Source organism: Paramacrobiotus metropolitanus, unplaced genomic scaffold, assembly GCF_019649055.1.
Source record: "Paramacrobiotus metropolitanus isolate TYO unplaced genomic scaffold, Prichtersi_v1.0 Parri_scaffold0000027, whole genome shotgun sequence".
Taxonomy (NCBI): Eukaryota; Metazoa; Tardigrada; class Eutardigrada; order Parachela; family Macrobiotidae; genus Paramacrobiotus; species Paramacrobiotus metropolitanus.
The window spans coordinates 1,153,570-1,294,140 of record NW_026570247.1 but is presented as its reverse complement, the minus strand read 5'-3'; the positions used below and the strand labels follow the sequence as shown (position 1 = coordinate 1,294,140).

The 140,571-nt window shown below is 43.8% G+C and overlaps 12 protein-coding genes across 16 annotated transcripts; 5 read left to right on the top strand and 7 right to left on the bottom strand.

Moving 5' to 3' along the window:
- Positions 1-4,261: 4,261 nt before the first annotated feature.
- On the bottom strand, positions 4,262-8,377 carry LOC129587896 (ATP synthase subunit beta, mitochondrial). The gene is made up of 7 exons (XM_055481840.1): positions 8,139-8,377; positions 7,638-8,070; positions 6,912-7,218; positions 6,326-6,484; positions 5,808-5,930; positions 5,462-5,662; positions 4,262-4,782 (listed from the first exon to the last, which is right to left on the bottom strand). Exons 1-7 carry the CDS (start codon positions 8,221-8,223, stop codon positions 4,474-4,476), a joined length of 1,617 nt encoding a protein of 538 aa, XP_055337815.1. The 5' UTR covers positions 8,224-8,377; the 3' UTR covers positions 4,262-4,473.
- A 285-nt stretch (positions 8,378-8,662) lies between these two features.
- LOC129587895 (histone-lysine N-methyltransferase SETD2-like) lies at positions 8,663-20,535 on the top strand. Its single transcript, XM_055481839.1, has 12 exons — positions 8,663-9,201; positions 10,079-10,656; positions 12,627-13,015; positions 13,791-13,965; positions 14,025-14,101; positions 14,433-14,634; positions 14,883-15,089; positions 15,632-15,877; positions 16,541-16,984; positions 17,640-18,182; positions 18,781-19,109; positions 19,928-20,535. The coding sequence occupies exons 1-12, from the start codon at positions 8,919-8,921 to the stop codon at positions 20,508-20,510; spliced, it is 4,056 nt and encodes a 1,351-aa protein (XP_055337814.1). The 5' UTR covers positions 8,663-8,918; the 3' UTR covers positions 20,511-20,535.
- A 9,517-nt stretch (positions 20,536-30,052) lies between these two features.
- LOC129587909 (SID1 transmembrane family member 1-like) lies at positions 30,053-37,843 on the top strand. Its single transcript, XM_055481862.1, has 8 exons — positions 30,053-30,671; positions 31,383-31,796; positions 32,844-33,190; positions 33,971-34,214; positions 34,486-34,743; positions 35,409-35,858; positions 36,595-36,905; positions 37,447-37,843. Exons 1-8 carry the CDS (start codon positions 30,374-30,376, stop codon positions 37,639-37,641), a joined length of 2,517 nt encoding a protein of 838 aa, XP_055337837.1. The 5' UTR covers positions 30,053-30,373; the 3' UTR covers positions 37,642-37,843.
- Positions 37,844-41,594: 3,751 nt separating this feature from the next.
- LOC129587922 (uncharacterized) lies at positions 41,595-44,408 on the bottom strand. The gene is made up of 4 exons (XM_055481891.1): positions 44,049-44,408; positions 43,456-43,994; positions 42,323-42,970; positions 41,595-41,824 (listed from the first exon to the last, which is right to left on the bottom strand). The coding sequence occupies exons 1-4, from the start codon at positions 44,211-44,213 to the stop codon at positions 41,686-41,688; spliced, it is 1,491 nt and encodes a 496-aa protein (XP_055337866.1). The 5' UTR covers positions 44,214-44,408; the 3' UTR covers positions 41,595-41,685.
- A 49-nt stretch (positions 44,409-44,457) lies between these two features.
- On the bottom strand, positions 44,458-48,347 carry LOC129587923 (coiled-coil domain-containing protein 112-like). Its single transcript, XM_055481892.1, has 9 exons — positions 47,860-48,347; positions 47,454-47,590; positions 47,298-47,387; positions 47,155-47,230; positions 46,899-47,082; positions 46,329-46,637; positions 45,734-45,865; positions 45,532-45,675; positions 44,458-44,990 (listed from the first exon to the last, which is right to left on the bottom strand). The coding sequence occupies exons 1-9, from the start codon at positions 47,913-47,915 to the stop codon at positions 44,658-44,660; spliced, it is 1,461 nt and encodes a 486-aa protein (XP_055337867.1). The 5' UTR covers positions 47,916-48,347; the 3' UTR covers positions 44,458-44,657.
- A 17,787-nt stretch (positions 48,348-66,134) lies between these two features.
- On the top strand, positions 66,135-73,840 carry LOC129587933 (F-box only protein 30-like). The gene is made up of 7 exons (XM_055481908.1): positions 66,135-66,715; positions 68,461-68,529; positions 69,591-70,094; positions 70,949-71,199; positions 71,836-72,173; positions 72,591-72,724; positions 73,385-73,840. Exons 1-7 carry the CDS (start codon positions 66,434-66,436, stop codon positions 73,643-73,645), a joined length of 1,839 nt encoding a protein of 612 aa, XP_055337883.1. The 5' UTR covers positions 66,135-66,433; the 3' UTR covers positions 73,646-73,840.
- A 1,033-nt stretch (positions 73,841-74,873) lies between these two features.
- On the top strand, positions 74,874-79,865 carry LOC129587989 (uncharacterized). The gene is made up of 4 exons (XM_055481982.1): positions 74,874-75,326; positions 75,828-76,136; positions 77,448-77,846; positions 79,521-79,865. The coding sequence occupies exons 1-4, from the start codon at positions 75,226-75,228 to the stop codon at positions 79,648-79,650; spliced, it is 939 nt and encodes a 312-aa protein (XP_055337957.1). The 5' UTR covers positions 74,874-75,225; the 3' UTR covers positions 79,651-79,865.
- An 88-nt stretch (positions 79,866-79,953) lies between these two features.
- LOC129587912 (beta-3 adrenergic receptor-like) lies at positions 79,954-82,635 on the bottom strand. Of its 3 annotated transcripts, XM_055481868.1 has the most exons (4): positions 82,627-82,635; positions 82,392-82,536; positions 81,669-82,115; positions 79,954-80,952 (listed from the first exon to the last, which is right to left on the bottom strand). In XM_055481868.1, the coding sequence occupies exons 3-4, from the start codon at positions 82,094-82,096 to the stop codon at positions 80,139-80,141; spliced, it is 1,242 nt and encodes a 413-aa protein (XP_055337843.1). In that variant the 5' UTR covers positions 82,097-82,115; positions 82,392-82,536; positions 82,627-82,635; the 3' UTR covers positions 79,954-80,138. The 3 variants fall into 3 exon arrangements, with proteins under 3 accessions (XP_055337843.1, XP_055337841.1, XP_055337842.1); XM_055481866.1 differs by lacking the exon at positions 82,627-82,635 and having other exon boundaries at positions 82,311-82,402; XM_055481867.1 differs by lacking the exons at positions 82,392-82,536; positions 82,627-82,635 and adding an exon at positions 82,315-82,391.
- A 517-nt stretch (positions 82,636-83,152) lies between these two features.
- Positions 83,153-88,138, bottom strand: LOC129587911 (SID1 transmembrane family member 1-like). 2 transcript variants are annotated; one of them, XM_055481864.1, is made up of 5 exons: positions 87,537-88,138; positions 84,895-86,153; positions 84,134-84,476; positions 83,753-84,071; positions 83,153-83,462 (listed from the first exon to the last, which is right to left on the bottom strand). In XM_055481864.1, the coding sequence occupies exons 1-5, from the start codon at positions 87,898-87,900 to the stop codon at positions 83,270-83,272; spliced, it is 2,478 nt and encodes an 825-aa protein (XP_055337839.1). In that variant the 5' UTR covers positions 87,901-88,138; the 3' UTR covers positions 83,153-83,269. The 2 variants fall into 2 exon arrangements, with proteins under 2 accessions (XP_055337839.1, XP_055337840.1); XM_055481865.1 differs by having other exon boundaries at positions 83,321-83,507.
- Positions 88,139-89,074: 936 nt separating this feature from the next.
- LOC129587926 (SID1 transmembrane family member 1-like) lies at positions 89,075-93,685 on the bottom strand. The gene is made up of 5 exons (XM_055481900.1): positions 93,198-93,685; positions 91,003-92,267; positions 90,470-90,812; positions 89,983-90,301; positions 89,075-89,576 (listed from the first exon to the last, which is right to left on the bottom strand). The coding sequence occupies exons 1-5, from the start codon at positions 93,553-93,555 to the stop codon at positions 89,384-89,386; spliced, it is 2,478 nt and encodes an 825-aa protein (XP_055337875.1). The 5' UTR covers positions 93,556-93,685; the 3' UTR covers positions 89,075-89,383.
- A 125-nt stretch (positions 93,686-93,810) lies between these two features.
- LOC129587937 (forkhead box protein F1-like) lies at positions 93,811-103,554 on the bottom strand. The gene is made up of 5 exons (XM_055481914.1): positions 103,545-103,554; positions 97,295-97,656; positions 96,395-96,779; positions 95,150-95,459; positions 93,811-94,219 (listed from the first exon to the last, which is right to left on the bottom strand). Exons 2-5 carry the CDS (start codon positions 97,402-97,404, stop codon positions 93,915-93,917), a joined length of 1,110 nt encoding a protein of 369 aa, XP_055337889.1. The 5' UTR covers positions 97,405-97,656; positions 103,545-103,554; the 3' UTR covers positions 93,811-93,914.
- On the top strand, positions 102,871-106,823 carry LOC129587936 (serine protease 33-like). Of its 2 annotated transcripts, none has more exons than XM_055481912.1 (12): positions 102,871-103,211; positions 103,323-103,407; positions 103,579-103,652; positions 103,763-103,823; positions 104,267-104,347; positions 104,535-104,638; positions 104,749-104,823; positions 104,886-104,944; positions 105,015-105,186; positions 105,443-105,699; positions 105,762-105,848; positions 106,199-106,819. In XM_055481912.1, exons 1-12 carry the CDS (start codon positions 102,951-102,953, stop codon positions 106,497-106,499), a joined length of 1,617 nt encoding a protein of 538 aa, XP_055337887.1. In that variant the 5' UTR covers positions 102,871-102,950; the 3' UTR covers positions 106,500-106,819. The 2 variants fall into 2 exon arrangements, with proteins under 2 accessions (XP_055337887.1, XP_055337888.1); XM_055481913.1 differs by having other exon boundaries at positions 103,059-103,197; positions 106,199-106,823.
- Positions 106,824-140,571: the final 33,748 nt, after the last annotated feature.

Here is a 140,571-nt window from a genome sequence, read left to right as displayed (position 1 = left end):
CCTATTCTACCATTCACCAACGTTATTTGCAAAATGGTAATTTTTCTGCAACGTTCGCATAAAAGCGGTTTAGCTGACCGGTGTACTGCTGGCTGGAAAAATTTAGCAGCCGCTCTAGCCAGTTGAGACTTCCAGCCGCGTAGAGTGAGCCGGCTAAGGGCTTCAGCCGGCCGTCAGGCGTTTAGCCGGCCGCTGCCGTTTCGTTCGTCGGCCAATCAGTCAAAACGACAGACTACTACCGGAAGTTCAAAAGCGCAGACAGAATCACATCGCGTGCAAGCACAAACACTGCGGAACCGGAAACGCACTGCCGACTAAAGGAAAGCGCCAGTCTCGTTCTGCGGCCTATTTGAGACAGCGGGTGAGTCTAGCCGGTAGCCAAAGGAAATGCAGCGGGTGTTTTAGTACTGAGTCTGAAAACTCTGAATGGACGACCTGAGACTGCAAACGACGCTAACGATTATGGGTGTTTTCTGATCGTTAAAACATTGATTACTAGTTTAAATCCGGCGAAGGCGGATTTGCATTCGTACGGAAACTGTCTATTGCTGAATAAAAATTAAGGAAAGCGCCAATTCGTGAACGGTGCGCCCGTTGCGATGGCCTACATGACCACACCCGTTCTTGTGAGTGTCTCGGGACCTCAATTTAAAGTTTAACACTCTCTTCCAGCCCTAACAAATACAAACTGTCTATTATTATTTAGGCAAACTGGCTGTTATTATTTTTAGTATTTCGTAGTACTTAGGGGAAGGTGTTTCCCGCAATTGGTCGGTCACTTGGCCGAGCTGCACGAGCTCAGCAGGGTCGGGGATTGTCTGGTCGTTGGTGCTGGACGCAGTGGATTTGATATAGAACATCTGACAGCTATGACAACCCCCCAGCCAGCCCAGCAGAGTGGCGGGCTGGAAGCGCAACGGGCCGTTGTCTTCATCACGCAACGCGACATACGCTGCAACGTTGTAGCAACCCGGGTTTCCCGGATTCTCCCAGTAGAATGGCAGCGGCCACACGCTTCCCATGTGGGTCCACCGCGCTGGGGCTTTGGTGGAATCAAAGTGAATTAGGGCTTGGTCCCCGTCCATATCCTGAATGTACCCCAGGCACCACGCGCCGTCATGATTGCGGACAACGACGGTGTTCTGGTAGTTGATCTGATCGACATCCGTCAGTAACGGCCGATAACGCGACATCGCTCTCCAAGATAAATCCATTATGCGTCTATTTCATAGGCCGTTTATTTCTTTATGTACAGAGTAGATAGATTTACATGTTACAGATACTTATTACACTACACTACATTATGTACACATTCAGATGGCTGCTATGCGTAATGCGTTGATGCAGTATTGTACTGTCAGGGCGGGCTTATGATTCAGCCCTTCTGTCATTGGTTGGTTTTGGGTTTTTTCCTGTCTGGGCATTTGCATGCTTTCTCACGGCCTGCAGCACAGCTGTGCTGGCTGCAGGATCCGTTATCTTGGCAGTTGGTTTTTTGGCTCGCGCGCAAAGCGCGGTGTGTGTCAGATTTCGGCATTAAAGCCTTCAACCGGGTTTGCTTTGTTCCGCCGTCGATGGTCGGTGCGCGCCTAGCCAGCGCCACTTGACATGGTAGCAGATCACGGAGACGTTCGTGTGTTGCACAGCGGGCTTGCCCCGCTCACGGGCCACCTCTGAGTTGTGGACCAGATCGCGTGATCGCGCCCTGTGCCACCCCCGGGTACGGAGCTCACCCGCTCCTCCGGATTTCCCGTCAGTCGCCGGAGCTGTGCCGTCACTCCCGCAGAACGCGGAGGAAACTGCCTCTCCCAGAAAGGGATGGAGATGTCGCCAAGCCAGAAGTGCAGCGATGGACGGACAAACCCACAGCCACACCGTACCGATGACGGATGCCGACGGTGGACGCAACCCGGACCAGCAGGAGACCTGCGGACCCTTCACCACCACCAACAGCCATGCCAACCCCGATCCCCACGGCCGGATCGACCACCATCACCACGCCGAGAAATTTCCCCCCAACAAAACCCTGCCCGTCCTACCTGGGACAACCTTTCCCGCGGCGGAGCAGCTGATTTTCCCTACCCGGAGCAGCGTATTTTTGTGTTTGCAGGGTCATGGCCGTACCTGTGCCCCAAACCCTGCGCGATTTTCCCCAGACCGTGACCTTTTTCCAGACGGATAAAATGCGGAATCTACCGATTTCCGCATCCGACCCTGGATTCTGGCGCGACAGTGCGTTGACCCAAGCACTGGACCGCCCGTGGCCGAACCCGAGCCAAACCGACCCAGAACCATTCCTAAACCGAACCAGATCCGAGCCGACCAAACCGGGACCGAGCCGGACCAAACCTGACCGAACTGGATCCCATACCGGACCACGTGAGCCGACCGAACTGGAACCGAGCCACCCGGTAGTACAGTCTATTAGACATAGTACAGGGACCGTACCGGTCCCTGTATCCACTGTTCTTTACGGCGCATCACGCCATTTACCTGCACTTCGCAGGAGCTCAGTGTTAGACCGTACAGGGATGTCAGGGCGGGCTTATGATTCAGCCCTTCTGTCATTGGTTGGTTTTGGGTTTTTTCCTGTCTGGGCATTTGCATGCTTTCTCACGGCCTGCAGCACAGCTGTGCTGGCTGCAGGATCCGTTATCTTGGCAGTTGGTTTTTTGGCTCGCGCGCAAAGCGCGGTGTGTGTCAGATTTCGGCATTAAAGCCTTCAACCGGGTTTGCTTTGTTCCGCCGTCGATGGTCGGTGCGCGCCTAGCCAGCGCCACTTGACAGTACCATGCACTATGCCCAGTAAAGAGAATGTTTAGCTGGAATGCTGAATGAAGCAAAAGAAAAGGACACCAGAGCTGGAGACGGCGGATGCGCACGCGTCATGCGTAGACGAGACTTCACCTGCCCTATTATGTATCTGCATATGCGAATAACATAAATTGCTGCTGCCCATAAAAGACCGGATCTGTAACCCCGATGGTACGACTTACGAGTAGTACCGCAGCGCTGCATATTACTTCCTAATGCATCCGTGTGCTTTTTATGCAAAAAAATCGTATGCCAAAAGTGTTTTGAATGCGAAAAACTTTGAGCAGCAGCCAGTACTTATTTACAGTCACTGGCATTGTGCATCGTACGACGAAAATACGGTAGATGCCCTGATTCTGACGCATACTGCGCAAACAATCGCTTCTCGGTTCGAAAACGGTGCCGGCGATTTATGCGCATTGTTTGCTGATTTTATTACTTAATTTTTCAAAATATATCCGCATGCATGGTCCTGTACTTCATGGTGACCTTTCTCAGACAACCGTACGCATACCCAAAAAGCGTGACCTTTCGGCTGTATATCATAACAAAACGTTCTACATGTGGCTTTCTGCGGTGGGCTGTATACACAACACGCGTGACCTTTCGCGAAAGATGGCATATTTGCACAATACGTGACCTTTGTGGCAAGTGCGAAATAGAGAAATCTGTCTAACCGTTACTTACGGACAAATTTTTCACAGATTAATTTATCTGTAAAACTGTTATTGAAGTTGTTTAATTCAACACTGCATGTAGTTATTTATTCCTTTACTTATTTATAATTCTTTCGACAAGAAAATTGCAAAAAATGTACAGCCAACGATCAACGGCAAATCGTATTTGTGTCTATGAACACTTTTGTGCAAACACTTTTTGTTCGAGTATAAACTGACAAAATACATATATTTCGGTGCACAAAAACCATAGATTTACTATATTAGAATAATTAGATGTCACATTTATACGAATTATTTATTTACATTGTCTGGGAGTTTGTTTCAATACAGAACGAAGACTTACAGATCTACTCGTATCTGTACTTGCAAGTTGCAGGTATTAGAGCCGTATCCGTTCAGAGTCTATTGCAACGTAGAAAAAATTCCAAAAATAATAATGCGTGTTTTAACGAAGTACTGTAGTTATTCAATTTTCCTTCAGTTTTCTAAATTTTTCTTATCTTGCTTTTTTGCCGAATAAAACATCAAGTATCTGTCCAATAAAAAATCTAGTGTCTGTTTAGAAAAAAATCCCGAAAACAATAACGAGCTTAACAAAGTCGTTATTCATAAGGAACTTTCTAAATTCTCAATTCTTATTAATTTTTTCTGTCGAATAAAATATCTGCATAAAAAACATTTTCATGTCGAATATAATAACATTTTTATGTCGAATAAAATGTCTTTTTAGAAAAAATCGCCAAAACAATAATAAATTCTTGACAAAGTCGTTATTCATTTTTTACTGAATTTTCCAACGTGAAACATTAGGATCCGAAAAATGAAACCGTTATACATCAGTCGCGCAGCCAACGGGGGGAAACACAAAACTGCCAGCCAAAAACAGAAATAATCCAATCCACAAAATAAAAGCACAAACAGACGAACAACAGTATTCACTACGTACAACCATTTAAATAAAATGCAACCGTTCCTCCAATTACGCGTTCTGCGCCAGCTTCTCGGCCTTGGCAATGACCTCATTGATGTCGCCGATCATGTAGAAGGCCACCTCGGGCAGATGGTCCAGCTCGCCGTTGAGGATCATCTTGAAGCCCTTGATGGTGTCCTTCAGGGAGACGAACTTGCCGGGTGTGCCGGTGAAGACCTCGGCCACCTGGAAGGGCTGCGACAGGAAACGCTGGATCTTGCGAGCGCGCGCCACCGTCAGCTTGTCGTCCTCCGACAACTCGTCCATACCCAGGATGGCGATAATGTCCTGCAGGGATTTGTAGTCCTGCAGGATTTTCTACAACAAAAAACAAAAACAATTGTTTTAATCAATTTCCGCGGAGCAGCAAATTATTTCAGGGCTGCGGTGTCCTACAGGATTTTCTACAACACGGAGAAATTTTATTTACAATTTAATTCAATTACAATTTCATTTTTTTATTTTTCAATTACAATTTCCGCTGAGAATTTTTCCAGAAATTACGAAAGACTGGCATAGAAATTACAGTAAATTATTTCGTTATTTCTGATCAGTAATTTCCAGAATAAAATGGTTTAAAAAAATTCACTCAACTAAGGAACTGTATTAATCAGCTTTTTATGCCGCCGTATACGATTGATGATTTTTTATTTATCGATTTTATTTACTCCAATTTATTTCGAAAAGAAATTACAGAAAATATGTATTCAGTGTTCACTCAACGATCGAATCATAAAAACACTGATTTAATACGCTTTTTATGTCGTTATTTACAAGACAAGGTTTGTATTGTTTTTGATAAAGAATTATCGACAATTTTCATTAATCTGCATAAAAATCTGAACCGGGAAAAAGAGCATTACTGCACCGTCGTCACGCATGAGACTGCACTGCGAAAATCGCAAAAAAAGATGCCTTATTCTTTGCTTGACAATCAAGACCCTTTCGATAGACTGATTAATTTTATTTTATACACAAAAAAAACGGCAATGCATACCTGCACGGCGCGCGCCGTTCCGTAGTGCTCATCGCCGACGACGTTGGGGTCCATGATACGCGAGGTGGAATCGAGGGGGTCGACGGCCGGATAAATACCCAATTCAGCGATACCGCGCGACAACACCGTGGTGGCGTCCAGATGGGCGAAGGTGGTGGCCGGCGCCGGATCCGTCAAGTCGTCGGCCGGCACGTAGATCGCCTAATCATACATCACAACATCAACTATCCGATAATTATCAAAAATAAACAAAATACACCATAAATTCAGCATTAAATCGATAATAATTAACATACACCATTAACTCCGCATTAAAATCAATAATAACTAAATAATCGTGTTTTACCTGCACGGAGGTGATGGAGCCCTTCTTGGTGGTGGTGATGCGCTCCTGCATAGTACCCATGTCGGTGGCCAGGGTGGGCTGGTAGCCGACGGCCGAGGGAATACGACCCAACAGAGCGGACACCTGAAAATAAATTAATTTTTATTGAAATAAATTCCTGTTAATTTCTTTTTATTTTAAGAAAAATGCGCATCAATTATACCTAACGTCAGCACCAGTAATTTCCCTAAATGGCAGCGTATACTATCCACAAATTTATCGATCGACAGAAATTTACGTCAGCACGCAGAAGCTTTCTCATGTAATTTTCACGTAGCGTTTATATTAGCGAAACAGACTGGATTGATTATAATGATATATTTATCCGAGAGCCAACGTCATAATTATTTTCGATTTTCTTAAATCAATATCAATCTTGGCGAGGCTATTTTAATCCTAATAAAATATCAGGCTACACGATGATATTTAATTTGTTTTCTATGATGATAGATGGGAATTATCGAGGGTATTTTACGCACTTCGGAGCCGGCCTGGGTGAAGCGGAAAATGTTGTCGATGAAGAGCAGCACATCCTGGCCTTCCTGGTCGCGGAAGTACTCCGCCACCGATAATCCCGTCAACGCCACACGGGCACGGGCGCCCGGCGGCTCGTTCATCTGCCCGTACACCAGGGCCACCTACACAACATAACCAATCATTTTCAAATTTAAAAAAAAATTTCCGAAAAATACAGTAGAAAATTCCTATATATTCTTCGTTTATTAATCCTACTAAAATTAATACTGGCAATTATTTACAATTATTCAGTAAAAATTATTAGCCAAATGTAGCCACACATATCCAATAAAGTTATTAATCCGTGCCGGAGAACAATCGGTCACTTCCATTTTTCAGATTGCGAAAAATTAAAATACCTAATTTCGAAAAATGTAATGGAAAATTTCACGTAATTCTCCATTAATTAATTGAAATGAAATTAAATATGTAATTTTTTGAATTTTTTTCCAGACTAACCAGCCAAATATTCAACAAAAATAATATCTGCACCATTTATTTATGGTAGTGAGAATTTAGCGAAAATTCGTGATGTGCTCCCGTGTTCACCTTGGAACTGGCGTCCTTCAGACTGATCACACCGCCTTCAATCATTTCATGGTACAGATCGTTGCCCTCACGCGTGCGCTCCCCCACCCCGGCGAAGACGGAGTAGCCACCGTGCGCCTTGGCCACGTTGTTGATCAGCTCCATGATCAGTACGGTCTTGCCGACGCCGGCCCCGCCGAACAGCCCGATCTTGCCGCCCTTGGCGTACGGCGCCAGCAGATCCACCACTTTAATGCCCGTCACCAGGATCTCCGCCTGCACACTCATCTCCACGAACTCGGGAGCATCAGCGTGGATAGGCGCCAGTCTACAAATAAATTAATTGCAAGGATGAAGAACAAGACGACCAAGGAAAATTAGAAAAATTAATTCAGCAGAACAATTTGTATCGATACGACTATGACCGATGGTTTCCCTGTACTGCGATTCACAGTGTGTGCCAGAACAGCGGTGTCATCATTTACGCTATGTTAAAAAAGTATATCGTCCATAAAAAACATATATTTTAGCAAGAAAACAATGTAGCTTTAGAAAAATAATGGTTCTTGCAAGAACGAAAAATAAGAGAGAAAAGGAAAAGTTTCAGCCAACAATCGAGCAAAAAACGTTTTAAATACGACCATGGCCGTTATGTTCTCTGTACGGCAAAGTGAATCGTAAGGCAGAACAGTATAATCACGGGTTGCGCTGCATAACAATTTGAAAATTATTTAAATTTGTGTTTACTGTTTGGTTTGGATGGGGCCGCGCTCGTCGATGGGCTCGCCGATGACGTTCATAATGCGGCCCAGTGTCTGCGGTCCCACGGGGATGCGGATGGGATAGCCCGTATCGGCGACATCCTGTCCGCGGATCAATCCCTCCGTACCGTCCATGGCGATGGTGCGCACGGTGTTCTCGCCCAGATGCTGCGCCACCTCCAGGACCAGCCGCGGGGAGCGGTTCTTCACTTCCAGGGCGTTGAGGATGGGCGGCAGATCCGTGTCGAACTGCACATCCACCACGGCACCGATGACGGCCACAATACGGCCATCCGCCACGGCGCGGCCCTCACGACCCGTCGCGGGTCCGCCGCGCTGCGGGGCGCCCTGCTGCGGTCCGGGGCCCTTTTGCGGGGGCTGCTGGGGCTGGGGACGACCGCTCTGGAAGCGTTGTTGCACTGGAGAAAACAGAAGGTTAGATCGCCATGCAGACACGGGAATGCAGGGAAGCAAAACAGGGACGTACCAGCGGGAAGGGCGAAGGTGGGCTGTTGCGCCTGCGCGGCGCCCCGGATGACCGTCGTCGATAATCTCTGCAGAGATCGCAGCATGGTTGGCTAGAAATTATATCGAAAAATTCTGGAATAGGTAGAGGAGACAGTGGAGATGAAAAGGAAATTCGTTTGCAACCGTTCTTTCAGCAGACTGTGATTTTCTCCCTGCTTTTGCGATGGGCTGCACTGGTACCGCGTGGAGAAATCAGGCAAGCAGCTCGCCCTACGAAGGCTACGATACACACAGCATGGGCACAGTGGATACGCAGCACCAACTGTGCGGAATGGCGTGCCGCGCCGAACTGTAAACGTGTGCAATTCTATCGTAACGCTGATCGATTAAAACCGGCTTATTCAACAGTTACCAGAGTTAAGGCAACCCCCGTGTGATGCTACGCCGCACGTCATATGGCATCGCGCCATGTGCGCGCTTGCGTAGATCGTACGTGTCCGTGCACGCCATGCGCGCAGCCCATATCGAGCAACATTTCTGAAATTTCGTCCCGTGTGTGTGTGCGTGTGTGTTGTGTTGCTGAACAAAACTCCACACTGATCGATTTCAAAACCCAGTTTCTCTTAAATTTCCGTGTGGTTATCTTGTTTACCTCAGAAAAATGGGATACCTCTCCAAGTTATGCGAAATTCTCCTGGACTATACCTGATCAACATGTTCGAACACGTTTGAATCTGTACCTGTGTAATTATCTTGATCTGATCATTTCCCTGTACACGCGCACATTGTCATTGGCAAAATGAGTGGGGACCAGCAGCAGGAACCCGCGGGGTATTTCACCCACTACAATTCCTCCACCGGCCAGGAAGTGGAGATATCGCGGCTGCGCATCAACGGCTGTGTGCCCGTCATCACGACGACGGCGTATGTCAACGGAGGGACGGAGCCCGGGAGTGGCGGAGGCGGCCCGAACGGGCCCAATTCCACGGGCACCACCGTGTCGGAGACGAAGAAGATGGGCAAATTCAAGTTCCTCACCATTAAGGATGTCAATGAGGGCAATTCAGAGAATGTCAATTCAGGTAGGATACGGGGGGATGGCGTGGGGAAGAGGATAGGGAAGAGTTTTTTAGATTTTTTTGTGTGGATTGTCACTGTCTGGCAACAGGGAACTTGTGCGTGATTTTAAACGGGTCGTTTTACTTTTGCGGGGATTAAATACTTTGAATTCCTTATGGCGATGGAAACCTATTCATTTCACTTCCGTTTATCGTTTTCAACGTTTTTAAATGTCTTTTACCGAGTTTGCAAAATCAAAACCGTGAATTTTTATTCATAGGATTTTTTTACTGGCGTTTTTTGACGCATTGCGTTTTTTTAATTTTAATTTTTACAAAGAGGATTTATGTTGAAATAACTGGTGTGTTTTCCAGTCAGGATGAGCACCGATCCTGAACTAAAGAATCGCGAATGAATCGTGAAAGTTTGTTGTTTTCGTTTTTAACTTTATGTTGTAATTATTAGTTGCACTAGTCATCAATAATTAATTTTAAGATAAGTTGGTTTTGTGTTTGTTCTGCCATTGTTACACTTTATTGTTTAAATCAAAAACACAATTAACAAATTATTAAAAAAGACACGCAAAACTACAACAACAGAACCCGTTTTTACTACAGAATAAGTTTTATTCTTGTTTTATATATATTTTAAATGCTTTTTCATAACATAGCGCATACGGATTTGTTTTGTATTTATTAGAGTAATATTCTTAAAATTTTGTCATCGTCTGTTAAAGTTTTACTTTATCAATTTCCCACCTAAAACTATTTGAAGAGCATTTAAAGATTTAAACATTGTAATGACATTTGAACATTTTATTTTGAAATGATTCGTATTTAGTGATTTCTAGATTAATAATGTTGCTAGAAACAGACGCAGTATGTTACGATTGTTGTGCAGATCCCAACGAGCCGCACAGCCAGCGCTCCAGCTCCAACGAGCGCTCCTCGGCCTCCCCGCCGCGCAAGCCCTCCTTCTCCTCCTTCATCAACCTCCCGCCGCCGCCGCCGCCCGTCATGCGGCACTCCCCAGCCCCCGAGAACAGCTTCGGCATCCCGGGGCCCCTCCTCCTGGACAGCGGCGGCCAACCGGCCCCGCCCCGTCGCCTAACGGAGGAAGACTACATCCAGAAGCGCGTGGAGGACCTGCTGAAGATGACCAGCTCCACGGAGGTGGAGGAGGCGCCCGTGGAGGACGAGGAGGAGGATGATGATGAATTTGAGCAGCGGCTGGAGCAGATTATGGCCGAGGATGTCATGATACGGAAAAAGGGGGGACGGGGACGGAAGAAGGGCAGTCGTGGACCGGTGGCGCGCAAACGGGCGTCCTCCGTGCGCAAAGGGTCGGTGAAGAAGGAGGAGGTGCCGGTTGTGGTGGTGGTGGCGCCCCCGCCGCCGCCTGCGGTGGAAGTCAACGGGCAAATGGGCGTGGTGGAGGCGCCGGCCGCCCCGGTGCCCAAAAAGCGCGGACGGAAACCGGTGAGTGTGGTGTTTGCAGCTTTTTATCTTATCTACCTGATTAAGCGCTTTTCTTCGGTCTTTTGATAATTTCCTGGTAATAATGGTGTGATAAGGGATTTGATAATGTCCTGGCTGCTGATGAATTCACGTGTTTTTTGTAGAAAATTGCGGCATGAATTTTGATAATTATTTTGTGAATATTTCTGTTTGTTTATGAATGTAAACAGCACTGTTTTTCGCCACCGCGGCACTGGTTTTGGCATTTTTTTCTTAAGTTTGCAATTTTTCCAAGTGATGATGAATTTACTGTAATCCAAATGTTCTGAAAACCTGTGAGCGTCTGGTTTTGGTAATTTTTTCAGTTTTTATTTTTTTTTATTATAAATTTTGGTCAGGCTTTTTCCAAACTCGTGAGGCGTTATTTTTGATATTTTTTGTAGTAATACAGTAGTTTACTGTAATGCTTGTAGCGTGTGATTTTACGGTTAATTGCAGGAAAATTTTCATTCAATTTTTTTCCCACCAGTTTATTATTTTTAAAGTTTCCTATAACTAATGAATTTTATTTTTTGGAAATCATCTTGGTCAGTATGTCAGCGCACAGTCGCTCCGTTTCTTGAACAAATTCGAAATAGGTTGTGGGATGATAGCACTGTAGAAAGAGGCTGGTTCTATTTCGTTCGTGAGATCGGTAGGCGATGCTGATCCCACCGGATCCAGGTTCTCCTGTTTCTCATTTTAATCATCTACGCGCTGCAGCGTAAGGTGACATTCAGACGCCTTGGGAAAATCAGACAGCATTGATAGACGCTCCGTTAGCTGCTCCTGTGAATACACAACACGGAGTTATTAATGGGGTTAATTTAGAATAACACGCAGGCACTGAGATTCCTCTCTGTGCTGCATGTGATGAAAATACAGCCCTCGTACAGTGTACGCGCAGCGATGTTTTCATACCTTATCGATCGCGACGGAGTATGGGGGCTTTTTCTCAACTGTTTGTGCAGCACACTGCTGACAGCTTCCGTCCTCTCGACTGTACATTCCACTGCCCGAGAGGAAAACCGGTCGATGCACTAAGCGTATTGATTTGCCTGTGCGTGGCGGCGATGGCTGGCTGCTGCGCGATTAACTGCGGGGGAAGTTTGGGGCTAGTCATGCGGGATGTCTTACCTTTTCACCGGGAGAATTAATGTGCACTGGAGAGGAGGGGATGTGTCATCGCCATATGGCTGAAAAGCGGGGATGATCAGTGTGATTGAGGAGGGTCGGAAACGGGATTTTTTCTAAAATAGGCCGTATTTAAATGTAGTATGGCGCTGGCCGGGAAAAACTGTGGTTGAAGCTGAAAATTTGCGTAATAATGGCTTTAAAAAATTGAATATACCTGAAATAAAAATAAATAAATAGAAAAATATATCGGCAGTCGGAAACGAGGGAACATAACAATAAATCAGCGCTGTAGGAATTTTTTGGTTGTCTTTCTGGATTAATTGATTGTTAAGTGGAAAAGTGGTATACCGTGATACGTATTGAAATGTAAAGCAATCGTAGTAGAGTGGCTAAGGAAATCGTTGCACCAGGAATTAGCTGCTAGTTATGCTGTAACGTTGGTGTGTGTCATGATTTAAATCAACATAGAAATTGTTTTTAAAAAAATCTTTTTTTCTGGAACAATTTTTGAATCTGAATTCCGTCACCGAGAAGCCCAGAACCGATTAATTTAAGCCAGGAATGCTGTATGAATTAGTAGTAATTAAACGGATAAAATGAATTTTTATTCATAGGTTTTCAACAAAAAAAATCGAATTAATTGTGGATTATGATTTCGATCGAGGTTTCGGCGGTTCTCAAAACTTGTCGATGAATTTATAAAGTGTTATGAACTTGTTGAGAAATGCATTGCGTTAACATGTATGGGAAAATTAATATTTTATTCGTGAATGGGGAAGTGTTAATAGTTATTTAAATTTTGTTTATTTACGCAGAAAGCGAAGAGTGTGACGACGAGCAGTACGGACTCCCCGGTGAGCAGTGTGGCGACCGTGGCGGGCCGCAGCACCACCACGACGACGACGGAGGTGGGCGTGACGCCGGCCAGTGAGGACACGGTGTCGCACACCTCGGAGGTGGAATCCCGCGACGCCGACGAGCCGGGCGACGCACACGGCCCGCGCAAACTCAAGTCGCGCTGGGCCGAGCTGGTCTGCGCCGATCCGGTCGCTACGCAGGTCAGAGTGGAACTCCTGTCCGCCGCCGACACCCGCACACCGCCCGCGTCCGCCAAAACCGCCAAGGCTCAGGATTACGCCGCGCCCGGCGAAACGCCGCCGCCCTATGAGTTTATTTCCGACTGCATTCGCCTGTCGCGGCATGAGTAGGTTTTGGGGGAATTATTCTTGTAATTTGTGCAATTTATTGCTAAGTGAAACGAGCTGACGATTAGGTTTTGATTTATTACGATTTAGAGCAGATTTTAATTTTTTGTATTGTTTTTTCTTAACCGATTCTAAGTGGATTATTATTTATTTTTTTGACTTAGAGTTTTATTTTGGTTTTCAGTTTTAAATCGTCAAAAATTTGATGGATAGTAGATTTCGATTTATGTGAATTGTTTTATTTAACTGATTTTAATTTCTTTATCTGTTATTAATTTGTTCTTAAAATCGTTAAAATGTGTTATTTTTCAATTTATTGCTGTTTTTACCAGAGCTGTTTGGAGTAGAAATGGTCCGGAATTTAAAGTAATGAGTTTTACATGTTCGAAATTTAAGTTTTTTAAAAAGATTATGCTGTTGTCTACGAAAGGTTGTTTAATATTAGCATGTGAACGTGAAACCAGAATTGTAATCGAGGACACTTGGGTTAAAAGCCATAACACTACGATCCATTCCTTTGGCAGGTCATTTGCGTTAAATTGAAGGTTTTAAATCAAAAAGAATTTGACCAAATGTGCTGTGGGTTTGTTATGGTGAGATACGAATTTATACTTCGTAATAGAAGCTGGTTATCGAGAGAAAATTCTTTATTTGCCCTTTGCCGATTGCGGCGATTTATTTGATGGAGAATACTGTTTCAAACTGAGCGCAGATTTGTATTTCAGTTTTCCTCTTTTTTTTTTTAAAAATAATAGTCTTGGTGTGTTTGTGAAGGTTCCGCGAGGATCGGGAAGCGCGGAAGATGCGCTGCGAGTGCGTGTACACGGAGGAGGACCGGCAGGCGGGGGCGCGCGGCTGCCTGGAGCACTGCCTCAACCGCATGCTGTACATTGAGTGCGGGCCCAAATGCCCCGCCAAGGACCACTGCGCCAATAAACGCTTCCAACGGGTACGACGCGCATTGCACTGGTTGTTCGCTGATGCTTGAAATTTCTCTGTCTCCCACAGAGGGAGTACGTCAAATTGAAAGTATTCAAAACCGAGATGAAGGGATGGGGCATCCGCACCGAGACCAAACTTGCCGCGTACGTACCTATTTTTTTCCTTTAATATGACTTAATTTGTGTAATTTAATTCATCTGAAAATTTATTTTCAATTTAATTTTTCTGTATTGAATTTTTCGTGTATTTCTTTCCGATGGTGACGAATTTATTCGATCAGTTTGGTTTGAGTTATTTAATTAATTTGTTATTCATTTTGTCCTTTTTCAGAATATCGCAGTTTATTTATAATAAATAAAGTTTTCGTGCATTGATTTGGTTTTGATCTGTTTTTAAAACACAGGGAAAATACTGGGAATGGTATGAATTTTATTGTTGGTGTTTGACGCGATTTGATATGTCTGGTTTGTGTAGGAATCAGTTTATTTGTGAGTATGTGGGGGAGATTCTGGATGAGCGTCAGTTCAAGAAGCGGCAGAAGGAGTACCACAAGGAGAACATCCAGCACCACTACTTCATGGCGCTGAACAACGAGGAGGTCATCGACGCCACGAAGAAGGGCAACTTCACGCGCTTCACCAACCACAGCTGCGATCCCAACAGCGAGACGCAGAAGGTACGTCACCACGCCTTTAACCGTGGCACCAGTCAGTCAAATTGCTCGTCTCCTTTTATCAGTTGTATGGAATTTTCAATGGGCATTTTCGTCGCTGTTTCTTGGGTAGCATTAGTAATTGTTCTTATTCTCAGTATTTGTTTTTTTTTTTAATCTGACAACTGAAAACTTATACAAAAAACAGCTATTAATTAGAAAAATGAATGGGCAGTTGGAAAAAATAGATTGATGGTGGTTTGGTTGCGCAGTGGACGGTGAACGGGCAGCTGCGCATCGGGTTCTTCACGCTGCGCGCGGTGAGCGCCGGGGAGGAGATTACCTTTGATTACCAGTTTGAGCGCTACGGGAAGAAGGCGCAGCGCTGCTACTGCGGCAGTCCGTTGTGCCGCGGGTTTATTGGATCTGTCGGGGAGGAGAAGCGGAAGATGGCTAAAGGAGAGATTAGCGATCGCAAGGTTAGCTGCCTACACGTTGTACGACAAAATTTATTAATTTATTCAAAGGCATTTAAATTAGAATTTAATTTAGAAGGGGTTTTGAATTTTTTTATCTATTTTAAATGAAATTAATTGACACCGCACATGTTGAAATTTGTTAATAATTGGGTGGATGTAATTTTCTCTTGTTTTTAAATGCAAATAATTTGGCACCGAGCATGTTGAAATTTATTAAATAATGGAGTGGCTGTAATTATTTTATATATTTCTGTATGCAGTGATTTGGCAGCGAACACGTTGAACTGACTAATAATTGACTGAATTTAATTTTTTTAAATTTTAAGAGAAGTTTATGCGCTGCATGTTTATCGTGGTGAAAATTGATTTATTGACTGGACTTAATTTCCCTGGACTAGACTTAATTTTCCTTAATTTTATCGGTGATTAATGCGCCGTATTTTCAGCAGGTTGAAAATTAAAAAAAAAAACTCGAGTGCATTTGGAATGTGTATATTTTAATTCGTCATTAATTGAGGGTTGACGGAGTGTGGACCTTGTAGATGGTGTCGGAGATTGACCGCTTCGTGCAGGCGGGCTCCATCCGTAATTCCGAGCAGGCGCTGAAGCTGGCGCGGCTGTTGCTGCGCGTGGAGGAAGACACGGACCGCGCCATTCTGCTGCGCGTCATCCAGAACTCGGAGAAGAATCCCGATGCGCTCAAGGCCTTCCTGCGCTGCCAGGGCCTCACCATCCTGGCCGACGCCATGTACTCCTGCCGCCACTCGCCCGCCGATGTCAAACAAGAGGTACCTATCAACCGTACGGTTTTTATGTCTAATACGATTTTAATATTGGTATTTCATATTTTAAAATGACATTTACAACATGTTTTACAGTACAGTTGTTTCTTGCTTGTCAAATAACGTATTGCTGCAGATTGCTCTGCCAGTTTTAATTAATTTTAACCGAGGATTTTGGATTCTTTTTTGGCCATGTTTCCCTCAGTATCATAAAAAGTTCAGAATAATATACCATATAATATGTTTTGTTGAAAAATTTATTATTTTGTTATTATTGCTCCGTTTTCTGTAATAATTTTCCTGTGTGTGGCAGAGTGTTTGCTAAATCTGGAAAAAAATCATGAGCAATTTACAATAGTTTTGAATAGTAGTATAGTTTTGTAGTTTGAATAGTAGTATAGTAGTTTAGTTTTGTAGTTTTGTATAGTTTCTGTTTTGAATGGTTATCTTGAACAAAATTGAGAATTTTCTCACAGTCATACCATGGCAGCGGAGTAACATGGAGTGTCACATGCCCATACACTACGATTTCTTTCTAGTGCCTGTGATTGCTGTTGTCTTCTGTGGTGCTTTGATTTCGATCCGTTGGCGAAATTAGTCTACGCTCCACCACAACACGTTTAAAATGATTTTATTGTGGTTGCTAATTGATTTTCCGATGCGCTGCAGATCCTGCAGACCCTGTCCATCCTACCCATCGTAACGAAGAACGGCCTGATCGACTCGAAGATCTGGGAGACGCTGGAGCGGTGGGCCGGGCGGGATGTCAGCGTGCCCAAGGACCCGGCGGCGGCCTCCATGGTGCAGGCGCTCAGTAAGGAGCTGCCGGCACGCGAGGCGCCCCCACCACCCCCCGAAACGCCGGCCACGCCCGTGGTCAAGAGCGAGAAGGAGCCGGTGCTGGTGCAGCAGCGTCCCTCGGTCATCGTCGACAACGTGGACAAGGGCAAGGAGAACGTGGAGGCCGGGAAGGTGGCCGTGAAGGAGGAGGAGAATGACGAGGAGGAAGCGGTGCCGGCGACGGTTAGGCCGGGGAGTAAGAGCAGCCCGGAGGAGGATGAGATGGTGAAGAAAGCTGCCGGGCAGCTGCTGGATAAATGGGAGACGCTCAAGGTAAAATTGACTTATAGTTTTTTAATGCAGTGTTTTGAATTTGATTTACGCTTTATTTTTGTATTTTCCTCACATTTTTCTGATTTAAAGGCGAAATTCAACTTAATTTAATGCCGATTTTGCGAGCTTAATGACAAAATTCAACACAGTTTACTGGGGATTTTTCTAATTTATTAACAAAATTTAACGTGATTTTATGACGAAATTTATTGTAACTTATTGATGAAATATTTTAAAATTATTGTGTGTTCATTTGTATTAATTTGAGTTAGAATTTGTTTTTATACCTGTTTATTATCATTGACAAAATATTGTTTGACGCGTTTAAAATTGATCTTTACAAAAATACGAGTACAGATAGGCGGTCAATGGCAAATTAATTTTAAAACCGGCGTTGATTCGTATTTTGCTGCTTATTTTGTTTACGGTACTGTTTTTATTTAATTACTTTTGTTTAATATTTTTTGATTTTCTTGGCGATATTATTACCTCCTGGGAATATGTGTCCAATAACAAAATAATTATAAACCCGACGTAATTCGCTTTACAAATGCGCTGGAATTGTAAAACCGGCGCTAAAAAAACATATTTTGCTGCTGTTTTATTTACGCTGCGATTTTTTCTGCTTGGTCTTCATGTATAACTGGTTGTGCAGATGCTGTACAAAATCCCCAAGAAGATCCTGACCCCGGAGGAGCAAGCGGCGGCCAGCGCCGCCGAGGCCGCCAAGAAACAGCCACCCCCGCCCCTCCGCCCGCCCCCCGTCAACGGCTCCACCATCCCCACCTTATCCGGATGGGGCCGGGTGCGGCAGCGCTCCCCCTCGCCCCCCGCCTTCACCGCCGCCAACAAACGCCCCAAATTCTTCCCCAACAACCTGACACCCTTCCGCCGCTTCGACGCCCCCTACGAGCGGGATCCGCGCGCCGCCTTCATGGAGCGCCGCTTCCCCTTCCCGGTGCCGGCGGATATCGAGCGGCGCCGGCAGTTTATGGGGCACGCCGCGGCGATGTTGCCCTTTGGGGGCCTGCCGTTCCTGGAGGCCGCCGCCGCCTGGGCGGACGGCCGGGGGATGATGGTGGAGCCGCCCCCCGTGGTGGTGGACGCCGCGGCGCTGGCGCGAGCGAAAGCGGAGGAGGAGGCCAAGAAGGTGGCGCTGCAGCAGCAGATCGGCATGGATCTGTCCATGCGCTTGCAGGTATGCAGCTGAGCCGCGCCAGAAAAATTCACTATAAAACTCGCTATATTATTATTACCTTAACGTGATTATTTTGGGAATTTTTTCGCCAGATTTTACACACTTTTCGCTTGTGAATTTGGAGTTTGTCGGCTTGTTTATCAGGCAGGCCTTCTTATTTTAATTGGTAGAGATTTATAAAGCGTTGTTAGTATTTTCAGAAATTTTCTAGCTATATTATTTATTTACAGCATTTTTATTTATATTTTATTTCGAAACAAAATTGTAAGTTAAATTGATACGAATTTATTTTATTCCAGTTGTTTTATTAGTTTGTGTAAAGTGATGTTTCCAGAAAATCATAGAGCAGTGGCAATTTAATTTGTCAACATTTTACTTAATATTAGATGTTTTTATTGCTTTATGCCCGCATGGTCCGGGAACGGGTTAATACTGTATGGTGAATTTTTTACTGCATTTTTTGGAATTAAATCATTATAGTTTTCTAATTTAGGGAGAATTTTTACCGTTTATTTCATCGAATTTGCCAGTAATTTTAATTATTTATTGTGTGATTAACGGTTGTTTCTCCGTATTATGAAAACTGCGTTGTTGGCAGAATGCGCTGGTGCCGAGTAAGCAGGCGGTGAATCTGTGCCTGTCGGACCAGAGCGTGCACGACATCCGCCAGTTCAAACCGACGCCGGAGCAGGCGGAGGCCATCGTCAGCAGTCTGCCGGCGGTGGGCTCGGAGTCGTGGCAGGAGAAGGCCGGCGAGATCGCCGCGTGCATGCAGATGGAGCTAGTGCCCCAGGAGGCCCCGCCCCTCAAGCTGGTCACCGGCTGGACCGCCAACTTCGATCTCACCCAGATGACGCACCTCCCCAAGGACTGGGCGCCCGCCTACGACCGGATTGGGCGGCTGTACTTCTACAACACCATCACCGGGTAAGAAGGAGAAATTTATCGAGTTATTGTGGTATTTTTCTGTTAAATGAAATTCCACGAGAACGTGGTCTGTTTAGTTTTGTAAAATTCTTTTATTATGAATTTTGTGCGGTTTTCTTTTGTTAAAAATTTCACCAGAACACGGACTTTTATTTTTTATTTATTTTCTTACGAGTTTTTGGTCGTGTTTCTGTTCAATTTTTCACCAGAATATTTCCCTCAATTTTTTTAATTATTTTTATTATGAATTTTGTGTGATGTTTTTGTAATTGTTGGAAATTGCACTGGAATATTTTCTTGATTTTTTGATTATTTTCGTACGATGTTTTGTGATTTATATCGTGTCGCCCGGAGCGTAAGGAAATTGCTCGTAATTCAAGCAGAACGGAACAATAATAACGTCTCGGTGTATTACGCACGTGTAAATTATGACTTCCTTATGACGTGAGCTTCCTTTATCGCGCAACACTTCCTGGACAGCAATACGCCGGCGGTAATTCCTGCTCTAATTGCTGGCATCAGTGACTTTTTTCAGTGTATTACATGTGCTGCTGAATGCTTACTGTAGAAAACTTTCCTGATAATTTAATACATTTTTTATTTTTAATGTGACAATTTTTAGTACTCGTATGGAGAATTTTTTTAACCGTTTCTACGAAGAAAATATAGATGATTTTAAACTGTCATTGACGCGAAGAGGACATCCCATCCATCTGGAGAAAATTAGGAAGAACGTAAAAAGGAAATAAAAATAGGAAAATACATTCGAAAATTAGAAGAAAAAAATTCGAAAATTAATTAATAAATGGGCTGTGTAGGGTGTCACGGTGGGAATTCCCCGTGGAGAACCTAACCTACTCCTCCAGCCTCCACCAGATCCACACCCTAACCCTGCCCGCCGACCTGCGCGACTTCACCTTCCTCCCGGAGGCGGCCGTCGATCTCAACGCCTGGACGCGCAGCATCGAGGCCGCCGAGCGCGCCGCCGCCGCCGCCGGGCCCGCCCCCCTGGCCCCGCCCCCGCCCCTCACCGCCAGCCTCCCCCCGGACCTGCTGGGCACGCGGCGGCACGCTCGCGCCACGGCCAAGAAGCGCAAAATCGATTTCCAGAACGACGTCTGCCAGTTTATCTTACTTGTATTAAATCACTACCGGGCGCCCCAATGCACCCAGGGCCGCATCGAATCCAAGGAGGATTTCAAATTCCTGGCCAGGAAATTTACCCATAATGTCGTGGAGCAGGAGATGCAGCGGCACAAGTATAATCCCGAGGCGCTGCAGTTCTCGGCGAAGCATAAACCGAAAATCAAGGAGCATATTCGGAAGTATATGGCGCGGTTCGGACGGAGCTACCGCCGTGAGGGGGCGGTGCACGGGGTGGTGGCGGATGCGGTGGGTTGAGTAGAGGATGATTTTCTGTACAGGATGGGCGGGGGAGGATGGGTGGGGCTTTTGTTAGGGGGCGCCGCGGATTGGCGGAAATGGAGAGGGATTTATACGGATTTTTGTTGCCGGGTGGGTGTTTTTTTTATACTGTTGTTAGTGTTTTTTCTTCTGTTTTTTGGTTGGTTTGTGTCGAGGGTGTGATGCTGCTGTTTCTCGTTGGAAAAGTGTATTTTTTTGTTGTGTATTTCTTGTTTCTTTTCGACGTGTTCTCAAATAGGGTTACGCTGGCTTCATTTATACCGTTCAAATAAAACATTCACCGATTTATTGAAATTCTGATGGACAGTAAGTAGAGAAATCCGTTGAATTGTGGATGCAGCCACTGACCAGTGACCATACTACCGATACAGGCAAATACAGCCGTAAAAGTATATTCCTCCAAAATAAATACAAATGCATTTGAGAATACAACCTGTATTAAGTATGTAACCCCGTACTGGGAAAAGGGATGACTAGGATGCGCTACTGACCGAAAGTAGCCGTAGATCCTGATATCGAGAAAGACGTAGATCCTGATATGGAGGAAGAAATCCGCTGTACGATTGCAAGCGTGCACGGGTACCATGTGAAAAATTCGGCAGAATAACCAGATGCCCAGATATCTGTACCATCCAAAACAGCATCTGCATGGCTATTGTACCTACTGAGGAATCTAATAAGCACGTTAATGCCGGTTCCAGAAACCCGGGCTCATCTAAACAATTTTAGTGGTACACTGTCAGTGTATACGATGTTAGACCAAGAATACAGTGCCATTGTGGTAAGTTTCGGATGTTTCTGTACCGGTACGTATCTGTCGTGACCGTTGGCTCGATAAGCAGAAAAACTGAGGAAATAATCCGGCAAACGCAAACAACCACTGTTGACGGGGCGCGGACACTTTGTTTGACGATGCAGCCTCAACAAGTAAATTATGACCTTAATAACTTTAGGCTGTTAACTATGCAGTACCTGGCGGCTGATACTGTATCGTAAAAAAATGTGAATTAAACTAGTGTATCCGTGATTAAAGCTACTGTAACGAAAGTGCCGTACGTAACCGTAAGCCAAAAACACGGTTTTACAATGGGCTTGCCGTATACGGTACTGCCGTATACGGTATACCGTACGGTCAATCTAGTGATTTCTGCCGTAACCAAATTCGTTACTGTTTGGGGGCTCTAGTCGCTTTTACACTACGAGTACACGTCGTAAGACACTACAGACTAATTCTGTCATTGGTCTTGCGTGAACATAGCCTCGCCATACGACAGATTGCTGATTGTGAGGTGTACGGATCACTATCTATACGCAGAATATAATTGATAGTACATAGCATTATCAAAATGTGCATTTGCATTTTGCTGTCATCAGAATGTGCATTTTGCTGTTTGTAGGCAACGCCACTGCAACTACAGCCAGAAAACCAGTTCAGCTGCGTCTCCTCGCGCCATACCCAGGACAAGGCACACACTAGCTTCGGTATAAAGTAATCCATTCTCAGCTGGATGTAGTCCCGCTCGTACCACTGCACGTGTGGAGCAAGCCATACGGCAGGAATCTAATGATATTATTAACTAACCTAACTATTCGACAACCTTACGCTGTTAACCGGAACCAGAGTTCCGTTTATCTGTAGATCTTGTCTGTGCAGGCGCAGCCACTGGATAGTCATGCCGCTTTCCATGCACGATTTCAAAGACCATAGAAAAAGACATGGCTTCCAGATACTGCGCATACTCTTATAAAGTTTATTCGCGTTGTGTACATCTAATTGCGGAGTTGTTTCCAAGTTTTCAGTTTCTTCCTCGTTGCTTTGGCTCGACACAATATTGCCAATGGTGACTTGTCATGGTCCTCCCTAGTCCTTACCGCCAGTGCTCGTACCTTACATAAACTACGTATTAACGATGCCATGCAGTCAGTCTCAATAGATATTTGCCATGAGATCGAGAAAACCAATATACATTATACAAAAAATATACATTATACAAAAAATATACATTATACAAAAAAACTGTAAAGTTGAACGAATTTTAGAGGACAATATAATTTGGCAACAGACAAATCATATACATGCAACCGCGCGCAAAAACATGTGGTACCGAAATGTAATTGTGTGCGCTGTTGTACTTGTGCAGTAATCAATATAGATTACAGTACTCATTAAATCTCTACAAAACAACGCAATTTACAGAAAGAAACACATGTACAGATCAACACAATTTGCAGCCAACACATTAAGTGTCTCTGTCTGTATGACGCTGATCAGGTAGTGACCATAGTGTGGTTGGCGCATACGAGCGGCGGGCATTTTGCATCCAACTCCGAGAGGAGCAAAACGTAGCTGGATATGCCGGTAATAATCTATACAGAACACAAAACAACCTTCATTACACAGTCTATGAGCATTACTGCACAGTTAGGGACAATAATTATGGGAGACCATTTTCAATGACATAACACGAACCCACGCAGTCACACATACCAGTTAAATGACGGGTATTCGCTGAATAAGGCTATCGTCGTAAAATTAACTGAATTGTTACACATGTGTGTAACTTGTACGTAGTACGTAATCGTATAACATGCACAGTCTACAACTACAATATCTATATACTGTACGTGTATTGTACAATACCACATGCACGCTTTATATGCGGGCTACAAAAACCGGTTGCGAACGTTTGCGCGCTTCTTCATATTTTGCTATAGAAACGATTTACGCTTAACGATTTACTCATGGTCCATTGGCGCTTGTCGTGCGCAAGCACGACATGCGCCAACATCAACTTCTTTTTCAGCTACACATTTATTTTTTTATCTATACTATAACGCGAAACATCCACTGCTTTTTTTAGCTATACATTTATTAGAAAGTATGACATTTTCTTACCGTCACAACGGCCACGCGTTCGAGCTTCATACCGGCCAGAGTTGGCTTCTCCCGCAGTCGATCGTAACGCTCGATATGCACTCGCAGTTGATGATTAGGGTTGCCAGCGGCATCGAGGTTACTGGATAGTTCGTACATATTACGGAGGAGATCATCTTCCTGTACAAATACATTCTATGTACGCTATTTGCAAAACCGACGAAAACCACAAGTAACAACAGACTGCGGTGAAAATGAACGTAAGACACACAGCGACAACGTACCCCGTCGACGGCCAACATGATTCCCCCCAACTGCGCGGTAAGCACAATAAGTACGAGTTACACACAGTTAATGCCTAGTACACAGTTAATGCCTAGTAATATGCCTAGTTAATACAGTTAATGCCTAGTATGGCGTACCAATCCGGCAGGACATTGGCCGCCGTCGATTTAAACAGCTCACTGGCAAACACCATAATATCAAAGAAACTATCGAGAAAGAGGGCAGCGGCTGTCCAGCTGAAGCATTCGTTGAACTACCGGACCAGGGACGTGAGGGTCCGATGAACGGGTAAGAGATCGATACGCTCCTGGTCGGTCCGGGCTTCAGCAAACGAGCGAGCCAGTCCGCAGAAACCCAGTCCGAATATGAAGGTGTAGATCGTCACGTAACACTGGACGATGGCAAAGCCCATCCGCTGCACATCGATAGCAACGGCTCGAAAGGAGAAGATGGCAGTCCACACGGCCGAGGAGGACATGGGCAGGGTGTGATTGAAATAGCGCTCGGTCAGTGTGGCCAGCGGCGTGGATACGCTGTATGGTAAGTTATGCACGCTGATCAGCATGAGGGATAGTGGGTTAAAGGCCAGCAGGGTGACTTCCACGGTCAGGATAATGCACAGGCATACCAGCGTCAAGTGGCTGGACAGGATAGCGGCCAAGTCCCGTCCCAGGGCATCCAGTTGGCGGCGGGAACGCCACATCTGAATTACGGCCAGTGTCTGCCCGAGGGGTACGAGATATTTAGGAGCTACGAGCAGCTTGCTGGACATGCTGCTATAGCCGCTCACGTTGATCAGCGGGTACAGTGAAAATGTACATATCCACTGCGTTATGAAGAAGGCGCACAGAACGGCAAAAATTACGTAATACAGTCGCCGACCACGTGTCGGCATGAAGGACAGGGGACTGAGGTAGTAGCCGCAGAGATGCATAAGTGCCAGCCACATCTGGTTGTGCAGCTCCAATGCTCGCTTGACTTTCTCTTGGTGGGTAGCCATCGTGTTGTATGACCTAAACATAACATAACATAAGTACGGAAATGTTGAACTAGTCTTGTAGGCACTGGCAACTTTATTCGGTAGTTAGCCAGTACACATATCGTATGTCTGCGCTGATGGGCATTCATTATTAATATGACAATTAATTTTCTTTAAGTTAAGTACATAAAGTAAAGATAGAAATAAGATTCAACTTCGCAGCTTACTATGAACGCCAACCAATGTACCAAAGATCACATTATAAACCGATCTTCCTCAGATTACGACAAGATGGCGTATGGCGGGAGTGTACAAAGGTCAAAAGGTTTACCGAATTTTAAGGAACTTTGCAACATACACAGAATCATATCCTTTAACAGAAACGCATACTGCAGACTAATGACATTACATACTGGAGCTGGCCTTATAAAACTTAAATCCAGATTCGCCTTTAAACGCCTCTTACCTGTAATCCACAGCGCAAAGACGTCTTCGTCGGTACAAGGCGGTGTCTCCAGGCAGGCAATACTGGTGGATTGAGACGGAACACGCGCTGTCGTCTGCCGGTGTCCAACCTCGATGACCTTTCGGTAGATGATCTAGTACGGGAGAAGGGGCAAAAGCTGGTGGAAATTGAGAAGTGGAAAATGAAGCAATGGTGTTGCGTTGTCAGGAGTCCATCATCTTTTAGGCGCCGTATGTTGAGGGTTTCACTTTCTCTCCACCGCACACGGTAACCGAGACGCTTACCATCGCCGTGTAAGAAGTTTATTTAAACCAAAATAAATTTAGTTTGAAGATACCAGCTTCAAAGAACGAAAAAAAAATTCCGTTGAACATAAATTTACCTGAATTGAATTAACAGCCGCAAATGCGGTGATGGTACAGCCACCCTGGTATGGCGGTGATTGCAAATATTTGAGCGTAGTGCAGTGGCAGTCGTGGCGTGGCTAAAACGCTTTCGTCACTGATTTCTTTACGAGACATTTGCAAGAAAACGGTTCAAGCTTTTTTAAAAATTTCAAGTACTCTGTAAAGGGTACATCTTGTTTAATCGTATGAGAAAAAAATCCAAACGAAAATCGTTTTGTGGAAAATGTTATTTCGGGTGTTTCACTTAAACGGCTTAATTATTTAAACAGTCATTAAATGATTGTAAATTTACTCCAAATTGTGGAGTCTTCAGAAGCCGGTCGCCCAAATTGTATATATGTACTGTAGCGGTTGGATCAAGTGGCACCACAGAGTTTGTGTACCGGCAAACAGCACACATGCAACGTGTGCATGCCTGTGCGCTCGCAAGCACGAGCAGTGCATACTTTGCAAGTGCTGATTGCCCGTGCACAAACTCTGTGGTGCCACCTGATCGAGTCGCTACTTGACGGTTTGACCTCACCAAGCGAACTACAACCTACCATAGGACAATAATGTGGTTCCATTTCCTCTCTTTATTCACCTGTGTTACATCGTATTATTACATAATCAAAAAACATCACAATTTTACAACATTAAAACTTCGTTTAACTTTTCTGCTCCTTCCATTGTTCCAAAAACTGAGGCCGCGTTCCCCCGCTGTATCGCCAACGACAATCTTTGACGAAGAAATTCATGGGAACGCTCCTCCCCTGTACGCTGTTCTAGTCGTTTGCCCAGTTCTTTGATAATGGCGATGGCGGCCGGACCCCAAGGGCCCATTGTTTCAAAAGCTATCGGAGCAAAGATATACCTGCCGAACAAATACGCATACAGCTGCGCCTTTTTTTCTTCCGCTTCCAACGCAGCTGCGCCTGCGTTTGCCGCCGTAGATTTAATGAGGGATGGTGCAACAGTATCCACACAAGTGACATCCCATGTTAAACCCATCCCTCTGCCAGGCAAAGGTTGTGCAGCCGTCAGGGCGTCGTTCGGAAGTATGTGACGTTCCGCGGGGCTCTAACTTCGCAGGGATTCCAGCTGACACTAAAGATCGGCACACGATGATGTTCAGTTCGCCATGTCGCGGGTGTCTACCTGCGGAAAATGCGCATAAAAGGCCGTGCTGTCCGTACTTATCAACGTGCTTATGACACTTCAAACATTCGTGGGGTTTACATATCGCCACTCCCAATCTCAGGCCAACTGAGATTTTAAGAGTGTCATCGTCCACGAGGTTGCCAATATGAGCGGATGGCAATGCGTTTAATCAGATGCCAGCTTCCGATTTAGACTGAGCAAGAAGGCGGGCTTTGTTAAGGTCATTATTGCGGAAAACATCTAGCAGCGTGGACAAAGACACGTTACAAAAAAGGCAAGTCCCATGTCTTCCACTTCCTGGGGCTTTCATAACACTCGTCAAACGCGCAAAAAATACTGTAGCTGCCTGCACAATCTGCACCACAAAGTGAGATGTACCGGGATATCTGCACCTACGTTGCTCGCTGTTCAGCGCAGCGTGCACAATGCCCAACAGGGAGAAGACAATGCCGCTATGGCCAGGGTTGCAATCTACCTGGGCGGCTACCGTATGTTTACATCGATAAGGCGGAGTTTTCAAGGGTACGCTTCAGTCGCTCTGCGCCTCATCTGCATACACGCATACGTGCTTTTGTACGCGGGTGACCTTACCGTTGGTTAGGCTCAGACCATCGGATCATTTTCTTGCACGTTATGCGATCAAATGCAGCAAAAACCTTCTTTTCATCTGATTTACTTTCCCATGTTCACCATACATTTTTTAGACAGCGGCCCCGGGAACTCGACTTTCCGGTACTGGCATTAGGGTTTCTCCGGCGCCGCGGTTCGTTGTGGTGCTTAAAATTCGTAACAGTCTCCCTGCGTGACCGGCGACACCGGTCGACCGTTTCTAAGACGTCATTAACAGTATCGGCAAGGCATTACACTACAGTGTATAATGTGCCGTAGTGCATAATGTGCCGTGGTAGCGGTGCTGGACAGTATGGTGACGCGGCCTTTAGTATCCGCAGCAAAATCCTGCGATCTTCAACAAAAAAGACATAAACGATGCTATTAGAGCATCGTGACCCGAACTGCTTTTCCAGCTCTTCGAGGGAGCAAGGCTATACAGCAAAAAGACTGCAATGTCGCGAAATCAGCTGTGATTTCTATCACCAGAACCAGGAACCTAGAACTCTGGGCCAGATTGCAGGCCTAATGTAAGTAATTAATAACGTCGTGTCCGAAGTGGAGAGGAACCAAAACAAAATCAGATGTAGACATACCTTGGCGGCTTGGCCTTCCGCTAAATGTACACGGTGAAGCTACGCTCGTGCCAAGCTGGTCAGAACAGTTAGACACAACATGTTGAAGCGCTTTGACAACATTCAACTGCTTTCCTCTTTAGTATCATTATTAAAATGTACTTACTTGATAGGAAAACGAAACACTTCTACAGAAAAACTAAAATGCACTTATCTAAAAGGCCGTAGTTAAAGAATACAGAAGATGGAACAGAAACTGCTAAGAAGACGAGGACAGAAAATTGAAAGGTATTAGGAGAATAAACCGCTTGAGCTGAATACTCGTATATCACCTTGTTACCAAAATTATGTAAAATCGCCAAGCTTCGTTGAACAGGAACATTATGCTCCTTTATTTTTCATTCCAATAAAAGACAGTGTACACATTGCATTCCCGCCGCTATCGAAATGTAATTGAGGACGTACCCCATCTCAGTTTACCACACGGAATGCGAGCCAGCATTAATTTTAAAAACTCGCACATCGTAATGTACAAAGCACAATGCAAGTTTTGTCAGCTACAGTACGTCGTTCATGATGTGGCACAACCGTAGCGCGTCGATGCAGTACTTGTATGTAATACGTAGTACCAAATTCTGTTTGTATGCGATGTGATAACAACCTGAATTTCCACACTAAAGTCTGTACATGTACAGATTCACAGAATGCAGATAACGTAAAACGTATGCAGTACCTTGTGGACTGTGGTCAAGTTTCGGATGCATAGTTGGCTTGATCAACTGAACTGCTAAAAGGGTAACTGTTAACGGTGTGACCACGTTTGTTTAAGCATTTGCTTAAGGTAAAGGTTATACTGCACAATACACAATAAGTGCATGGTAAATCTCGACACCGGTGGTAGTGTGGGCACTTGAAACAATTCCTGATGAAAAATACTTATCAAGTTTTTCTTTTCATGATTTATAGGCTACAATCACGAATTAACTGGTGACATGATGAATTCAAGTGATTTTAATACTTTGTATGTTATTCAACACTTCACCTAATGGAATTCGAAGACCGAAAGGTTATGCGGCTCGCGTCGCCGTAAATGAAGAAGCCGTACAACAATTATTACCAAACTGCCCTTTAAAGAATGGTACATGTACGAAGTACTTTGCAGTAGGGTAAGTTAAGCCGTTAAGGTATACCGCATACGGTACATGTGAAACGTAAGGCTTACTGTAAAACTGTCTGCATATGTATTTAGTTTTCACCTACTACAGATATTGTACACATAATAGCCAACTTTTTAAACACGAATACAAAAGGAGAAGTGTCAAGAAACGAAATTCTGACTGCCAGAAAATGGATGCACTGCTCTAGTCAGCATACATGCACTGGAATATAACGGCGACTGGTCTACCCCTTATCTGGATATCTAAGACTGCGCACCCAGCGAGCATGCACAGCCGTGACCTTTGCTAGCATGTCCTCCGTGTCCGCCGGGAAGTGTGCGTTGACGGCGCATATGTAACGGAGGTTCGTGGGGCACCAAGCCGTCGCTGCATTTGAAAAGCAGCGACGAAATCCTGATTTGCAGCTAGTCAAGGCCCAGCGCGTGCGCCTTCTCGGTGAGGTGCTTAGTGGCAAAATAAGGAAAGAAACGGGCAAACTACGAGTATAACAAGAAAATCTCATGCAATTTATCTAGGCCTTCCGCGGCCGTAGTGCCCAGCACTGACGTGCGTTACCCCGTTGAATTTCTATCGACAAGCGCTGTCGTAGTTACTCTCAAGAAGAATCTCACCAACTGAATTTTGGATGGAAAAATTGGATCGAATTACGCCGAATTAACAAAATTTCAGTGGAATATGTCCATTAATTCAAGGCAGAATATCAATATATAGCTTTTGTTCTATTAAAATATTAATGATTGTCGTTTAATGTATTTCTCCGATAAGAGAGAACTTGGCCAGGAAATTAGTTTTACAATTTCATTTTTTCGATTTCAAATTTTATTTCAAATCATTTCAAGAGCGGCCTGCAACTGCTTGAATCCCAGAGAAGCCACCGGAAGTTCGGACCGCCTTCTCAAAATAACTGGCACGTAGCTGCCGGCCCGCACTGGCTGGCAGTGTTCTTTATAGCTTATACTGGAAACACCACTTCTCACTTCTGACTTCTGGATTTTCATTTTCCTGATTTTCTAGTCTCTTTTGAGTCGTGGTAGCCTTGAACTTGCCTGCCAGTATTCAATCGTACAGCGCACAATGTTATCACACAACGTCAGAGATAGCGATAAGATGGAGAAGTCTTCCATAATTTGATGGAAGTGGTTGTTAGTCATAACACTGAATCTGTGATCTTTGATGCCAAAATACTGTGGTTGATTTGGTGTCGCTGTGTCGCATAAGATGATAAGCTATGCCTTTTATCGTTAGATAATTCATTTTTCTCCACAATGATCTCGGAAAAATCCTTGCGGAGTCGTTAATCGTGTCTTCCCCTAACCGTTTGCGTCATGAAGAAATATTTGATCTGTTTGAGTGTGGTGGTGTATTATTTCTTCCTGGTATCGTGGCTGCTTTCTGTCGCTGCAACCGCGTCGAGTGCGCTGTCGCGTCTCGCGCAGAACACTAAGGAGATAGACGGGAATTTCGGGCAGGAATACTCCGGACAGGTGAACGCCGATGCCACGGATATTTACCATTTTAACTACACGCGCCTGGAGAATGAGACGGACGCGATTCGGGTGCTGGTGTCGAGCAGGAATGCTGTGGAAAAGTATCCCCTTCTTGTCGTCATCAAGCAGCAGCTAGGTATGGCACTTGGCGTTGAGTTCGCTGTTCTGTGCAGGGAGTTCGCGTAGAGAAGTACAGATACTAACAAGAAGCGTAGCTTTTTTTCCTCAATTTAACAGGAACTTTTTTGGTACTCGATTTCTAACTTGTTTTGACGTTTTTTACTATCATGTGCGTCAGAATAAATTAGCTTATGGATAGTAAATTGCAGAATAGCGCTAGTAATCAGAAGAAAGGCAGGAATTATTGTTGTGCAGAATTATTACAGTATACACTGTTTATGTTCTCATTTTCATACCTCGAAGCAGTTATGTGACTCAACGAGCTGGTTGATTTCCCTGTTAGTCCATAGGCATTGCCTAAATGATGGTACAGGGAATTCAGTAGTACGCACTCTTCAGGCGTTTTTAAATTGGCAAATTTCAAGGGCTAACCGAGCGAAATTAACCATACTGGCGCACCGGGCGGACGCTCTGTCCGACAGTTCACTTTTTGGTTTCTGTAATGTCTGCTTACCTTTTTTGTTTACAAGGGATCAGAAAAAGTTATTACCTTAAAAATAATACATTGCAAAATAGGCTAGTGGCCTAAAAAAAGCATTAAAAGTTGTTTCGTAGATTCAGTCCATTTTCTTTTATAGATGCTGTGTCGAACTGCTTCGTTTCCCTGTTAGCCAATAGTCGTTGCATGCACTCTCGTACAGGGAATTGACGGCTACATTCTCTGTAGGTGTTTTAAGCTGGCAGATCCCGCTGCTGGCCGAGCGCATCTACCCGTACTGGCACACCGGACGGACACTGTGCCCGACCATCAACTACCGGGCCGAGGACGCCAACAGCAGTCTGAGTAACGCGACGGTGCAGCAGAACATCTACATGGAGATCTCCTCGGCGTCGATGAACAGCACCCAGTACACGCTGACCGCCTCCCCCGTGCGCGACTTCTTCATCAACCGCACGCAGCCGCTGTACCTCAACGTGACGCCCTCCATGCCGCAGTACGTGGAGTACCTCATGCCCGAGGGGATCGACCGCGTGCTGGTGCAGATGCGGGCGTTGGAGCCGCAAAAGTACTGCTCGTACTTCTCCGTACAACCGGTGCAATGTCCCGTGGCCGATTTGGAATCGGAGCTAAGGATCGAAGGTGCAAAATAATTACCGAATTTTTAAACAATTTTTCGTGAACGTTTTTTACTGATACAGATTTTACACTTTCTTATCTCCAAAATTGCAGTTAATTTTTTCTACGAAATGAATTTCCGGAATAAAATTCTGAATTTTTTCTGCGAATTTATTCGATGGAAATAAATTCTGGAATGAATGATATCTGATATTTTTTTATGAAATAAATCTTTTGGAATTAATTTTTTTCGTCGTTTTTATGTATTAAAATTGAAAAAATCAAATTGTAAAATTGCAACTGATCAGTTTTGTGCGAGATTATGCTATAGATTACAATATAAATTTGTTTTATTTTTCTGCGAAATTGATAACAAAAATTTAGTTGTTAAATTGTAAAAGGGTTTTCTGGAAATTAGGTATTAGTATTTAATAAGGATTAACTTGGGAAATGTTAACCGCTTTTTGTGCAAAATGTCTTCTCCAGTTTATCATACGTGTGTGACGCTCTCTCCAAACCAGGAAATACTGTAGTACGATGGCTTTGTACGGGTCCCCCTTGTCTTGGATAAAAGCTTGCATTTTGTTAATCATACAAGTACTAGAAAGGCGCATTCGATTAACCTTTTTGTTGTTTGAATTTTGAACCATTTTAAGTAGTTTCTACCTACGCAAGCTCATTGTTTGTCTGAATTGGATGTTGCCGAATAAACATTAGTAAATTTAGTTGTTGCTGTTTTATAAAGTTTTTTGCTGTTTTCAAAAGAACGAGTTTTTATTCGAAATTAATATCAAGAATTAAATTCCCGATCATATGTAAATTCTAGATAACGAAAACTTTAATGCCAAGAATTAGCGTAAAACATTAGTTGAAAAGTACGATAATACTCATTAGTTTCGGCAGGCTGGGTAAAAATGGAAACTGCGGCGCAGAGAATGAGTTTACTCGTACAGAACATTTTTCTAACGAATTTATTCAACTCCAAAGTCAGACTAAATAAAAAATAAAAATTCTCAAATGTGTAAAAATTCCAAAAAATTGCGGCCTACAAAGAAAAGATGTTATTGATAGGAATTTATCAGACGGTGACATCGAAGGGCGCCATCGTCGTCACCCGCTCGCAGTATTCGCGCTTCTACGTGGTGATCACGGTGAAGCCGGTGGACTTCTTCTGTCACGCCATGGAGGACATCCAGCCGACCATCAACAGCAGCAGCGCCTACTACGACCGCGTCAAGCAGGTGGAGCTGCTCATCATCCCCACGCTGGACACGCGCGGATACCTTCTAGCCATCTTCGCCATGGTCGGCTTCTTCCTGGGCTTCTACGTCATCACGTGCGGCCTGCTGGCCGGCAACATCCTCCACGGGCGCTGTACACGCTCGCCCGCCACGGGCGGCAGTAAAGTCTTGAACGAGGTATTTTTTTATGTATTTGTTGGCATTTTTTATATTGTTTTTATGTATTGTTTATGTTTTTTTATTATTTTTTATGTATGTATTATGTACATTTGGGGGTATTTTTTTTATGTATTTTCAAGGTTGGCTAAGGGCTTGTGGAAATTTAGACGTGTAAAATTATCGTAATTTAATCTCGGAAAAAAATATCGATTTTTATTTCCTTTTTTTTAACCATTCGGTAAATCTTCAAAGTGACCTGAGTATTTTCTTGGATTTTTTTTATTTATGTCAAGTTATTGTTTAGTACGCTTCGAAGGTTGCTTTGGGAATTTTTCTTTAAAAATAGATTTATTCATACCAAATTATTGTGATTTATTCTTTTAAAAAATCCTGATTTTCATTTCCTTTTTTTAATTTAATGAATTATCGTGATTGAATCTTCTTCTTCCTGATTTTCATGTCCTTTTGTAACCGTTTTTCTGTTTGTATCGAGTTAGATTTTAATCATTTTTTTTTATAATTTTTTATTAATTGTGGTTTCTTGAATAAAATGTGTACTTAAAAAGTTGTTGTGATTTAATCTGCGGGGAAAAACTCTAGATTTTCGGTGGCCTTTTTAAACCATTCGGTACATATATTTCACGGTGCTGGTGTATGTTGGATTTTTTAAAATTGAGGTAAATTAATTTTTTAATAAAGGTCGAGGTTTGGTTATTTCATTGGGAATTGTGGTTACAGTATGTTCCTAATAAAAATGCAGTGATTTACTCATGATTCAAGTGTGAAATGAATGTGTAGCTGGAGAAGGACGTGGAGGGGGAGCCGATTCCGCGGCCGGAAGGCGCGGAGCCGGCGCTGCGCGGTAAAAGCGGGCATGATGACGCCACGGTGGAAGAGCAGCCGGGCGGCAGTCGCGACGAGGCCGTCGGGAATGATGACGACTCGGAGGTGATCCGACGCGCCTCGGACTCCTCCCTGGAGTCGCTGGACGTGGATTTCGTCCAGGAAGTGGAGGACGATAAGAATATTATCCGTTCCAAAGGTGCACAACCTTTACATCTACCCATTTCCATTTATCAATGAATTTCCTTATCAGTTAATTCATAATTGAAACAATGATTTATGTAAAAATCTAATTAATGCTGATATTGTGTAAAAATAATTTTTTCGTAAGAAAATCATCGCGTTTTAATGGTGAATTAATTTAAATTTTGAATTAAATTTTTACTTAAAATTAAATTTAAATTAGTATTCCGATTACATTGTGAATGAAAATATGGAGCGGGTGATAATGTGTTTCCCTGAACGCGCAGGCCAGCTGTGTGTGGGGGATCTGACGCGGAAGACGCGGAAGCGGCTGTCGAAGAAGGACCGACAGTACCGCTGGTCCATGATCACCATCTGCATCTTCTACGGGCTGCCCGTGGCGCAACTGGTGGTCACGTCGCAGCGGGCGCTGCACGACACCGGCAACGAGGACCTCTGCTACTACAACTTCGCCTGCTCCAATCCCGTCGGCATGGTCGTCGACTTCAACCACGTCATCAGCAACCTGGGCTACGTGCTCCTCGGTGAGCAGTGTGCATTATTTTCAGAATTTTCCACATTTTACGAAGCTTCTTTCTTCGGTGTTAAATACTTTTTTAACATATTTCCTCCTGTTCCTTGATTTTTCAAATGTCTCTGTTTAATTTTGCATTACGTTCCCTGGTTTCAGGAAGCTTTTCCGTTGATTTTTCTGGAATTCAGCCAACCTTGCCTGATTTAGTTAAACGATTTTTTTTTCTGCTTTTTGTTTTGTTTTGGTGCTTTCTTATTTTTGATGAATGCTGTTAGGAACTTCGGCTGTGTTTCCATGAGGTTGTTTATTAATTCAGTAGACTTGTAGAAACTAATTTTTATTGTCGAGATCTTTTAAGGAATACTCTTTTAATAATCCTCTGTTTTTAAATTCTGATATTTTTTTTGACTTGGTTTTATTTCGCTTTTTTCCATGATTTTTTTCGTGCATTTTAAACAGGCAGTATTGATATTCCTCCAGATATCATTCCTTTATTTTCTTATTTTAATCTTCTAAAATTCACTTTCGGATTTACTTAAGTTTTTTTTCAAAAAAATTGTAATTGAAGGATTTATTAAATTTTTTTTTAATAATTGCTGGACAATTTTTGGTTCTGTCTGTCAGTTTTTTGTAATTTTTTTCCGCGATTTCTTCTAAGCATTATTGTACGGTTAGGCATCTTGTTTATCCTCCTGGTGCGCCGTCGGCAGCGTCAGCGTTCCGCAGCGCGTCACGCCAATCCCCCGGCCAAGGGGGACGTGGAGAACGGCGTCCCGGCGCAGTTCGAGTTATACTACGCCACGGGGTTGGCGTTGATGATGGAGGGCCTGATGTCGGCCAGCTACCACATCTGCCCCAGCTACAGCAACTTCCAGTTCGACACCTCCTTCATGTACTTGATCGCCGGCCTGGGCATGCTGAAGATCTACCAGAACCGGCACGCCGACGTCCTGCCCAACGCCTACATGGCCTACGCCTTCTTCGCCTTCATCATCCTGGTGGCCATGCTGGGCGTGGTGTACGCTAGTATTTATGTGTGGATTACCTTCTCCGTGGCGCTGATTATTGTCTCCTGTATGCTCAGCGCGCAGATCTACTTTATCGGCCGGTGGAAACTGGATTGCGGTAAGAGCGGGGGAATTTTTCTGTTTTTTTTTTTAAAAAGTATTTGTTTTTATTTTTTGAACTTTTTTTTGAGTTTTTTTGTAACAAGAATTTGATTATCGCTCATTACAATGTACGAGTATTGGGATTTCGTTTTTCCGCTTTTTGCTATTTAGAGAATTAAATGGTTAGGTGTCGGACGGTGAATTTCTAAAGGCTTCTCTTTGAAGTTTTTCTGAAATTTTTGGCTGTTTTTTGGGCAGTTTGCAACAGAAAATTTTTATTTCTGTAGTTAATAATTTTTAATTTTTAGCCATATCACATTTCCTATTTCTCCTGAATTTTTTGTAATATTACAATGAGTGAAAAATAATTAAACGAATAGGTAAAAATTATTTTGTAGATTATGTGAAAAAGGGTAAAAATAAATTTTGTAAAATAACTTACTGCCGTAGAAAGATGGATACAAAATCATTTTGCAAATTATTTGAGTAAAAAAATAGACAAAAATCTGGCAATGACTTGAGTAAAAAATGGATAAAAATTATTCCTGCCACACAAGTGACAGCCGTAAAAAAATGGATGCAAAATAGTTTTGAGATTTTTTGCCAGTCGTTTAAGTAAAAATCTAGCAAATGGAAAATCTTGCACATCTTTGAAGCAAAAAATGGATAAAATAGATTGAAATGAGTTTGGCAGATGACTTGTGAAAAACTCTTTTCTAATCGTTATTCGAGTTATGCCGGGTTTGCTGCAGGGATGTTCGGACGGATCTGGCTGCACTGGCGCACGCACGGCGTCATCTCCCGGCCCGGCCATGTGGACCGCTTCGTGCTGCTGCTGATGGTCATCGTCATCAACTGGACGCTGGCCATCATGGGTCCCCTGTGGCAGCCCATGGACTTCGCCTCCTACATGCTGGCCTGCTTCCTGGCCAATCTCATGCTCTACCTGCTCTTCTACTCCATCATGAAGCTCTTCCACGGCGAACGCATCAGCCGGCTGACCATCCTCTTCGCCCTCGGCGCACTGCTCGGCTGGGGCGGCAGTCTCTACTTGTTCTTCCAGGTCGGTGTCTTCAAGGGGAACAGCGCGTATTTTGGCAGCGGACTCCCTTGAAAAGTTGCACTAATAAATGGAAAATAATTCCCTGAAAATATTTACAATCCCGATTAACACAAATCAGAATTATTCGGTGACGTAGATATTAAAACAGATTAAACCCGATCGTGATTGAGTTTCTGGAGAAATTACCAAAAAAATAAATCAATGACGTAAATAAAAGATATTCAAACTGGAAAATGCGGGAAATCTTGGGTGAAATTTCGGGAAAATTTTCTACATAAATTTACAGGACGGATATGCGTTTAGATACGTTCGCGGCACCGCGGAATTAATTTTATTTCTCGGGTTTTAAAAGTAGCGAAGTGCCAACCGGCCGTAAAAGGCGACCCAAGAAAGAATACGAAAAAATCCGGAATTTTAATCGCAACCTGTCTTGCACATTGTAGTTTATTGAATTTTATTTACTGATTTTGATTTTCAGATTTCGTTTTATTAGGGAAAGGATTATTATTGTTATTATTAATTGCGAATTATTCTTCAACAGGGTCCGATCAATTGGCGTCTGACGCCGTCGCTGTCGCGGGAAGTGAACAAGACGTGTTTTTTATTGGACTTTTACGACCAGCACGACGTGTGGCACATGGTGTCGGCGGTGAGCATGTTCTTCTCCTTCATGACCATGTTCACGCTCGACGACGATCTGCTCAACACGCCGCGCGACCAGATACCCGTCTTCTGATCAGCACCAACCGTGGGGCGGCCTTTGTAATTTTTTATAATTTAATATACAGTTGATTTCGGATTTTAGTCAATGTTGTTTCGTTGTGTTTTTTTAATTTCGTTCCTGCTCAAGGCGTTCTCGTTATCTGTGATAATGGTATGCACAGTTGGCATGTACACGCTGTTGGTTGATTCTCTGTGAGAGAAAAAATAAACAATCATTCAAAAAAAAATGGAAACATGAATTGGGCAGATTGCGCGCATCGGCGGTCGAATAGTACCCCGTACGGTCGTTCGGTTGGCCACCTATAGTAAGTGAATGGGCGATGGTCGTTCAAAGTGGCCACCTTGAATTACAATCCCCATGAACCGTTTTTCTTCCGGTATTTTTCTTTACCCAGTTAAGAATAACGTACCCTTTACAGAGTACTTAAAATTTTTAAAATATCTTGAACCGTTTTCTTGCAAATGCGTCGTTAAAAAAACAGTGACGAAACACTTAAGCCACGCCACGTGAGCCACTGCACTACACCATGAATAGTGCAATCACCGCCAAACTTGTGCGGCTGCGCTGTCGCTGTGTAAATAACACATGTGCACAGTGAAAGTAGTAAAATCGTGCAAGCAAGATAAATGTAGCTGAAACTTGTTGAACTGCGCCAGTGCGTCCGACTGACGAATTCTAATAAATCAGAAAACCCTAAATTAAAACCATCCAGAAACGGTGAGAAACCTCGACAAACGAAAATTAATTACAGGTTAGCAGACGCAGGTAAAACAAAAAAAATCACAGGTTAGTGAGCACAAAAAATTGCCGATATTCACGGGGACCGCTTTGCTTTGGGCTTCGGTGTCGCTTTTTTCTCTTCTCCCTCACCGCTAACAGTTTCTTCGCCTTTGCTATGGACAACAACAAACCCAGCCAAACCCACCCTTAGCTGTGAACCCCACACTTCAAAATCAGTTAATCAAAAGATAGCAAAATCAATCAGATTAATTATACACGCATCTGAAATGCTATGCGTAACCGCACATGCGTGGGGGTTACTGCACTAATCATGGTGTAGTGCAGTGGCTCACGTGGCGTGGCTTAAGTATTTCGTCACTGTTTTTTTAACGACGCATTTGCAAGAAAACGGTTCAAGATATTTTAAAAATTTTAAGTACTCTGTAAAGGGTACGTTATTCTTAACTGGGTAAAGAAAAATACCGGAAGAAAAACGGTTCATGGGGATTGTAATTCAAGGTGGCCACTTTGAACGACCATCGCCCATTCACTTACTATAGGTGGCCAACCGAACGACCGTACGGGTAGGAGAAACTGTAAACCCCGATGAAAAGTTGCGATGCTCTTGAAGCATTTCAACTGGATTTGCTTATACGGCGCTTCCAGGAAGTAATTGACTGAACAGGTTTCAAAAGGATGCGAGGTCACGAAGCAACTGTGATTACGTTTACCAGAATCCAGAAAACACCAGTTTACTGGGTGCCAAGACAGAGTTTAGGTGAGTAAGTAGATTAACTTTCATTTTAATGTTAACCCGTTGACGGGCATTGGCGTTCAGGAGGCGACAAGGTGTTTGGGATTTTTTCCCCAGCGATCGGTAACATTTATTCGTTATCCCTTAATGTAATAAGCAACAGGTGACTTCAAAGCAGCGTTAGAAACACAATTTGAAGTTGTGTCTCAAGTCAATTAAGAACAATAGGTTCGCGAAAATCGCTAATTTCGAGGTTTTCTAACTTCTGTAGGTCGCTCTAATTAACTAATTAGCGGATGAACAAATAAGCCGGAGATAAATCAACAAGGTAGAGTTGACAACGCTTTATTCAAATATGCCTGATATGGATTCTATAAGCTGAACCATAGCTGACCACAGTCCGCCAAAAACTTGTGTCGCCTCCTAAACGCCAATGCCCATGAAGGGTTACGAATTCAAGGGCGGGTGCAATTTCGACAGTTGTTTTTTATTGCATAATCGGATCAAAATTGCTGTCGGTTTGCAGTTTGCACACTAACATGCGCCACACGATTCCGGCTGTCGCAAGCTGGCTAAAACCGCTACCGCTGACTAGCACCCCGGGCGGTCGGCGAAAAAGCAAAATTGTATCAAAAGTTGTCAATCTCCGGACAACAAACAAACAGCGTATAATTAGGACAAAGCAAAAAACAGCACAACACTGTGCGTTCTGCCACGTTTATACCTATGCTGGCGATGTATCGCTTGGGCAAACAAAGACGAGGCAGCCGGGTAGCTTTAGAAAACATGGGAATTTTGAGCTTTGACCAGCCTCTGGCGATTGCAAACTGTAAGGTGCACATTGGTGATGAGCACATTCTTCCGGGTTACATCCGGTTGCTAGTGCGTTCCGAAAAGTGCTAGTGACCAACAATATCTAAACCAGTACCAATCGGCGCCAATCTCCAATGCAGCTGGACCATCCCCCCGCTTTTCCGATAATGGCACCTGCGGCCAAATCCAGAAAAAGTGCCACTGCGCGCAATACAGGCAACTAGGCGTGCAGCAGTGTAATATGCTAAACTGTAAAAAGGGTATTTGTACACAGTACCATATGACTTATGAGACTGTAATAAAAGTTTTAGGAAGCAGAATTGCTACTAGCATCTGTTTTTTTTATATTTCTTTACCTGTAGTAGTGGTCACAATACATGGAAACGAGTTTTGGTAGTTTTTAAGTTTTTGCTGACCAGTGGTCAATGTGTTGACAACTTCTATACTACTGTTTTAAAGTACTTTTTTTGTACTATTTAATGAACTAATTGCTTCTGCTTAATTTCTGTTCGCCTAATTATACAAAATTAAACATTTTTATGCTGTAGATTGTCCATGGGCATTGGCGTTGGCAAGGCGACATAGTCAGCAGACTCAGCACCGCTGACCTATGGTCAGCACAAGCTCACAAAAAATTCCCCTTCTTAATTGATTTTTTTCGTCGAGAAATCCCAATTTTCAAAAGGAAACTCGCACTCCTTCGGGCACCGCCCGCTGGAGGGTTAATCAATAATTATGTAACTTCATACATCAACTGTAGGCCAGCAAATAGCAATACACTCTTCCATATTTTTGTGACTGGAACTGTGAGATTTTTCCAAAAAATGTAAGAATGAATTTTTTCCCAAATAGCAAGCGCGAATTTTTTCCCAAAATGCAACCGTGAAATTTTAATGTAAGCGTGAATTTTTTCCCAAAATGCAAGCGTGAAATTTTTCCCAAAATGGAAGCGTGAATTTTTTCCCAAATGCAAGCGTGAACTTTTTCCCAAAATGCAAGCGTGAATTTTTTCCCAAAATGCAAGCGTGAATTTTTTCCCAAAATGCAGGTGTGAATTTTTTCCCAAAATGCAGGCGTGAATTTTTCCCCGAAAATGCAAGCGTGAATTTTTAATGTAAGCGTGAATTTTTTCCCAAAATGCAAGCGTGAATTTTTAATGTAAGCGTGAATTTTTTCCCAAAATGCAAGCGTGAATTTTTTCTCAAAATGCAGGCGTAAACTTTTTCCCGAAAATGCAAGCGTGAATTTTTTCCCAAAATGCAAGCGTGAATTTTTTCCCAAAATGCAAGCATGAATTTTAATGTAAGCGTGAATTTTTTCCCAAAATGCAAGCGTGAATTTTAATGTAAGCGTGAATTTTTTCCCAAAATGCAAGCGTGAGTTTTTTCCCAAAATGCAGGCATGAATTTTTTCCCAAAATGCAAGCGTGAACTTTTTCCCAAAATGCGGGCATGCATTTTTTCCCAAGATGCAAGCGTGAATTTTTGAATTTTTTTCGAAAATGTGTGCCTGCATGTAAAATGTATGCGCGAATGTAAGTATGCGCGAACATTTTTCGAACATTTACGCGTGACGCTTTACTGATATTTGAGAAGGTACGCGTGAATTTTAATTTAAAAATGTACGTGTAAAAGTTTTCGAAAATGTGCGCGTGCCTTTTTATTATGCATTTGTTTATTATCGCGGGAAGGGGCTGCACGCGATTTACACGGGCTGCACGAAAAACAAGATAATTGAAAAGAGATGATAAAGAAACACGAGTCGGCAAGTTATCTGTCAGGACAGAAATAATTGGCAATTTTGTACAAGCATCGCCGTGTGCACGGGTTGATGTCGTAGATCATGCTGGGCGTGATGCCGGCTAAATCCAGTTTCCTCCCGAACCACTGCGGCCGTGTTGATTCTTTTCTGCAATCAACGACAAATTCCTGATTGCCACAAAATCAGCCATAATTAATTCATCACTTTATTAACGCTGTTCTAGACTTCTACTCTAGTTAATAAACACTCAGTGCGGTGACTCCGGTTGCTTTTGAAAAACAAATTATCCTATGTAAACCACGTATGTAATTAAGAAATTTTTAAATGACAGTAATTTTCTTAAGTGTTATTTCTTAATGTTTTTAATCGAATTCTCTTATATTTTATTCATGACTTACGGTAATATTTATTTTGATATTAATTTTACCAATTGCTATGCTGTTTTTTTTCGCTTTAAAAAGTATTGATAATTACAAAGTCATATAGTAAACAGTAATAAATTAAAAATAAATGATATTAATGAATTAAAGTAATTTATTTAAAAGCATTACAAGAAAAAGTATTAGTTTTTCACTCTGAACAGTTTCATGTATTTATTTTTTATTAATTTGTTTAATTTTGCGAAAGTCTGGCCGGTAAACTTACAACGCCAGCAGTTTCCCGACCAGCTTGACCACTTCCGGCATCTTGATCAGCCGCGGCACAGCCGCCAGGATGGCCTCCCGGTGTTTGGTCTTGACGCCCTCGCCGCGCCGCGCCTCATTCATCAACTGCTCCATCTCCTCCCGCAACCCCTGCATCCCCTCCAGATCCACAATCCCCAGCGTCTCCTCCCGGATCAACGCCGTATTCTCGAACACCTCCGGCCGGTAGATCTCCGGAGTGTCGTCCACCAGGAACACATTGACCAGCCCCACCTCCTCGACGTGCAACGGGAGTAAGAGGAGGTCCGACCACAGCACCCGGATGTGGGAGAGCACCAGCCGCCGGAGGTTGGGGCACAGCGGGAGCATGCGCTGGCGGAGGTCGTGGTGGGAGGCGGTGAAGTGGCGCTCGGCCGGGGTCAGCTGGTGTTTGAGGGGGAGGGCGGGGTCCGGGTGGGGGGTGTTGCGGCAGTCCAGGAGGAGGGACTGGGTGTCGGCCGACAGGGAGAAGGCGTACAGGTTGTCCAGGAAGTCCAGACGGTGCTCGGGGTGGGCGTCCGGGGGCGGGAAGAGGTGGAAGTGCGTGGCAAAGGTCACGGAGCGTTTTACTTCCGGGCTCTCGACCGCCTCTTTGAACGACCGGGACACCCTATCGAAATGTGCATTACTTCACGAACCAACGCGAAAAATAATTTAAAAATTTAAATATCTATTAATAAATGTTTAGGAATTTTTATAAAAATTTATTATAATCTTAAAAAATTGAAAAACGGTTTTCTTCGGATTTTATTAACCCATCGTAGAAAATTTTAATTACTTTATGCAGTTGGATTGGGTAAACTATTGTAAATACTAAGCTTGTTTTGCCGAGGTTAAAACATATACTTTCAAAATTGAAAAATACTGTAAATTGTGGTTTAGCATAATGAATTTTCCAAAAAAAGTTTAAGGAATTATACGTTTCGCTTGGACAGTATAAAAATTCCGTTTTCTAACTTATTGTTACTCCGATTAATTTTGCTATATTTTCAACAACAAACCCGGAAAAACAAATTGTAAAAAATGGCATATTAAATTTAGATATTTTATAATTATTGTAATTACGAATATATTCAAATATTATTTAAATATTACCGGCGCAGTTTCTGCCGCGACACCGCATCGACATGCCCGACCACTTTGGCCAACAGCTCCGCCGGAACATCCCGAAACGACGTCGCGTACTTCCCGCAGATGCACATCCGCAGCGGATACTTCCCCTGCACGAACGCCGGCCGCCGGATATCCTCCAGATTCTCCGTGATACACGGGTCGCGCTTCCGCAGCGCCGCCGTCAACTTGACATTCTGCTTCTCCACGGCGATAATCTGACTGCGCAGGTTCTGCAGATTATTCCGGAACTGATTCTGCAGCCGGGTGATCTCCTTCTTCCTCTCCGCCGGATCGGCCGCTTTCGTCGCCGCGGCTGCTTTAACGGTAGCCTTCTTCGTGACCTTTCGGGGTTTCTTGGGCACCACCGCCCGCGGGGGTGACTCCGCAGGGGGTGGCGGTGTTTTAACTTTTTTAATTTTTATTGGGCGGGGTTTGGCGGTGGGAGGGGGCGTGGCCGGGGATTTCGCCGGTGGGGGGCGCTGCAGTCGCCGCTGCCTGGCGCGACTGGGTTTCTTCAGTTTCTATAATTTTAATTAATATTTATAAATGTTGATAAAATTGGAGAAGGGACGTACCTGCAGTTTGGCCACTTTTCGGGGGCGGTGGACGGGCTGTGAAGGTCCCGGGCGCTCGTCATCCTCCGAGGAACTGGCGTCCCGTTTCTTTTCCGGCTTGGCGGCGATCTTCCGGCGTTTGCGGTAATCATCGTCGTCATCCTCCGAGTATAACTGAAATTCCATTTACTTCAAGCCGGAGAAATCATAAAGGTCACCAGTAATGATAAAAAACAACGGCGACAAATCCCCGGTGAATATTCAAAAATCAATATAATTTATTCTCCATCATCTACATGTACTTTACAATTTTTTATTAACATATCCAATTATATACACATCACATGATCCTTTATACATCGTTTTTTAATGTTCGATATAATTTGCAAATTTTAATTAAAGTAGCAAATTTGCAATGGAAGTTCCATAGCAACTACTCTACTGGCCAAAAATACGGCGCCGCATTTTCCCATAACTGACCATAATACAAATCCGAAACAAATTAAAAATACACAGCATTTTTCTTGGCGGTCGTTTTTCGGAAACAGACCGGCATTTCAACCAATTATAAATCAGCAAAAATGTATTTTGCGTCACCATGCCCGCCTGGCCGTCGGACACCGGTTAAGGTCACAGATGCAGGTCTAGATGGCGGCGCCATTCGGGGAGTTTGAGTTTGGGCAGGTTGAAGATGCTGGCGGAGGCCCGCCAGCTGGTGGTGGGCGGGTCGCGGCCGCCGCCTCCCCCGACGTCGCCCTCGCCGTCCAGGTGACGGTTCCAGGACTCCGTGTGTTGGGTCACGCGCTGCGGGTCGCTGGCCACGTTGCGGCTGGCGCGCCGGCGCAGCTGCTCGGCATGCTGGATGGCGCGGGCTTTGGCCACTAACGTGTCGGCTTCCGACTGCCGGCGCCGCTGGGCTTGGGCCTCCGCCTGGTTGACGCTGCGGGCGCCCATCTCCAGGACCTGCGCGGTCAAAAGAATATTATTTTCTCCATTATCTTTCTTATTATTTTGACATTTTTATGGTTATTACATATGAAAAGACATATTACATATTAAATATGGTTATTACATATTACATATGAACCATAACTTCAAAAAATTTTGTTTAAGGAAATCTATATATGATACACAACACAGCTTAATTAAATGTTTTTTAAAGTTTTATTTGCTAAAATTTAAATTTTTTATTTTTATAAAATTAAATTAATTTTTAACAAAATTTATTTCAGTTTGAGAAAAAGATTATCCTTATTTTTTGTATTATAATCGGGCGTGATTTTAACAAGTGCGTGTAAATAAAACCAACCAATAAGTTAAAAGGGTAACGTGGGTCGTGACCTTTACGGAAATTCCAAATTCTGAAGAAATTTAAGTTGAATTATTTCTACTACTGTATTAATAGCTGTGTTAACTATATTTGAACTTTTTTTGATTGTAAAAAAACGTTAAAAACGGTAAAGGTCACGAATGCCGGCTCGCCGATGGTCGTGAATAAGCGAACCTGTTTGGCGGCGGCATGCCGGCGCTCCTTGGCTTCCTGCAGTTTCCTCTCCTCTTCCAGTTGGATCTGCACTAATTTATCGTCAATCTGGCGGTAGTGCGTGTCCAGTCGGGACTTCAGTTTCGTCTGGTGATCCAGGAATTTCTGCCGATAAGACAGTGCAGATTATGCGTTAATAGCTAGAGGATATCAGTGGGTGTACCTTACGGGCGGCTTCTTCGAGCTGCTGCGACATTTGCGCTTCCTTCGTTTTCTTCTCGATCGTCTCCTTGGTTTTCACTTCTTTGTGGGCGGTAACCACTTCGCGCTGCTTTTCCAGAGTGGCCTTTCGAGCCTAATCAGAACAAACGCACACAACGCAAACGTATTATGCACAATATTTAAAAAATTTAAAAATTAAGTTGTAGTCGTATAAGCATTATTTATTAAACTTTAACCAACGGAAGAAATGTTAAATTAATTTTCCGCTGCTGATTAAAAATATTATTGCTGTGAGAATTAAAGAATATCAACAGAGATATTTTAAATCCTTTACCTAATCAAATACTGTGTTGTACAGTGAGTCGTATCCGATTAGCATATAACTCACTGTACGAAAAGGTGCCAAGTTGACTCGACAACACAGTAATAAAACATAATAAGAAATCAGAATGCACAAATCAAATAAATGAGAATAACAAAAATAATATTACTAAATAAAGTCATAACAATAAATATGGTCAACATAAGAAGTAAATTAACAAAACTCAAACAAAATTTGATAAATAAAATGACTGCATTAAAGCATGCCGAGTGACCTCGTTGTCCTGCGCTTGTTGAGCTTTCTGCTGCGCCGCGGCCTCCTCCACCGCCCGCCGCTGCTGCGCATCCCGCCCCCGGCGCCAGTCGTTGACGGCCTCCTTGCGGGCGGCCTGCAGCAGCTCGAAGGTGTCGTACCATTCTTCGTGCTGCAGGATTTCCTGCGGTGTCCGTGTCGGTATGAGCAGCGCGGCCTTTTCGGCCAACGTCTCGTCGAAGGGACCGTTGCGGAAGCGGAACGAGAGGAACTCGTTGTGATCGTAGGCGTCCCAACCGCCCGTCGGGCCGCCATGGTCCGCGCAGTAGCGCTGCTCGGAAAAAAGTAACAAATTTTATTTCTAAATTTAATTCATTAATTATTAAATTGTTAAATAAAAATTATTTTAATCAGCTATTTATTAAATTGTATTTTTATTAACAAATTTCAAAATTTCAGTTTTAGTTTTTAAATACTCAGTTATTAAACAAAAAAAATTTAGTAAACTGTTAAAATAATTAATTTTTTATTAGTTATCTCCGTTTAATTAACTATTTTTTTTGTATATTTTATTTTGGTTAAATACTATTACGTCGAACTCGGAAACGGCTGTCGGTTTATTGGACGCCGTGGTGGCGGTGGTGTCGCGGTCGCGGTCGCGGGAGGGCGCCGTGGAGACCGCCGTGGACGACGGCCGCTGCGAGGACGCCGCGTCCCGCTGGAGAGAATCCAGTTCCCGGCTCCGCAGGGACTCTTCCGTTTTTAACTTATTGTACCTGCAAAATCAAGAAAAAATAAGCAAAAAAACGAAAATTTTTTAAACAGATTGACAGTGTGAACAGCGTGACCTTTGATCGTTAGTGACCTTGGCGTTGTAGATGGCCTCATTGGCGTTGCGCAGTGTGTCTTGTAGATCGCGGACATCTGTATACGCAGCCATCTCCGCGTGACCTTTAACGTATTTTACACTGTATCGTTTAATTAGGCTTACCGTTGTCGCGGCCGCTTGAAGCTTTCTTGACCAATCCGCTGATGGAGCTGACTTGTGTGGCTAATGATTTCACCGGGTCGCGTTTGTCATCTGTCAACATAAGCCAGTTAAAACCGGGAATGCTGAAAAAAAATGTGGGTAGAATTAAGCGCTTACATTCCGAGCCGTAGGACAACGCGGCGGGCTGATCCGACAGACGGCGTACACTGTCGGATAAATCAGGGTTGTCGTGCTCCAGAGTGCTGGCTAGCTGGCGTAGCGAGCTGCTGGCATCTTTGCGCACGTGGGCAATTCTGATTCAAAACGTTTTTAATGATGGATCAAGTTTTATTTCTATGATTTTTCGACTTCTTTCTTATGACAACTGGTACTTAACTTTTTAAATGATGGTACGTACCATCATTTAAAAACTTTCCAGTTGTCATAAAATGCTTATCTATCATAAAATCATTGTATGAAACGATTTAATGATGGATAAGCATTTATACGAGTACGATGTAGGTACAGTAAAATACAATAATAATTTGGGTGGAAAAAAAACGGAAAATTAACGTGTGCTTACTGCTGACGAAGCTTGTCGCATTCTTTTCCAAACAACACTTTTCTGTCTCTTTCCATTAAATGTACGAGTAATTATTGTCGCGCTTAATGAATTTCCAACAGAGATTTAACCAAATGCACTCCACAATTATGAATTATCATGAAATCAAGTGCAAAATTCCCCGAAAAATTATTTTATTAGTGTTTTTGATTTGCGTGCACATATGAACTTTATAATCCGTGTCGAAGCTTTACGAGAATGAGAAGTGAAAAGGAAGACGAGGTGTATTCCCAGTTTAGCGCTGTAATATAAAAGGAGACACGACACTTGGCATAAGCACATCACACACTGAAAATTTATGTGACATAAATTGTAAGCAAAAATCACCTAATACGACTATTTTTTGAATAGTACGAGTATAATAAGTAATCTGTCACATATATTATTGATCTTTATTACGCAAATTTTTTTTAATACTTAGTATTCGTACAGCACCTACAAAGCTACAATACACCCTCACGAAATCCGAAAGATAACAAAATTATTAGGAAATGATGCACTTACGTACTGTAAATCCATACCTCCCCTATAATTCTGTTGCACTTGTTAATTTTTGTATGCGTACGAATTTGACCTGATAATATTGATCCCGTTTGTTACCGTAGTGACGTATGCTTTCCATTGATTTTCGTATTACGGTTAAACTACAAATTTGTATAAGTACTTATCTAAATTAAACACTCCACTGCAGTTTCAGTCTACCAGAAAACCGTCGTACTCAAAACTTCACTGACAGCATAAAGTGCCATTACATAACCGTATTTTTAATGTTGTATTTATAAAGTCTCTGTGATACATCCGACATTATTCTGCACTATGGACAACCGTGCTGTGCTCGTACTCCTCGCCGTCGTCCTGCTGGCCTCCATCCACAACAGCCAGGCCCAGCCGGAGGACACTAACGCCCTGCAGCCGCTGGTCCGCTACGGCGCTTACCTAGCCCCCGCCCCCGGACGGCAGTTGGCCGACGACGAGGCCCTGCCGGCGGAGCGCAGTCGGCGCTGGGCGCATGATTTCTGCTGTGCCGTCTGGCTGACCTTCTGCTGCCGCTGGGACTAACCGCCTGTCGCGGACAAGGAACACCCAAAAGTGACCTTTACATCTACCATATTGTATCAGCAATAATGCTGCAGAAATCTTCTACCCACGCCAACAACACCGCTCCAGTAGGCATCCTCGCGCATTTTCCTACGGAAATATCAGTTTGCTAATACCTGTTGTGTGTTCGTTCTCGTTTGAAGTCGTTTTCATGTTTTGCACAACCATTCAAATGATTTTATGGCGACTAACGCGACAAGAGAATAAAACATCACTGTCGCGACTACTTGTTTTTATTGTTGTAGGGTAACTTTAAAGATCATCGATCAGTGTCTTAATACTGGGCAAAAACTAGGATTGTAGAGATAAAGGTCACTGCTGAGATACAGTTCACAGTGACCAGTAGTCCGCTGGCAAACGTTTACTCCAGAAATGTTCTGAAAAGGCAGTCTCGGCCCACTTAAACAGCTTTTAGCGGCAACTCCTCATCACTTTTGGATTGGTTGAAAGGTCACCAATGTACGCTATAAGGCAACCGTGGGCATTCTGACAGTGGAAATCCCGGAGTATAGAAATCATAAATTTATCAGTTGGAGATGCAGCTTCTCGCTTTCGCGTAGATTTACGAGAAGGTACATAACTATACCACAACTGAGCTTATTTGCTCATATTCTGTCGTTGAGTCAGGTCGGTAAGGTCGATTGTTACGGCATTTATTCATCTGGTTCTGGTCTCTTCCGCGGATAACGCCCCGACATACAGAAATGACGCCGGTATATGTCTATGTACAATCACGGATTGTACACAGACATATACCGGCGTCATTTCTGTATGTCGGGGCGTTATCCGTGATCCGGCGCTGAGTATAATTCGGGAACCCCATAATTCACCGGGTTCCTAGAACCCAGCATCGCCGGAGACACCGGCGGAACGTTGGATAGAAGGCCACGTAGAAAAAGAAGGGCAGCAGGTCCTTCACCCAGTTGAAGAACAAATACGGCAAGTACAGTGCGTAGCCCATACCCAGTTGCCGGATGTAGGCAGAATAGAAGCCCCGCGCGATCACCTGACACGCCACCGTGGCGGTCACCACGGCGGCACCGGCCAGAACGTTCTTGGCCATGTCCGCCAGTTGTTCGGCGCCGCTGGACGCCGGTTCCTCCCCCCGCGCGGGGTGTACCCGCCCGCGGGTCCCGTGCCATTTCAGCCGAAAAGCGGTGTAGATCAGGCGCAGTTGCGGTAGACCGGAAGCAGTCAGGAGGCCAAAGAAGCCGGTATTGAAGACCGCCGTCGCCCAGGGATAATCAGATAGATTGAGGTAGGCCTCACGGTTGCACGGGAACATGAGCGTGCTGCGGCCCAGGACGATGTAGAAGGTGGTGTAGAAGAGGAAGATCCCGCCGTCGAGAATGACGTGACTTAGGATTATGGTGCGTTTGGTGGCGTGCTGCCGGTAGAAGCGCGGGAACTCCACAAAGAGCCACCTGTTATATATAAACTGGGTTTCGGAAATTTTTTCTAACCATGTGAGGCTCATACATCTTCGAACGATGATACAGGGTTACGGCACTGGCCAGCGCAGCCGCCTTATGTGAAAACCTGTATAGTGCGCATACAGTAATAATGCTAATAATAAAGTGGAAATCGACCAATTAGTCCGCTGCTGAAAAATTAAAAATAAAACTGATTAAAATAAATTTTATCGCCAGCGCTGGGATCGAATAGAGAAGCGCTTGTTTGCGCAGTATGCGTTAAAACGAAGCATCGACTTTTTCGTCGCACAGTAATTGGCCTGATCTACAGGGATGTTGACCATATGAATGTTGTCTAAGCGGTTCACCATGTCTCACTACCTGCTCTGACTAGCTTGCCATGAGCGTAGCATGAGTCTAGATAGTACATTATCGGAAGGTACAGATCGTGTTTCTAAACTTGATTATACTGTAGCTGTGTTTCTTCTTCCGTTCTTACGGGACGTCGTTCTAATATACTAGACCTGCGATCTTGGCCCCACAGTATGGCGTACCAAACGGGCCAGAGTTTATCCAGACAAATGCTAATGACAACTGCTTTTTCAACATTAAACAAATGCTACTGACAAATGCTTTTCACTACCAGACAAATGCTTTTAGAAAAAAACTTTAACAGACAAATGCTACTGACAAACGTTTTTTTCGCTATCAAACAAATGCTTTTAGAAAAAACTTTAACAGACAAATGCTACTGACAAATGTTTTTTTACTATCAAACAAATGCTACTGACAAATGCTTTACACTACCACCGCAAATCTGATTGCGGACTTCGAAACTTTTTCACATTTGAAAATTCCAATTCCACTCTTCCAGTTACAGGGAATTTATTGGAGATCACTGTAGTTTGGTGGGATTGGTCTGAAACCATTTGTTTGATAGTGAAAAAAACATTTGTTAGTAGCATTTGTCTGTTAAAGTTTTTTCTAAAAGCATTTGTCTGGTAGGGAAAAGCATTTGTCAGTAGCATTTGTTTAATGTTGAAAAAGCATTTGTCGTTAGCATTTGTCTGGATAAACTCTGGCCCACTTGGTACGCCATACCACAGTGCCCACACTATCTGTAAACTGGTCTTTCTCGATTCTGGTAATCGTAATCATAGCTGCTTCGTGACCGCCCATCCTTTTCCAACCTGAACAGTCATTTGCTCTACAATGGAAGCGCCGAGTGAGCAATTCCAGTTGAGATGCTTTAAGACCGTCGTTTAATATATTCCCGTTAACTGCCGACCACACGTACGTACCGGTCCAGACTGATGAGGAGGATGGTCCCGTTGACCCAGGTGGTCAACATCGCGCCACCGGCCAGGGTGATGGCGTTGGGCCAGGTGCTGGCGAGGGTCGGGTCGATGAGGCGATTGATGGGGCCGATGGTCCCGATGATCCCGCGGGACAGCTCCCCGGCCGACAGGATGATGTGGTGTACCAGGAACAGCGGTTTGCGGCGCCAGAGAGCGAAGACGCGCAGGTTAAGGAGCGAGACGAGGAGGATCAGCCAGTTGGGGAGAATCTGCGTCAGGATCTGCAGACGGAAGAGCGGTGAGGCGGACCATGTCCAGCAAGTAGCGTTGGTGAAGGCGGATATGTTGAGTAATAGTGGGGTAGTGTTGAGGGAATGCAACATGGCGGGACGGGACTTTTCATACAATACTTGGTAAAACAATTTCAGATTCGTGTACTCGTATTGAAATTCAGTTATTATCGGCTCGCGTTTTTCCCTAACCGGAAGTTGGGTATAATATAAACCTAAGCAGCATATATACGTATTGCGTTCTCGTGCAAATCAAATAATTACGTACTCAAACCGTAATAAAGTCCTGAAATTCAGAATACGGCCGTTTACATCAAACTGGTAATAATGTGGGGATTTTCTGCTGCGTTATATATTTTGCATGGAAAGTGTAAAACTCGCACCGTACGGGATGCTAGAGTCTATCGTCTTCCGTAAGCAATGTGCGGTTCAGTTTGTCTAAGCGCAAATTACCTACTTGAAATTAGACATACGGTGTACCGGTCGACTGCACAATGGATAATGAATAATAATTACAAGGAAACCAACAAAAAGATCTGGATGAGTCTGCATGAGCCTTAGCACAATTAAGCCGGTACATAAGGTAAGGGCGTCAAGCCGACTGTTTTGTGCCCTAATTAGAGGCTGTCATTTGCACTACATTTTCTCTACGGAGAAAAAGCCGTATCCCGTATGATTAGCAATGAATGCCGCTTGTACAATAGTTAATCATAATTTTAAGGTGTTTTAGTTTGCTTATTATACGCGGCTGGATGCCGCGGTAGATATCAAACATATACATATAGCCAGGCCGGAAAGTCCACATGATCAGTTAGTGCCGAAGTCGCACCCGGGCATTTGGGAGTGTGACATTTCGCCGCAATTAAATTCGACGCACCGATTTTTCGCCGCGAAGACATTTCGCCGCGGGACATTCTGACGCTGGGACACTTCGGTTTGGGACAATTTGCATTGAAACATTTTAACTTTGCGACTTTTTGACGCAAGACGTCTGGTCGCGGACACTTCGCCGCAAAAGAATTGACACGCTTAATTTTCCGGGTTACTTGGAAGGTTTTCTTAGGTTTTTAGGTTTCTTAGGTTTTTTAGATTTTTTGGGTTTCTTATTTTTCTTACGTTTTTTAGGTTTCTTAGGTTTTTTAGGTTTCTTAGGTTTCATAAATTTCTAAGGTTTTTTGGGTTTCTTAGGTTATTTTCTTCAGTGTCCCTCAATTATTTTTAGGTGTTCCTGGACTTAGGTGAAATTTCAATTGGCCTTATTGAAAGTTTCAATAAGGCCGTCTGCTAAAGTGGACTTTTCGTCGAAACAGCCTCGCGGCGAAATGTATCGGCGTCTAAACGGGTTTGCGACGAAATGTCTCGAGGTGTGATGTCCAGCCGACTAAATGTCCCGCGACGAAACGTCGCGAGGCGAGATGACCTCGCGGCGAAATGTCTGCGACCAAAAGTCCTGCGACGAGTTGTCGGCGGCGAAATGTCGCGGTGCCGCAGAAGTTCATCAAAATGTGTGCAATACCTTCAGTTAATGTACCGCGACAGCGTATTGATTATACTTTTAATAGGCATCCAGAACAACAAGGCCGCGCAATTGCGATCATACTGCCCCGTAAGAAAAAGTTATAATCAATGTTTCAGCATGAAGTAATCGGCACTTTCAGCACATATATCTAACCGGTTCGCTGTCCTGCATACCGACGTGCCACTACTCTACGATCATGCGGCAAGTTTACCCGCAATTTAAACCCTCGTAAAACCAACGTTCATATCCTGAAAGTAGTCTGCGATCCGCACACCAATTCATTACATAGGAATACCGAATCACTATCCTCGAAGACTACAAATTACACGAATATCGTTCGGAAATAAGAACGGTTTCTTACGTACGTGCCCGGTACATAGCGTCAAAAACGGGATACGTACATAAAAACTGTCGCTTTCGCGCACTCGGAATCACTGTTTTGTAATACTTTATTGCTATTCTAAGGCTAAATGATTTGTATACATTTTTCTGGTCTCATTTACTCACATCCTACTGGTCTTTCCTTTAACGGGAAATGAGGCAGCACACGCCAGTGACGCCAATAGCGAGTATAATTCGGCGACAACAGAATACGGTGCCGAGTACCATTCGGGCATTTGATTATTTATCGGGTTCCTGTAACCCAGCACCTCCGGAGACACCGGCGGAACGTGGGATAGAAGGCCACGTAGAAGAAGAACGGCAGCAGGTCCTTCACCCAGTTGAAGAACAAATACGGCATGTACAGCGCATACCCCATCCCCTGCCGGATGTAAAAAGAGTAGAAGACCCGCGCAATCACCTGACACACCACCGTGGCGGTCACCACGGCGGCACCGGCCAGGATGTTCTTGGCCATGTCCGCCAGCTGTTCGGCGCCGCTGGACGCCGGCTCATTCCCCAGCGCAGGGTGAACCCGCCCGCGGGTCCCGTGCCATTTTAGCCGGAGAGCGGTGTAGATTAGGCGCAGTTGCGGTAGGGCGGAAGCCGTCAGCATAGCGAAGAAGCCGGTGTTGGAGACGACCGTTGCCCACGGGTAATCAGATAGATTGAAGAAGGCCTCGCGGTTACACGGGAAGTGTAGGGTACTGCGGCCCAGGGCGACGTAGAAGACGGTGTAGAAGAGGAGGATCCCCCCGGCCAGGATGACATGGCATAGGATGATGCTGCGGTGGGTGGCGTGCTGTCGGTAAAAACGCGGGAACTCCACGAAGAGCCATCTGTATAAAGTGTTTTTCGAAAAATTTTGTTAACCATGTAATGCCTAGTCGATATGATACAGTTTATTAAATACCGCATGAGCAGTGCGCCAGGTTTATATAAAAAACTGTGTTACGGGTAGTGCTCGATCGTGCCACAGCTTGCTTGGATGCTTCCGTATATGGCGATGCTCTGTTCAATTTCAAAACAGAACACCGCCATATACGGAAGCATAGTATTTTCTAATTTCTATGTGTCACCCTGTCATTGTTCTAAGTGCCGAGTGCTTTTGATAATTAGCGCTGCTGATGATCATCATCAGTTGTGAAAATGTTTTTAGTGGGAATTCCGGTGAATCTTCAGTTAACGGATGGAATTCATTTTGGTCTTATAAAATTCGGCTTGTTCTCGATGCTCCATGTTGGCGAATACAGATGATGAAATTCGGAAGGAACGCTTCGTTTTTCGGTTTTCGATAATCTGTTTACGATTTTTCGGTTAACTATTGCACGTTTCTGGAGAGTAGGAAATTCATAAAATTCACAAACTGTTCGTAGAAGGCGATCAATCATAACTGGGTTTTTGAACGGAACGCAAAATACACTGCAGATTGCGGTAGCGAGAAATATAGTTTGAAATTCAAATTCCTTGTCATCATGAATTCGGCCGATAGTACGATACAGGCGATTCCATCGTCGATCCAAGGTCTATTCTGTTGAATCGCACGCTTGAGTATTACCGGTTCTCTCGCGGCCTGGCCTGTATACAGGCCGAAAGGATATTTATCAACCACGTACGTAGTTAATAAATATCCTTTCGATTCCGGAATGCGCATCTTTGAGCGATATGTCCAACATTATCGCATAAACAACATATCGGGCGTCCATTTGGTATTCCCAGCCCCCAGGTAACGGTTACGGTCGGTGTATTTGTCCAGCTGTGTTCCGTAGTCGCACAACTTCAGCGGTCAGGTGTTGTCGATCAGCGTTGGTCGTCCGCATTTTTTCGTTCGAATTCGGAAAGTAAAACTTGAACTTCGTTGACCCGGCTTAGAAGGATAGTAAACAGTTCGATGGCTTCGAAATCACGAAGAGAATTCGGTGGTTCTGTCGGTAACAAGGCAGGTGGACGCGATGCGTATTAAGCCGGTGATAATTATTAATATTATTTTTTGTAATATTTTGCTGCATTTTTACCGACCAGATATTGCAGTCTTGTTAAACGGATTGTCTGCTCCTGATACATGAATGAATGAATGCGGCGCAATGCGCCGAAGAGTTATGATAATATCGTCGTGACATAATTTGCACCGAGCGCGAAGCGCGAGGTGCTGCAATAAGTCTTCGTCAAGAGCATAAAATTTGTCTGATGCCACGAAAGAGCGTACGTCACGCTTTTCCAATTCCACAACCCCAATATCATTTCCCAGTGGTACTGGCGCTCGCGCTCGTGCAATAATGTGGTTCACAACCACCGCTACTCGGGTAGTTATTAAAGAACAACATTATTAATTCAAAAGATCACGATAAGGATGGGAGAGGTAACGTTAAATGACACGGTCGTCGCATAGTGTGGCAAATGGGAAACAAACAAGGTCACCCAAAACGTGCGGCTCGGTACGGTCGGCGGTGGAAAGGTCACCCGGGGGTCCGATCTGGTACGGCCTCGCAATGTCTGGCTTGACATTTGGAGGCCGTACCAGATCGGAACCCCTCGGCACGGGCACGGGCTGTACGACGTGCCCTGACATGGCGGGATCGACGACACGGCTGAATGATAATCATACATTTAATATGTTATCTGCCCATAGAATGGTGACAGTACGTCTGGCTTTAAGATTGTATGGCCTGGGTTCGATTCCTAGAGTAGGTTGGGTACTTTCATCTCATAAAATCAAACCAAAAAAAGCAAACAATTTTCTAAGTGAACCAAATGTAACATGATTTATCATGTGTACATGCACAACGTATGTACTGGTCGTTGGCATAACAGTAACATTGAGTTGTTACACAACTCACTGGCCAACAGAGTTGTTACACAATGCATAAGTGCCGGTTGGCGTTCGAGCCACAGTGCGTTGCTGTATAACGCACTGGCCAACAAAGGCATATTACGCAACACGGAAGTGCATCCGTTTGAATGTCATAACTTCTATTCACTATACGCCAATAACGTTGTGTAACTGGACGTTGTCTTGTCCATCTGTTCTCATATATAAGTCCTATGTTTTCAATACTAAAAATCGTTGATAGTTTTAGTCAGTCTTAGATCAATAAAGACTTATACCATCTAGCCAGCTTTGAGTTACAGTTAGTAAGAACCTACGTTACAAATGGTGGCTCCAGTGGTCTTTAAAGTGTTTACTATCAACCTCCATTGACCTTTCCACACTGATCCCACTGTATCTACCGATCTTTATGGATTACAATGGATTACATTTGACCTTTATGTACTAAACTGACATCATAGTTCCATACAGCTTACAACATAAGTGAACTATCGGTTCCGATCCAGCTGTCTACATCTGACATTTCAGTCCGATTCCTGTTTCTACTATAACCCTGACCTTTCCATATTTGTCCACCATATGTACTGAACGGATTACTCTGTGACCTCTTATCAGTTGATGCCGAACACTCGTAGTAACACCGACATACCGGATAAGAATTTTGAGCAAACCGACATCGAGCTGCGCCTTGCCAACCAGGCAGGTAAGACACGCAATACTGACAATAGAGCGACAGACACAGACAGTGACCTTTCCACAACATCAACGCCAAATCCAGCAACAATGACCACTATCACATTTGAGGATACCCAAGTGCAAGCAATCCATACAGGACTACAACCACTGATTTCAAAACACGACATCCTCAGACGGTTTAGCCTAAACGACATCCCAATCCTAATTAACCTTTACAACGTGATCACTGTTACTGACGAAGCTGACGCACTATCCCAACTCCAAAATGGAACTTTTCCATTCAAGATGTCCAAGGCTGACCTTAAAGCATTGTATCTAGCAACAAAGGATAGGGCCTTCCAGTCATTAATCAACACAAACAATGTGTACGGAAGAAAGATCGACCAACTTCTTCAAGAAATGACCTCACTTAAACAACAACAACAGCAACAACAACAGCAACAACAACAGCAGCAACAACAACAGCAGCAACAACAACAGCAACAACAACAGCAACAAACTGGATCAACTCCCATTACTACCATTCTTCAAACGTCCGGAATGCAACTTTCTCCTAAAGATTTCCCGAAATTTGGCGGTGAGTCACACGAAGATGTACGCGAGTTTACCGAACGCTACGAAAGTTTTACCCGAGTTTATGGATGGACGGAAGCGACAAAACTGACGAATCTTAACTTGTGCTTCATCAACAATGCCTTAAGATGGTGGGAATCGGAGCAAACCAAACATGTAACCTGGATCAGCGCGAAGAACGCCCTGCTTAAAATTTTTGGCCCTACTGACCTGGACTACGACCTGAAGAAGGAAGAATACCAGAACCTAGCGAAGTCGGATCCTCCATCATACGTCACGAAAGTCCTGAAAATGTTTGATGTCATCAACCCTACAGCCACTGAGCACGAAAAGGCGAACGAATTATTTCGTGAACTCCCGACACGCATGAAATCGAACTTTGTCACCAATCGACCGACAACCGTAGCCCAGTTCCTGGACAAGCTGAAGACCGAGGCAACTAAGGAGCAGTACAAGGAAAAGGCCCAAAGGGAATCAGAGGCTGATGACTCAAAAGCAAAGGTTTTCTTTACGGAAACACGGAACAGCGAAATAACTGATTTGTCTAAACGCCTGGATCAAGTAGTCAACATTGTGGAAAACATAACACGAGGATCCCAGCCCAACTTGCGGCGTAACGAAAGCCGATTTAACGGACGCAACACTCGTTCAGATGCAATATGTCACCGCTGTGGTAATAAAGGTCATATGCAGAAGGACTGTTGGACAAAATGCAATAAATGTGGAAGAAAAGGTCATGTCGCTCGCGAATGCAGAAGCCAGGGACGAAATACGGACCAGAATTACAGAAGAAACCCGAACAATTTTTCCAGGGGAGGAAATTCTAACCGCGACAGTAATAATAACAACAGGCAACCGTCGTACTTCAGCTACGAAGAACACGACGACACACTGGAAATACCTGAGTTAAACTAAAGGCCGTGGCAGATAAGGCTCTTTTGCTACGGTAAACAATCAACTGGTCTGTACAAATTCGACATCCGGCGCAATAACCTGCAAAGTACGAGTTGACAATGAGCCAATAGAAGCCATCGTAGATACCGGATCAGGAATTTCAATAATAAATCAGAAATTTTTTGAGAAAAAGAATTTGACTAAACAACCATGGAACGGTACCATCGCAACGTCCGCATCAGGTGATAAACTCAACATTTCAGGATCATGCAGAGTCCCCATAGATTTGATGAAAGAGAGAGTTTGGGTGAAAGCAGCCATACTAGAGGGGTTCCCATATGCCATGCTGCTTGGGACCGACTATCTTCGGTCAACACCCTTTGTGATTGATTTCAAACAAAATAAAGTCTTCAATCCCAGGGCACGTCTAATGGCCGATTTAAAGAACACCATGCCAGTACCATCCACGAATACGCTACTCCGCAACCGGACATCCTCAGCACAACCTTTGCCCAAGTTTGGCCGATTTGGTCGGAGGGTTGGAGATGTACGAACACCCAATCAAACGCGCGATGAGAGGGAGGAGCAGCACTGTTCATCAGTGAAGAACCTAGGAATCACTGAAGGCATGATGTTAACAAAGAAGTCTCCGGAGAAGAAAGAAGTAGAGAGAGAAGAGAAGAAAGAAGAGAGAAGAGAAAAGATTGAAGAAGAGAGAGATAAAGAAAGAGAAGAGGAGGAGAAGGCGTACGCAGAAGAAAATGGGCAGTTAAGCCCGAAAGACCTCCTGGGGGACTCATCAAAATTTATAGAGGACCAGCTGTCAATGGCCGACATTGAAGATATGGTCAAGCTAGGACCGGAACTCACCGGTGAAGAGAAGAAAATGCTCCTGAAATTACTGTTTAAATACCGCGAGATTTTTCCAACGAAGCAATCACCAATGGGACGTGCAAATTGTGCGAAGTGTTAAATCGACACCGGTAATAACGAACCAACATCAAGGCACCTGAGACGATTTTCTCAGTGGGAACGTGAGGCAATTGATAAGCAAATAGATGAATGGATACACCTAGGAATAATATCACCTTGCCAATCCCAGTATGCAGCTAATTTAGTTCCAATACAACAAAAAGATAAAATTCGTATATGTGTGGATTATCGGGACCTCAACAAAATTACTGTCAAAGATAAATACCCGATTCCAAGGATCGATGACTGCTTAGAATCGCTTAGAGGTAGTAAATATTTTACTAGTCTAGATCTAGTTCAAGGATACCTGCAAATTCCGATTGAAGAATCATCCAAGGTGAAAACAGCTTTCCTTACTTCGACAAACCAATACCAATTCGAGGTGATGCCTTTTGGCCTTACCAATGCCCCCGCGACATTCCAGCGCATGATGAATAAAATTTTTACCGGATTAATCGGCCAATACATCGTTATTTACCTGGATGATATAAACATCCATAGCCGGACATTTCAGGAACACCTTGAGCATTTAGAAACAGTTTTACTAAGATTAACGGCAGCAGGACTAAAACTTAAACCATCAAAGTGCAACTTTGGACACCGTGAAGTAGAATTTTTGGGACATCTTGTCAATCCAGACGGCATATTTCCCAATCCCAAAAAAGTAGAAGCCATACAAAACTACCAAGCCCCGACAACCAGGAAACAACTTCGAGGATTTATCGGGATGGTCGGATATTACAGCAAGTTTATCCCGAACCTCGCTACAATATCGGCACCCTTACATCAACTGACCTGCAAAGACACACCTTTCCAGTGGACAGAAACACAGCAGAAAGCTTTTGAAACATTGAAGCGAGCATTAACAACGAAACCCATTCTGGCACATTTCGACCGGAATTTACGGCACATAGTGGAGACGGACGCCAGTGGTGTTGGACTCGGTGCTGTTCTACACCAAGTCGGAAACGACGGAAGGAAAACGGTCATCACCTACGCGAGTAAAGCTTTATCAAAATCCGAACGGAACTACAGCGCCACGGAACAGGAATTATTAGCAGTAGTGTGGGCACTCGACAAGTTTCGCCCATATATAGGCGATCCAAATAGAACTTTTGAAGTTATAACGGACCACAATGCTCTGCGAGGACTTATAAACGCAAAGAATCTTACAGGACGTCACGCACGTTGGATTTTAAGGTTACGGCAGTATAATTTTAATATCGGATACAGAGCCGGAAAAGAGAACGTTGTCGCCGATTGCCTGTCAAGATATCCTTTCGACAATTCCAACACGCCTAAAAATCTGAAATTTGCCAACCCGTTATTTCACATAACGACTTCCAACCTAAAACAAGAGCAACAGACAGACAACTTCTGCAGGCGAATTTCCAGTATCCTTAAAGGCCCGACGCACATCGAAGCCTATAAATACCGGCGTACACGATTCACGTTGATAGCTGACTTACTGTATCGCATAGCATACCGGAACGATAAAATGGTTACCCTGTTAGTCATCCCAAGATCAATGCAGAGAGAAGTTTTGCATAATGCACACGACGCAAATGGACATTTTGGAACTGAGAAAATGTATCACCAACTTCACGACAAATATTACTGGCCCGGCATGACGGACTCCATATCTGCATATATTAAACAATGTATTTCCTGTAATGTTAAAAGCCTCCACCAGGCAAACCATCAGGTTTGATGCAACCGTTTCCCGTGGAAGGACCTTGGCACACCATCGGAATAGACTATCAAGGCCCGTATACAACATCCTCAAAGGGAACCAATACGTTATAGTTGCAATCGACCACCTGTCCAAGTGGATAGAAACAAAAGCCGTAAGAAATGCCACAGCAGAGAACGCCGCTAAATTTATAATGGAGCAAATCATCCTACGTCATGGGGTACCAAAATACATCGTATCCGATCGAGGGAGACATTTTTGCAATGATCTTTTGTCACAGTTGACGAAGCTTCTAAACTGCAAACAACGGTTTACGACTTCATATCATCCACAAAGTAATGGAATGACAGAGCGAGCAAACAAGACTATTGCCGAATGTCTGTCGAAATACTGCGACGACCACAACAAATGGGATAACTACTTGCCCTTCGTAACACACTGCATTAATACAACCGTCAACGCCACTACAAAATACTCTCCATACGAACTCCTACATGGACGCCAAGCAACATCTGCCCTCGACACAGCATTAAACCAACCGGAAGCCTTTCACGACCTTGACCATTATGTGAGAGAGACTACGGAATATATAAAAGATGCACAGGAATTAGCCAAACTACGATGTATTGATGGAAACGAAAGAAATCAAGTACCGTATAACGAGAGGAGAGTAGCTGCGCAGTACGAACCAAATGACCTTGTGTACCGCTGGAACGTACCTCGGCTTGTTAACAAAGATGGCAAAATTATCCCAGCCGACACTCGGCTTACCACCAAACTGCTTAAACATTGGCACGGACCGTATCGCGTAATCCGACAGTTGAACAACGTTAACTACGAAATTGAGAACATAAACGGAAAACGCAAGAAGGACGTTGTCCACGTTTCCCAACTGAAACCGTGGTACGACAAGTTAGATGAAGAGGAGAATATCCAACTCGCTAAAACGACTCCAAAAGAACAACATACAACAGAGAACAGAGACATTGGAAGCAACACCAAAACACCACACAGGGACAACAATGAGCCAAGATACAATTTACGTGAAAGAAAAACAAGACCAGTTTATAAATAATTTTCAATTATTTTTTCTTTAGAAGGGGAGTGTAACATGATTTATCATGTGTACATGCACAACGTATGTACTGGTCGTTGGCATAACAGTAACATTGAGTTGTTACACAACTCACTGGCCAACAGAGTTGTTACACAATGCATAAGTGCCGGTTGGCGTTCGAGCCACAGTGCGTTGCTGTATAACGCACTGGCCAACAAAGGCATATTACGCAACACGGAAGTGCATCCGTTTGAATGTCATAACTTCTATTCACTATACGCCAATAACGTTGTGTAACTGGACGTTGTCTTGTCCATCTGTTCTCATATATAAGTCCTATGTTTTCAATACTAAAAATCGTTGATAGTTTTAGTCAGTCTTAGATCAATAAAGACTTATACCATCTAGCCAGCTTTGAGTTACAGTTAGTAAGAACCTACGTTACACTGGGTTCGATTCCTAGAGTAGGTTGGGTACTTTCATCTCATAAAATCAAACCAAAAAAAGCAAACAATTTTCTAAGTGAACCAAAAAACTTTTTCCAGTAGCCTGGTAAGATATCTCCGTTAACAGAGTTTGGCTGCTGTAGAGTGATAATCATAAATAATAAAAATAATTGGCTCCTCTCTGCTCTAACGTATTATGCGCTAGCATTATATAGGAAGGCAACAAACAAGCAAACTAGCCGAAGGTTACCCGAGTAGGTTGCACAACTGATGTTCATTAGCAGCGCTAATGGTCAGAAGCACTCAGCACTTGGAACAATGAGAGGATAACAAATAGAAAACAAAGCACCGCCATGTACAATATATACAGAGTGTACGGAAGGCTGAAAGCCTGAAGCGTATCTAATTGCAAGCTATGGCACGCGCACTACTCGCGACATGTGTACAGATAATTATACAATAATGCTCATTGCTCATAAAATCTACCTACATTGTATTAGCAGCTTTTTTAGTTTTTACCCTACAATGTTTTGCTCATATACAGTGTGGGGTAAAAATGTGGCAATCGGCCGTTCGATCCATGTCCAAAATATTATACTTGTACAGTTGTACTGTACTAATAAATCTAGAAACAATGTGCAGCGGGAACACTTCCAATGCGCATAAACCGCCGGCACCGGGCGACCAGAAAAGCCCGTAATCTGCGTTATAACGAACCATCTATATTTTGTCCTAACATTGTAAACCGTACTTTACCGATCAGCGTTCCGGGCTCACTATTTTCTGTCAGCCATTCAGGAGACTTTTTCGTTTTTTTTAAAAAAAACGCAACACTTGTAGAATAAAAAAAAGCGACCTCACTAAAATGTGGTTTTTGCCATGCTTCCTTTGAAGCAAAATTATTCCCCGGAAATATCTATCGACCCTATCCAAAAGCCTTACGAAACAATAGCAGCACTGGGTCAGCGCTAATTGGTAAAATTCGGTAATCCTAGTTATTTTCTGTCGCATAACACACGTACCGGTCCAGACTGATAAGGAGGATAGTCCCGTTGACCCAGGGGATCAGCATCCCGCCGCCGGCCAGGGTGATGGCGTTAGGCCATGTGATGGACAGCGTCGGATCGATCAAGCGGTTGAGGGGACCGATGGTCCCGATGATCCCACGGGACAGCTCCCCGGCCGACAGGATGATGTGGTGGAGAAGGAACAGCGGTCTGCGGCGCCAGACGGCGAAGACGCGCAGGTTGAGGAGCGAGACGAGGAGGATCAGCCAGTTGGGGAGGATCTGTGTCAGGCTCTGCAGGCGGAAGGTGGGCGAGGTGGACCATGTCCAGCAGGTAGCGGTGGTGGAGATGGAGGTGTTAAGAAGGAGGGGGGTGGCGTTGAAGGGATGCAACATGGCGAGGCGGGACTTTTCACTGAATCGTTCTTCAGAAATTATAAAATTGTAAAGGGTTCGTAGACTTCGACGTTTACCGCATTTCGGATACTTTCACAATACGGATTCGCGCACCGGACTTCGGAGGCAGGATATTCTCTGCGTTGTTCCACATTATAAAACCGTTAATGTTTTTAATCTCGTGTACAAGCTTCCATAAAAACCCTTATTTTCACATAATCCATTTTTGGAATGTTTTTGTCATGTGGAACAGCGCAGAGTCGACGAAATGCGAAAAACGTGGAGGCATGTCAAAAATTAAATTAACAATAAGCGTCATCCCCCAACCGGCGGTCCGGAAGTTGGGCATAGAATCCTAAACAACGTACCTGTGGTTTGCTCGAACAGGTCATTCGGCTAAAACGCCACAAATACAAAAACCGGAATACATCGGAATACTCTTATATGAATTTGTTACGGTATATACATTGAACGGTAACAATATTTCTATAAATTATGCACGACTTTTGTGCTAATTGTATATCTTTGCACAGAAAGGGTCGAGGTTCAGGAACGCTGTAGCCTATAATACAGATCATATCGTCGTCCACGCATGCAATGCGCGGTTCCGTTTGCCTGAGCGCAAATTGGATACTTCTACACAGTGTAGCAGCGGTGCCACTAACCGACAATAATTACAAGGAAGCCAACGATAGAAGACGAAGATCCAACGCGGATCTGGATGAGTGTAAGCCGGTGCATGATAAAGGCCGCACCGCTGAATATGGCGTGCTTTTGCGTCATAAATTGGAGGCTGTTATTTGCACTATATTTTCGGTATGTTTTCACCGTATCCGGCCGCACGGTATAATTAAAATTACCAATGAAGAGGCCGCTTTTAGTTAGTACTAATTTTAAGGCTTTTTTAACTGCAGCGTTTGGATGCTGGCAGCTTAGGCCGATAGCCACATCTGTTTTTTTATTAACAATTTTGAAGAAGTACTACATTACACCTTAGCAGTAAAATCACGTTGTGAAAGTTTTTGTTGACGTACGATTAAGTACAGTACCTTTTAAAGAATAAAAATATTGTTATGATTTATTAGGCAGTACTTGTACAGTTTGTAGTCGCCCATATAGCAAGGGATATGCATCGGCGCTGACATTAATCATTGATAAGTTTTCGTACACCTGACGTTTGAAACATTAAAAAAAGAAGCATTAGACAATAAATTCTTTTGGCATTTCAGATTTTCATAATTAGATGTATGCTGCTACTGGATGCGGATCATACGTACAGATGCAAACGTGCCACTTTTCTACGATCACACGTCTCGATCATGCGTTCGTACTCGCAGTCGCTCATGAGTGATAGCCTGATACGGTGGCGTTTTTCTCACTGTATTCCTAAACCACCTCGCGCATCCTGAGAGTACTTCCATAGTTTACAATCCGTACTCTTAGGATATTTAATTACGTAGGGACAACACAGGATCCCATCAAAAATCGCACGAATATTAATCGGAATGTGGAAAGGTTTCCTATTTTTAAAAAAAACTCGAAAAGCGTTGCGTACCGAGCAGAAGGTGCACCTGCAGTTCCGCTCGCCACAGTTACGGTACCCGTGAATCGTTAGCACCGCTTGGGCTCGCTACCCCACCACGCACGGCGTAATCATTTTTCCGTTTTGGTAACCAGCGTCGCTCGTCTGCAGTTGTGCATTTTGGCCGTCGTGTTTGCGTGACGCAGCAGCTGGGCTCGAATATTGACCAACCAGTTTGTTTGTTGTAACAAATCTCAACATACAGTCATCATGCTAAATTCTGCACGCCTCAATCCGTGCGACGCATACGACTAATCAGCGGAGGAAACGAGGCAGCCAAAAACTCATTTTGCCATGGATGCGTCAAACGTGTAGCTTCATGTTTGAACGTGCATGATCATCCGTTGATGTAACGCCGTCTGCTCTGCAGTTATCTGTATCCCTTGGTTGGAAACATGGATTACCTACCATGGCTGCATGATATGGTCAACGGGGAGGGACGGATGGAGAACGGGAGTGGGGTGCGGAAGAGCGAGAAGCACGCCAGTGATGTGCACGTGGAGCACTGCGCGGGCTGCTTCCGCAGTCAGTGCTCCTTCGGCCAGACCATGACGACGCGGAATGGGGGGACGGGGACGGCGCGGCTGTGTCCCGTGGTGATCTGTGCCCGCTGTGATCTGCGCATGCACCGCTGTAAGCTGGAGGAGCACGTGGAGAACCTCTGCGCGGAAGCCGTGGTAAGGATCATATAAAGTTGATAAGCATTATTTAAGTAATATCTTATAAAATATACAATAATTAATTGTATAAGGAATATAATATTTTAATAAAATTATGTAATAATAAGATTTTAATGAGCTTTACAGTAATAATGGCGCGGTGATGCTGTTCTGCAGTTTTTCGATTGAAGCACAGAATAAATGTATTTAACTGATTATTATTTGATTTTTTATTTTTTTGACACAGAAAAATCGAAATAGTTTTTATATTAATTGGATTAATTTTATGATGCTGTTTGTTCGTTTTTCGTCAGAAATTGTGTCTCACCGTGATCTATTTACATTTATTCATATTTTGTTACGATGGCTTAATTTTTGCTCGTTAAAAATCGCTGTTTTTTAAGGATATGTATCGTCATCTGCACATGGGGATGTTTTTATTTGATTAACTGGATTGTTTTATCTACAATTTTTTATGAATGACATGGAACTAATGGAAATATTCGTTGATGTGTTAATCTGTGGGTCTTTCTGACTGTACGTTTTTTTTTTAATTTACTGCGTCGTGAAGAAGTTAAAATTCTTTCCTGTTAAGTGTAAACTTTTTACAGTTTACCTTTTAATAAATATTCGTTATTTGGGGGCTTGCCTACTAGAAATTTTGTTAGAAAGAAACGCTTTTGTTACTTGGCGTTGTCGTTTTGCCAGTCTTTAAACGCCAAGAGTGAACGTTTGTCTGGTCAGGCATTTTACGAAGAATTGTAGTACATGGGCTCACAAGATGGAGTCAGTATAGGCATCTTTGCTCGGCGCGGTTCGTAGATCGCGAAATACATGATGGTTTTATTTACTCGTTTTATCTAACCTTTTTCTGGGGTATTTTGTTTGGTGTCTAACCGTATTAATTTTTATTTCGAATATTAAATTTTCAGTGTGTCTAAATGCGGGTTTTCTCTTGACCAGTGTTGGACTGTTGGTATATATTTTTTCTTCGGTCCGTTTTAAAATTGGAAAAAAAGGCTGTGACTCTGATTTTGGCTCAGATTTGCCTTCGTTACGTTTTACGTGTTTACATGCGATTTTCAAGAAATTCGATCATAACTTGGCCATCCATTAAATTACTCTGATACTCTTCTGAGCAGTGTTGGTATATTTTTCTTTAGATATTTTCATTTATTTTTGTGTGTGCATGTACTGTATATAGTGAAAATTAACAACAGCTGCTCCCTCGTAATTGATGTGCTGATAAATTGACTGTAATTCTTCGTTAGGCAGGCGAATTTTGAAAATTTTTGATGGTAGAATTTTGATGCCATAAGGAACTGTGGGTATTTGTGCGCTATCGGCTGTTGTTGACACTTGGCAAACGCACAACAATAAATAATTCCATAGAGCGCGGCCGGCGGGGTGTTGGTTAGGCTTGGATGTGGGTCAATATTTGCACAGGATCGGAAATATTGCCGCGCCGGCACGGCAGTGCCTGTCTGAGTCAGCACTCGGCGCATATCGTAAAATGTGGGTTATTGGCGTAATGCACCGGCCAACAACACTTTGTTGATGTAAAGCACTACCGCTTTGTTGTTGCACACTTTTCTGCTGCGTGTGCCAACACCGCGCTTACATCAGCTACGCCACAATGGCACCTTTTCCTTCCGGCTTTTTGGCATACTCTGTTGTCTAATAAATAAGCATAACTGATCGTGAATTCTGTAGGATCTTTAGCATTTTTTCTTGAGTAATGTTTGGTATGAATTTTTTTGCAGGTACCGTGCATCAATGCCGGAAACGGATGTGATATGAATATGAAACGAAAAGTCCTGGGAAAGCACTTGGTAGGTTTTCGTTAAAAAAAAATTAACATTTTCGCATTTACAAAATTATACGGCTAAATGCCTGTAATAATCGGTAATGGCATTGAAAAAATAAAATTGTTCTGAAAAATTAGAAGCGCAGGAAGGAAGACAAGAAATACCGGAAGATAGTTGAACAATAAATGAAACATTAAAGGTTAAATCCTGTTGTGTTAAATGTTTAATAATTATATATTCCCAAAACCAGCATGTCCCGAAAAATGAAGAATGCAACAAAGGCGTCAGTAAATCAATTAAGAATAAAATTAATGAATTATTTTTCTGCGGAAGCAGTTTGTGGCATCTATGATTTCGTATTTATGTAGCCTCGCTCTCTGTGCAGTATTTTTAAAAATGCATTTACTTGTAGACAGTTGTAGTTAAAAAATTCATTTATTCTTGGTTTGTTAAAAACTGCATTACATGCAATTTTTATGTACCATTTTATGCAAGTTTTTTGTAAATACTCGTAATTATACGTTTTCGCTGAGAAGTTGTGCCGTTACTCTACGACCGCTCGTACTTCTTGTGCTCCATACCGAGCAGTGTGGAATCCAATAAGAATTGAAAAACCAAAAGAAAATCCTGAAAAGTTGTTTTTATCTAGGTGGAATATTGAATACATAATACTGAACATGTAGAATCACTGTTGCTCTAAAATAATGCAGTTTACAGTCTAGTAGACTGCACTATTGTAGAGCGGCAATGTCCAATGATGGGATATAACGATATAATTGCTCAATATGCTCAATTGCTCATTGCTCGCTGTCAAGTACGAGTGGTCGTAGAGCAGTGGCACAGCTGTTGACATAATTATCGTGCGACATTGGCCCAGACAAACGTATAATTACGTATAAAAACATAAAATTTGCATGTGATGCAATTTTTTTAACTAACCGGTCCCCTTCAGAGTGTAAGATGAATAAGAAACTAAAAATAAACAAAATAATAATGGTAATTTATAGCAATCGTTAATAAAACAGTAATAACAAATATAATTTTTTTAAAAATCGAGCGGGATGCAGTAATTGACTGTCCCACAGGAAGAATGCCCGGCCAGCATCATCTTCTGCTCCGTGGAGTGGAACCGCTGGCCGCTGCACTACACCGACAAGCACTCGCCTCTCCCCTTCTTCCTCCCGAACCCCCACGGCCATCCCGAGCAGCTGGACATGGCGTTGGCGCTGCGCGACCAGACCTGCCTCAACGTGGCGTACTCCGCGCCGCGGCACTTCAAACGCCTGCGGAATGACTTAACGGAGCGGTTTCCGGCGGTGCCGCTGCCCAGCAGTCGACCGGTGCCGGAAGTGATACTACGGGAGCGCCGGGAGAACGGGGAGGGCGGGGGCGGGGGGATGGAGTTGAGCCGTGATGGCTCGGTGGAGTCGGAGGAGGAGTGGAGCTGGTCGGATGCGCCGTGGAATAAACGCAAGAATCCCCCGGGGCTGAGTCGCAGTTTGTGTAGTAAGCTGTACCAGGCCAGTCGCCAGACGACGGAGACGTTGAAGGCCGCGTTGCAGATGATTACGGAGCAGGACAATGGGATGGTGAGGAGTAGGAAAAAATGTTCTTTCAAAGCTTAAATTAAAATCTTGTTTTAATCTTCCATCTTTTTCTTCATTTTGCCAGCATTTGGTAGGCATATGAAAGACAGATTTTTTGTACAAATAAAATGAAAAATGTTGATTTAATAGTTAATCGTTTTCTCAAATTTTTCATAAAAATCTGGCAGACTGTTGGTAGGCACGAGAAACGAATTTTCTTATGAATTAAAATAAAATCTTGATTTACTCTTAAATCTTTTTGTTAAATTTTTTTCGCTTTAGGATGGATTTAACCCGTTAATAAATAATAGTCTTTAGTAACTTTATACGGTAAGTTGTTCTGATAATTTGTTAAACTGGTGGCTGACTGAAAACGATCCGGAATATTCGATTAATGTGTTTTGTTGATGGATAATGAATATTTTTATTCTTTCCAGTTATTTTTAAAAATAAAACTTCCAGTATTTACTAGCGGAAATAGAATGAGTCTTGGTGCATGTCGGAAGCAAGCGTAGAACGTTGGCTCACGTTGACTTACTGCTTCGATTATGCTATCGATTAACGTTACTGAATAATTAGTTTACAGTCGTAGTATGGTTTCTGTAATGCTTTTTTAGCATTACCGCATTAAAGGCGTTTTCTCCTTTCATTCAATTCATCAGTTGTAATCTATTGTTGATGGCGGCCTGTTATTATTAATTGTTTAATATGTGTTATTTATTGATTTATTGTTCTTGTATTATGTAGTAATTTATTTTTGTACTATATCTTTATTATGATTGGTTGAAATGTTCCTGTTTATGTGGAATTGTGCGGCTGATCAGCGCCTCTGTACAAGCGTACATATTTCTAATTAGGACGAGGAAGACAGTCTGCGCGATCTGGACAGCGTGGATGCCGATGACGATGTGGCGGAGATGGGCGGCAGTGTGAATATGGTCAGTTCGCCGGCCACCACCATGGAGTCCGTCCTGGGCATCGCCGTCGACCCCGCGCCGATCCCCGGTGAACCGGAAGGGATGGCGTCCGTTTCGCCGGTCCCCATCCCGCCGCCGCTGCATCACCCGGTGGCGCTGGGTCTCAATCTCACCGTCGAGACCATCACCAGGTCGGTACAACGGCTCTTCGCATCAGACATCAATTTTCTTCGTTTTCTTCAGATTTCTTGGGTTTCGTTTTTGGATTATTTTTTTGCCTTTCTTTACAATTAAATGATTTTTGCAGTTTTATTTCTGTAATTTATGACAAACATTTATTCTTCTTTATTTTTTTCTGCAGTCACTGCTCAGTATTCATTAATGTTTACACAGACTCACAAATTTACTGAAAAACGACGGTAAATTTTTTTGAAGGTTTCTTTTTCGTATTAATTTTCTCTGAATTCAAATGTGATAAACGTTCATCTTCTAAAAAAATGCACATAATTACGATTCTTTTATTTTTTTGGTTTACAGTACTAAACCTCGCGATTCATTTTATTATGATACGTGTATTTTTGCCATATTCTTTTCGAATGTAATTCTGAATGTAATAATTGTATTCCAGTATACACCGAATTAATTTTTATTTATTTGTGATTTTATTTTACTGAGTAAACCAACATTTCCCTCGGCATTCTCAGCCAGTCTCAGGTATAATTTTGAATGCAGTACTTAACTGTATTCCAGTATAAATCGAATTTATTTTTATTAAATTGCAATCTTATTTTACTGGCTGAAATAAACATTTTCCTCGGCATTCTCAGATATCAGACCAAGCCGAAGTCCATGCTGACGTTCGTGTGCGGGCAGACGTTCCGGCGCAGCGAATACGCCGGGCACTACCGCAACGTGCACAGCGAGATCCAGGGCGGGCTGACGTGGATTGAGCAGCGCTGCCCCCTGGCGCAGTACGGCTGTCCCTTCTCGCTGCGGCGGATTTATCCCAGCCGGCCCGATGCCACCGTCATCCACTCGGCCGAGCTGCAGAGCTTCGGGATCCGTCGCACCGCCTGTGACGCGCAGCTGCGCAACGACACCGGCGGGGATTATTTATCGGAACTGCCGCCGGAGATCTTGACCAAGATCGTGCGGAAATTAGACGGTCAGTGCAGAAAATTGTTGAATGTATTCCCAGTTGTACTGTACACGATCGGTGTATTTTTTTGGAATTATCATTAATGTTAGCGGGAGTTTTAACAAATCATTTTCACCGGCGAAATGTTTTCTGAATATTTTTTAACAGCGAAGTAAAACAGTGAATAATTACTGGTGCTGGGATAATTTTTGTTATAGCACGATTATCAATGAGGAAACGTTTGTTTTGGGTTTTTTATTTTTTTATCAATAAATGCGATGTATGTAAGAAATGTATTTTGTGATAATAATAGTTGACGGTCAGTAAAATTGAAATATGAGAACGATCACGGTTATTTTGTTTTGAAATATCTGTTAATTCTGGAAGACGGTAAACATGATGTTCCGCTTGAAAAAAATCAGAGAAATTCTTTCTTTCTTACAGGATACTCATTGAACAGTTTTTCCCGCGTCAACCGCCGCTTGCGGCAGTTATGCGTGGGCGTTCTGGAGAAGCAGGGCATGGTGCAGCAGGAATGGATTCGTGCGCCCAACAAAAAGTGGAAGATCGGCTTCCAGGTATACTTGTACGAGTACTGTACTAATAATCTACTTGACTATTCAAGCCTTACCGCAGAAGTTCCGCGCAAGCTTTTTTTGCTTGACAACATGGATGGAACAAAATTTCATTAAATTTTGAGAAAAACAATTAATGTTGCCGACGTGACAGTAATATCAATAAGAGAAATTCCCTATAATATTCATAATATGTGTTTGTACAATAAAAATTACTTAATACGAGGTATGATTAGACAACAGGCCAAATACTACAGAAAAAGGTATAAAACGAGTAAATCAGCCATTATGTGTTTCGCGGTCTACATACCGCGCTGATGGTGAGCAGTGAGAGGAGATATGTCATACACTTGCACCACCGTGAGCCCATGTACTACAATTCTTCGCCAAATATAAATAAATCTGTAGCCCCAAGTTTTTTAACGGTCGTACAGATAATTGCATTTGAAAGTACATGTATAACGTTTGTATCAATTACTAATATAATTAAGCTTAGATTATTGGTACATAAATTATTTAAATACCGGTAATTTAAATTCAGTTGTACAGCAAAAACTTCAATCCAAAAGGCCATAAATTATCGTAGTAAAAAACGGTAAATAATGTCAGGTAATTTAATAAAATTGGCAATTTTATATATAATATGGGCGTAATGTTGTGTAGCGGTGGACGTTCAGCTGCGCGTTTGACGAGGTGGAATCGTGGGCTATCCGCGCCCAGAGCACCGGCCAGCACCTACTGCACTGCCCCTTCTACCGGCGCCTGCGCCACACCCGTCCCGTCCCCCTGCTGGTCAGTCATCGCGGCGCCGACCCCGCCGTCCTGCAGCGCCTGGAGGCCGCCGCCGTCCGCTGTCGGCCGGCCGCCAACGAGGAGCTGGTCGTGCCCGAGTGGAGTCACAGCTGTGATACACTGCGCTGCTAGTCCGCTGATGCACACAAGTGCTGCTGGTGGTTTCTATTTTGTGATGGATTTTTGGTTTTGATTATAAAGTGCCGGGGTGATGTTTGTGTCCCGGTTAGGGGTGGAGTTTGTTGTCGATGTTTTTGACCAGGGTGAGAGTTTTTTTTAACGTGGAAAGTACTGCAGATCAGATGGGTTTATAAATGAATTAATTTGGTTGAATTTCTTCTCTTCGACATTCAGAATTTCAGGAGACTAGGCAGAAACCACGTTGCGTCAATACCGATGTGCTTTAATTAGGCAGCGCGAATCGTGCCCGGTGTGAGTTGATTTTGACACGGTTTATCCATTCCAACGAATATCAGTAAAATGGAAAGTTTGTCTGTCCAAAAATGGTGGGAGAAATCAATCAAGCGATGAGATAATGTTCGGACGTTGTAGCGGTGTTTTGTCAACACCGGCGCAACAGAGTGGTCGGCGTCAGTTAATCCTGGCTGCCGACTGCTGTGACTGTACTTATTGCTTTTGAGATCAGTTTAATAGCCTGCATTAATACTGTAGTAAAAAAATTTAATGGTACGTGTACATAACTTATTCTACCTGGCATGCAGTCGTCAAAGTCCCGTTAATTTTGCAATTACAGCAATAATAATAATTGTATTTTATTTTACTTTTTTCGTAACTGTTTTTTCGATATTTCTTGGAAATTAATTGCCCTTTATTATGACAATAGTGACGGTCACAATACTAGTACTGTAAACGGATAAACGCATTATTTTATTTGTATTTTATTTGTATTTTTTTGTTTTAAGTATGTCTGCAGTTTACTGATAGAGGGATGCTGGTTCATGCACCGATGCACACTCATCGAGTGCGAGTAAATTATTATCAAATATCAACTTTGGAAGATCTTCCGAAAGACCAGAGTGTAAAATTAATGAGCTGGAAAAAATGGCCAGCATAATACAGTAATATTATAGCATAGTGATTTGACTGATCTCCTGTGAGTGTCCAGACGTGAAACAGGGATTGCTCAGACAATCGTCTTCAATCCAGACTGATCAATGACGCGGTAGTAGTAGTACAGTGTCGGCCATCGGCGTATGACCGATGATATCAGACCAGACGTACACAGCGCGTACGAGCGCGTTTTCTCGTACACACCACAGTCTATCTGTTTAGTATGCGCTGCACAGTCTGTCTGACCAGTATGCGCTGCTGTGAGTGCTGCACTGCGCAGACTGCGCACCCGACAGCCGCACGACTCAGTACGAGTAGCGCTATGCACTGTGCAGTACGCACCTGTTGAATGAACTGTGTATTGACGGCAGTATAGACGATTACATCATCGGCTCCGTCTGGCCCGTTCAAACGGTGTACGGATGGCGTAAAAGACGGAACCGAAGTTCAAACCGCTGCATTCATTAAACGGACTTTGTACAACCGGCGTTAACCTTTTTTGTTTGCCCGTTTTTGTCATTACAAACAGGTGTTCGGTTCCTTCTTCCCGCGTGCCGGTCACGCGCAGATCATTCGATAGCATTTTCGAACTGACCAAAAGTCTCCACGATTTTATCGCTGTACACTGTAACATTCGAAACATGGACGATTGCGCTGAATTGGGCTGGAGCGATATTCCGTTGGATTTAGTGTGGGAAATCTACTCGTATCTCGATGCGGTAGCCATTACGACAATCGGCAGGTAAATCAGCTGATCCTTTTGTTCGATGTTCCCTTTAGACTTGATGTTCGAAGGTCGCTACGAAAATTCCCAACGTACTGAGGCAACGGTAATGTCAGTTAAAAGTTCAAACAAGTGATCTTGATATTAATTACTGTATTATATTGCGCATAACCTTTACATAGCCCTTTTTGTAGAATGTTACGATCACGCGTTGTTAACAGCCTTTTTAAAAATTGTTCTTGCTGTTCTGCTGCCAGATAATTCGCGTCGGTTGATGCGCCGCTTTCGATTGAAGTCAGGTGAATGAAAATTTTGAGATTTAATTTAAATTCAGAAAAGTGGGCTTCGAAGCGGCAGCTATCCCATATTTACATTTACGCAGTTTATATGCGAATTTCGGTTTACATTTGACGTTCTGGTTATACGCGTATTTGACGTTCAGGTTTGTTTACATGTTGAACGAAACAGTAATCTACGAGTAATTTTATTTAAAACAAGCGTGCCTTTCTTGTTGTACAGGGTATGCAGTTTGTGGCAGACGCTACGGGATGACCGACCCAGAGCGCAGCACCGCGTCGCCACCTTAGAGGTCACCGAGACAGGATGCCTGATCGCGACACTCCCGCAGTCCTTTTCCGTGTTCGGCCGCGATATCCTGCGTTCCTGCGTCCGCTCCATCCTGCCGTCCACCGTGGACACCGTCGTCGTCCGCAAAGCGGCATCCGAATTCTGCCCGCCCGTTAACAACCCCATGGATGTGTACGAGTACTCCGATGACATGCAGGGGTTGATGCGCTCCATCGCCAGTACGCGACCGCAGACCACTAGGTACAGATACATACAGTCAGTAATTGCGGGGAGTGAGCCGCCACTTCGCCGACCGTCATTTCGTCCAACAGACACGATGCCGACCCGTCATGACGTCGAATGAGCGTTTAGCTAAACCACCTCAGTTTCCTTAGGTTTCTTAGTTTTCCTAGTTTTCTTAGGTTTCTTAGTTGTCCTAGGTTTCTTAGGTTTTCTTAGGTTTCTTAGGTTTCTTAGGTCTCTTAGGTTATTCTTAGATTATTTACCCGCTGCTCTCGTGACGCTCCACGTTGTTCGCTCAACATTGTGTCGGTCGACGAACTGTTAGTCGGCGAAACGTCCAAATAGTCGTGGGGCATTTCGCGTCACACTTATTTCGTGGGAGCCATAATTCCGTTCTGGAATAATTCGTTGTGTGACTTTTGCTCGCGAAATAAAGAGCCTGTGCGGTGAACGTCGGCATCCCCTTCCGTCATAAAAGCGCAAAAGCGAATTGTCCTGCAAGGAAATGCCCATAAAGCCGAGTATCATGCCGCTGACTGTCACACGACTGATGCCTCGTGATGACCCGCTGCGCAGCAGCTGACGGGTCGAAATTTGAATAATAAAATCAACAAACAGTGTACAAGAGGAAAACGGTCTATGTCCATACAACGCCGGCACTGAGTTCGAACAGAAAAGCGACCGCACTGCGCGTTATAACGACGCATCTTGTTTTTCGATCATATCTTGTCAGGTGATGTTCAACAGCAGAAATTACAGTAATTACTGTGCCGCCTCGGAGAGCATAACGTAGCATTTATCCAGCGCCACATTTAAATGACCGTTTTTCTGTGACACTGAAAGCGCTTCAGTGTGGTGCAAATGCTATGATTATCGATTGATTTATGTCGCTACGTACAGTTACCGCGCAAGGAATTATAAAGATTTGAAATTATTCAAGCTGGTCTTCGAGCGCACCGGAATTAAGCGGCATACATGTATGATGTAAGACTAAAAGGAATTTACTTAACCATGCATAGTTTTAGTGCATATTCCGTAAATGAGCGCTATTATGGGCCGACTCCGGACTCGCAATTTGTGCGAACTGGCTGTCCAGCTGTTTTTGTGCATGTACCCGAAACTTAGCACCATGTATCGGGTCACTTCCCTTGTAAATGAATTTTTCACCCGCGGACAGACTGGCCGAGCCGATTTTTACCTTTTTTTTGTCCTGCATATTCGTGAATTAGACATCAGGTTTACAGAGACATTACATGAGCTTCTTTTGATAGTCCGGAATCTGTAATTGACCGATTTATTCATATCACTCATTTCTCTTGTCGTATATAGCGACACCGACACCGTCTTCCCCATGACGACCGTCCACCATCCCCTCCCGCTCCTGGTCCTGTCCCACATCACCCTGGCGCAGAACCTCTTCCACAGCGACCAGTACTGCTACAGCGCCCCCTGGGTGCACACCGTCCGCCTGCACCGCGTCAGTCTGCGCGCCCGGATGCCCTTTGACGAGTGGATCATCTTCGCGGCGGAGGTGGCGGACGCCGTGATCCCGGTGGCCGACGGACCGGGACTGGGCTTCACCCGCGGCACGGAGCCGTATTGGGCCTGGCCGCGCTTCGTCGCTGAGTCTGCCGGAGCGCTAACGGCGGAGGAAGAGCAACGGGCGGTGGCGTTACTGGGGCAATATGATGACGGGATGGTTAAGGAGCTGACGCGGTTTTTGGCGCGGTATGTTTCTTGTGTTTTATTTTATTGCTGTGCCAGATTGTCCCGTAGTTTTTATCGTAAAGGTGTACAGTAGTACGTATTAAGCATGAAGTTTGCCCTATGAACGATCGCCATTGCACTACTTTGATTTTCTCATATTGCGGTCACTTTTAAGTTACGGTTGCATATTTTGGTCAGCGGTCACGTATATCATTCCCCATGTGGCGCGCTACATTAAAAAGGTGCTGATAACGTGCTTCGACTTGTTTTCACTAGTCTGAAGTCATCAAAACAGACTGGAAAATGTTGGAAATTTGTATTTGAAAATGTCTGAAATTTAGTTTTTGAAATTTCTGACGTGGAAGAGCGGTTCTTTTACACTGCACTCGGCCGTCCCGTCCTTCCTTTGGCTTTTATCGAAATTTTTCTAAGTTCATGCTTTGAAATTCGTGAGCGACGTTTTTGTTATGAAAGCTATTTATTTCTGGGATTTTTGTTTGTCAAGAAGTTTAACACCAGGTGACCAAAATATGAGAGCTTATAAGTACTTGAAGTGCCCGAAGTATAAGAAAAACCGGAGCATACGCCTATGAAAATGACAAAATTTCCTCCTATCAGTATTTAGGGTAATTATAAATGAGAAAAGTTAATGTTTTGTAATGTGTGTATTGATAGTTTATATTTTTGATCGATATTTCGCATGCGTCAGCCATCCCACATGAATGAAGAGCATAACTAATGTGGCGCACATTAGTATTTAGAGTTAAACCTGTTAATTTGCATTAGAACTTGAACTTTGCATTTAGGACTGTCAAATATCAGCAGCCCGCTTGTATCTGCGGCATGACTGCTGCGCACGAATCGGTTACTCATCTTTCCGCTATGACTAAGAGAAAAAAATTGAAACATGTTCCCACCACTGATAACGGATACACTCGTAGAAATAAACACAAAATTTGACAGCACCGTGAATTCTGCAATGAATCTGCCTTCAGTGCCATTCACTACGATGGACAACGCAACACAACAAGCGCAAACTTATTAAGAAAAATAATTTCGCATAGCTTAATGACATGTAATATTAATTTTTTCTTCATGTGTAACAAATTTGCTAATTAGGTGATAAAAAAACATGGGTGGGAAATTACTAATTAGGGGCAGATTTGCTAATTAATTAAGTGCTAAATGTGCTAATTAGGCGTGAATGACTCTAGTTAGTTCATCAAATTTTCGCTCAATTACTAATTATTAAGTTAATTAAATAAACCTTATTATCTTAAAACTTAATGACGAACTACAGTAAGTACAACGTAATTACATACAGTTTACTGCAGCCTGGATCATTACGAACGTTTATTAGCAGCGCAAGATAATTTTAAAGAGTCGACAAGCGGTCATGAATGTGAGCGCGAATTATAAAACCGAGCTCAACAGCTCGGTTTTCTAATTCAGCAACTGATTCTCCATCTGACCAATGCGCGCGGCGTTATCAGTGAATCTGTCTGACTCACAAATCAGTGCGTGAGTTGTTGCGCACTCGAGAGCTTTGACTTAAATACAATTCGCATCAGAGTCCCAATACGTGGTATATTTGACAGCAGCTATTAATGCATTAAAAATCACGAGACCGAATTGAGAACGAGTTATACAGACACTGTTTAATTATTTGTGATGATTATGCTTGACCCTTTGCAGTTCGCGTGACATGTTTGAGGAGGACGGTCTGCCGGCCGGCGCGTACAAACCGAAGCCGTTGAAACCGGAAACGTTCCTGAAGGGGACTCCGTGGTTGAAGCGTTTCGTTCTGGCGTTCCTTACCGGATAAACCGGTTTAATTTACAGTTTTTGTCATCCACGTTGGACTGGTGTTTTATGCAGATGGTTATTGTTGTATATACTTTTCATTGCAGTATTTATTCCTTAACCCCGTTGTTATTTGTTGGGTTTTTAAGCCACCGGTTTAATTTATTAATATATGGCAGTTTGTAATAATTTTTTCTAGTTTTCTAAGCGACCATGTGAATTATTCAGTAAAGATCTGTGCGGTAGTTTAAGGGCAGCAGTTTTTACGGCAAATTAACTTAATCCAGTACAATTTTCGTAAATTGTCTGGATTTAATTCGCGATTTAATTTCTTCCGGCACAAGCGACAATGATGTCGATTTTTGTTCCGAGGTACTGTTAAGCAATACACAGCATACTGATTAACATGTGAAAAGCTCACTTAGCCCAATAATTAGTAGCAGAAAGGTCACACCTAACACTGAGAGCGATTCGTAAAAGTACCGGCAAAATCACTCTTGTCTGGTTTGGTTAGTTCGGAAGGGAATAATCCCCCATAATAGTGACCCGATACCAGCGATTTCCGCTGGGTATCTGTACGCCCCGTGACCTGGCAGGACCGCTCCCAACCTCCGGTCCTTTCCGAATAAGACACCTCGCTTTCCGCCGCACACGCGTCATTACCGCGCGAAACGCCACCCGGTAGTTGCGATTGAGAATAAACAGCAGCAGTGGATTGATCAGCGAATTGGACCACAACAGTACCGGAATGGCGAACCGCAGACTCTCGTACGCCACGTTACAATTCGACGTTAGAACATGCCCGCCCGCTTCTATAATTGTCTGCAACTGCCGGATACTGTCGTCGGCGTAAAAGAGTAGGGCGATGTGGTTGCTGATGCTCGGAATCACGCAGATACACAGTACGATGAGAATTACTAAGAACAGCCGGATGGAGCGGAATTCCGGGCTTTGTAGCATCTTTCGCGCATAGCTGGGATGCGGCGGAATAGGTTGATCGGGAGGCACCGTTGGGGTGGTATCGCTGCTGTTGCGTGTGGATGTTGTGGAGGTTAGGCTGCGACGGATGCGTTCGGCTAGCCGGATGCGTCGGTGTGCCACGTACATGATGTGGCCGTACATGGCGAAGGTGATGCTGAGTGGGAGAATGTTCTGACCAGTGATGTCGATAAGATTGATGTAGGTTGGAAAGCAGAGAAGGCAGTTGCAGGGTGTACGTTGGAGCTGCCGACAGATGTCACCGTCGTCTGTGTCGTCGTAGGGATATAGATTCAGCGCCGAGGGTACGAAGGTTTTGATGTATGTGAAGATTGCCGGGTAGAACCTACGAATAACTAAGAAAATGAGCGGAGATACAAACTTTCGCTTTCGCGCGTTATCACCCGCTGTAGACGACGCTGGTTGCCAAAAGGGAAAAGTGATCAAATTAATACATTTTGTTATATTTATGGACGGCTGACTACGACCCTCTGTGGGGTGGGGTAGCAAGTCCAAACGGTCCTACTGATTTAATGTTAGACGGTACACCTGCTCGATCCGCCACGTTTGCCTAATATTGTTAAGATTGTTAATCCAGTACGACTTGTTGGGTGCGTATGTGGGCGCCCCAATACAGCTTCCCAGTTCCCACCTTCGGAAAAATACATCAATAATTTGAGGCATTCCCATATTTTATAAACACGTGCACTTATACAGAACCCACACTACCTTCAACAACAGGTGCCCAGTATCTGTAATTGCCCGCAGTTTGCGGACACAAGATTTATTGGCTGCGAGCGGTAAACTTGCCGCATGAGCGTAGAGTAGTGGCTTATTGACCATCGAAGGGAATTCTCGGCGAGTAGTTTATGTCTACTCTACATACTGTAAAGCCGAATATGAGAGTGCTGAAAACCTTTACATTTTTGTGGTTTGAAGCTGTTAGCTATGAAGCAGGGAGTGTAGCCGCAGTAATACTTCAAGCGAAATGTACTCGCAGATAGTACCATGTACGTACAGTAACAGGGCCAATATTAAACCTAACAAATTTAAGAAACCTACCAGATGAGAATGAGAACGGGGATGAAAACCGCCTTGCTGTACTTTTTATACGCCGACGGGTTGAACAGCCGGACGTGCCTCTCGATGGAAATAACAGCAGCGTGGCTTAAACTAGCTGCGCTGACGTATTCCGTGGAGGCGATGAACAACTGGCACAGGGCGTGACCGGCCGGGAAACAGTCGTCCTGCACGTAGAACATGATGCGCAGCGGGATCATGCAGCCGCTGACGATCAGGTCGGCCACGGCGTCGGATACCAGGAAGAAATTCGGGACGGTGCGCAGTTTGGGCGTACAGATGACGGACAGGCAAAACGCCAAGTTCCCGAACGCGGCGCTGATGGGGAAGATGAGGATCAAATAAACGGGATAATATTCGGTCTGCTGCGGACATTGGCAGCTTGTGTTGACTGTAAACGGATCCCGCATATTTCGGTATTCTGCGTTGCTATAAACAATCCACAGTTATGGAATCACGTGATACATGAAACACAGCACGTTCAGCGTAAAATTTTCGCGAGCTTCGAAGTTCGACGACAACCATCAAAAAGTCTTCGGGACGGTGGATCAGGTACCTAACAGGTCAGCCTATGGACCACTAAGAAACTTGAAAATGGAAACTGGAAAATACATGCTCACGTACCTACCGGACGGTCCGGACAACAAAGAGTCGAAAGCTGATTTGCTGAACTAGGTGCAGTCAAACAACGGATTTTGTATTTACCTGTTAAGTTGGTTGCCAGTTATTATGTTATGGTTGATCGGAATTCGGAAGCTCAAGTACCGGTAAAGTACGTATCTGTATGTAAATAAACTTATCGCTGTCGATGTCCTGTTAAAGTCCAAAAGTCGCCGCTGTAAGCCTGTAACTGATATGCTTTAATGATTCAAGTACCCGACTGTCTCGTTGAAGGATTGCAGGATATTCAGTGATAACCGATAAGAAACGGAGCACTTACTGCACTGTCGAATTTACATGACCACGCCCCGCGAACATACTCGTATTTTCTTGATGGAGATTCGAGAAACCATGGCTGTGGTATGACAACATTGTTGTCCACAACGCCTAATGTTTTTGGCCTGAAGATACTTATTACGCCAACGAAAAGCGATGAATTCAGGAGAATTAGGGATTTTATTGTTACTCCGTTAATTACACTCCACTTTAGACGAGCCACGATTTCTTGCGAACAGTGCGAAGTCGTAGTGAAGTGGCTCGGAGGCGGTGAGAATCACTAAAGTATGAATGTGACATGGTGAATCTACGAAAAACGCGAAATAGTTGTCTTACCTTTTTTTGCTCCCTTTTAATATGCTATATAAACAAAGGGACATCGGAAAAGTTTTACTGATGCAAAAGACCGGTGTTTTGAAGATATCCTTGCGTAACCCAACTGATGGTTTGTTTCCTGTTAATGTTGTAGTTATCCGTTGGTCAAAGACGTACGTTACTTAATACGCGATGAAAACAGCGGTTTTCACGGTTTCATCAATTTATTGCTTGTTTATTATTGGATAGGATCTGATTGAGCACGGGAATAGCCAATTATTAATGTAAAAACCATCGTTACTGCATCGAATGGTCTTGGAAAATTCAGTATTTCAGAACACAGAAATTTGATCACGCGTCGCTGTGGCTAGATCGTCGTCCAGTGTCAGCAGCATCATGAAGGTAAAGAACAACCCGGTGGCCGAGCACATATGCCACACATCGTGTGCGTCGTAGAACTGGAAGAAGAAGCACTCCTGGTTGCCTTCCCGGGATTTCGCCGCACTCACTTCCCAATCACTTAGCCTACGTACAAGTCACTGACACGGATGAAATTTTGCCTCACGAACGCTAAAACATTACGAGAAAATGACACTGCTTTTTCTTTGCAGCAAACGGAACGATGACCTTTAGGGTTTGTGGCCTTTTGTAATAAAGTAAGAGCAAATGTAAACATCCTTATATAATGCAAAATGTGATGGTGGCCTTACAGTTAGGTGACCCATATAGCTATGCATACAGTTCTAATGAAGGCCGAGTGTGTTGATGACCTGTACAGCTGAGTACACTTTTACAGTTAATTGTAAGCAGCGTACCCGCGAGTGAAGTAGTACATGCCGGCCCCCCACGCGGGCACCCCCAGCAGGAAGTACAGGCAGGCAGCGCGGCTGATGCGCTCATGAGGATCCTGAATCTTCATGCCGGCGTAGAACGCCGCATAGACTATGAGATTGGCCTGCAGGATGAACAGAAGGTGGCTGGCGAAATCGTACGGCCGCAGCATTGGTCCCGCGATGACAAACAGCAGGTTGGTCAGCAAGATCAGCGTGGACAGGACAATGCGCTTGGGCGGGATCTTCACGCGTTTGCCTTGTTTGACTGTCAACACGGCCTTCATCCCGTTTTTTAAGCATACTACAATCAAATCCGAAATAAGCGATTGCGCTGTAGCTTTTCAAAATTTAAGAATTACATACCGAGTGACCATTCAAGGTAGCCAACAAACAGTATTTGCAGGAACACAATGATAGCAATAATCCCGTGTACAGCGGAGAAGGCGATCCAATAGCCGATGTGCCGGCTGATCACGCCCACCACGGCGATTATGATCACACCGGCAAACAGTGGATAGGTTGTGTAGGACTGCGGAAGGACATCGGGATGCCGGGCATGGTACATTTTCAATAGCAGCAATCCCGCGATGAGGTACATGAAGGAGGTGTCAAACTGGAAGTTATTGTAGCTGGGACAGACGTGGTAGCAAGCGCTCATGATACCCTCCATCGTCAGCGCCATACCCATCCCGTAGAACAGGCCCACCTAATTCCGCATAAGTTCAACCAGATTCTGTTGTTGTAATCTTTGTTGATGTGCCAACGTTTCAGCTTGTTTCATCAACAGGTTGATACGTACTTTAAGGGTTCCCAGTTCAAGTACACGCACGAACACATTGGCTTCGCACAAATTGTTTTATGCTTATGCTCAAATCACTGCATACAGTGCACGACAAAAAGAAGTTAATGAGGCGCGACCGCACACTGGCCGGTCGCTTTCAACTTCTTTTGGTCGTCCATTGTATGTGGGCGAAAAAACTGCAGAGTACTCCTACTTGCGTTTGAACAAGGTAGAATTCATTGCATCCATACCTTACCTAGAAATACCCGATGCTGAGCGCAAAAACGGTTTTCGAAACGGCTCAAAACGGTTTCAAAAACGACTTATCAGCATTACAGGGTACCTGGGACGGGATGCCGTACTCGTCCAGCCGCGGTACCGTCTGCCTAAGTTTGGAGGTGAAAATGGACTTGCGGCGCACCAGGAGGATGAAGAGGAGTCCGAGGAGAACGTAGCCGACGTTGGAGAGGATGTGGTTGAAGTCGGAGAGGACGCCGACGGTGTTGGCGCAGGAGAAGTTGTAGTAGCAGATGTCCTCGTTCCCCGTCACCACCAGCAGGCCCTGGTGCGTCATCACCAGCTGCAGCACCGGCAGGCTGTAAAAGATGAACACCGTGATCAGCGTCAAACCGTACTCCCGCGAGGTCTGCTTGATCACGGTGCAGGGCTTCCGGTTGATGTCGGAGACGTGCAGGATGGGCGAGGAGGTGGCGCCACCGTCGATAAAATCAAAGCCGGTTAGGTTTGCGGTCTTGGTGTCCCCTTCAGCCAGGAGCTGGAGTTTGGGGTCCGAGGGAGTACGGACCAATCGGGATAACCTTGCATCGGAAGCCGTGTAGTTCTTTTCATCCCACATCGACGGGATAGGTTTGCCGGTAATACTTTTCGCAAAAAACGCCGCAATTTTAGACCGTCGCTGGACCTCGGGAAAGGTCACCCGGTTGAGGTCTCCGCCGAGAATCCCGCTCCACGTCTTCAGACTGCTTTGCAGCAGCAGCAACGCGATGACACAGAACCCCAGGAAGAGCAGTACGGGAGCGACCAGCGCCAGGTTATTGGCCTCGGCGTCGAGACCCTCCATGACGGTGATGTTGACCGTCTTGTAGCGCGCCGTCGGGAACACCGTCTCCCGGGATTCCGTCCGCCGTTGCAGCAGGCTGAGGAGCCCGCGGGACTCGGCGCAGTCATCATCCCGGGAGTGGACTAGGACGACGATGTAGAACTCCCCGCTGGGGAACTCGCTGCGGGTGACCTCGATGGCCGCCCGCCCGGTGACGGTCTGGTAGCGTCCGTCCAGCCGGAGGTCGGCCTCCAGGTCCCCCACGGGACAGCGGACCGACTGGATGGATAAGTAACTGCAGATGGTCTCGCCGAAGGTGGTGTGGAGTTTGACGAGGACCCGGTTACGATCGGCCGGCATGCGGTAGTGGACGTACTGCGGCTCGGAGGGGCTGACGTGCAGCGCGAAGTGCGGGAGGTGGCTGACGTTGAAGGCGGGGAAGGTGGCGATGGTGAGGTTGTAGGAGACCGGCGACGGGGACACCGTGAAGATCTCCACATAGAATTCGTTGTGTGCAGCATGCGGGATTATCTCCGTCGCCACTACAAGAATAAAGCATTAGTGTTTTCAGTTGCGGACCTGGACATCGAAGCGGAAGTAATTTCATCTGAATAAATGTTCCGCTCAACGACGCCTTAAACGTAAATCTCCTGTAGTCTTGTAGATACTCGTATTTCAAAAGCGGTTTCTTCTAAACACTGATTTTAGTTTCGGTACTCTTTCGTACGGGACGATTTTGACATTTAAAAAATGTAGGCCGGTATGTAGTTTAGTTGTTTCCCGATTCCGGTTAAAATAACCATAGATGCCGTGGTGACCTTAGATGCTCTCCAGCCTGTACAACTGACAGTTCTCTCGCGATTAAAAAGCAGGCGCAAAATAAGTAATCAGAGCTCCTTGAGCAATACTTTAACTGCGTCGATCTAGTAGGCACAGAAATGTCAGTACATCCGCATGGAACGGGTCATTTCGTGGGCGGAACTTCATCGACCGTCACTACAAGATGCACGCCGTCGACCCATCACGTTCTGTTAAACCGTCAAAGTGTTACTGAACATTGTGTCACTGATTCCGTCCGTATTCGGTCGATTTTCGACGATTTAAAAGATGCGAATGCGTTGCCGCGGCTCTTTCTTGATTCATCAAATTGAACTGAATTCACTGACATCGCCAAAAGCGCCATTTATTTTCAGCCTGGACAAACATAATACGGAACCAACGCCATAAGCGTGCTTTCATTTGCAGCCTACAGATACGTGTTCGGTATAGGCTCCTGCAAATAGTACACACCTATACGCATTTCGCTGCGGGGGGTGTTGAATGCTGCGCAAGCTCCATGAATGGTATTATGGCTAGTGGGGACGTTGCCAAATTACAACCATAATGAACCATTGACGTTGGCTCGTATAAACGTACGGAGTTAATAGGCCCATTTTGCTGTCGTCAGTCTTGATGCTAACGGCTAATGCACTGTGCCAGTGTGCCTATATCGTCTTGTATTTTGTATTGTGGATTACAGTACAATAACCGTAGTATAATCATTGTTGTTAAACATGAAGGAAACCAGTTATACAAGCATAATACAATAACCCGTGAATCTCGGGTTACCCGTTACGCCAAGCTCCATACTACGGCGCGCCACGCCACACTCTAATAATTTTACAGTAATACTGTAATGCTCTACAGATACTTTGTACATGCATTTGGCATGGCTAATGTATGCGGAATATCGATCGACTAAATATAAACTATCGATTTAAATTTTAATTGCGAAGTAGTTACTAGTTTGCCCGCATCTGTAATTTTTTGCTACTTTGATGGCTACTGCCAGTTAAAGAAGGCGATTTAAATTAAACCGTTCAAGTTCAATAACTGTACCGTAACTGCAGTGGTCTAATGTGCTACCGATGCTATATTTTCCGTACCGTAGGGCGGGCACAGTGTGCGACTGAGGAAGCGGTAGGCATGGTTCTTCTCCGTGAGCAACGGCAGCTGCCAGGAGCGCACAGTCCGCAGTCGTTTGACGATGATGAGCAGCGGCGCTTCGTCGCTGGCGTCCACGCTTCCTATCGTCAACCGCAGCGCGCCGTTGTAGGCGTTGAGCTGCCGGCCGAAATGGTAGGCCACCGGGTTGCGGCTGTCCACCTGTCCGCTGTACGGCCCATCGAAGGCCGCGCTGATGTTCAGCGCCGGCGGACTCCACAATGAGGCACCAGCCTGTACGTTTTGCCGATTCACGAGTACACACAACATTAACCACAAAAACCGCACACGCAACATTAGTACCATTATAGCTGGCAAACTATGCTAGATGTCGCCGTCAGCCAAAAGATTTCATACAGGCATGAATTGAATAGTAAAACCGTTACGCAGCGGATTTGATTGTAGGCATTAAAAAGCTACAATCGGCTGCAGTACATTTGTAGCCGGCAGACTTGTGTGTACACAGCTGGGAGACTGGTTTGTTGTGGAATCGAGGTTGGTGTGTTGGGTTGGCCATGCTATCGATCATGCCACACTGCTGCTGTGTGAATGTTGTCTGACGTTATTTTAAAAAGTTTATAGCTAGAACGATTCCGGTTCCCATCAACGGCAAGATCAACATGCAGCGCATAGCTGTTCGCTTACGACCGTTGTATCGTGCGTGTCGCTTCCGGCGCTGACTGTACGACGATGCGTCAGGCACGTTATTCATGCAGTACAAACACAGCCACAACCGTAATACTTAAAACGTACAAGGCTATATTGCGTACTAGTGCGTAGTGAGCTGACAGTCGTGAGCAAGTTTTAAAATACCAATGGAAAATGGTTTGTGGAAGTGGAGACGTGTCGTTGTTACTCCTATATTACGGAGCCAGCACATTTACCGATAGCAAGGCAGATTTATAGGGTTGACAACGATACATCCAACCTGCTGGTTTTGATGCAAATAATATTATTATACATAAAATATTTTGTACAGTATTTGTACAGTACAGTATTTGTATAATTTCTGAACGGGGAGGACGTATAACGCTAGTCTGATTGGTCGCACAGGATGTAGGATCTTATGCCGTTTAACAAGCCCAGTACGCTAATACCGTCCTGATTCCCGCCTGTAGTTACCGAAACACCTTAACAGTTGTTGTGGAACACAGCAACTGCACAGCCATCAGATTACGCTATGTATACAGTATATGTTAAATTAGTCAGTGGTGCAGCTCATTGATTTTGTAGATGGTTTGCTTAGAAAAGGCACGGTGCCAAAGGCACATAATAACTAATGACTAACATTACAATCTCCTTGGAAAAAATGTTAGGATAGTGATCTATCGGGATCATCGCTAAATTCGCTTAATGTATAGACCTGTAAGTATAACCATTAGACTATCGCCGGTTGATCTCGGCGTTCAGGAGCCTCCAGATTGATAATCAGAGCTTAAACAGGAACACGGCAACTTGTTCTGTCTGCACTGACTCTACAGTAGATGTTGACTTGAAGCTACAAAGTCGAGAAGCAAACCATTGCGTCGTCTTCTGAAGATTAAATGCACATCACGCAACCCTTATGAAACGGTAAACGCCACAAAAGCAACAGACTTGTTGAACGACTGTTTACATTTTATGGGAAGCACCAGCAATTCCGTAGTTACAACTACGTCATGTTCATTGGTAAACAACAGTTCAGTAGCGATAGCATTCGTTACGATCCAGCACAAGTCCGATGCTAGCGACGGAAACTCCTTTAACGGTTCCTCTAGACAGATCTACCGATATGGTATCTTGGTATTAACTAGAATACCGTGATCTGATCACGCGTCACCGTGGCCAGATCATCGTCCAATGTCAGCAGCATCATGAAGGTAAAGAATAACCCGATGGCCGAGCACATATGCCACACATCATGCTCGTCGTAGAATTCGAAGAAGAAGCACTCTCGATTGCCTTCCCGGGATTTCGCCGCGCTAAGTTCCCAGTTGCTTAACCTGTACACAAAAAAGCGCATTTAAAAAAAGTGCATCCCAAAGTGTACTTAAAAAAAACGTACTTAAAAAAGCGCACACCAAAAAGCGTGCTTAGAAAATGGTTACACCAAAAAGCGTATTTAAAAAAGTGTACGAGGACAATTGGGTGCTGTGAACATACCCTGCACGATTAGGCTGCGATGAACAGCTGGTCAGCCGTAGCTCGCAACGCTACTGATATCACAGTCTGAATGCAAACGGCTTAAATTTAGCCGGCTGTTCATCGCAGCCTAATCGTGCAGGGTATGTTCACAGCACCCAATTGTCCTCGTACACTGAAAAGCGTGCATCAAAAAAGCATACACTTAAACTTATATGTATTTAAGCCACAATCCACGATGACCTTTAGCGTTATTACAAAGCGTACCCGCGGGTGAAGTAATACATGCCGACCCCCCAGGCGGGCAGTGCCAGAAAAAAGTACAGGCAGGATGCGCGGCTGATGCGCTCATCGGGATCCATCATCTTCATGCCGACGTAGAAGGAAGCGTAGATGAGCAGGTTGGCTTGGAGAATGAACAGCAGATGGCTGGCGAAATCGTACGGCCGCAGCAGCGGTCCCGAGATGACGAAGAGCAGGTTGGTTAGCAGGATCAGCGTGGACAGGACGATGCGGCTTGTGGGGATTTTCATGCGCTCACCGCGTTTTGTGGCGAACGCCTCCTTCATGCCTTTCCTAACACCGGCTGCAAACAAAAGATATTTTAATAGTTTTATTGCAGTAGTTTTATTCCCTATCGGCCAATCAGTGCCTCTTGCATTTTTTCCATTAATTTGACAATTTGTAGGCAGGTATCGGTATGAATTCGCTGTATCTCAAAACTACGTAACGGTTTTTGTAATTGTGAACTGACCGAATGACCATTCGAGGTATCCCACAAACAGTATCTGCAGGAACAGGACAACGGTGACAATTCCATGGATCACTGAAAAGGCGATCCAGTAGCCAATATGCCGGCTGACCACGCCCACCACAGCGATCAGTATAAAACCGGCAAACAGCGCGTACGCCGCGTACGACTGCGGCAGGACATCCGGGTGGCGGGCGTGGTACAGTTTTAGAAGAAGGAGCCCGGCGATGAGGTACATGAAGGAGGTGTCGAACTGGAAGTTGTTGTAGCTGGGACAGACGTGGTAGCAGGCGCTCATCACGCCCTCCATCGTCAGCGCCATCCCCATCCCGTAGAACAGACCAATCTAGTCCAGGGCAGTTTAATTAAATTATGCTTACATTAGAAATTAGGGTACATAACGTATCTTTACATTTGCGTTAGAACCTTTATGTTAGAAATTACGGGACAAGCTTGTACCTATAAAAACGCATTATTACGTGTACTTCTATATATATACACATATATGCATATTTATGTATTTGATTAAGACCCACCTGCGACGGGATGCCGTACTCGTCCAAGCTCGGCACCGTCTGCCTTAGTTTGGAGGTGAAGATGGACTTGCGGCGCACGAGGAGGATGAAGAGGAGTCCGAGGAGGACGTAGCCGACGTTGGAGAGGATGTGGTTGAAGTCGGAGAGAACGCCGACGGTGTTGGCGCAGGAGAAGTTGTAGTAGCAGATGTCCTCGTTCCCCGTCACCACCAGCAGGCCCTGGTGCGTCATCACCAGCTGCAGCACCGGCAGGCTGTAAAAGATGAACACCGTGATCAGCGTCAGGCCGTACTCCCGCGAGGTCTGCTTAATCAGACTGGCAGACTTCCGGTTGATGTCCGCCATGTGCAGGAGGGTCAACGCTCCCGGTTGCCCGTCCGTGGAGTCGAAGCCGGTAAGGTTGACGGTCTTCGGGGCGCTCTCGGTCATTAGTTGGACATTGGGGTCGGAGGACGCCCGGAGTTTCCGGACCATCTGCGCGAGTTTGGAGTTGGAGGCTTCGTAGTTGTCCGGGTCCCACAGCGAAGGTATATCCTTGCCGGTGATGCTTTTCTCGAAGAGCGCGGCGATCCCCCATTTCTCCTCGGCGGTCGGGAGGGTCACCCGGCTGAGATCCGTGCAGAAAATGCCCCTCCAGGTCCGCGGACCGGTCTGCAGGAGCACCACCGAGAGGATGAAGAACCCCAGGAAGATCAGCACCGGGACCACCGTGGCTAGGATGTACCCCTCGGCGTCCAGGCTCTCGATGACCGTGACGTTAACGGTCTTGTAGCGCGGGGCGTGGTACACCGTTCCCTTGGCGTCGCTGTGCCGCTGGAGCAAGCTGAAGAGCCCGCGGGACTCGGTGCAGTCGTCATCCCGGGTGTGGACCAGGACGACGATGTAGAACTCCCCGCTGGGGAACTGGGCGCGGGTGACCTCGATGGCCGCCCGCGAGGTGACGGTCTGGTAGCGGCCGTCCAGCCGGAGGTCGGCCTCCAAGTCCCCCACGGGACAGCGGACCGACTGGATGGATAAATAGCTGCAGTAGGTGTCGCCGACGGTGGCGTTGACCTTGACGACGACACGGTTGGTGGCCGGCTGCATGCGGTAGTGGACGTACTGGGGTTCAGAAGGGCTGACGCGCAGCTCAAAGTTCGGGAGGTGGCTGACGGAGAAGCCCGGAAAGGTGGCTACCATCAGGCTGTAGGAGAGGCGGGTGGAGGATACCGAGAAGATCTCCACGTAGAATTCGTCGCTGCCAGCTAGCGGAATTTCTGTTGACGCTATGGATAGACAGAAAATCAAAGTACAGAGTAATAACATAGACTAACCATAAGTTAGCCGGTAATATTGTTAGTACGTAAATTTCGATAAAACTCCATATTTCCATACTATAAATAAATAGTTCAATAATACTTAATAAAAAAAATAATTATACGCAGAAAATAAATCAACAAAATTGGGCATAAGATCTACAGATATTACTAATCCTTCTATAATTTAGTACAAAAATCAAAATTTCACATGAATAGTTGGTAATTTTCATTACACTCGTATCAAGTACTTACTATAGTGTGAGAAAGACTGGTAACCTACCGTTTGACGTCATCACCCTCGCATACACGGAGGGCGGCTGCCATGGTGACAGATGCGTGTTTATCACGGTTTTTGTCAGTTTTCTCAGCATATTTCTTTTCTTTTCTATTTCTAGCCCCTCATATTTTGGTTTCTAAATTGAATATGATCTGTTAAAATATAAGGAAGTCTTAGAGGAGAAAGGAACTGATAATATCTTTTAAAAGGGACAAGAAAATCTGTGGACCTTTGGTAAGCAATAGCACAGCAGTGCATTCTGTATGCGACAGTGATGACGTAGTCGACCGTTGCACAGTCGGTTCCCAGTCCTTCTACCTACAGTGAGTTCTTGCTCGTATATATACTGAGTACTGACTTATCAATATACGTATCGAAAGAGGAGCAAAATGCCACGAAATGAAATAAGAGATATACGGTTCAAGTAATGTATACATAATGCATTTTGGAAAATAGCAGTGCATATTTTACTTCGTTCTTCCCGCTTATGTATCACTATTTTACTCGTATTTTTCCTAATTTTTTGTAGTTTTCCAAATGTTTTAATTACACAAGACACATGCACTAGGTTCGTATTCCTTAATCATACACTTATATCTAGAAATGTAATAGCACCATACCATGATTATGCAGTGGACATAATGTGCGACTGAAGAAACTATATCCATGATTCTCCTCCATAATCAGCGGAAGTTGCCAGGAGCGTACCGTGCGCTGCCGTTTAACGATGATGAGAATGGGCTCCTCCTCGCTGGCGTCCACACTGCCGACGGTCAAGCGCACTGCGCCGTCGTAGAACGTATTTAACTGCCGCGTGAAATGATAGGCAATGGGATTGCGGTTGTCCACTTGCCCGTAATACGGCACATTGAAGGTCGCTGTTTGGTTCAACGCTTGCGTGCTCCATAACGATTCCGCACGAATGTACTTAATATTAATTAATACTACCATACAAAAGCAATAATATAATCTGTACATTGTCGCTAAGGATAAGCTAATAAATAAATAAAACCCACTAAGTCATAATGAATTTTTGTACGAGATTCCCGAAAGTTTTTCGGTCGTAAAATTTGCTGTCTGCGCTAAAGAAATGCTCATCAGCAATGAAAGCGGCATAAAATTCTTGAACATGCGTTTGTTGGTTTTACAGCCAGCCGCGTTGTCTACACTTTCCGCGACGCAGTGTTGACTTAACAATAACCGTTATCAGACCTTTATTGATAAGCGCCGGTATTAGTCAGAGCCGTACAAATAATTACACAGTCATCGGTTCGTTCATTTGTACAAGTGTGTAATTGAATGATACATCGACGAATATATGGTACATTGAAAGAATGCTACAGTCCCAGTTTGGTGTCGTGCAGGTGTCCCGGCGCGACACTGGGGAAGCCGGCCACCGCGGCGCACTGTGACATAATGTCGTACTGGCCGCTGGAGCACGTGCCGGTGGACGTGTAGCTGAGTTTGTTCATCTCGCTGCCGGTGGTGTCCATCGTGTTGAAGTTGGTCCAGGCGCAGTTGGCCGGTTGGCTGTAGGGACTGCAGCCCGAGGCGGCCGGGAAGGCCGTGTAGGCGTGGTGGGGCGGGGCCGTGCAGGAGGGGCCGTACAGGTCGCTCTGCGAGAAACTGTACGGGTAACCGCCTACAGAGGAAAAGTCAGCTAAATATAAAACAAAATGTGGGATTAAGAAAATGGGAATCGGCCAGTTGGTCCGCGGTTCCAGAAATTTAATTTTGTACCGGAGATAATTATGCACCGTTGTGTTTATACTCGTGTATTAGTAAACCGCGAAATCATAACAGCATAAGTGTTTGTAACACAAAAAATCTAACTTGCAGTAAACATTAAACAAGCATTCTAGGTAAGATTCCCGCTGCAATATACTGAAAACCCGGTTTAAAACTGCTGAGACGTTTTCCAAAAACGATCAGCATTATGTCAAAAACTTATATATATCACAATACAATAATTTTTAAAGTACACTATGTACTTAGAATTACTGGTTTCAACGAACAGAGTATGCAGATCATGAAAACGTCGTCAGATCGGTGCCATCGCACTACGATTGCTGTACCATCAGGCATAGGATTATGGGTTACAAGGTATTTTGTTCCTTGTTATAATTATTACCGCTTCACAGTTAAGCAGCAATTGCATTAAGCCAAACAGTGCAATTTTGGCTGATATTTTCCTTATATGTAAATATGCTAGCTTCTATTCGTATAATTAAAGCAATTTACTGATATATTTAAAGTTTGAAATCTGTTAATTTTTCGGTAAAGTTTTATCGCACGGGCCGAAATAGTTTTATAACAACATCTTTACCAATTCGCGGAAGACGTTTAAAGGCTAGCTGAGCGCTAAAAATACCGGGTACGCAAATGCCCGCGAGCGCCAAAAGGTCACCGTGATGCATTACAGGCCTGTACCGTAAAGCGCGGCGCATTATCCAGCACACACAGATGTATTTATTATACGAGCACTCTAAATCTGTTTTCCTCGGCCTGTTCTACACTGCAAACTGCACCCAGCAGCACAACTTGTATAAACACACCACAAACGTTAACTCACCCGAGGCGAACGTGTAGTTGCTGTTGGGGGCATGGTGCTGCGCTGCCAGTGATCCCCAGGCCGAGAGATATCCGGCCTCCGCCGCGGCATGGTGGTGACTGCTCCCACCGGACGCCATATGGGCGCCAAATGCGGCGGCACGCTGCAGCTGCGCCGGGGTGGCGCTGGCGCTGCTGTTGACGCTGGGCCGGCTGGAGGGGGCGGGGCCGAAAAGGGAGTCCGGGTAGGCGCAGCCGGGGCCGGGGGCTTTGGGCTGGGCGGCGGGTAATGGGGCGCTGTTTATGGCCATCGAGGATAACATCGTGGAGCACTGCAAAACAGAAAAATATTTATTTATATTTATTGTATATTTATTTATTATACATATTTTCTTGTGCTTTGAAATAATCTGAATTTTTTATTATATTGTGCTTGCTTATAATTTTAGTAATTAATTTTTTTATTTGGTAGAACTATTCTTATATTTTTTAGTAGAACGGCCGCTTTAACTCGGTCTCTATACGCAACAGTTGGACTTTAAAGTGTCAGTTAAGAGTACCAAAGACTTTAAGACTGGGTGCAAAACTGGTTATCCGTTTAAGCGACTGAACGACAGGGATGTTGGCTAGACATTTAAGTCACTGTGACCTGGGCTTCTCGCACAGCACGACTCCACTTTGGGCCATACGTAAGAAAACAGTAAGCAATTCTTTAATTAGTATGGTCCCGGCTGCGGTATGAATTGCCGTCCGGTACGACTCGGATCGTATGACACTAATTAACCGATGCTGTAAGTGATAGAAAATATAACCGTTCGGCTTACCTATTAATATCTGTCAATTTAAGTACTATTTTAATTCCCTGCTAAAGTGTTTCGTAAAGTTTATTTAGCAAAACTCGGTTTGCAGAAGCATTACCGGTACTAATAATAATACGGTTATAGTAGAATCGGTACAGGTAATAGAATCAAAAACGTTAGCAGTGCTATTGGTAATGAAACGAAATAAAGTTTAGAAAACATTATAATATTAGGCAACAGCCATCGAAGTAGCAAGAAGTGCAAGCTCGGGCACACTACGTCAAAGTTCAAACTACGGGTATCTGTCAAAGTTTTACTTTGAATAGATACCTATAATTCCAGACCTTACTCCGACAAGTAAAACTTAAACGCTCGCATCGCAGAACCTTTAATTAACCCAGCGCGGTTCGCACAAAACTAATTTGTATTTTGAAAATATGTAAGTAACCCGGTAATTGTTTCCTCACCTGTGTTTTGAGTGCCTCCTGATTCTGGCATTTACGCCGGAACCCGCGCGGCCGCCGCCGGAACGATCCCTCCTCAAACATAAACTCACTGGCCGGATCCATCGTCCAGTAGTGACCTTTGCCGGGACGCCCCAACCCCTTGGGCAATTTAATAAAACACTCGTTCAGCGACAAATTATGCCGGACGGAATTCTTCCAACCCTGGTACGGACCGCGGAAGAACGCCCAGTTCTGCTGCAGGAACTGGTAGATCTCGTTCAACGTGACCTTTCGCTGGGGATTATTATGGATAGCCATGACGATCAGGGCGATGTAGGAGTAGGGCGGTTTTTCGTGGCGACGATGATTGGGACGTTTGGGTTTAGCCGTACTGGGCTCCGCGTCGCTGCGGGAGAATATGCTTAATCAATGTTGACGTGGGAATTTTATAATATTTATGTATCAGGAAGTATTATGATGGATCGCGTAAACTGTGCGCAAGGCAATAAACATTTAAGCCAAGTGACAGGTAAACGACGCATGTCGCGTGTCGTAAATATTTACAAATTTCCTCCAGTCGATACAGTTTTATTTAAAATATAGTATTTAATTATAATATTTATAATACAAAATTATAACAGTAATAAATAAACGCCAGGTAAATAAACGTAAATATTTACAGTGCTATCGTATGAATAGCGTATTAATATTTATATGAAAATATACCGGATAAAATATTTACAGAATTCCGCGGCGTTTCATAACACAGCGCCGGGATGAAATAAACACCCCGGACCGTTTAGTTGTCAGCGGGGCTATTGTAAATAAATGACAGGTAGCGGTTGCGCGTCGAGATAAATATTTGCGGCGGGGCGCGATAAACACATTCGCTCATTAAAATAAATGAACCGTTACACTTACGTGCTGGCATCTTTCAGCGGCGTTGTCGGCGGCGGCTCGTTAGTGTTATCACGCAGATTCACGTCCGACAAGTAATTGTCATTATTCTCCACTAAACCCATGCTGTGCATACTTATACGCACGCAATGACCAAAAAGAGCAGTAATTAAAGGCGTTTATGTAGATGGAGAAAAACGAGAGTGATGTGGAGCGTTAAAAGCTAAAGGATGGTGGCAATTAGGATGTCTTGCTGGGTTGGCATCTTGCATCTTCATGTGCACAGCTATTTGCGGAGACCGAGAGAGAGACAGAGGCAGCCATTTGTCGCCTTGGGTGGTGTGTGACTTATTGGCATTAAATACGTACGTGTGTTTTATGCTTCACTGGATTTAATAATTATTATCCACTTCGTACGTGTACGTACTAACGCTTTACACTGCACTGAAATATCCGTTTCGTACGTGTGTACGAGTGTATCCGCGTCATACTGCACTGATCGCGTCACACACAGCCACTCACGTACTGCGCGACGCTAAGTGCTGTATGGCGGTGTGCGCGATGCTTATCAGGATTCTGCTGACATCTGGCGCGCGGCCGGGCTGTATTTATCGCGACGCGATTAGGATCGGCACTCGGCAGTAAATGTGCGGAATGAGGGGTCGTTTAACGCGCTGTTTAACTTTAACTTAACGGCAGGTATGGATTTAGCGTGGGCCGGCTGTTAATTGTCCACGACTTGCGCGTGTCAACCTGTCACAGTGTGGTTTTGGTGCGATAATCTTCGGCGTTTCAAAGTGTCACCTTTTGTCGCTATTGAGAAAGGTTGCCATAAGGCCCATAACTGTCGCTGTTGCGTTTGATATAATTTTCCGAAAACTATTAGCGCCAATTTAATTGAACCTGAGTAATGTTCTTATAATTGTTAAACTAAAATTAAACAGAATTATTTCCATAAAATATTTTTTATGTCGTGAAAATTATTAGTGTCGTTTTAAGGTCATATTTTTACGGGCGATGCTATACTGCTTTAATTCCTTAATTAAATATGAACGACTGGAATTGTTGAGTAAAATTAGCTGGTTATAAGAAATACCGCTGCTGTCCGGAGTTTGATCAGACACAGTCATTAATCGCGCTTCGCTTTAATAAAGTGCCGTTAAAATCACCGCCTGTCTGACTGGGCGCTCCTGTTGATCATCCCCGTACAAACCGGCCATTGTTAATGGATGTGCAGACAGTGAGTAGCCTGATGCATCTTCTTCATCGCGATTACCGACAGCGAAGAGCGAGAGTGTGTAGAAAAGCGAAAGATGATCCGGCGTTTTATTCCACTATGCTATTACTTCGATTAGCCGCGACCAGGCGTCCTCGGCTGGCCGGCACCAGCAGCCGTATGGCACAGCCGAGCACATTGATCCCGTGGCATGATGATTCTGATCGGGGCCGGTGCATGGCTGGCTGTGTAAACAAACAAGCCGCATCTTCCTCGTCGCTGATATCACTCGGCGATGAGGCATGCCATGGGCTGTCAGGCCAAGCGATTAACGCGCTATCATACCGCGCTACTTTACGCCGGTATTAAAATTAAATGCGCCACTTTAAGACGGTTTAAAGGTTACCGCAACAATTTTGCCGGTCTTCAGATATTCATGGCAAAAACGGTACTTTAAATTTTTTAACCCGGTTTTTGGCAAACTCCATGACAAGTATTAAATCCACATAAATTGAAAGAATAGTCGTAATATGTAATCGAAACCTTGAAGAATACGATAGCTTTCCAAGCCGGGTAATACGATGACGGTGAGACATAATTACTTGTACCGATACTGCACCTGTCACACCGAAAACAACCTGCTGTATCTTCCGATGATTACCGCCTGTAATTTACCGGCAGTCGCATCCAGACCGGTGAAATTTATTTTACATGTATAAAATACACCGTGGACATTGTACAAATATTGGCACAACAGGTACATCGAATCAACAGCGATAAATTACAATTTCACTGGCTTAAAATGCTGGGCAAATTCTGATGCTGGGCACATGATTCGCGATCGCTGCCAGCGTCAGATCTCCGCAGTTTTCGCCGCTGTAATTTTCCGCTCGAGACGATTTTTCCACTAATCAGCAACGATGTTCTTCCGTCGTTCATATGCACCGACCAAGCGCCGGGATATCCTCCAGCGCTTCCCGTTCTCCCCGCTTCTGCGTTTGTTCCTCAACGCGACGCTCTCTTATGAAAACGGAAAGGTCATCGGCTGGGCGCCTTTTGTCAACCGGTGGGGATGGCGTTGCACGGTGCTCCTCCTTTTATCTGCCTTCCTCCCGGTTTTGGCAATCGACACCGTGGATTTGTTCGCTGACGGGCCCTCCCGACAACCTTCCCACGGGAAAGTACGGCCTATCGTCAACCTCGTGGCCTACGCGTCCACCCCGCTGATCTTGGCAAAAGCCGAGATCAGTCTCGTGTTTTTGTTGCTGAGATCGCAACGGGCGGTGGAATGCCTCGATCAGACGAATCGGGATTGGAAGACGTTCCCGGGAAAAAAGGGAAGAATAATCAGGAATACCGTAGTGCTTTTGGGAATCGGCGGGGTTTTGTGCGGTTTATTAGGAGTAACCTTTTTTATGGATTCCCGGATTTTGAACAGTAGTTATATCCGTTACGGACCGGTAAGTATTCCCAGTCGTTGGGCGTATCTTGTCCTGGTGGTCTTCCTGATGATCTCCACAATAATCCTGTTTTTGGACGCGGTGGTCGTGTACGTCGTCGTTGCGATGTGTCAGGCAGCGGGGTTGTCGGTGGCTGACCGCCTCCGGGTTCTGTGGACACTGGGCGCGGTAACCGACACCGTCGCGGTGACGTCCCGGCTCCAGGAGGTCCTTCAGGATTGGGCGATGCTGGTGGGTATGCAGCGGCGGGTGCAGGCGGTGTTTAGCGCCAAAATGGCAGCGGACGCGCTGACTAACCTCCTGGAGGTGACGGTGGTAGTGTCGTGGCTGTGTATCTGGTTTGTCCTCCCGGAGATGGATGCGTGGATGGTGGCGGCGCGGCTGGGCGTGGTCGGGATCAGTGCCAGTGTGCGGACGGGGATGCTCGTGCAGGGGGCGTGTGCGTTGCATCAGATGGTCAGTCGATTACTTCTGATTTTCCTGAGTCTAACGATAAAAATTAGCCCCAGAAAACAAAACTTGAGGATAATATACATGTGCTAATTGTTCATTCCGTGATAGAAGTCATGTAACAATATTATAATATGACTACCACTACCGCAGGTGAAATAAAATATAATGACTGCCTGCTTACGATAATAATAAAAAAATAAAAAGTATCCAGATATGGTAAACCGAACGTTTGATTTTGCGTCCCCATTGTCCGGTGCAGCATCGAAATTCTTTAAAATTGCTACTTGAAAAATATAAAAGTAAATTTTCCGTTATTTACCTTCCTGTAAATAAATAATAAACAATTTTAATGATTTTTCCAAACGATGGATGCTACTTATTTGTTTTGCAGCTATTTATACGCTCTTATTACAGTATTTCAAAACCGGCATACACAATAACAATACTCAACTATCACAAGTAAAACACATCTATCACGAGTAAAATACTAACTTTTGTTCTGCAGTTTTTGAATAATTTTTCTTGAACACAAATAATGATCTTTTAAAGGAAACGTCTGCTCGAAGAATGCACAGTTTGTATAATAAATAGTAACGTGTTTTTATTTGCAGCCGCACGAGTATGCGATCATACTGGAAGACATCATGGTGCTGCGTCAGTGTGGTCCACCGCACGCCCATCGCGAGGTATACCTGTTGTATTTTGGATCGCATTGGCCTTGTCTGGAATATGCGTACTAGTATTTGTCGCCAATTCCGTGTGTTATCTATCGTAGCCGCCCGGTAGCGACATATCCGTCGGTGCCGGATGCTCAGCGGACGAATTGGAGATATCGTACGAGCTGCTCTCCCGGCTGAAGCGCACCTCCCTGACCTTTTGTCCTGGTGGATTTATCAGCTTAACCCGCAACGTCATTCTCACAGTATGTACATTTGTATGTGTTGCTTTTAAGCAGTTCTTGGCACTGCACAATGTAAACGCTTTTGCTGGGTGATTATATCGAAAGCGTGCGAAAAACATGGTAGTGTACAAAGCATGATGTGGACAGTTTTCATTATACAGTTAAATTACGCGTATGAACTTGGTGGTTAACGTAGCCGTTGTGCTAGGCGGGCTTCGTGGTGTTTGGATACTTTTGTTTCGTGGTGGATGAGATTGAGAATACCGTGCCGGCATGCAGCGCCGCAATGCTGACCGGCAACGCCTCCTGCATGGCTACCTGCCTGTCCCCCCGGTAGATCGATCACGTGATGTGGTAATTCTTTCCCATACAGTGGTACTGGATCGTTGATGTATAAAACTGTCGGTCACATTCGAATTTCTCGTGGATGCAGAGATCTGCGTATTATTTGTAATAAAATTGTATTTCGTATGGCAGTACAGTATAGCAACCAACAGCCAGATGGACGCTAGTCGGACTGTGTTTTTGGTGTTTCACTCCAGCTCGGTTCCTTATTTCAGTTTTATGTAGAAGTACTGAACTACGAAGTACTTATTGCATACTCGTAGTCGCGCCTGAGAAACGCATACAGAAGGCGCTTCTTTAGGAAAGTTTATCCCAGGGGACAGCTGTGTATACTTGGAGGTTTTTCGCATACCGGACATTTTCGCAATTCTGGATTCGTGTACCGGCCACCAGAGAAGTGGTAGTTCTTCGCTTTTTCCACATAGCAAAAATTTCGAAAATTGATTACGTGATAATTAGAGTTGCTCTACTGTCTCTACATGTACTCTGTACACGAGTTTCATAAAAAAATTATCCAGTTTTCTAATGTGGGACAGCACGGAGAATACCTGTCTCTGGTGTCCGGTAAGCGGATCAATATTGTGAAAGTGTCCGGAATGCGAAAAACGTAGGAGCACTGAATGTACATACTACGGTAAAAATGTTAGTAAAACTAATCCGATTACGGGACCAAAGCGTGTATATGTAGATCAATTGATACCACTACATATATACTACATACCTATAATTAAATTTCCCGTACGTCTAACTTGTAAGGAATTGCTAATTACCCTACGGTAGTAATTATGCATGTTAAAATTAAGTAGTCAGTTCTTGTCAGTCTTTTTGTTTGCTAAGTTTGCGATTGTCGTAAAATCATCGTAATTGTCAGTTGTTTTCATTTATGTTGGTTTGAAAATGTTCAATAAGTAGTTGTTCACGTACTCGACATTTTAGCACCCCACCACCACATAACGTTCCAACCCTTTTCCTTTATACGCGTCATCATCACGACGACACCATGATTTTTCAATGTACCTACTGTAACCTACATAACCATGTACTTTGTTGTACCGACAGCTGCTAAAAGATTAAGTATTTAATAACATCAAATCAGTATTATAATTATTATGAACCTATTTACAGTAAGCGTAGAGTGTACGTCGGCGCCGACATGACGACGATCGACGGTATCCATGGAAATATACGTAAAAAGACACGAATACAAGTTGATCTGCCATATGTTCATCACGATCATGCCGTTCATAATCGCGAACTAACAACAGCGAACGGTTTCCATTGGGAAATCCGCATTGTAGAGCTACCATGTACTTATCACGTATTCCAAGAGTAAACGTTATCGATATCTGGACTTTTCTCTGGCTGAGTAACATCGGTCATTGCCGCGTCTACATTCCGGTCAACTTGACCGTTCCGGCGGAGGTTCTGGATGTGAACATTTACGAACTGCCGTCCAATGCCAGCAATTCCGATCAAATCCTCATCTCATCACCGAATTATCCCGACAATTATCCCGATGATACGCGGGTGGCCTACTGGATTAAAGCCAACGGTCGGCCGATTCAAGTAATTCAGGAATACATAGGGATTAATTGATTTTAGCGTTGATGCTGAATAATATTGGCTCCAAGATGGAGAAAATAACAAGAACGTGCTTGATTGACGGTTCACTTACAGATTACTAAGAAAGCCTTTTCGTTGCAACCCAAACTGGAAAACGGGACTTGTCTGGTGGATTATCTGGCTATCTGGGATTTACGATGCAAGTAGTGTTACTGCACGTCTGCTGCAGCGAATTATTCCGAAAATTAATCTTAAATAATAATTCAAATTATTATCCTGTTGTATTGACATTTCCTTTAGTTTCAATTTTCTTGTTGACAATGTGAATGACACGACACGAAATATCGGCAACACGGCATTATTATCGCAGATTCCTACTACCCCAAACTGATCACGTGTGAAAACGGAGACGCTTTTCCATTTTATTCGTACAGTGATTCCGTGGTAAGTGTAAGCAGTCGCGCGCCGTCATGCGCTATTTACTGCATACTGTGGTGTATTTAGCGTTGTTCTAGCCAGAAAATACATTAAAAATTCAATCTGTGTTACTACAGATGATGCTGTTCGTGTCGGATAGTGCCAGGAATTTCTCCGGTTTCCAGCTGAACGTGCAAGGTACGTTACGCGTAAGTCTGAGCTCGTTTTAGAACTTAAAATTAACTCATCAGATCAGGAGGCTCCGTAACTCCGTTGAACAAAAGGAACTGCTGATCGCAGTTCCAGTAACGTGCGTTTTTCAGCCGACCGGAGATTAGTCCATACTCCATAGTATCTACATAGATACAGAGTTTAATGTTTTCTGTGGGAGATTATTATTTGCGGTTAGCACTTTTAAGTGTAAATGTGCAATGCAAAGTGAGGACTATGTAGTCCAATTATTTTTTAAAATTTTGGACCCCCTGAAAATCGGAATACGCGTGTGTGATCAACACTGCTTAAAATTCTTACTACCTAGCGAAAATGATCGGTTTATTGTGGAAAGTCGTAATATTGTGCAGGTACAGAGACAGAGATATACAATTGTATTACAGAAGTTGATAAACTAATGTCTTTTGCAGTGAGCCAACGCTGTGGAGAGGACGCTCTGACCTGTCCCAGTGACAAAACTAAGTGCGTGCAGCCAGATTACATTTGTGACGGTAACGACATTTTCCTTGTTTTAATATGCAGCTTATACGAGTATAAAGAACTTTGCCAGCGTAACAAACAGTAACAAATCTCATTCAAATAAAAACTGGGATGTGCTGTGGAATTTAGCTTTTCTAACAAAACAGTGGGATAGCGTGATCCTCAAGTTACCGTGCAATAAAATGTTTACTTTTACAGGGCGTCCGGATTGCCCGAAAGGGGAAGATGAGATCTGTAGTCTGAAATGCGGCATTCCCAATACGCAGGCACGTGAGCAGACCCGCATCGTCGGAGGAACCGAGGTACAGTATTGGCCGATTCATCATTTTCTGCAATATACTGCAGCATTCAGACCACATAGAATTACTGCTTTAGTTTTGCGGTAGATTGTGAAGTAGATCGTGTGTAATAGGCGGTTAAGAACGCGTGGCCCTGGCAGGCATTTGTGAAAGCAATCCCAAGCAATGGCGTGTGCGGTGGATCCCTGGTGAGCCAATGTTATAGAAGAGTTTCAATGAATATGCTTCTTACAGTATGTTTATTGGGTAGATTGCACCCGGCTGGATTGCAACAGCTGGACACTGCTGTGTTACCGGCAAAACGCCACAGTACAGTATTACGCTTATTAAGCCGGATCAGGTGTTATTGCTTATTACTTATTTGGCTGCCGGTTCACAGGGAGCGGAGAACCCTGCTTCCCAGCGAGCTATCGGCCCGACTGGGTTTCCACAGTTGCAAAGATCCCAACGATGGGCTGACGGTGGCGGTGGATAAGGTCATGGTGCCGGGCACGTACGCCCAGTATCGGTGGGGAGTCAGTTTCGACTACTGTCTCCTGAAACTAAATGAGGTCAGTCTATCAACCGGTACTGTATGCCATTAGCAGCGACTATTTGGAGGGAAATTTTTAATATGCGCTGTACTTAAGCAGATGCTGTCTAATCAGTTCACAGTTTAATGTCCTGTTCTGATCGATCGGATTGTCCGTTACCTGTTCCGATGCATAATTGAGTTTGAATCCAGTTGGAGGGCTTCTTTTGCAAAAGCATAGAACGAAAGTATTTCTGATGCTAAGAAACAGTGAAATAACAGTTGGCATATTGCAGACGGTGGAGTTGTCGCCGACCATCCAGACCATCTGTCTGCCGCGGCCCTTCACCGGTCCGCAGCCGCAGCAGATATGCACGGCCACCGGCTGCGGCTCCATCCAGCAGACCACAGGCGACGAGCCCACACCGCCCATCATCCTGGCCGACAACTTGATGGTGGTCAATCTGACCGTCATCGACAGCACGGAATGCTACCGGAAATTCGCCAAATTATCCCCGGAAATGCTGTGCACACATGAGAAGGACCGGGACGTGTACGTCGTCCGCTAACGATTTTCTTATTGATTGGTAATAAATGCTGCTGTTTTGGTGGCAGGTGTCAAGGTGACAGCGGTGGGCCACTGGCCTGTACCAGCCGGACACCCAACCAATTCCAGTTGGCTGGACTCGTCTCCTTCGGCCGGTAGGAACAATGTAGGGCGCGTCTCTAATTCAAAGCCGTCTTAAGCGAAGACGGCTTTGCTACAGTGAATTCATCGCGTAACTTCGCGAACCGTAAACGTGGACGTGGACACCGCATAGAACCACCTTGGGCGGTTGGACACTCGTACCAAATTTAGTGAATTCGTGTCCCACGGCAACCATAGTCCAAGGAAGCTTAACAAATAACGTATTACCTAGAAACCGTTGCCACTATAAGTTGTACGTTTGGTTAGCGGGAATGTGTTTTCTGAGTGCTTTATTATGGACGAATAAAAATTTTCGGAGCGACAGGCGAATCAGTATACAGTGATTTTCTAATTGTGCTCGTAGTGGATGCGCATCACCGGTCCGTCCGGCCGTGTACGCCGACGCGCGTCGTCTGCTGCCATTTCTGGCCAACCGGGTGTATGAGGAGAAAAAATGGGGCTGGTACGACGATACCGCCGTACCTCTCATCGACCACACCGCGAGTCTCCGCCCCTTCTACACCCCGCGGATTGTCGCCACCCAAACCGAGAGCAGGGGAAGCATTTGGCGCGTAGCCTTCCGTGGGACTGTTATTCAGCTGGCGATGCTCTCGCTGTTGACTACTGGCATACCTGTTCGTGTATTTGGATGCATATGGCTCTGAGTGTATATTAATAAGTTTGCGGGTCAGCAGTCTCCGTAATGGAGTTTGGCTACTGTAGTACGATAATAATAATCATACATTTAATGTTAATTGCCTATAGCCTGGTGGTAGTACGTCTGGCTTTAAGATTGTATGTCCTGGGTTCGATTCCTAGGTGGGTAACTTTTATCTCATAAAATCAAACCAAAAAAAGTATAAAATTTTCAAAATAAACAAAAAAATTTTCCAATAGCCTGGTTTGCCCAACGGTTTTCACCTGAGGGTAATAAGTCTCCGTAATGGAGTTTGGCTACTGTAGTACGATAATAATAATAATAATAATAATAATAAGATTTTCTGCGAAGTGTTAACTTTCTTTGATCTACTAAACCTACCCGCGTATGATCATTGTGCAAAGCCTCGTCCGGGCAAATCCTCAACAATTCGTAATAATATGACAAGGCTGCAACAACGCCATTGCAACGAGCAACAGGGACACCGCCAGTAGAGTAGGCACCATGTCAACTGGGCGCTGAACTCATCACTTTGATGGCAACACACTGCTGATGAAAAGTAACAATGAAAAGTAGTACTGCAGTGTATGGCTTCCATAAAAAAATGGGTGCGTGTAGCGTCTGCTTTGCAACACTGAAATCAGCTGGAATAAACATTCAGCACAGTGAACAGCGCAGCGGTAATGCAGCACGACGACATTACATTACTGTCGTGCACAACTTGCACAAGCCGGTGCATTCACTTACATATACAGATTGCGATACCCACCTCTTATGCACAAAACGGCCACGCGAATAAGAACCATTCGAAATTCCATCCTGAAATGAAGTGAAATCAGAGAACCTGGTACCGTTGTCAACTTGATACTCATAAAGAACTGACGGCGAGTTCTTCTCTGTGTCGTTCAACGATACATTGCAAATACAGTGAAACTCCTCTTAATATTCACCTTCCTATAACATTCACCCCTTTATTGCATGCACGAGGCTGGGAACCAAACCGTCCCGTAGACTTTAACACAGGGGCAATTCTCCGTATAACATCCACCCCTTTACACCTTTTATGGAACCGGCACCAGTTTTACCAGCTTATTCAACCCCTGCGTAACATACGGTTGGCTATGCTGAGGAAAAAAACCATTTCGGTGTCTCTAAAAGAAATGTTCCGGCTTCTGTTTTTAATCTGTTTAGTACGGATCTTCCAACTCCAAGCATACAAAAGGGCAGCAAAACCAACATTCAGACCACCCTTCTGTAACATTCAGAAAGCCTGGAACGGAGGGTGTATGTTGTAAAGAAGTTTCACTGTAGCGTCAATTGTTCAACAGACCAATGACAGCTTGCTGAACAAGGGACGCCGTCTGCTTATCGATGGCGTTGACGTAAAGCTGACGTTGACATTATCGTTGACGTAACGCCAGTAACAGCAATAACCCTTTTTTTATTTCCATCGTATTATTATTGTATTGTTAATTGCGTTACATATTAATTAATGCGTTATCAGCATTTTCATGAGTGAATGTTATGACTGTTATCTATTGAGTACGAAAGGCGGGTCTCGCATTCGAACCTACACGTATGATTCGGCAGTCAGCCCGTATGATTCGGGCCTTCGGTCGGCTCTGTGGATGCAGGACCGCTTTGTTACTTCGTAAATAAAAAGACTATAGTCAGCAAAGGCGCTGATACAGCACGTTATCACGGACGCGAGAAATACGCACTAGACCCGATGGATCAATGGATCTTATTTCCGGAGAGGTGGAGAAAAACAAAGATGGCGGGGTACACGGCATATATTCAATTACAGTAGATAAAGAGGGAGAGCCACGAGCTGACTAAACGTTATCATAAAACGAGTGCTCATGATCCTCGGAGAGGTTTCTTTGAATTTCTTTATGTTTCTTCACCATTTTTCCTCGCCTTTCTTCACCATATAAACTGAAAATTCTTTACGGATTTTATTGTTAAAAATACGACGGACAGAGAAGAAATTTTCCTTTATAACTTATAAAGAAAATGATTTCTCCATCCGCCGAATTTTTTTAGGAACTTTCGTGAATATTTTCCATCATTCCCGTTACGGGACCAACCGCCCCAACAAAAAACTATGGCGACAACAACGCAGGCGGCATACGTACTGGAATAAATTATATAATCATGCAGCAAAAGGAAGATACTAAGAAAATGATCAGAACGTTGGAATTTGTTTTCATAATGGCACAGCGTAACAGCACAGTTCGTCATATCACTGCATGGGCTCTTCAGACTGGACAAATCAATCAAACGACATCAGGCACCGACTGCCGGCCTTTTAACCTGTATCGAATGCGACGCATTCGATACCGGTGAAACGACCGGCCAGCCAGCGCCATGATTACTCCGCAGCATGCCCGTGCCCTTGGTAGTAAATATGCTTTCCGGGAGCGTTAGTGCGCGCTCAAATCTGCGGCCGGTGTCTTTTTGTCTTTGCACTGAACTCAGTGGTAAAAGCTTCAGGTGCGTAGCTAGTAATTTAGCTTTTAAAATAGCCCTTCCGTTATAAAAAATAATGGAAGCGCTACTTTAAAAGCAGAAGTAAAAGCAAACTGGGAACAGTATTTCTCGGGGATTGTTAAACACACCCGCGGTGTATTTGCAAAGGCCGTAGACTCAACAAAGTGAGGAATTAAAAATGTTTAGCAAATAAGTATACAAGCACGGCCTGAGAACTAAAAAAGGTCGACACTCGAGAGTGACCGATACGAACCAAAACCATGTACATCCATCTAGATATCTTTATCACCATTACTTCTAACGGTTAGCTGGGTTCGTACACGGTACACCAATGTAGTCATGACAAAATTACAATAAAACGCAATATGGTATATGTAGAATGAGCCGGCAGGTGGCTGGAACTGGAAGCACCAGCTAATGCAGATAAATATGTTGTGAGGAGATGCGTTTACTCTTATTATTGACTCTATAGGTTGACTATGTTTGCCGTGAACTTTGCCAGTGTGTATTCATGCTACGGCACACGCCATAAAGGTATTTGATACTTCGTATACAATTCGTTGAAGCGGTGAGATAATATTTGCAGCGTCCAGTATCGCCGTTAGCCGTACTGAATTTGCTATTTTTCATGGTGTATTATTTACTTTGAGCACTTGAATACTCAGGAGTCTTACCGGCGGATGTTGCAAGCACTCAGTCGCTGTATAAACATGCCACTGAGCAGGTTCAGGTTTCCTTCAGCTGCTCTGTTTACTGGGGAATAACGGAGACCATTGATTTTTAGCAGAAAACTGTTACCGTTTTGCTGTATGAACAAATTCTTGACTGTAAGGCTGTTTTAGTAGGGAGCGGCCAAATCAAACTTTTTACAGTAATAGTTTTGACGAATGGGCAAGTGCACAAGCTTGGAATCCTGTTCAGTACTGCGTTCCTATTGCTATGTCATTTGGCATTTAGGTTATTATCGCCCGCGAATCTGTTCTCCCGGGACTGGACTCTTCCTTTTTCAGGTAGTATCACAAATAAAAACAGAAGGGGCATAGAGAGCGGCGATCGCCGCTTTCCCGTGGTCTCTCTGTCTGTTTTTGCAGAAATTAGGACATTTTCCGTAATTTGTCCGTAAGAAAACAAATACAAAGAACGTAGACAGTACCGGTTCTCGCTTTCAGTGGTCACTGGCCAGCGGAAGTGAAAGTGCCAGTGCCGTCAAATAGGTCATAACGCTTCGACTATTGCAAACTATTTGGTACAATCATGCTTGCAGCTGGTGTGGGAGTATCATTCTAAGTTTCGGTATTCGCAGTGAGTGACAGCACTGTGACGGGAACCCGGAAATCTCGCTTGATCAGGAAAGCGTAGAGGGGCAACTTTGACAGCCATGACACTGCAGGTTGCCACGTAACGCGATGTATCAGAGCATGAGGAAAGCTTCTCCCGGTTGAGCTTCCATGCATACGAATTAACCGGATTGTGTAAGCTGGTTTACTTAACGCGCTCTGTTTGCTGTTGAGAGACAATGCAAACAGACTATATTGAATGCTGCTTGATATGGTGTTTGGATGGCGGTCGGCCGTTGCAGCTAACCCGTCCAGTACTTCCTCGTCTATTCCATGATTGTCAGTCCCTTCATTCTTCTCTTGTGATAAATCGTCTAGCTCAATAGGTTTCGGAACGCTTTTCCTGCCCAGCAGAACGACGTTTAATTTGCTTTTTACCGGCAGTGGGTGTCCCAGTACTGTACCTGGACAGCGCTGTTTTCGTGGCGTAATTAAAGATAATGGGTAAGTCGAACGCCATTTTTGAAGATGGTGACAAAGTGTATACTATTTCGAGCATAAACAACAACACAATTCCTTTCCAGTAGATATTGATTATAGATCATTAGACCTACCAGTGGCACGTCAGGAAAACCATGTCCATTTACTTGGCTGTGGATCTCCAGCGGATGCTGTAAGTTTTTAGCCAAATCAAATACCCTGCAGTAGACCCACATCCAAATTGAAATTAATATTGCTCGTGCATCACTGTGGATCTAATCGCTGACCCACTTTAGTGGCATTCGTGACTATTCCAGCGAGCTTACTACATGCTTTTATGTACAGTTTTGTGGACGAATGTTGTAACGACCGTTTGTTTTGTACTAGCGGTGGTTGCGAAATACATTACTGGACGAGCGCGAGCGCCAATACCACTGGGAAATGGTATTGGGGTTGTGGAATTGGAAAAGCGTGACGTACGCTCTTCGTGGTGTCAGGCAAATTTTATGCTCTTGACGAAGACTTACTGCAGCACCTCGCGCTTCGCGCTCGGTGCAAAGAAGCTAGTCCGGTAATTCCTGACGATTCAATACAGCGAAAAATACGAACTATCGGTTCAAGCCAAACTCCATGCTACGGCGCGCCTCGCCACGCTGCTTAAACATGACGCCACATGGTAAATTTTGTCACAATAGGAACACTTCGAAGTATGTGGTTGGTGTACTTTTCATTTCTTTCATACTTTTCGTACTCTACCTGTAAGAAAGCTTTTAGGAGCGTGTAAGCGTAAAATAAGTATTTTGCGAATAGTGGTGTCACATTATTGCAGATACATCGTACTGCTCATGCATTTCCGTACATATATTAATTAAAATGGAAAGGTTATGGCAAATTATTCACGGTTGAAACTGAAAGCTATGAGTTACAGGGAACGTGCAAGTTGCGCTACGAATTCTGTTATTAATGCAAGTAAACCGTGTTCGAGTTTTAATGCAAGTGGAACTCTTCTGTAGGATATCGGTAGTTCTGTGAGAGTTATGGTAGAGGTCCGCTTTTCGAGTAGCATTTTAAGTTATAAGTCAGCCTGAAAAACTTTAAATTAAATTAAAGAGTCAAAAAGAGCTGCCCGAGTCGTTAGGATTGGCTCACCGGCATTTCGTCGACTAACACTTCATCGACAGACAAAACGTCGACCGCACTACGTCGACCGTCGCGAGGGCGACGGCTAGAACACCCACGAAACCTAAGAAAACCAATGAAAACTAAAAATCCTAAGAACCCTTAGAATCTAAAATACCAAAGAAAAACTAAGAAACCTAGGAAAACCCAAGAAAACTAAAACGGTTCAGCCAAATGCTGGTTCGACGTCGTGACGGGTCGATATTGTGACTGTTCCACGAAGTGACGGTCGACGAATTTTCGTAGACGAAATGGCGGATCACGCTATGATTTACATGTAGTACATGCGCGCAGTGTCCGTTATTTCTATCTGTTAAAGCGGCTACAGAAGCGTCTCGAGAAAAAGCCATCGGTGGTCCCGAAATATATCCTGATCTTTTAACACTGGCGATCAGAAAACTGTAATCACAACCAGCGTTTGTCTTGTATCTGTAATAAGACGGACGCTGGCTGTTAATGCAGTTTGACAATCCCACCGTTTCTTAGAGACTGTAAGAGACCATTATCACAGCCACAGAACGAAGACGGAGATCCACGGATAAGTTCCTGCGACCAATGCCCGCTAAAACATGCGTTGAAGTATTTACAACACTTCAATTCATATTTCAGCTGGGCATCGACCGGCTTCTTCACTGGCTGTTTCTTTTGATATGAGGATGATGAACAGCAACGGGCCGCCGAAAGCGCTCAAATCTACCTCGGCGAATGCTCATCCAGACTGCCGTTGATAGTCAGTTTGGAATAACGATCTGGATGCAATGTTGGATATCCATTATTATCCCGATCGTACTTCATTCTGGGCATCAGCTGCTTGTGAACAATACTCACCGCGCAGGTATTGAGGAATTTGTAGTGTACGCATTAGAAGCATTGCGCTGGTTTCGGCGTTTCGCCATTATTCCCCGGAAAAAGACAGTGGTCCTGCAAATTTAAACAATTTACTTTGTATATAGAATATAAGTCAGACATCCGCCTTATGAGCATAAACATTACTCCTGAAAGTTCGTCCAAGGGATTTTTCGCTAATTTGAAGCATACATATCTGTACATCCGCGAAACTTACGGTATGATAACACATGGGGAGAAAAATGCCGGTTCTGTACGACGACGGTGTGAGAAGCCGGTTTCATATTTGTAAGCAAAGTTTAAGCGGATTTTAACATTGAATTGTAGACAGCCGGTCTATTGGTCTGTTCTGGTTTAGCGGAGCGGGGTGTGAAAACATTTCTTCGCGACGAAAAGTCGCGCGCCCAATTTGAGTGCGGCGAAAAGTCACACTCCCCGTTGTCCGGGTGCGATATTGCGACACATGTAAACGTTAAAAAACATATTTTTTTACGGCTGTACGATCCATCTCTTAGACCCGTTTATGTACGGGAAATCAGCACTGGCAAAGTGTGCACTGCTCTTGCTTGCGGGCGCATGAGCACGCACACGCTGCATGTGTGCTGTTTTCCCGTACGCTAACTCTGTGGTGCCACACTGCCACTTGATCGAGCCACTACAGACTACAGTAACTCCAGCGCTTCTGCAATGGTCTCTGCTAAAACACGGCGTATTTGTGGCAGGGATGGCGTTGGAGCTCCCCAAAAATGAAGGATGACAGAAATCGTTTACAGTTTGCAGGTTTAAAACCAATAACAGCAACTATCTCCTTTTCAATTTCGATCGTATTCCAGTTAATTAAATAGTAATTAATTAATTGCGTTACATGTTAATTAATGTGTTATCAGCATTTTATTGCGTGAATGTTATCAAATGAGTACTAAAGGCGTGTCACGCATTCGGAGCAACATTGGTCTAGGCTCTCGGTGGATTCGCGAACATATCTGTGGGTGTTACAACTTGATTAACTTCCATGAATTGGCAAACATATTCACAATTCGGTCTCATATATTAATTTGCCCATATTCATTTGCTCTGTGAATGCAAGACCGCTCTATTACCTCGTGACCAAAGAAACTCCAGGCACTGGAATCTTTTTCTATACGAGGTAACAGAGCAGTCCAGGCAGCAAAGGCGCTGACATACCACGTTAACACGGACGCCGGAAATACGTACGAGATCCCTGGATCCGGTTATTCTCTACTTATCCGGAAGTGGATCAGCAGATGCACTTCCGGATAGGTACAGAATAACAAAGATGGCGACATACACCGCATAAATATACAGCAGATAAACTGGGAACGCCATGAGCTGACTACACTTTATCAGAAAACCGACAATGCGATCATGATCCTCAGAGGGGTTATGCATTTCTTCGCCATATAAACTGGGAGTTATTGACGGATTTTATTGTTATAAAGGTGAATGATTTCTGATTTCTCTTTCCGTCGCCATTTTAAGAGCAACGAGATTACGGCAGCCCGTTGCTTTAAAACTGCGACGGAGAAAGAGACAGGGTAATTCTTTTTCCATCACTCCCGTTACGGGACTTACTGCCGCAGCAAAAACTACGGCGACAAAAACGCAGGCGGCGTACTGAAATAAGTAATGTAGAAGAAAGAAGGTATTAAGAGAAGGATCAGTCCATTGGAACCTACAAGGTTATTTTCATGACGACAGTGCGCAACCGTAAAGTTCATCAGACGGTATGATGTAGTTTACAACTACGCTGTGCCGTTATGAAAACGTTGTAGATGCAAACGAAAATGACAAAATTTCAATAAAACACATGGAATATGTAGAATGATCCGGTAGGTGGCTGGACATGGAAGCACGCTCTGACGCAGATGAATGTGGTGTGAGGAGATGCCGTTACTTTTTTATTGACTTTATGGACTGGCTGTGTTTGCCGTCGACTTTACCAGTGTGTATTCATGCTATGGCGCACGTCCCAAAGGGTATTTGACACTTCATGTTCAGTTTCTGGAAGCGGTGAGATAATATTTGCAGCGTTCTGTATCACCGTAGCCTTACTTTCGTACAAGTACTGAAGTTTTCATGGTTTATTGTTTACTTTGAGCATTTGGATAGCCAGGGAGTCTCACCGGTGGAAATTTCTAGCACTCAGCCGCTGTCAGAAATAGAACACTGAACGCGGTCAGTTTCTCCATAGAAGGGGAAGATAGTCAGCATCGCTTATTATCTATGTTGTATACATGTAGTCGTGGTCAAAATGCAAGGAAAAGGGTTTTAAACGTTTTATTTTTTTGCTGACCAGTGGGCAATTTGTTGACCACTTCTGTACTACCGTTTTGAAGTACTTCTTTTGGAGTATTTATTGAAGTAATTGCTTTAATGTATTTCACGCTCGCCTGATTATTACAAAATTAAACGTTTGTATGCAGTAGACTGTCCACGGGCATTGGTGTCAAAAGACGACATAGTCACCCCCGCTGACCTATGGTCAGCACGAGCTCACTAAAAATTCTCTTAATTGAATTTTTCATCGGGAAATCCCAGTTTTCAATGGGAAGCTCGCACTCATTCGGGTACCTCTCGCCGAAGGGTTAATCGCATACGTGAGATTAAGCGCGCCAGCGATCGCCGCGCACAGTTCCGGTACGCTACCAGTATTTATTACTGTTAACCCAAAAGCTTTATACCGATCAAGTAAGTGCATACTATGTGCACCGAGGTTAAATAATTTTAAGTGATCTAAGTAAACAGAGTATCCGCAGGAGAACGATCGCTATCTAAGCCAAAGATCGAGTAACATTCCGAAACGATATCGTGCTACAACAGTGGCGACATCGGGCATTCGATGACTAAATTTTCCCAGCTCTCAAAGTTATTGTTAATCTGCTAAAGTGAACCTGTACGTTTTATTTTAGGACTCCCCTGGCCAGTGTATAAGCAATAATGCCAATGTACTCGTATAAGCAATAATCCTAATTCCCAAATTAAGCAACCGAAGTAAAATTTCCGTCCGTGGTATAGCAGACTGTTATACATCTCCTTGTAGCGCACGATGAAACACCAGAAGACTAGGCAACAGATCTATTCATACGAGGAGGAGTAAAGCATCTTCGGTAGCGCGTTCGAATGTCAAGACTCTTTGAACACTGTGCGTTGAGTGTGCGACGGCATGATTCTCTTAACAGCCAACCGTGGAGGGTTGCCCATCTACGTGCAATGTGACCGTCACCCGTGAATGAGTGCTATGATTGACAGTGGCCAAGTTAAATGTGGACTGCCAGCCTTCCGCAGTTCGCTGTTAAGTGAATCATGCTGTTGCACACTCAACGCACAGTGTTCAAAGAGTCTTGACATTCGAACGCGCTACCGAAGATGCTTTACTCCTCCTCGTAGTTCAGAAGAGGAATCTTAAAAAATGGTGTCATCTCTTTCATTCTGTGACGGGTTTTACCTGCGAGTACTACAGTTTATGGGTCTCATGCCCCATTACTGGAATAACGGGGAGGGCACGAGCGGTACGGCCTATCCGAGCCGGTTGATGCGGATTTGGTCAGTTTTGGCGGTCGGCACGATGATCTTCATCACCACCGATGAGCTATACAACCATTACATATCACAGAAAAATAAACTGGACAATCTGGAGCTATTCTCGCTGCTGTTTCTTCTGTCACATTTCACCGAGAATCTGCACATCCTGACGATCGCCGGGGAATTAATCTGGAAAAGCCGTCGTATTCCACAGGTTTATACATATGTAGGAGATGTACTGGCCCCAGTTCTGGGTGCTGGTCATCGCAAAATGATACAGGTTTTTAGGATAGTCATCTTTGTTGTAACAATGATCAGCATCTGCATAATCCCAACTATTTTCATGGTGAAGCGTCCAGAAATCAAAAACGGCACCAACCAGATGTTGTTTTTCTTCGGGTCGACGGTGGTGCCCGCAGATTCCTCCAGTATTCTCCGCATCCTTCCAAAACTAGCGAAGACTGTCATTCGTACCGTTCCCCAAGCAATCTTCACGAGTTTGGTCATTATGTTAGCCTTTGGATTCCGCAGCTTTGCCGGCACTTTAAGCAAATCGTCACCACGCAAAGAGGACGATGCGATGCTGACACATGTTGCCAACGGTCACGGATTTATCCGCCAACTGCGTTGCGGTATTTACGACGTCGAAGATGTGTTTTCAACGATCAGCTTTGCGGTGGGCCTGCAGGAAGTCATAGTGTGGGTGTCGTTCGCGGCGATCCTGCTAGTGCCGGGCCATTCTGATCCCGGCACACCGCTGGCAGCTGTTAATAGTCTGCGTCTGTACCGAGAGAATCTCGTGATCAACGTATCGTTTTCGTCGGCAACTTCCCTTGTCAGTGCCGTTATGCGGGTTGGGGCCTGTGTATTCTGTCATGACCAGGTAAGCCTACAGATGACCAGGTAAGCCTACAGACAAAAACTGATACTTCGATTTTTCTCATATTTCGGTCACTTTAAGTACCGGTAGACGGTTTTATATTCCGGTCATCGGTCACTTACCCCACCCCCATGTACGTTACATGCTGATCGTATTATGTGTTTTTTTATTTGTTTTCCAGTGTTCTGTCATAAAAACAAAACTTAAAATGTTGGAATTTGAAATTTTAGGAGTTCTAAACGTGAAAGAGCGGGTTTTTTACATTGCATCCGGTCTAGTTCTTGCTTTTACTTTGGCTTTTTATGACATCTTTTTGAGTTCATGCTTCAGAATTTATAAGCGCAGTGTTTACTAAAAAAGCAATTCATTTCTGGTATTTTTGTTTGTCAGGAAATTTGAACACCAGGTGACCGAAATATGAGAAGGTATACGTACTTGAAGTGACCGAAATATGAGAAGTGCCGCAGTACTGAGTGACCAAAATATGAGAAATACCGAAGTAAGTACTGCGTACACTTAGATATGAACATCGCGCGAAGCCACGTTCAAATCCTTTAATGAGCGCATTGCCGCAACGTTACTCGAAAAATGGTTTTCCGCAGTTATTATCAGTCTTATTGTACCTTCTAATTTGTCTGTAGTATCCGGACTTCGACAATCGTCCTGAATATTTAAACCACATAGCTAAAAACAGTAATACTAAATTAATTTCTTGCATTTTGCAGTCTCCAAGGTATAGGCAAAATTCTGCATTACTTTTTAATTTATGACAAGGTTTACGTGCACGTACACCAACAGCTAATACAAACCTTGCGGAAAGTGAAACTGATACCAAATGCCTGTAATTGTAGGCCGCTGCTGTACGAGTCGCCATTAATGGGCTCATAGCCGACCCGCATAAGAAACCGTTGATTCCCCAAGCATGCCAGTCTCTTCGAGCCGTTTTTGACAGCGGTAAAGCTACATTTACGGCCGGTGGTTTCTTCAGCCTGACGAAAGAATATGTTCTGATGGTAAGCTTGTATGCAACTGAAAGCAGACCTGGTGAATATAATAATATTCCCGTACCACGTACATGCTTTTTCATTTCCAGGTGTGCGGCATGATGATAACATATTTCATTTTGCTTTACCAAACTCGCGAATCCCAGATTGACATCCAGGCAACACTAGAATATATACATAACGCCACCGTCCATGCAACGGTTGAGTCATAGACATGCGGTACCATCGACAAAGAGCAACGGAGTAACGTTTTTACGCAAACATCGCGGTCCTACATGTTCTCCACGAGTAGACATTTTCCAGTTGAAGCCGTATTCTGGCTGACCTATCCAGTACAGTACAGTAGTTGTAGGCTTGCGAAAACGTATTGTAGTAAACTGGTGATATTACTGTAGAATGTATCGTTAGTTTTTTTAACATTTTCGCTCACAAGCAAGTTGACGACAGAACTGCGGTAAACCACTGCAAGCATCTTTTGGTACTTGTGTGCATCGGTTTCTTGTCCCGTCCGTATAACAGCCACTTTAGCACGATGTATGTACACCCTCAACGACTAGACAGCAGTTGGTATATCAGCAAAAAGTGCTCTGCAGTTGTACGATCAGACTATTACTGCTACGGATATCACAATAATACCGGTTATTTAGGCCAGAAACAGATCTTTATTTACTAAATATTTCCCGTTTTATTACCGGTAAAACGGTCCACACGGACGCTTTTGCCGCCTGAAAGCTTGTGAATGAAGGCTATAGCATCCAAAATTTTGAACCCGCCCACATGCAATTACCATCTGTTACCTCACTTAGTTGTTATTACTCTAATAGCCGTTGATGTGCAAGTTTTTGCATTGTGGTAGTTGCTTTCTTACATTTTACTTGTGCGAAGCTTCTAACGGCTTTCTTACTACTTCTAACCGATATTCGCAGAATCCACAACAACTGTGGTCTTTCGCAACTAGCACTACATGTATCGCAGTATGTTTAGCACGAGTAGCAACAACAAACATGCTTACTCATTGTGCACATACCTTTATTATTGTGCATCATCGGTTTGTTTGTCGAAAAACCTTACGCTAGGAATTTTTATAGGAGTGTACAAACGTGGAATATTTAGCAAATACACCCGTGAATGTAAAGACTATGCCGGGTCACTTTTCTTACTGGCTGTTACTCGATCATAAGCAGAATTAGCCAGCCACTGCATCTGGAAATTCATAAATACCCCATAAAGATAAAAAATACGGAGGATACTGCGGAATTCAGCTGCATTGTCAGATTGCAGTACTTGAGCACTACAGATTGCATCTCTCTAGACGGAGAATTTATAGCAAATGCAGAATTTATAGGAAATCCACCCACAATGAACCAGTTCAGAGTTGCAGGGGCGTGCCAGTTACGTTATCCTATATTTAGGACTATTATGAGTTACCCTTTTATGCAAGTAAACTGATCCACATGTACAACTGTGAAGGGCGGGGGCTGTACGATGTGCCCCGCGGCGCGACGACACATCTGAAGCTGAGCCTACTCTCTGCTCTAGATATAATGCACTAGCATTATACGGAAACGCAACGAACATGCCAACTGGTCAAAGGCTACCCAGTGTCAGAGCGGCATCCGCTCTCAATAGGATCGTTCGATAGAATGTTTCAATACAATTTGTATGCTATGCCGATAGTCTAGTGGTGCCTTTCTCGGCTTTAGAGTATGGAGGTTGTGGGTTCGGTTCCCTCAATCGGCAGATTTTTTGCGAGTGTCTGTGCGAGCCTAGCCCAGCCCTTTCATGGTAGCAGAGCCGTTCCAGTACTACTGTAATGGTGCTCGTAGTGGCTGCGCATCACCGGTCCGTCCGACCGTGTACGCCGACGCCCGCCGTCTGCTGCCATTCCTGGGCAACAGGGCGCACGAGGAGAAGAAATGGAGCTGGTACGACGATACCGCCGTGCCCCTCATCGACCACACCCAGACCGAGAGCAGGGGGAAGCTGTCGGCGCGTAGCCTATCGTGTTACTGTTATTCAGTTGACGATGCTTTCGCTGTTGACCACTGCACACCTGTTCCTGTTTGAATGCATATTATGGCTCTGAGTGTATATTAATAAATTTGCGGGTCAGCAAGATTTTCTACGAATTGATGGTTCCCTTAATGTAGTAAACATATCCGCGTAGGATCATTGTGCAAAGCCTGCAAAAAAGTCACAGTGTATTTAAGGTACCGACCAGCTACGACCCAGTGAGATATCGACATGGCGTGTGCCCGATATTGACGTAGTATAGTCTAAAAATAGCGCAGCGGTATTAAATATCGAGCACAACTTGCACAAGGGAGTGCATTCTTTTCTAGTCTTATACGGATCATGGTACCCATTACCCACCCCTTTTGCAAGTGAGTACAAAGCGGCCACGCGAATAAGGATCATTCAGAATTCCATCCTGAAATCAGAGGGGAATGGCACCGTTGTCACTTATGAAAATTATTGAAGAACTAACTGGGTGAGCACGGCGAGTTCTTCTCTGCGTCGTTCAATGACACATAGCAAACAGCATCCTTAATTCAGCAGACTAACGACAGTTTGCTGAGCACGGGACGCCGTCTGCTTGTCAGCGCCTTTTATACTCGTACTCTGCATCATCGCTGCCTAAAACCAATAACAGCCAATAACAACAACTATCCCCTTTTTATTTCGATCGTATGTTTATTGATTAGTAACAATTAATTAATTACGGTACATGATAAATAATGTGTTATTAGCATTTTCTTGTGCGAATGTTAAGGGAAGTGGCCCGGTACATGGTATCGAATTCGTGTACATGGACGAAAACTCTCACTTTCGCGCACTCCCAAACACTTTTCGCTTTGTTTTATGACATTCTGTAGCCAGATGATTTGTATACATAAGCGTGAAAACCGTTTGTGCGCGCAACATCCGGTTCGGGAGTTACGGCTGTAAGAAAATTCAAATGTGTACTAAAGGCGTATCACGCATTCGAAACGAAATTGGTCTCGGTGGTTTTGCGAACGTATCGATCTGTGGGTGTTCGCACTAGATCTTGTAACGATAGTAAACTGGTAACACCTTATGGGAGTGTAAATTGCTTTCTACATCTGTTATTGGTTCATTCATTCCTCTCTTCCTCATTAAGATCATTATGAATCACCATCTCATTGCCTTTACGTTTTAGCGCTAGAATCTTGATGCTCTTGACTTTTACTTTACCGTGTGGCTGAAAAAAATGGCGGTCTAATGTTTTAGTTTGTTTCTCGTATACCTGTGGTGAGACCGTAAATTGTTAAGACTCGTTCGATAGAAGATTTTATTGGCTATCAGAATCAACAAAACGTTTTTGGAAAACGTAAGCCGTTATCGTTTGCAATGGCGCAAATCAAGGTCGTGAATAAATTTTTCGTGTCCCAGCTCTCCAAACTTAGAATCTCGTGGCATTTCTTTCCAGTATGGGCTTTTTGAATATCTTTAACTGCTTTGTTTAGAAAAAAACACCTTCTTTCAATAAAAAACAGTTGTTGACTTATTGCATGCGCTGGACGAGTTATGCGGTCAGTATGTGACTTTTTCAAAAACGCCGGATTTTAATTTTATTTTTATGACAGTTTTTCGTTAAAATTTTTGGTTGCGTGTAAGGAAGCAACAAGAAATGTCGGTTTTATTTCAAAATGTAGCTAACACGTTGCCCTTCCAGAAACAAGATTGAACCAGACAAGTTTTCGAAGCGTTGATTAAGAATTCGATTTCAAAAATCCTTCTTGCGGATTTCATGAGAATTACTCGTGCAGAGTCACAGTTATTCCGTGTGCTGACCGAACACCGTTGCTAGAATACTGCAGTTCCATACAGTAAAAAAACAAGGAAGAACCTCTCTATCCGAAACAGTAACGCGAGAAAAATATTTCGGCTTTGCTGATTACCAGCAATTTTTGATATGGAAACGGGTAATTTCAAATTTTCCCTTCCAGGACAGCCTCTAAACCCACAAAGTTTTTCGAAAAAATCTTAGAAAACGTCCAGACTTAGGAAAATCTTGGCTTGACTTAACTTTATTATGTTAAAAGCATTGCTCTTTCGAATGAACCTAAGATAACGTAAATCAAGCAACAGACGGATTCAGCGCACCATCTTAAATCAGACCGCCATTTTGCTCAGCCACCCGGTAAATGGATAAACTGCAACCGATTTATTTCGACATGCAGCCAGTATACATAACAACATGCGTGCGCTGATTTACACTAATAAAAATGATTGAATTTAAACATTAAAAACATCCAAAATCGTTAGAGCCACTTATGGGCTTCGGACGTACAGGCAGTGTACCAAAAACAGCTGCTGCATTTCCACGGACTACAGCAAGACTGAATCGGTGCCTTAAAAACGCGGTAGATCGAGGTTCCCCGGTAACTTCATGGATCTTTCTGCCGACAAAAAAACGGATCAGCTCGACCGGCAAAAGGTGTTCCCAAAGTCCTGAACGTCTCGACTGCCAGTGGGTAAAACAGATTCCAGATATTCTATGAAATCGTATGTCCGACGCTTGCTTGCTTCAGCCCGTGGCGCTACACTTCACGCTTTCTTCGAGCTGGCATGCACATGGGACACCGCCACAGTATTATATAGTTTTTATAGCTGCCCGGGCATGCAAACTGCGTTAACAAGACGCGGAAATCAAAAAAGGATTCAAAACGATACATCTGGCAAGATATAATTATTTGTACAACAAAATGTTTGAAAAAATGCAGTAGTAGTGTGCCCGGGCCGGTATGGGTAGATTGGGCCAAGGTCAAAAACAGGAAGGAATTTTTACAGGAAAGAACTTTAGTAGTCAAAAAGAGGGAGGAAATTTCGGTACCAAAAAAAGGAAGAAAATTTTTTTGTGGTGAAAAACTCAAATGTGGTTCATAGACAGACGAAATGGCACAACGGTTTTTGAAAAGCGTCTTCTGTGATGGCGAAGAACACTATATGCAGACTGCCGGTTTAAATTTTAATGGCTTTTTCAGAAGCGCAATGAGATTGAGCACCGTAAATAAAGTACCGCACTACACATTCAGGTACATTGCAATATAATTAACAATAGCATAATAATACTTATCATTGTCATTAATTGGTACGAGCAGAGTAATAATTAAAGTAGTTTACTGCGCAGCTATCATAATTAAATAATAACTCTAGTATTATTTTAATGCAAGAAACAGCCTCGGCTTCGCCTCCGCGTTTCTTGTGATCCACGGTCACTTTATTTGATTTCGATTGAATATTTACTTAGTAGTACCACCACAGCCCAGTAACATAGCCCCCCGACTCTCCATATGTGCCATTATATGCCTGATTTGATGAGCGCCGGCAATCTTAATTAGTGAGCACACAAAGTGCCCCGATTTTGCAACAGCGGTAGAAAACCAACTTAAAGCGATCCATGCAAAAGTAAAAGGTTAACGCATTATGTACTTACGAGGTACTATAATTATTCGACTCAGAAAAGGCTTTTATCTATACACAAGCATGCTCCATCGTCCGACAAATAAAAAAGATTAAAGGAGTATCCACTGCGCTTCCAAAAACCAATTACTTAATCATATTTGGGCTACCTAACAAACTATCAAAAGTTCAAAACAACAACAAAAACAAATGCTGTAAAATTAAGGTTACGCCCGATTTCGCCCATCAGATTTCAGCGCAAACTTTGCTACTGAACCAGCCCTCTTAAGTGAATTTAACGGCGCCATTGAAATGAGGTAGGTACGATTAGAAAGGGATCAGACTAACTTACACTTCGGTGTTATTGCCGCAGTGCCATTGTTGAACACCTTGTTTGTCTTGCACGTCCTTCGTGTTCTCTTCCAAGCCTCTTCCGAGATTATTATGCAAGCTGTCAATGCAACACCAAAAGCGTGCCGATAAAGATATTGCATTATATCAGCGCGTGTAGTAGACCCGTTAGACCGTGTGCCAGGTAATATTTTTATAATATCTGAAAGATGAATATAATACTTGAAGTTGAATATTTTGAAAAAATTCTGTCGGCGTTTTGGCCAAAAAAAATTCGGCCGGCGTTTTGACCGCCGGAAATTCTGCCGGCAGGAAATTCGGCCGGCGTTTCGACATGGGCCAAATCGGGCCACTTTGTTTGCTCACTCATTAAGATTGCCGGCCATCATTTTCAGCCTGCACGTTAAGTACACGGGCTACTGCGTAGTAGTATTATTGGGTTGTGGTACCACATTTGTATTTCGTTGTAATATGATCGGTACATCGCAATAGCGCAAAAACACCGGTTTCGTGTAATAATTACAGATTTTCTCAGGTCAGTATTGAATCTCTCCACTGGATCCACGATTCTCTGAACCCCAACCTGATGCTTCTCAGCAATGGCAGCTCGGTCATCCGCTCACCTTGCGGGCTCCGTACACGGAACATTACCGGTATCTCGGTCATTCGTTCACCTAATGAGCTCTGTCCACTAGAAAGAAGTGATAGCTCGGTAACTACCTCACCTAGTATGCTCTGTGCACAGAACAGTAGTGGTAGCTTGGTCACTCGTTCACCTAACGGACTCTCTGCACTGGACTGTTGTGACTTGTGGTAGCTCGGTCACTTGTTCACCTAACGGACTCCTTACACCGGAGAGCAGCGTTAGCTTGGTCATAGAAGCTAGCCAGCGTTAGCGGTAGCTTAAAAGAAACAGATGCGGCTTCGCCTCCGCGTTTCTTGTAATCTAGGGCCCGAATCAATGAATAGCTCGGTTACACATTCATGTAGCGTTTTGAGCACTAGATAGTGGTGGTAACTCGGTCACCCACTATGTCAATTAGCGATTTTGCTCACTAGGCGGCAGTGGTAGCTCGGTAACTCACTCATTCAATTAGCGATTTTGCTCACTAGACGGCAGTGGTAGCTCCGTATAAGTCACTCAGTAAATTAACTTTTCGCTCGCTGCTCAGTGAAGATATCTCGGCCACTCACTCACCTTAAAATAATAAATGCGGCTCTTTGCTTTTAGCAATTGTTTAAAAGAGTGGTCGTGCTAAAATCAAACAGCCCGATGTCCGTATGGTTAAGACCAACCATTATATTACAAATGTGCCGACAACGAAAATCGATAGGCTAACTTGTGATTACTTACTTTTGTGGTTAATGTTGTGCGAAAATAAGTTCAATTTATTCCGCTTAATTTGCGTATTTAATAAGTTATGATGCGTACCTATTGTACGAGTATCCAGGCAAAATTTTTCGAAGTTTCAAGGTCACCTTGGAACTGGGTTGGATCGTTTGCGGCATCGCCGGCACGATTCTGATCGGACGTATTCAAAAGCAAAAGTCATGTTCTGGACCACGGCCGATTTAACTGTGGTATCAGTTTTTTAAAAGTTTTTGGTTAGAGAGATCTCCAGACTGTGGGGAGGCCGCGCGTAATATTGATCTTATTCTTAGTTAGCGAACTATCATATTATTGTATTGAATATAAGCTAACTATCATATTAATAATTGATTAAATGCTTAACTTTCGCACCTTCCAATGGCTTCCATGGAAGCTAATTAAGGTAATTACCATAATTTCGATTGCTCATTGACAGAATTGTCGCAGCGTTCTGTGGCAGTTACATGTGCGTAAGGTTTCTGAAAAGTGAAGTTTCTACTATCACAGTCAAATGATACTGTAGGTGTAAAAGTAAATTACTTAATAATTAAATAAATAACTGGTTCCGAAATTTGGCGATTAACTGGCGAACGGCATATCTAATAAATTAAAATAAGTTATGAGCTTAGTAAATACTCGTATGAGCGACTGAACTGTGACCAACACTTTTCACGTTAATAATAACTTACGTTAATATTGAGATGTATCGACTGCACGTCAAACAATAAGGATCAGTACGAGTACGCTTTGGTGCTTTCCGAATAGCCCGCTCGATGGAATATGCGATGCATCAATGGCGTGCAAGGTGCAGCTACAGGGTGCACACGCCAAGTTGTCACCATCACTTAAATTCATTTTTAAGAATTAAAAAAAGTTCACCTACTCAAATTTGATTGCTTGTTTCCAGTTCAGAATAATAAAATTCTGCGTTTAGTGATATTAGTATCTGACCATTGGCTTCAAAGCTATGGTCAGGAACAAGGTCCTAAGTGATTTCCGGTCGGTATACTTATCTTATCAGAAAACACTTTCCACTCTCGAAATTAGTTTTAACAAGCTCAAAATACATTAATTAACCGTTGGAGAAGAGAATTACCGAAATGGAACCCTTACTGCATTAATAAAAAGCTTTTGTTGGAGATTGTCAGGCTTCTGTAATGCGCTATACGGTACGAGCGGCGAATTTTTTATTTTTTCGTAAATACCTGGAACCTTTAGGTGTTCAAATGATCGTTAAAAAATATGCGGAGGGGAACATTCTAAAAGATTCTATCTGTAAAGTAAACAATGATACACATCACATTGCTGATTTACTGTGATCCACCGACGCACGGAAGAAAAAATCAACAAAGCGTTTGTCAACAAAAATTATGTGCCCAACGGGGATCTGCTGGAACGGAATGAGTCGCGTTTACCTGGTCGACGGCAAAGGTTAAACTGATGCAGTGATGCATCGTCTCTGCATGCGTCTCATCTTGTAATGATGGTCTTTTCTAGGAAAAACCAAAATAAGGATTGATGTGTGCAGTAGTGGACAGCCAGCGGTCTTTTGCCTTATAGTTTCCTCCAGTGCGCAATTCCCGAAGCTTATTAAAAATTTTCTTGGCGTATTTTCCTTTTATTTCCACTATCGAAATCTCCTGACTATATGACCGCGAAAATATCCTTCCTTTTTGGACCATCGAAATTTTCTACCTCTTTTTGACCAAAAAAACATTCCCTCCTTTAATTATTCCTTCCTTTTTTTGACCAAGAAATTTCCTTCCTTTAATTATTCTTTCCTCTTTTTGACCTTGGCCGTAGAATGAGCACTCTTGAGCGCAGGGTTGGCGGATTCGGCCTGTGCCTAGCGGTGAACTGTCTGAACTGTATATAGCGTTGGCTTTAGGACGCTTCGGAGCACAGCTAAAAACTATTTCCGTCTATTACTAATTTACTATGTAAAATACATATAAATCTGGTTTACAACTTTTTTAAAAAAGTGCGTGCATGAATTATACAGTATGTACAAACAATATGTACTCTACAGTATGTACAAACAGTACAGTATTATACAGTATGTACTCGTACAAACGCAAATTTTTTTTATCGAATGTCAGCTGCAGTACCAGCTACCAACAAAAAACAACGAGAATATTCGCTACGAGGCAAGTGTCCCTTAAATTAATAGACTGCATTTACCTTACCATACTTTGATAACTGTGCCCGGGAATGTACAATTATCAGACAGCTAAGACCAAACAGTAAAAATTTCTTCCCAAAAATCTTTATTCACTTGTACAAAAATCTGCGGCACTGCGCTGACTACAACACACCATGTTACCAGAATAATTCACTCCAATTCCAACCGCAACAGTTTAACAGAAACCATATACATAGAACACGTACACATACACAACGCCATCATATCCTGCAATAAATGAAAAAAAAGATTGGGCTGGGCACCCACGCAATCTGTTGTCCAAAAATATAAGAAGGCATCGTTAATATAAAAAAATTACGCAGTAGCAGCAGGAGCTGGACGACACACAGCAAAACAATTCAGGCGAAGTTTCGCGTGTCGGATGGGAACGCGAAACTTGAGTCGCGTCGGCATCGTCGTAAGTGCCCGGTTACAGTATAACAAAACGCGAGAAATCTGCAAAATCTTTTTATAAAAATTTGTTTATGACTCATAATTGGCAAAAGAATTTAAGCTACTTTGGGTTATGAAAAATTATAAGTTTTAGCGTGGAAAAATATTAAGTTGGTCTTTTGCACTAAAATTACCTCCACATCCTGGAGGCGGTGTTGGAGATCTTGCATATCCGCGTAGATCGTGTTAGCTTAACGCATCAGACGACAGAAGGTTGACGCATTTCTCTCCATGGCCAGGCCGTATCCACAAAGTCGTCCATTGCTGTATATAATTCGTATAAAAATAATATAATACCAAGGCAATAAATAAATATAAATAAATAATAAAAATAATAATAGTGGCGGTTTAGCAGCTGTAACCCAGCGTCGTGCGGTGACGCGTAAAAACTATCTGCCATACGCGGATGCTTGCAACGATTCGTTGCTGTACGTGACCAAAGTGTAACCGCACAAAGATCTGAAGCAGTTTTCATCCTGCTAACGTACTGCTTATCTGACGCCGTACGCCTCTATGTACGGAGCTTTTACCGTATGCAATCTGAATTAGGCTATTGCTCTGGCTGTCGTTCTGGTTCACATTGACCTTATGCGACAGAGCAGCCGCGTACGGACGGCAGTTCGTGAAAACCTACGAGTTTCCGGAAGTCGCTGTTTCTATGGCTGCTCACGTGCTTTGAACTACGACTTTAAACGCTGCCCACTCAGCTCCTTTCCTGTTAGAAAAGGCAGAAACATAACTAAAACATACAGAAAATTGTGCTCTACGAGAAAGTGTGAGCTGTCTTGTGAGACAAAGCTACTACAGTAAATGGTGGCGGTTGCCGCTCTGTTCCCTGAAACCTTAACCGCCTCAGAGACTGCACTTACACTATTTCGCAGTTTGCTCGAGCTGCAACTTTATAATGTAAATTTACTGGTGTTTTGAATTAGTGGCTTTCTAAGGCTTTTATAATTTTATTTTACTAATGACGGGTTTTATTAATTGGTCTGTGTTTACTTTTGGGATTTCCATGAGAATTTATTATTACCTTAGCCATTTCGATAATGTCTTTGCAGTACTTCTATCGACGCAAAGGGGATGAAGACAGCACGGACGATAGCGACGACGATTGCGTTCCATCGGAACATGTGGAAGTCGAGGGTGCGTTGCCGTACTTTCTGTGTTTTTTCTCTCCATTCGTTGTTGTAAACAATGCGCAATGTTTAGAGGAAGGAAGTGAATGTGGCGAAGCCGATCTGGAGCCGAGCAGCGGCGGAGACACTAATTTGGATGTTGGAAAACGGAATAGAAAGCGCAAAATTTGCGTGAAAGCTAACAGTCGAGGTTATGTCTTCTCATGGCGCTTATCGAAATAGGTTCCCCTCATCGTAATTGGCGAGTCCGTTAATAATTTACGTACACTACTGCAAAGGAAAAATTCGGAATATTTCTGTCTTAGTTTCTTTTGATTGGTTTTTTACTGCGAGCGCACTTGCAGTAAAGTGTTGTTAAACTAGTTACCTTCGAAAATTATATGGTGATAAGCGGTAGATACAACATGTTTTACACAAAGCAGTCATCCGCAAGGTCTTTCAATTTGTAGGAAAAAGAAAAGCAAATACGGGGATGATTTGGACAATAATGATAATGATGAGACCACGAGCAACGAGACTCGCGTTTGCATGCCGAAGAAACCCACGACAGCCATAGCTGTCCACAGTTTTAAAGCTCCAGCTTCCAGAGTTTCCTCGGACAAGGAGTATTCACCATCCTCACCCAGCCCTAACCTTAATGACTCCAGTTCGAACAGAGGCTCGGCAATGGACGACAAGAACGGCAGCGGGCGTGTGTTTTCTACGTCTCGAGATTCCACAACATCAGTCGTTGCTCCTTCCTCTTCGCAGAATGCCAGGTTAATTGCTACTTGCTCCTGAAGGGTGCTGTTAAACACAAATCATACTGCAGCGGTGCAGCCTGTATACAGCTTTGCAGAATATTATGTATTGCACAACTGTTGTTGCCTGCATCATTAAGTACTGTAATGTGAGTATTTCTCTTTTTGTCAACGAGATAAATGCCGTTATTCAGTACTTTTAAAATGGCTGCGCTTTGCATTAATAGGATGATTAGCATATGAAGAAAGAATCTGTTTCAAGTAAAAATTTTTATTTTACTTAGAAGTACTTCTATACGAGAATATTTTTTGGAGATTTTAAATGGACTACAATTGATAATGGTTTTTTAAAATTTTTATAACGAAGTATTACAAATATAATACGGATCGTCGTGGCATGGGTTACGAAAATAACTTATTTTTTGCTCAATATGGCTGTCTGCTGCAGAAGAATTGTGTAATTTTAAAATCTGTATTTCTTTCGTTATTTTTATAGCTCATCGAAGGCGCCTAGTGGTCCCTTGACCGGGACTGGGATCAGTATTCGCGAAGTTATCCGGCAAGAAGAGAATGTCCACATTGGTGAGTTGAAGTTTTGAAAAGTGTTGTACACCATTGGCACAATCAATTGCAGCGGTATAACTTGATTTTGATTTTGTATATTAGTGCTAACTGGAATTTTTTTTAGGATAAATCTCAGTTGGATTGGAAAAAGTATAAAAATGACCACTGCCTGGACGAAGATTTAGCTCAGTTCAATAAAGGCAAAGAGGGATATTTGGACCGGAAAGAATTCCCTGAACGAACCAATCTTCGGGAATATGAATATGACCAGAATGTCAAGTCCAGTGGGTCGCGACGTTCCACCATGTAAATATGTTTATACGTAATTGCTGTCATGACTTCATTATTAATTATTAATATTTCAATCAGATATCTTTTATGAAGTTTTTATAAATTTCTGAAGAAACGTACGCGGTTAAATGGGAGAATCGATAAAAAAATTTTTTGTGTTCCCTGCGCTAGACCCAGGTCTAGCCTGTCGAACCAACATTTTTAAAAAAATCAGAATTTCATGCGGACTTAAATTTATATTTGTTCTTTGGATTCCTAGGTCGCAATTCAGAGCTCGGTTCGGTATAAACGATCCAGCCAGCCCTAGGATCATGGTATTTCGCCCTACCTGGGATGAATTTCGTGATTTTCCGAGCTTTATTCACTCAATCGAGTCGGAGTGCAGTGCACACCTTGGCGGTGTTGCTAAGGTAAACATGAATATTTTGCTTTACTATTGCTTAATTAATTTGTCGTACACAGATAAATCCCCCTAAGGAATGGAGGCCCCATCCGGCTAAATTTCCTTCAGTTTATAACCTTTTAATTCCAAAGCCAATACAGCAGCGTGTGCAGGAAATTGGCCATACTGGCGCTTTTCTTTTCAACCTGAAGCAGGAGAGTCCGTTCAAGGTTGGGGACCTCGAAAATTATGCCCACAAACATAATTACGCCCACGCACCTTGTTCCTCGGAAGGTAGAAATAAACGCCTCAAAATCGTTAATATTAGTTTTAGAAACAACACGATAATGATTTTGTGCCTATTGATTAAAGCTAGCCCTTGATTATTTAGAACTGGAAGAATATTTTTGGCGTCATATCCCTAATTATGATCCTATTTATGGCGCCGACGTACCGGGATCCCTTTTCGATTCTTCTGTTGAGGTAAATTGCTTTTGCAAGAACTAGATTATGATAAAATAGTTTTTGGATTCCACAGGAATGGAATATCTCCCGTTTGCCGAACCTGTTGGAACTGCTTCTCCAGAAATATCAGGGAGTAAACACACCATACTTATATTTTGGAATGTGGCGGGCCTTTTTCGGGTGGCACACGGAGGACATGGATCTGTATTCGATTAATTTCATTCACCGTGGCGACGACAAGTTTTGGTATGGTGTGAGTCCAGCGGCTAGAGATGTTTTCGAGGCTGCTGCTGCTAGTAAGAGCTACTTCAATAATTACAACTAGCAATGCTAATCAGTTGTAACTTCAAAATACTTTCAAAAAATTGCTGTGCTTTTCAGGACTGTTCAAGAAGGATGCAGCGTTGTGCCCATGTTTTTTGCGTCATAAACGATGCCTGATTAAGCCCTCGGTTTTGAAACAAGAGAAGATTCGTTACGACACCGTAATTATTTGAACGAACATTCATGCGATTTTGTAATACATTTTAAACTCGCATTTGTTTTTTTCGTAGGTTATTCAAAGCGAAGGGGAAATAATTATTACTTTCCTGGTGGATACCACGCAGGTTTCAACTGCGGTTTGAACGTTGCTGAGTCCACGAATTTTGCTACTTCTCGGTGGATAAAGTTTGGTGAAGCAGCCAAATTTTGTACCTGTTCGCCGAATGCCATCCACTTCCCCATGGATCCTTTTCGTAAATACCATTCGGTTGACTGCTCAAATGAAGTTCTGACCAACAGCGACATTCTGTCTGGTGGTTTTGCCCCAGTCACCGCCGGTATGGATTCTAAGGCTTGTGATCTCCTCCCACCCGTGAATCTCGACACTATTGATCTACCTCCTCCCCTACAATATGGATCTCGACTTCAATGCTGATCTTCCTCCTCCACTTCCCGCGGATCTCGACTTCGATGCTGATCTTCTTCCTCCCCTTCCCGCGGCTTTGTTAAGCATTAGTTTTGTATGCAAAATTTGTCAGAAAGCTTTTCCGACTAAAGGAAATTTGACAAGGCACTACGCTAGTTCTGTTCATAGCAAAAAGGTTTATGTTTCATGTAAAAACTGCAACAAATTGGTCGATCCTGCACGGATGAAGCATGTTTGTAAAACAAATAAAAACTGGAGCGGCTGTGCGAAGTTTTTACGATATAAGTTTGTTTTGGGTAAATAGGTTTAAGTATATTTTAAAATAATTATTTCATGCACTGCCAGTAACGAATAAAGTAGCTCAAAAATTTGATGATAAGGCTATAGTTTATACAAATGTCTTCCGGTTCTCTGCGAAAAACCGGGCTTAGCCTGGCGCACCCATGTCGGTAAAAAATGCTTAATTTAATTCTGATTTAAGTTCTATAGATTCTTGCATATTCCAAACATGACAGTAATAAACATATGGCACTAATAATTGGAGAGTGGTTCAGTTGCGTAACGCTGGAAGTTTTCGTCACCATTAATTTGTTTTATTCACCTGCACTGAATCTTCAACAACATGCTTGTCATATAAAAAAAGGCAAAAAATGGGTGAAGTAGAATTTTGTGATTGCATTAAAATACCTGCTTGAGAAAAATTCGTCTTCCACAAATTCAGTCCTTTCTATGAACACCTTTGAATCAGTTTTCACCACGAAGTCACAAAATCTCAACCCAGTAACCGCCATCTGGGTAAGTATCTGGCTGTAATATCCGTGCGTTTTTTTCAAAGTCCATCCGGTTGGCGTTTTGTTTAAATAAAACGTGAACGATGGAGAAATGGCTTTTTTCAATCCAACATACGATGTCAGTAGCTCTTCGACGCTGATTTCATTTCTGTCAGCAATTAGATTCCATTGAAACTTTTTGTCTTCCGTCAGAACCTTTACTTCTATCAGGCCAACGCTTCTGTCTTCCGTCCCGTTAACCACCACTCTGTCTGGGCTGGCTCCCATGAATGGAAAGCCTGCAACAAATACTTTTCATGTAGTAGTAACAGAAGCCCTTTCTTAGAAGTATTCTCTGGTAATTACAACTGTTTAAGACAAATTTAATTTACTGTTTTGTTTTAGAGATGCACAGGCCAACCTTCGCAACTTGAATATCCGGAAAAGCCACACGTTGCGACTGCAAGTATATTTGCACTGCATCGTCCTCCTGGTCAAGGCCTTGCTGCATTTGGTTCGTCGGTCGGGAATCAGTGATTAAAGTTTCCATAAAGGCCGATGAAAAATCTTTCTGACGAGTTATCACCGAATGCACTTTTGATGCTGTGACCACTTTTTTCCGCATGTTCTTCCATTCCAGAGATCGCGATTGATCCGCGGTTCGAGCGGATAAATCTTGGGCTTGTTTCAAGTCGAAATTCATCCAAGAGGATTGGTAGAACAGCAGAATCTCCAAGCTAAGGTTCATGATTTCCGGCGCAACTTGGTCTTCGACGTGTTTAGCCTTGTTGCTCTGAAACGGAAGCGGTAATGGGTAGATCGGAATTTCCGCTTGAACAGGGATAAGGTCAGTCCACATGATACTCCGGCTTTTTATCATGGCTGAAGGCTTGAGCAATGCTGCTGCAGGTAATTTTTTTTCAATTGCCCATTGACCAATCGCCAAGGCAGTAGATTCGGCCACCGCTTCGTCAATGGCGTTATAAGTTCTTCGACGTACCATTTTGAACGGTTCACTGGTCGATGAGCTGCGAACTGAGAACTCGCTCACCCGTGGCACATTACCTCGCGCTGGTCGCGGAACGCTCCAAGAACACGGCTTTGACGTACAGGTTAGAAAATTTGGATAATCGTTATGATTTAAAAAGTACACAAGCATAAGGGCGACAGCTCCAACGTGCTTACACGATGCCCCGAAAACCTCCAGTGACCCGGACGCAGCACAGTGTATGTTGCCTGCTTTGCCTGCAGCGCAGTGGCACTTTGCAAGCACCAGGGATGAACTGGAGAACGTCAGATTCACTTCATAATTCAAGTTTTTCATCTCAGCATGGCAAAGAGATCGGAAAATAATACCAGCAGGATTGGTTAACTTGAACTCGAGTGGTAGACGTATACGGTTTGCAGAAAGCAGAGCTCTTGCGTCTGACGGAAGGACAGGATCCCGTACAACATCCGATGTTTTGAAAGGTCGAGCAGACCGGGAAGAATATTTCGAGTAGTACAACGAAATGCCCTGTTTAGAAAAAGACTGAAAGGGAAGCGCCCAGCGATAGCGGGCTGTCAATGGTGTCCACTCCATGATAATAAAGAAAACCAAACAAAATAAAAAACAAATTGATTACTTTCGTGTGTATGTAATGGCTGTTTCACATGTTTCGACTTCTATGATAGCGCAGCCTGCGTGGGGCTACCTGTTGAATACTGGCAGCTGCGATATGATACTTTTTTTATGATTTAACCTGCTCTGCCAAAATTAAAATTCATACTTTTCTTTAGTTTATAAAGTTTTTGCTCATAAAATTAATTAAAGTAGCATACAAGTATATTTTAAATAAACCCGTCAGAACGTTTCGGTTTTGTTCAGACCGCAATAGAATTTCCCAAAGCCTCAAACCTAATCAGAATTTCTAGGAACTTATTTTTTTGCCAAGATATCCGTTGAAATATTAACTAGAAAAACTATAACATCAACAATTTCGCTAAGAAAAGGCACCGTTGTTTGTGGTATACAAGGAGACAAAATACGGAAATCAGTGACACGATCAATACCTCGTTCAGTGTGAACCCTATGATGTGCTGTAAAATAAGAATTGTTCATTTCTGCTGCTGTCAGTTGTCCACGTTGTCCTGAAAAATCTGGCGTAATAAGTTGTATTTCCCGGTGCGCTTCGTTAGGTGCCAATTTAAAGCCTTTGTCTGCCAAAATTGCGTCACCTGGCTGCAGTAAATCCAGCAAGCCGCTTTTGGACAAAATGCTTTCGTCAGATATGGATCCTAAATAGCCCTCCGAGATAAAACTGATTTTCGCAGCTGGTGTAATTCCGATAAAAAACTTGACCGTGCAGTGATGCTTGTAGCTTGAATAGGCGTACGAATGTGTCCCCGGATGAGACGGAGTCTCTATAAACAGCTCAAAACAATCCACCATCACCCGCACGTTCGCAAACCCAGAAGCGGTAAACTCTCTGGGTGCGTCTTGCAGAACCATTTCCCGGGATGGGAAGAAATCAAGTCGCCTAATGACAGCTGCCATGACGTTAATCCACATTTCAAAAGTTCTGGAGGCCGTGCTTTGATGAATTTTGAAAAGAACCCCCAAAAATTCGAAACTTAAATCCATTTGTAATTTAAATAGCACCAACAATAACTGATTTCTTGTTGACAGCTTCCGACGCTCAGGTCTGGGTTTCCCGTTTACAGATTCTTTAAGGCAGACAATCGATATTGCATGACAAACCTTCTCCGCCATCTCGCTAAACATCTCGTAATTCACAACACCCGTAATTCGTCGAAACACATTGGCCTTCAGATCTGCAATTTTGTCTACGCTGATGTAAGGTTCGTCTTTGTCCTGGCAGAGTAGTGCTTCCAGTTCTGAGATGCGCTCGTCGCGTTCTCCAATAATGGCTTCCAAATTTTGACTGCGAATATTCGCAAACGCCAGCTGCTCTTCCAGTAGTGCCACTTTCTCCCTCAGCGTAGCAATCATATTGGCATCCATTAATTCTGCAAAGTAGTTGGGTATATGTAAAAATACTATTGAGGTTTTTCATCTGCGTGCAGAACAAAGTTACCTGTGTCTTGAACACACGGAGAATCAAGACTCTTTTCCAATAAATTGTCAGTCCCACTCGTTCGAAGTTTCTTTTTCTTGGGGGAAGCACTGGTAGAGGCTGCAAATTCAGTAAATTTTTTTCGACATAAGCTAACTTAAAAATGGGTTTAACGTATATTTATAAGTATAATTTGTAATTCAAATTGCATCTAAAAGTCTTCAAAGTGTACTTACTGGGCTCGCTGCTCTTCTTGCGTTTAACTGCAACTCCGAATACAGTTGGAACACTTCCTTCCTTCAGAATCTTTCTGCTCCCTTTCGCCGTGAAACACTCTTGTGTAAAATGGTCTGAACATACAACAGCACTAATTCCAGGAGTCCAGTTCTGACGATTAATTCGACGCGTCCAATGCCCTCGGAGATTGGGAGCATTTGGAAACTTATGGAATGAATGCGGTCCTTCCGTAGTGCACCCACTTTTATCACCGTTATTGTTGCATCCGACAACACAGCACCGACCCATATTGTGTTAGACGCTAGGTATTTATAAAAAATGCAGACGGGGTATTCAATAAGCATAAACACACGGAATATGTATTTTACGTAAACGAACTGCAAAAACCTGTTAAATCCACGATCATAATGATTTAATCTTTTTACGCGCCAACTGAAGCGTTACTACGTTTACCTGATTTATTACAATGCGCACATGTATTTTGCCCTGTTAGCGCTATGCTTAATTCTCTGTTCTTTGGCCACTCACATAGCCAATGAGCGTGTTTGCACCGGAACCGCCCCTCTACCGCATACCAGGAATTAAAGAGCGCTTTTTTGTGCTGTCGACTTTGTCGGCACCGGGATACCGGTAGAATATCTTCTGTTGTCGCTCACGGTATCCGTTGCAGCTACAACGGAACTGCCGTAGCACCATCTAAGCCAGCGCACTTGGAGATCCGTAGCTTCCAGCGGAAGCCCCGGACAGCAATATGCCTGGTGTATGGAACAGTATCAAAGTCAGATACCACGGTACACGATTTATACAGTATTATATTGTTGTAATTATACAGTATTATAATTCTGTACAAGCCTGATAGAATGAGTGTACTGTAAATGTTAAATAAGCATACAGTTTGCACTTTGTACTGTAAAAGCATTTAATGCGATTTAAAATGTCCAATTCATTGCAAGTATTGGGTATATTCCAGAATTCTCTCAGAAATAACCTGGAAACGATAACCTTTAAATCGCGTAATTTATAAATAATTCATTTAATTCGCACAGTTTGCGCGGTATTTAGTTGCGTGCATAATAATGTTTGTTAATATATGTACAATTGTTAACTTGACTAATATATCCTGATCAGACGCGCGGTGCCCATTGTCTTTGAAGTTTGAACGTATCGCATACCACAGTTGGCATTTGGTTAGCGTCCCATATAACTGTGATCTGCGAGTTGGTGCTTCCGTAACAAACAGCCAACAGGATATTTTGCGGTGTTTTTCACTGGTCAGATCATACACAGAAATATATGGACAACTAGGTATACATTAAGTACGTAACCTGCGGGTAATTGTAAACCATGAAATTTAATAAACATAATATTACCGTTTCGTCACAACACTTATATTGTTCGCACATGTACAAAGGTTGTGCAACAAGTGCATCCTGGACAACGAGCCTCGCTGTCCAGGATCCACTGGTTGCACGTTAAAGGTTTCACTATGTAACACCATGCGCATGCACGTTAAAATCGTATCGTTACTCCGTCAGTTTTTTTGGTTGCAATTTACAGTAAGTTACAAGTTATTCGTTATTCCCAGTTATTATTATACACGTGACCTTTCATCTAGAAGATGGCGACTATGCCGACGGTACGTTACTAATAGTATTACATAACAATTTTCATGTAAAATTTTGACCTTTTTTATTAGTTACCAATATTCATTATAAAACCTTTTGCTTATCAATATTCGTCGCGAACGGACGTAAAACAACCCGGAACCGAAGGTTCCACATGGAACCGGAGCCGAAAGGAACATAAACCGTGCAGTCTGAAATAGGCTAATATTGAGAATGCAACGCCTTCCGGTTGTGGAATACCGGTGTCGGTCAGAGACGTGCCTATTTTCGCTACAACTCTCCATCTTCACGTACATAAGTCTCAAAATCGAAATGCAAAAAATGCGCGTTCTGATTCTTCTGCCGATCCTCCGTTGTGACTAAATGCGGCTGCATGAAACATCAACCGTGTTGCGATGACTCAAACCGCCACATATCACCAATGCTTATCATCGCAAACGCTATAAAAATGACAAGCCGTCTGAATCAGACCCATTCTTGTGCGATAACCGTTCGCTGTTTCGCTCGGCATCCCTGCCTTTTTGAACCGATACGTCTTGATCACCTGCAAACCACTATACTTCTAATCAAAAGACACTGGAGAGGGCAGAGTTGGTCAAACTGGTAAAGATGTATATGGTCTAAGTTGCCACATGACTGGGACAGTCTACTTTCCTTTCTTTTACGGCTTTTGTGTATGTGATGGTGATGATGTATCTGTGATTTCATTTCGCAAGGATCTGGTAAAAAGAAGGCCAGTGATGCTTTTTCAAATCACGCGGCAGCGGTGATAAGACGGCCGCTCTGTGATATGTAACTTTTAAGGATCGCCGCAACACGGTTATTTGTGCGTTTCTGGCAGGATGTGCACATTGCAGTTTTTACAATAAATCTTGACACACTTGTGGACGTTCCCTGCTTTTCGATTGCGCATGGAGACGTCGCACAAACAGTCTTTACATACGTGGACCATGCTGCACAAGGTTTTTTGAGTTCATGTTCGGTTACCACGATCCTTCTTTGTTGCGACTTTGTGGTGATCGTAACACCACTTTCCGTAAAACGGTCGGTTGCAGCCTGTACAGTGTATAACATCTGTCGTGTCACGCTTACAGTCTGACTGAAACACTGGTGGCAAACGATCCTGCAACGATGTGTTGAGGGATTAGAGTAACCCTTGTTACATTGGTAGCACTATTACGATCGCTTAAAAAATGCCGGGAGTGGCAGCATGAGACCAAAATGGTTCTGGTACAGCAGCAAAACAATGTGACGATTCTTTACCTTGCCACTGTATACAGTTCGGTTTCCCTGGTCCAGAATGGCGATAATAATAATTTGATATTGCGGGAAAGCGGTTTCAAAAAATGGAATGTTGGTAAGGTTGAACACTCTTTTGTCAAGGTTGGCTCGGGTAATTAACTTTTTCGCTTCGTTGGTTCACAGTTTTTTTTCCACGGCGAAGGCGGCGGCAGAGCTTTTTGTCCTTGTTTGTGTACGCCTTACCCATTACCAGTGCTCGAGCCAAACACAAATTGTCGCTGGTTTTTACTTAAATTACCGATTGCATTTTCTGTAATTTCTGACGTCATAGTTGCGGCACATCTTCCCGGCAACCCTCGTGTGAAATTTCCGTTTACTGCAGAGAAATTTCAAAGGAATCATCCTAAATAAAGGCTTCATGAGACTGCAAAAGTTTTTAATCTCGTCCATCCAGCGTTTTACATCTAACTGTGACCCTTGCATTGGTGGAGTCCAAAACGGGGCGTTCCATTGAGTCCGAGTCGATACGTAAACGCACGAGCTCAGTGTCACCGATGCTTTTTAACACAGACTCCAGAATGACCTCAAGGCTAAACGTAATTATAAATGGGATGTCAGCATAAAAAAAATAAAGTGCTTTAAAAATAAAGTGCCTCAGTTAACTGTACTACTGTAAAAGTAAAAGCACTGTGTTGTAGCACTCTGCACCGTTGCAGAGTGCTACAACTACAATACTGCGAACTGAATTCTGTAATGGTTTAAAAGTTACTATATATTTGGGCTTACTTTTACTGCAAAGCGCTTGAAGTGCAGCTTGTACTTCTTCGAGAATTTGTATCCGGTGCAGTCAATGGTGACGTGTTCATCAATATTAATGAATGGTATCCGATCTTCCGTGGATGCTGCTGGCTGGCCGCCTGATTGATATAGGCCGCTCTGATCTTTTCATCCCAGCCGTCCATGGCTGCCAAGGCGGCGCAATCCGCAACATCGTCAGCCGACAGTTGGTATGGTTCGATGTCCGGTAGCAAATCAGTTAAACCGGCAATCATTGCAGTCTTTTTACACTAAAAAAATTGGCCCCTACCGACAAGCGAAATAATGAAAGGTTTACTTAACCTACCGCAACGTTCTGCTCGACATGTACAGTTGTACCGTACATGGGTGTCCGAGTACG

What these genes read in the sequence shown, in the direction of transcription:
- LOC129587896 (XM_055481840.1), bottom strand. Translation starts at nt 8,223, where the DNA reads ATGCTGCGATCTCTGCAGAGATTATCGACGACGGTCATCCGGGGCGCC. An exon ending in GCTCCATCACCTCCGTGCAG is followed by an intron (nt 5,663 to 5,807) that starts GTAAAACACGAT and finishes ATGTATGATTAG; the next exon opens with GCGATCTACGTGCCGGCCGA. An exon ending in GAACGGCGCGCGCCGTGCAG is followed by an intron (nt 4,783 to 5,461) that starts GTATGCATTGCC and finishes TTTTTGTTGTAG; the next exon opens with AAAATCCTGCAGGACTACAA.
- LOC129587895 (XM_055481839.1), top strand. Translation starts at nt 8,919, where the DNA reads ATGAGTGGGGACCAGCAGCAGGAACCCGCGGGGTATTTCACCCACTAC. An exon ending in CCGCCGATGTCAAACAAGAG is followed by an intron (nt 15,878 to 16,540) that starts GTACCTATCAAC and finishes GATGCGCTGCAG; the next exon opens with ATCCTGCAGACCCTGTCCAT. An exon ending in TTCTACAACACCATCACCGG is followed by an intron (nt 19,110 to 19,927) that starts GTAAGAAGGAGA and finishes TGGGCTGTGTAG; the next exon opens with GGTGTCACGGTGGGAATTCC.
- LOC129587909 (XM_055481862.1), top strand. Translation starts at nt 30,374, where the DNA reads ATGAAGAAATATTTGATCTGTTTGAGTGTGGTGGTGTATTATTTCTTC. An exon ending in CGTCATCAAGCAGCAGCTAG is followed by an intron (nt 30,672 to 31,382) that starts GTATGGCACTTG and finishes CATTCTCTGTAG; the next exon opens with GTGTTTTAAGCTGGCAGATC. An exon ending in GCAGTAAAGTCTTGAACGAG is followed by an intron (nt 33,191 to 33,970) that starts GTATTTTTTTAT and finishes ATGAATGTGTAG; the next exon opens with CTGGAGAAGGACGTGGAGGG.
- LOC129587922 (XM_055481891.1), bottom strand. Translation starts at nt 44,213, where the DNA reads ATGGAATTTCAGTTATACTCGGAGGATGACGACGATGATTACCGCAAA. An exon ending in GAAAAGTGGCCAAACTGCAG is followed by an intron (nt 43,995 to 44,048) that starts GTACGTCCCTTC and finishes TTAAAATTATAG; the next exon opens with AAACTGAAGAAACCCAGTCG. An exon ending in TCGCGGCAGAAACTGCGCCG is followed by an intron (nt 42,971 to 43,455) that starts GTAATATTTAAA and finishes ACATTTCGATAG; the next exon opens with GGTGTCCCGGTCGTTCAAAG.
- LOC129587923 (XM_055481892.1), bottom strand. Translation starts at nt 47,915, where the DNA reads ATGGAAAGAGACAGAAAAGTGTTGTTTGGAAAAGAATGCGACAAGCTT. An exon ending in GTTGTCCTACGGCTCGGAAT is followed by an intron (nt 47,388 to 47,453) that starts GTAAGCGCTTAA and finishes TTATGTTGACAG; the next exon opens with ATGACAAACGCGACCCGGTG. An exon ending in AAGGTCACTAACGATCAAAG is followed by an intron (nt 47,083 to 47,154) that starts GTCACGCTGTTC and finishes TTGATTTTGCAG; the next exon opens with GTACAATAAGTTAAAAACGG.
- LOC129587933 (XM_055481908.1), top strand. Translation starts at nt 66,434, where the DNA reads ATGGATTACCTACCATGGCTGCATGATATGGTCAACGGGGAGGGACGG. An exon ending in ACCTCTGCGCGGAAGCCGTG is followed by an intron (nt 66,716 to 68,460) that starts GTAAGGATCATA and finishes ATTTTTTTGCAG; the next exon opens with GTACCGTGCATCAATGCCGG. An exon ending in AGTGGAAGATCGGCTTCCAG is followed by an intron (nt 72,725 to 73,384) that starts GTATACTTGTAC and finishes AATGTTGTGTAG; the next exon opens with CGGTGGACGTTCAGCTGCGC.
- LOC129587989 (XM_055481982.1), top strand. Translation starts at nt 75,226, where the DNA reads ATGGACGATTGCGCTGAATTGGGCTGGAGCGATATTCCGTTGGATTTA. An exon ending in GCCATTACGACAATCGGCAG is followed by an intron (nt 75,327 to 75,827) that starts GTAAATCAGCTG and finishes CTTGTTGTACAG; the next exon opens with GGTATGCAGTTTGTGGCAGA. An exon ending in ACGCGACCGCAGACCACTAG is followed by an intron (nt 76,137 to 77,447) that starts GTACAGATACAT and finishes TGTCGTATATAG; the next exon opens with CGACACCGACACCGTCTTCC.
- LOC129587912 (XM_055481868.1), bottom strand. Translation starts at nt 82,096, where the DNA reads ATGCGGGATCCGTTTACAGTCAACACAAGCTGCCAATGTCCGCAGCAG. An exon ending in CCCGTTCTCATTCTCATCTG is followed by an intron (nt 80,953 to 81,668) that starts GTAGGTTTCTTA and finishes AGTTATTCGTAG; the next exon opens with GTTCTACCCGGCAATCTTCA.
- LOC129587911 (XM_055481864.1), bottom strand. Translation starts at nt 87,900, where the DNA reads ATGGTACTAATGTTGCGTGTGCGGTTTTTGTGGTTAATGTTGTGTGTA. An exon ending in AGTACGGCATCCCGTCCCAG is followed by an intron (nt 84,477 to 84,894) that starts GTACCCTGTAAT and finishes ATGCGGAATTAG; the next exon opens with GTGGGCCTGTTCTACGGGAT. An exon ending in ATGTACTACTTCACTCGCGG is followed by an intron (nt 83,463 to 83,752) that starts GTACGCTGCTTA and finishes ACTTGTACGTAG; the next exon opens with GCTAAGTGATTGGGAAGTGA.
- LOC129587926 (XM_055481900.1), bottom strand. Translation starts at nt 93,555, where the DNA reads ATGTACAGATTATATTATTGCTTTTGTATGGTAGTATTAATTAATATT. An exon ending in ATACCTCGAATGGTCATTCG is followed by an intron (nt 90,302 to 90,469) that starts GTCAGTTCACAA and finishes TTTTGTTTGCAG; the next exon opens with CCGGTGTTAGGAAAGGCATG. An exon ending in ATGTATTACTTCACCCGCGG is followed by an intron (nt 89,577 to 89,982) that starts GTACGCTTTGTA and finishes TTTTGTGTACAG; the next exon opens with GTTAAGCAACTGGGAACTTA.
- LOC129587937 (XM_055481914.1), bottom strand. Translation starts at nt 97,404, where the DNA reads ATGCACAGCATGGGTTTAGTGGAGAATAATGACAATTACTTGTCGGAC. An exon ending in CCGCTGAAAGATGCCAGCAC is followed by an intron (nt 96,780 to 97,294) that starts GTAAGTGTAACG and finishes ATTCTCCCGCAG; the next exon opens with CGACGCGGAGCCCAGTACGG. An exon ending in CAACTACACGTTCGCCTCGG is followed by an intron (nt 94,220 to 95,149) that starts GTGAGTTAACGT and finishes TTTCCTCTGTAG; the next exon opens with GCGGTTACCCGTACAGTTTC.
- LOC129587936 (XM_055481912.1), top strand. Translation starts at nt 102,951, where the DNA reads ATGTACTTATCACGTATTCCAAGAGTAAACGTTATCGATATCTGGACT. An exon ending in ATTCGTACAGTGATTCCGTG is followed by an intron (nt 103,653 to 103,762) that starts GTAAGTGTAAGC and finishes GTGTTACTACAG; the next exon opens with ATGATGCTGTTCGTGTCGGA. An exon ending in GCGTGTGCGGTGGATCCCTG is followed by an intron (nt 104,824 to 104,885) that starts GTGAGCCAATGT and finishes TTTATTGGGTAG; the next exon opens with ATTGCACCCGGCTGGATTGC.